The sequence below is a fragment of the Astyanax mexicanus genome, chromosome 10, assembly GCF_023375975.1.
Source record: "Astyanax mexicanus isolate ESR-SI-001 chromosome 10, AstMex3_surface, whole genome shotgun sequence".
Taxonomy (NCBI): domain Eukaryota; kingdom Metazoa; phylum Chordata; class Actinopteri; order Characiformes; family Acestrorhamphidae; genus Astyanax; species Astyanax mexicanus.
The window spans coordinates 45,144,633-45,283,011 of record NC_064417.1 but is presented as its reverse complement, the minus strand read 5'-3'; the positions used below and the strand labels follow the sequence as shown (position 1 = coordinate 45,283,011).

The 138,379-nt window shown below is 38.6% G+C and overlaps 1 protein-coding gene across 5 annotated transcripts; it reads left to right on the top strand.

Annotated features, from left to right (window-relative positions):
• The first annotated feature begins 36,431 nt into the window (after window positions 1–36,431).
• fat1b (FAT atypical cadherin 1b) lies at window positions 36,432–116,516 on the top strand. Of its 5 annotated transcripts, XM_049484219.1 has the most exons (31): window positions 36,432–36,558; window positions 38,802–42,167; window positions 53,759–54,073; window positions 59,309–59,370; window positions 61,030–61,344; window positions 63,203–63,413; window positions 63,676–63,744; window positions 65,934–66,073; window positions 74,781–75,056; window positions 75,730–75,940; window positions 77,566–81,642; window positions 82,265–82,461; window positions 82,669–82,822; window positions 85,184–85,417; window positions 95,213–95,602; window positions 97,182–97,396; window positions 98,674–98,811; window positions 99,006–99,149; window positions 99,316–99,513; window positions 100,905–101,413; window positions 103,230–103,552; window positions 104,543–104,671; window positions 106,086–106,240; window positions 106,709–107,177; window positions 108,345–108,498; window positions 108,623–108,733; window positions 110,671–111,278; window positions 113,178–113,291; window positions 113,419–113,476; window positions 114,852–114,879; window positions 115,327–115,416. In XM_049484219.1, exons 2-30 carry the CDS (start codon window positions 38,825–38,827, stop codon window positions 114,874–114,876), a joined length of 13,344 nt encoding a protein of 4,447 aa, XP_049340176.1. In that variant the 5' UTR covers window positions 36,432–36,558; window positions 38,802–38,824; the 3' UTR covers window positions 114,877–114,879; window positions 115,327–115,416. The 5 variants fall into 5 exon arrangements, with proteins under 5 accessions (XP_049340176.1, XP_022539932.2, XP_022539931.2 ...); XM_022684211.2 differs by lacking the exon at window positions 113,419–113,476 and having other exon boundaries at window positions 115,327–115,489; XM_022684210.2 differs by lacking the exons at window positions 113,419–113,476; window positions 114,852–114,879 and having other exon boundaries at window positions 103,233–103,552; window positions 115,327–116,516.
• Window positions 116,517–138,379: the final 21,863 nt, after the last annotated feature.

Here is a 138,379-nt window from a genome sequence, read left to right as displayed (position 1 = left end):
AATGTTTTTTTTTTTTTTAAATAAAATACTCTTTGAAACTCTCATTTATTTCTCTGTTCACCTCAAACATCATGAAGAAAGAGGGTTTTCTGTGTTTTTTCAGATGAATTGAGGAATATAAAAGTGTAGGTACGGAAATTGTAAAGCTGAAAAATCTAAAATCTAGTGTGTATCTGGACATCCCGAAAGATTTCAAGGCTTACCCTCAACTCTACTAGTGGTGACTATCAATAAAAAAAAAAAACTCAGATTAATCATAACAATATTCAGCATTAATTACAATTAATGAAAATACTTTATTTATTATTACAACTGCATCTTTTAAAAGGGAGTATTAATGTAAAAAAATTATCCATGTTGATTACTCATATTTTTCATTAATATTTCAATTAAAGTAAAGTATTTTGTGATTAATCATGACAAAAATCATGATTAATCACAATTTTATTTTGGGAAGGAGACAAAAATAAAAGCATAGTGAGGTATGCCTGGCAATCTAGAGCCTTTTTCAACTAATAAAAAAAATCTTATAGTAATTTTGATACTTTTTAAATAAGATGTGCTGAGTAAAAGTTTAACAGTGAGATTTCTCATTAAACATAAGGTTAAAAGCAGGAGGGCAGTGCTAGTGTAGCACTAGTGTAGTGTAGAGAGAGAAAGAAATTATTTAGTTATGAGATTTAATCCATATTTTAGCATAAGTAAAACATAATATACCTTCTAATCGACCTACTCGACAGTAGCAGCTGCATGTTTACACTAATGAATAAAAGCTCTAATACAAAAGAGTGAATTATGTAAGACAAATTTGAAAAAATAATTAACGTAGGCTATAGTTTTAACAAAATACTGTATGTAATGTGTTTTAATGTTATAAAATACATTTTGGAACGACTGTTTAAAAGTCTGGGTGCCTTAAATAAAGAGAAATATATAAAAGTGCAGGAATATAAACACTAAAGCTAAAACTGTGGTGATGAACGAAGAGGCTTATCTAAAAGCTTAAGCTTTTAAACATTTTTTTGTGTTTTTTTTTTTTTAAACATCATCAATTTTTTTTATCTAAAGAGAATAAATGAGACATGATTCTTTTTTATTCCCGACTGCTGATTACTTTGAACTGGAAACGTACTCTAAACTTGTCTTCAAATACGTATCTCCATCTCCTCATTTAAAGAGTCCTGTACTGAGATGATTACTGTTCCAGGCCTCCAACCAAGCTGATTCTACTCATCAGCTAATTATCAAGCCTTTCATGAGTTCAATCAGGGGTTTCAGAGCTGCTGAAATAAAGGGGAAAAGGGAAAACAGACATATTCGCAGTCTGTTCAGCGTAATAAGCAAATGCTGCAGGGCCTCATATCAGCACTACTGCTGCTGCAGCTACTGTGCCGGTGTCACTGCTGAGCGGAGAATGGTCCATCACCCAAACAATAACAAGTTAGCGGTGGTCCTGCGGTGGTCCCTTTTCACTGATTGAGCTGGTAAAGGGGAATGAAAGCAGCAGATGGGCTGCAGTCAGTAATTGTATATCAACAATGTCCAATATGGCAGCTGATCCTGATAAAATGGAAGATGAATTTAGGTACATGGATGGTGTACTTAAAATGCATTGTCTGGTATACAGGCTACAGGTGTAGGTGATACAAAACCCTTTTTTCTGCAGTAAAATAAGTTATTTACACTCCGAAAATTTGAGGCATTTGAAATCTCCTACAGGACACTTAGAGAAGCTGCCAGTTTTCTCTCTACTTCACTTAATAATTCCAGATCAGTAACAGGAATCAACCCCATTCTGCAGGTTTGAAAATAGATGTAAAAACTAGACAAACATAACAAAACGAAAGGTTTGGAGGACATGAACTGTTTGATTTGTATTCAGGAAAATATTTATTTTACAATAAAGTTTAGCAAAGAGCCAACATTATGATTTTATTCATTATATTTTATCATTACAGACAAACCAAATCTTCCTGAAGCTGTGGGAGTCTCCCGCATTTCGGTAGTGGCTCCCTGATGCCCGCGTGTCACATATAATCTCCCGGAATTCAGAACGAGTGCACAGGTGATAGACTTGTTTTTCTCTAATCGCGTGTGGGAAGGAGAGAGTGAAAACAGAGAGGGTTCTGATTGGCCTGTTCTCTGCAAAGAGTCTGTGAGACAGCCAATCAGTTTTTAGTGTGGGCGTTTTTCCCCCCTCCCAGACGGGATTTGTTCAGTGAGTGAGAGAAAGCAGATCATGGCGGAGGCAATATTAATAATTATTGTAATATGATATGAAATGTTTTTGATGTTGTGCAATTTTTTGTGATATTGTAACTGTCATTTTTTGTCAAATAAAGGCTTTTTTTCCAAAAAAAAAAAAAAAAAAGGAAAGCAGAGGCAGGGCCTTCAAAAAAGAAAAAAGTTAAAACTCATTTCACCTCTGAATACTCTAAATTTAATTAAAAAAAAGTAAAATTAATTAATATAAAAGTAAAGTTTCGTTATCCTTTGGTGTGTGTGCAAGTTAGCAGATTACTTAAACATTTTTTATATATTTTCTATTACAATTACTACTACGTTTTTGCAGTAATGTTCCTTATCAAACATGAACACTTTTTTATGTAATGATTAAATAAAAATCCTCAAGATTTAGTGGTGTAATGTCAGGCAGAAAATCGTCAAAAATCCTGGCCTGTTAAGAGATTAATAAATTGGTGTGTAATGCCAGGTTCACAATACACAACCTTTTGAGCCGTCAGTTGTTGTGCTGTTCACACTACACTACTAGTTAAATTGCCAGTCGTGTTAAATGGTGCTATATCGCTGACTTACCTTGCTGCTCTCCAGAAACATGTTTTGGCATGAAAATACACCAGAACTAAGCTTACCCCTTCATAGAGGACTCACTCGCAGACTCCGTCTAGAGTTTAAGAGTCATTTCATTATTTAACAAGGAAGAGAGAAAGTGGTCAGACTCTCCATAAAAGTGGTTCTTTCTTTCTCTGTGATTCCATTGGCACTATGTATAGCCTGACTCCCAGTCACAGACTGGGACAGATATCCCGCATGCATATTTGGCATATTTGCTGGTGTTCTGACGAGTTGTTCTGCCTTATCAAACCGTGTTACCCTAGTGTTACCCAATGTTTAACTGTAAAAAATACAAGAAAGCACTATATTAGAGCATGTTCCCATGATGTAGCTAGTATATTTGGATTAGAGCTTAGATTCTCTGCCCGAACCCGACCTGGCCCGAGGACCGACCCGACACCTCGTGGTCCGTGGCGTTTGTTATAGTTTAAAGCGCTCGCGCTAGCCGCAAAATATGACAGAAAACACTGAGAAACTGCAGAATTATGTATGGGATTACAATATAAGTGTGAGGCAGATGAAAGAGAAAAAGGAGAACTCATACCAGAACATGCAAATCTCTCTCTCTCTCTCTCTCTCTCTCTCTCTCTCTTTCTCTCTCTCGTTTCTTAGATTGATCTCTCTGATGAGATGTGTGAAAACTAATAAAAACTATCAAGCCCACTCTAAAAACAAATGAAAACTTACTGAACTGTAGGAGAAAAAATAAAAACAAAATAAAATTAAACTATAATAAAAATGAAAAATGTAATCACGTAGCTCTGGGCGCACGTGAACTCCTCCGCGTTTGACTTGCAGCACTGTGTGTAGCTGTTCTTAAAAATCATTTTAATTAAATAATAGTTTTATGCTATGTTACAGTGCTAATTAACATAATTCTGATTATATTTCGCTCATTCAATCAGCCCGAAAACAGCTAGTTTATGGGGCGGATCGGTCGGATTTTTTGGGCCCGATCTAAGCTCTAATTTGGATAGCAAAATCACTATCATGTTTTGGTTGAATGACTGAAGAATGAATTAGAATCCTATTGTATCTTATCATATTTGTGAGGCTAAAGCAAGTTTAAGCCCTTTAAACTGGCCTGTTGATGCCCCTGGTTTATAGTGGTCCTATTAAACTTAAACTTTAAACTAAACTCTTGTGAACTAGCACACTGCAGACTTTTCCCAGCTATTATCCCTTGATTCCTGCCTTTAAATCTTATATTTTTCACACGTTTAACAAAAACACCGCACTACACAGGGTGCATCTGGGTCAGTAAGTCGAGATTCATATTTCACCACAATATATGTGGCAAGAATCTGGATTTTCTCCAGTATCATCCCACTCCATGTAAGCATTTCATCACTCCTTTATGATCAAAAATGTATGAAACAGCTGCGTATCTCAGACAGACTGAGACCTAACGGTAAAAAAGGAGACGTGTGATCAAGTATGTCAGAGCAAGCCCGCTGACAGCCCCGTTCCTCTGGGAGAAGGATAAAACCACGGGCTGAGGAAGGATAATGCAGGAGGAGAGCAGGACATTAAGGTTTAACTGGAATCACAGCATTAAGGTCAGTGTGAAGCAGACTCACACGCAGCAGCGTATCACCCCACCTGACTACCATTTAAAGGCTTTCTGAAAGCATAAAACTGGAATGGCACATGGATTCTTTCCCTGTACTGATTTGGCAGAAAACAACTCAAAAACATGCCCCCGGAAAAAAACACTGTGATGCATAATTAATTTGTTTGCTTGTTAGACTAAATGTTAGAATGTCACCCACGCCTGCACTCGACTCTGGTACGCATGACATTTGTAGAGTGGGTGGTGGCGTAATTGAACTGCTTCTGTGTAAGTGCTTATTTCACCTTTCAGAACTGTAGACTAACAAGGGCTATTGTCATCTCATTAAAACCACGACATGCAGATATAGAGAGGTTATGCTGTTACTGAGCTGCTTACTTCCACAACTAACATTTAAACTGCACTGGATTCTATAGCTGATATACGACAGCAGAATATAAAATAAAAAAATGCAGTTCTAAAAGAAAGAATTTAAGCCCATCTCATTGATTCTGTTTTATCTAATTGCGAACCTGTTACCCTGTTACTCTGCAGTAGACCTTTTTTTTTCACATTTTCTATGTTAGTTAATGCAATAATTGAGTCAATCCAGGGTTTAACTCCATCCGAATTAAACTGTTCAACTCCAGCTAAAACAAAATAAATGTTATCTTATTATGTATTATTTTAACCAGCAAATCAATAAAACCAGAATGAAACTAAACCGGAGTGACCCCAGATCAGTTTAACATTAACATTTAAATAGTTATTAAAAATGCTAAGCTCAACATCAACATTACATATTTAATTAATTCGGCATTTTTCTTAGATTGTTATCATATTGATTTCGATTATTTTCAGTACCGGGTTCTCGTGAGACATTTAATGCAGAAACAGTGAATGTTCTCCCTCTGTTTGGTTTTGTTTCACACAGGCACAAACATAAATGCACCAAAATACGCTTTCAAACACAGTGTTTTCAATGGGATGTGCAGTGCAGATGTACACGTAGTAAACAGAGTCGTGCGGCTGTGAGCAGTGAAAGCAGCACAGACTGTGCGTGTAAACAGCATGAAGCAGCAGAGACAGTGTTTGTTCATAGCTGTGGCTACTATATCAGGTTCAACTGAACCTTAGCAGTTTAGCTCAAATAAAAGGAGTTTGTTTGAGACCGGACCGAGATCACCTTGTCACGTCTGGTGCTGTAGGCGCTTCTGTTCCTCTCACACACAGCTCTAATGAAGGTTTTCAGTTAGACAACTACACTACCCAGAACGCACCACCCGCTGATATCACACACACCCACACACTCACGTGACACCTCACCGGCTTCCTCCAGGAAGCCCTAAATACTGATTACCTGCTGTATAAAAGGACACTCCATGCACATACCTGTATTGTTTGGTTCATCCACTTTACAAAGCGTTATTATCTCTGTGATTGTTTTTCTCGTGTATGACCTTGCTTTTTGTTTCTTCGACGCCGATTTTTGCCTTTGCCCCTGATTGTGGATTTTCTGTGTTTGACCTGGACTGTTTATTCGTTTATCCGTTTTGGATTATCTCTACTACTGGATCTATCGTGTATGAACTCTGGACTGTCTTCCTGTTTATGGTATGGTTTATTCTACATGGTTCCTCTTTGCTGGTATTACACTGCTTCTGTTTTTGACTACTCCTGTGCCAATCAAACTTTTAATAAAACTGTATCTGCGAGTGTCTGTATTCCGTCCGCATTATGACACACCTCCACTAGCTGGTCTTGGTCCGGTTGTTTTGATCCGCATCCGAGTGCGGTTACTTTTTTCACACCTGCTCAATCGAACCACCGTAAGGATACAACTAACCAGAGTCCATTTTTACTGGCCGTGACAACACAGTGACTGTAAAAAAGATCTATAGACTGATGTCTTGTCCAGGGGGTGTTCCTGCCTGGTGCTCAGTGATTCTGGGTAGACCTTGGCCAGGAAGAGGCAGTCAACATGTTAGATGGATGGATGAATAGACATTGTTAGTTTTTCAAACTTGGATGATTGTGCTCAAGCAAGATCTGGGAGTTTTTTAGATCAGTGAAAATGTTTTCTTTATGTATACAGGTCAATATATTCAAGTTCATATATGAACTTGAAGCAGCAGTCCTCATGATGTTTTTCTTTTAAATTGACAGCAGTAGTATTTCTGAGTGGGGTAGTGACAAAACATTCAAAATAATGGCATCAGTTGATGTGCAACATGATGTGCTTCTGTGACTTCTTGCCATGATAGCTTTTACTGGTTACCTGAGCAACAGTGACACTGCTAATGATGCTAATGTGCTGATGCAAGAGCTACTGTGAACATGGAGATATCAAAAAAGCAAACTCGGTCTTTGCCTGTTCATTGCAGCATCAATAAACCAAAGAAAAAAAAGAACTAAAAGTTCTTGCTAAAATGGTCAGATTTACCCACTCTGAAAAGAGACAGCACCCAAAAATGCACATTTCTCATGTTTGGTCTAATTACACATTTTTAACAAAAGGAGTATTTAAGTTCCTGAAACTTTATAAACTGTCACTTTAAAAAAACTAAAAGTTTGTGCTGAAATTATTACAGTACACACTGCCTTCCTGTCTTCCTGGCTGTGCTGGAGGATCTGGATGGAGTGCTGGATTGTGTGGAAATGACAGTCTTTCCCAAACAGCAATCACATCGATCACAGCGACACTCGTAATTCTTTCACCTCAGTGAAAGTATAATAATTGAATTCAGCTTCGGCCACGTTCCGCTAAAATTCAGTCACCCCCGGCTCCTGCGGCGCTGATTCGGCCCGTCATGAGGAGAATACACTTCTGCACAAATCCATCTTCACGGCAGAGTGTGGGCTAAGGCCGGGGCCGTGCGGGGCCGAGTCTGCAGACGGGGTGCAGCGGAGAGAGCGTGATGGTCCATTAGGAGAGGTCCAGCTGAGCAGCGGGTCAGCCTGCACCATGTGACAGGCTGATTAATAGCTTTCAGCGTGCATCGGGCCGTGTAGATGGGGAAAGGGCATGGGCACGGAATAGAGAAACCTGCAGGTTAAGCCCTAATGCCCGTGTGATTGAGTCTCCATTTGCCGTGGCAGCTCCAGTATTTACCTCTGGAGTCCAGAAGCAACAAAACAAAGCATCTCAGACACTCCCAGTGGGAAAGATTCTGTCAGATAGCAGCAGAGAAAGGCTTAATTCATGAACTTATACACAGATAAAGCATTCAATTATGACCACTTCCTGGTTTCAACACTCATTATTCATCTTATCAACTTTAGCAAATGAACATGTAGAAGCACTGTGTAGTTCTATAATTACAGACTGTAGTCCTTTATCTGTTTCTCTACATACTTTATCATTATCCTCCTTTTACCCTGTTTCTTCTTCAGTGAACAATGAGTGAACACAGTGTTTAAAAACTCCAGCAGCACTGCTGTGTAATAGAGTGGATGACATTAATTAAACACAGTGTTTAAAAACTCCAGCAGCACTGCTGTGTAATAGAGTGGAGAACAATGAGTGAACACAGTGTTTAAAAACTCCAGCAGCACTGCTGTGTAATAGAGTGCAGCAATACCTGCCATGTGGTGAAAGAACAGGATGATATAGAAATAAGGATATATAAATAAAGGTATGCAGAGAAACAGATACAGGAACACAGTCTGTACTTATAGAACCACAAAGTGCTCCAAATTCTTAGTGGAGTCGAAAAGGGATGGATTTTAAAAAGAATCATTGAAAAACGCAATGCCTTAATTTTAGACAAATTTGCATGTCATTTAATTGCACATAAATAGAAAGGAAGTCCTGCCAAAATACAGAAATGAAAGAACACAACTGAGTAAAAACTACCACGCGATTTTCTAACCGTTTACAGTTTGCTGAGATTAGCAAGCCTTACTCAGAAGGGCCCTGTTGAATTTGCATGATTTTAATGGTGTGTTCAAAATAGCAAACAATGAAACCCTACAAACCCTGCTAAAAGCGGAAACCAGAAAGGCAGCGATTGTGTTAAAATAAACACCATGGCTCTGATTTTCCCCAATTCTTCAGTCTAATCAACAGGCTGTTTTTAGGCCTCGATGCAAAATAGTGTGTTTCATGTTCTCCCACTATAAAGAATATAAAAATAATCTACTGTCCCCAGATGAGGACATTGTTATAGCAAAAAATGACTTTCTTTACAAATACCATAATTTAAAAATAAAATACAGTAGCCAGTAAAAGTCACGAGAGTAAAGTCATAATATTAATGGGAAAAGTAGATTAATAACTTGAAAAGGTTGCTGTGATTACCATCAGTTACATTTATAACATGCTGCTTATAAATGCTCTAGTGCAGGGGTATTTAATTACAATTCAATATGGTCCAGTTGGAGAAAATTTAATCGGTCCAAGGTCCGGACCGTCAGTGCTATATCCTCTATATATATAATATAAAAGCGGCAAAAAGTTGAGGTATTTTCAACTTTATGCAAATGAGAAGCGAGTTTCGCTGGGCGGTAGCCAATCAGCTCCACACTGACAGGGCTTCCGCACCACACACACCACAGGCTGAACTACAGAGTGAGAAAATGGAGGAAAGGCTGAGTACAGCTTTTTCAGGCTTTTTTGTGCTTTAAGCTGGTCCTGAACTGGATGTTTTAGCAGGGTTCACCAGGCGATTAAAAAAAAGAACAGTGTCTCGTTCATACACAGCACTAAACTACAACTCTACACATTCTTGCTGGTGGCAGATAAACTGCTCACTCTTTCAGGCGACACGCCCCAAAGCGGCAAGAGAAAGGCGGAGAAAGCGATTGGCAGCGATGCCGCGTAGCTGCAGTGTGCACAAGAAAAGTTACGCCGCTTTAAATGAACACTGTCAAAATTAAATCCTTCTCTGTAGTTTATCGGTTTGGGTCCGCCTATTAGTGACCCCTGCTCTAGTGTTACAGTTAGATAATACAATGTCCAAACTTTTCAGTCCCAAAATTGGTCTAGCTGTAGCCAGTTGTGCCTATGTTTTGAATAAAGTCATCCTGCAGTAGCAAGTGGGCCATATATAACAGTGTACGTTTAGGCCAGAACTGGGCCATTATTCACTTTCTATTGTATGCAGGTTTGTGTTTACAGCATTTCTCATCTGGTGAGACAGCTGCAGGTGAGGTAGTGAGGTAGTGCTGCAGAACGACCGGAGGAGAATGTCTGCTGTGATGTGATTACTTATCAGGTCCCTATTGTCACTCATTAAATTGGCCATGACTAACAGGCCAGCTCAAGGACAACTTTTGTAGCCTGACGTGTTTCATAGAGTACAATAGGCAGGCAGTGATATCCCTCTGTGCCTGTTTACGCAGTGTGTCTGAATGCATTATTTACTGTTGCCGCTTCCAGATGGAGAAGGCTGAAGGTGTGGAGTGCGTTCTGGGCGGCTGCGCGTCGGTAGACGCGGCGGCAGACTCTGCGAAAGGCATTATTCTCACCGATTGTTTTTTTTTTTTCAGGAGTTTTATGACTCGTTGAATGAAAGGCGTTCCATCTGTTTATCCTTTCATCCAGCTCATCTTTAATTTATATTGCGAGCTTGCCCCTCAACACCTCAATCTGTTTCTGTTTAACAGCTGCTTAAATAAGCCGCACTTTAAAGCCGCCTTCACGTTTAATCATATTTTGATGAATTGCCTGCGCACGGGTTTACGCTTAGCACCTCCGAAATGACATCATGTCATTGAGCGCGTTTGTTTTCCTACCTTCACGACTCGTAACTTGTGTTATAGCTCCTGATGGACCCTCATATCGGTGTGAGGGTGGAGTTAAAGTGAATTAGAGACGCACTGGCCTGAATAAACACTGTGCACAACAATATTTTACATATATTATATGTGATATAGTAGTTGCATTATATAGTTTTATTATATAGGAATTCTAGTTTTCTATACAAATCTAGTTTAAATGAAGTAACAATAAAACAACAATAAATTAAGTAACATTGCTCTTATTTTTGGAGATGTGGGTCTCTGCAGCTCGGAGTAGTGGGGGTTTTGAAAGGTGTGGGCGTGTCAAATTGTGGTGTACACAATAGAGTGGGCGTGTCAAAACTTTACTTCCAAAAAGGATTAATACACCTATAATAATCACAACTCTACCAATTTATACCCGATTTTCACACGGTTTGGTTTGTCACAAACAGCAGAGATGTAGTAATAATTTAGGATGCTGTCACACATTACAAGTACCTGCTTTCATGCTAAAATACTTTATATTATGTTCATGTATCATGACATATGGTACGGCATATTAACAAGTGTATAAATTAATTAATTATATATAATATTAATTCATTTATACACTTACCAATATGCCATACTATATGTCTGTCTTTGTTAAAGAGCATAATATTAAGTATTTCAGCATGAAAGCAGGTACTTGTAATGTGTAACAGCGTCCTATATCATTACTACTAATCTCTGCTGTGTAAAAAGGGTAAAAAGTGGTAGAGTTGTGAATATTGTAGGTTTATTAAACTCCTTCCTCAGTGTTATTTAATGCACTAAGGGCAAAGGGTTGCTGACTCCAAAATGACATGACAGCCCCAATAGACGGCGTCAGTCAATGCGGCATCTATGTATATGATTGTGTCTATGGTCAGCACCACCACCTTTCGACACGCCCACACCTTTTGACACGCCCACACTTTTCGACACAACCACCTTTCGACATGCCCACCTTTTGACACGCCCACATATTTTGACACGCCCACACCTTGTGACACGCCACCCATTCGACACACCCACCTTTCAGCACGCCCACACCTTTCGACACGCCCACTACTCCGGTCTGCAGAGACCAAGACTTGTAGTTTTGTGTAAGGTTTAGGCTACTCCACCTTCATTGTTGTTGTGATCGTACTTTAAGAACACGTCCCCAGACCGTACTTAAATTCCTGACACAGCTTTCTTTGGGCAGCGTATGCTGAGGGTTTACATCAGCTAAACTTTCTCTCAGGGCTTTTCTAATACAGCGCTGGCCGGCGTGCTGGGGAACAATCATGCTTATGGCTATATATATTATAAAACTATATAATATAACTAGAATCACATATAATATCTGTAAAATATTGTTGTTCAAAGTGTTTATTCAGGCCAATCTCTAATTCACACAGGCCAAAAGTTTGGACACATCTTCTCTTTTTTAATGCGTTGTCTTTATTTTCATGACTATTTACATTGTAGATTGTCACTGAAGGCATCAAAACTATGAATGAACACGTGGAGTTTTATGTACTTAACAAAAAAAATAAAATAACTCTAAAAATATATATTTATATTCTAGTTTCTTCAAAATAGCCACCCTTTGCTCTGATTACTGCTTTGCACACTCTTGGCATCATTCTCTCAATGAGCTTCAAGAGGTGGCCACCTGAAATGGTTTTCCAAAAGTCTTGAAGGAAGGAGTTCCCAGAGGTGTTTATTAGCACTTGTTGCTTTACTCTGTGCTCCAGCTCACCCCAAACCATCTGGATTGGGTTCAGGTCCGGTGACTGTGGAGGACAGCTCATTTTTTGTTAAGTACATAAAACTCCACATGTGATTATTCATAGTTTTGATGCTTCAGTGAGAATCTACAATGTAAATAGTCATTAAAATAAAGAAAACGCATTGAAGGAGAATGAGGTGTGTCCAAACTTTTGGCCTGTACTGTATTTTATTTGTGATTCTAGTTTTATTATATAGTTGTATCATATAGAAAGTCTAGTTTTCTATACAAATCTAGTTTAAAAGCTAAAATACAATGTGCCTTTCTGTTATGTTTGCTGTTTGCTATTTTACTATGGCTGCAAGTTGGCTGTGGAGACCTTCCCTTATTAGTCAATTTCTCTAACCACTGGTCCACAGCAGCTTATTGTCTAGTGGCGCTTTGTGCTGGCTAAGTTGTATTATATCAGCAAAGTGCAGTATTGAAGAGAGAGCCACTGGCATGATTGTTCCCCAGCACGCCGGCCAGCGCTGTATTAGAAAAGCCCTGAGAGAAAGTTCAGCTGGCTTAAACCCTCAGCATACGCTGCCCAAAGGAAGCTGTGTCAGGAATTTAAGTACGGTCCAGAGACGTGTTCTTAAAGTACAATCACAACAACTATGGGGAGGAGTAGCCTAAACCTTACACAAAAATCAGAGCAATGTTATTTAATTTGTTGTTGTTTTAATGTTACGTCATTTAAACAATTAACAAAACTAAACTTGCCTTTACATAAAAAGAAAAAGAGAGAAAAATCAATTTTCAGTCCAGGACTGACTCGTATAGTGAGTTACAATGCACTACTACTATGTCTACTAACCAAAATTATGTTTTACTAAATTATGTTAGTTGAACATAACCAAACGATGAATTAATGTACTAAGAAAGCAATTCACAACCAAAACAATTTCCTGTTAATTAGGATTTGCTTAAATATGATTGTTACACCTTAGCCCATGTCTGTCTTCTGTTTCTCCCTTATTTTGTCTCTTGTGCTCCTGCCCCTCTGTTTTCCTGTCAGTGTTCACAGCCATGTGCTATTGTTGTTGTTAGTATTTGTCTCCACCCTAGCTCCGCCCCAGCCCTGCCCTGTAGCATCAGTGTTCTCACCTGTGTCCTGTTTGTAACCCCGCCCCCTCGTCTTCCTAGCCCAGGTGTTTCTCACTCTCCTCTTGTATTTAAGCCCCTCTGTTAGAATGTTCAGTGTCGAGTCTTTTGTCTTTTGTATTTTGTATCCTTGTATCCTGGTATCCTTGCTGTCCGTTCGTATCCTTGCTGTATCCTAGTCTTAGTTTAGTGGTCTGTGTTTCTTAGTCTTTGTTCCAGTTTTATATTCTCCTTGCCTTGTTTTTTGTATGTTTTTTGCGTTACCCGTGTTTTGTTTAATGTTCGATTTATCTTGCTAAATAAATAATTATCTTTGCACTTACGTCCTCCTCCTCCTTCACACCCCTCCGTCTCCCGTGTAACATAAGACTCGACCGAAATATGGACGTAGCGAAGAGGAATGCCACGAGGAAGGCGGACCTGGCGTATCTCCGGTTCCTCGCGGAGCTAATTCGGGGGGATGAACCGCTCCCGGCGCCTCTCCGTGGGGTGGAGAGTGTCGGCCCAGCTCCAGCTAAGCTAACTAGCATGTTAGCTCCACCGCACTCTCCAGCCCGACCGACTTCCAGCACTCCAGCTCGGCCGGCTTCAAGCTCTCCAGCGCGGCCGGCATCCAGCTCTCCAGCGCGGCCGACTTTCAGCACTCCAGCTCGGCAGCCTTCCAGCTCTCAAGCCCGGCCGCCTTCCAGCTCTCAAGCCCGGCCGACTCCCAGCTCTCAAGCTCGGCCGGATCCCAGCTGTACAGCCCGGCTGGATTCCGGGTTTTCGACTCCTGCTCCGGAAGCAAGCTCCGGTCCGGTGTTTTCAGCCACGCCCACTGCTGAGTCTGCGGCTCCTGTCCGGATCTTGGCGGCAGCCGCACTCTCAGCTCCCGCTGAAGCGGCTTCTTCGCCAGCAGGACCCACCGCCTCTGTTTCAGCGCTGCTCGCGGCTCCCGCCGCCTCTGTACCAGCGCTGCCCGCGGCTCCCGCCGCATCTGTACCGGCCGCCTTTGACTCTGTGCCCGCGGCCCCGGCCGCCTCTGACCCAGTTCCCGCGGCCCCGGCCGCCTCTGACCCAGTTCCCGCGGCCCCGGCCGCCTCTGACCCAGTTCCCGCGGCCCCGGCCGCCTCTGACCCAGTTCCCGCGGCCCCGGCCGCCTCTGACCCAGTTCCCGCGGCCCCGGCCGCCTCTGACCCAGTTCCCGCGGCCCCGGCCGCCTCTGACTCTGTGCCCGCTGTTACCCCAGTTCATGTGCCTGGGGGTCCAGCCTCTGCTCCTGTGCCTACTCCCAGGTCACGAGCTCCTAGACCCGCCGCGCCTGCTCAAGCTGCACCCGCCGCGCCTGCTCAAGCTGCACCCGCCGCGCCTGCTCAAGCTGCACCCGCCGCGCCTGCTCAAGCTGCACCCGCCGCGCCTGCTCAAGCTGCACCCGCCGCGCCTGCTCAAGCTACACCCGCCGCGCCTGCTCAAGCTGCCACAGCTCCAGCACCTGCTGCCACAGCTCCAGCACCTGCTGCCACAGCTCCAGCTCCAGCACCTGCTGCCACAGCTCCAGCTCCAGCACCTGCTGCCACAGCTCCAGCTCCAGCACCTGCTGCCACAGCTCCAGCTCCAGCACCTGCTGCCACAGCTCCAGCTCCAGCACCTGCTGCCACAGCTCCAGCTCCAGCACCTGCTGCCACAGCTCCAGCTCCAGCACCTGCTGCCACAGCTCCAGCTCCAGCACCTGCTGCCACAGCTCCAGCTCCAGCACCTGCTGCCACAGCTCCAGCTCCAGCACCTGCTGCCACAGCTCCAGCTCCAGCACCTCCGGCCTCAGCCTCAGCTCCTGCAGCTCCCGCTGCTCCAGCCTCAGCTCCAGCACCAGCAGTGCCTGCCGCCCACGTGGTACCCACTGCTCCTGACCCTGTGCCCGCGGCTCCGGCCGCCTCTGACCCTGTGCCCGCGGCTCCGGCCGCCTCTGACCCTGTGCCCGCGGCTCCGGCCGCCTCTGACCCTGTGCCCGCGGCTCCGGCCGCCTCTGACCCTGTGCCCGCGGCTCCGGCCGCCTCTGACCCTGTGCCCGCGGCTCCGGCCGCCTCTGACCCTGTGCCCACTCCCAGAACTTTGTATACCCCCAGGCCTGCCCCAAGGCCCCCTGTCTTTGCCCCCAGAACTGTGCCCAGGCTGGCTCCTTGGACTTCCGTACAGACTTTCGCCAGTCCTGGGCACCCACCAATGTTTGTTCCCGTGTCTCTCCCTGTCCTGGTCCCGGTGTCTGTGTTTGTTCCCATTCCTGTCCCCGGTGGTTTTCCTGTTCCCGTCCCTGTCACTGTGTTTGTGTCCGTCCCTGTCCAGGTATTTGTTCCAGTTCCCCGGTCCAGTTTTGTTCAGCCCCCTGTCCAGTCCCAGTCTCCGTTCCCTGTCCAGTCTCCGTCTCCTGTTCTGTCCCCTGTCCAGTCTCAGTCCCCTGTTAGGTCGTTTGTTCAGTCTGAGCCCCCTGTCAAGTCCCAGTCTCCGTTCCCTGTCCAGTCTCCGTCTCCTGTTAGGTCGTTTGTTCAGTCTCTGCCCCCTGTCCAGTCTTTTGTCCAGTCCCTGTTCCCTCTCTCTCGGCGCCTCTGGTAGTGGCGCCGTTGAGGGGGGGTAATGTTACACCTTAGCCCATGTCTGTCTTCTGTTTCTCCCTTATTTTGTCTCTTGTGCTCCTGCCCCTCTGTTTTCCTGTCAGTGTTCACAGCCATGTGCTATTGTTGTTGTTAGTATTTGTCTCCACCCTAGCTCCGCCCCAGCCCTGCCCTGTAGCATCAGTGTTCTCACCTGTGTCCTGTTTGTAACCCCGCCCCCTCGTCTTCCTAGCCCAGGTGTTTCTCACTCTCCTCTTGTATTTAAGCCCCTCTGTTAGAATGTTCAGTGTCGAGTCTTTTGTCTTTTGTATTTTGTATCCTTGTATCCTGGTATCCTTGCTGTCCGTTCGTATCCTTGCTGTATCCTAGTCTTAGTTTAGTGGTCTGTGTTTCTTAGTCTTTGTTCCAGTTTTATATTCTCCTTGCCTTGTTTTTTGTATGTTTTTTGCGTTACCCGTGTTTTGTTTAATGTTCGATTTATCTTGCTAAATAAATAATTATCTTTGCACTTACGTCCTCCTCCTCCTTCACACCCCTCCGTCTCCCGTGTAACAATGATCAGTAAACATTTGTCTTTATTATTAAAGTACAAGTGCATTCAAAATCCAAGTATTTTTTTATTGGTAATTCTTCCTCACAATATACATATCTTAAGAAATAAGAGGTGAATGCAGGTTGTATAATAATATATAGGTTATATATTAAAATTATAGTTATAATTATTATCTCATGCGTCAGGCTAAATATCAATAAACATTTAATTGACTTCATTAATTAACGAACTAAACCAAAATTATACAAAAATATTTGCTACTGGGCAAAATGATTAATATGTAAAATTGCTCCATATTGATACAAATAAGCTTTTCTTTTCTAATTTTTAACTACTCTGCTATGCAAATGCCCAAAAGTTCCAGCACAAAAGTTAATAATTGTAGGTAATATTTTCCAAAACTTAGTTGCATTTCTTTTCTTAAACTTTAAGGCTGCTAATCTATTCTATTAATTTTATTTGCAGAGTAATTTTACTCCTGGTGCCAAAAGCGCTCCTGTCTCTCCTGCACTCAGCTCTACCTGTGATCTCCATTTTCTGCACTACAATACCCAGAATGCACCACACACTGGCATCGCTCCTGTTCACAATCACATGACACTGCAGTACCAGGAAGCCAATCACCTGAATATTGATTTCATCTGTTACACTCACTATATATACACACACTCACTTCACTTACTCTTTGCTGAATATTGTTGGATTTTTTTTACTCTGCATTTTCCTATTGCCTGTGTTAGCTCTCTTATAATCGACCTTGTTTTGTATTTACTGACCCTGATTTTTTCCTGCCCTCTGATATTGATTTGCTGTGTTTGACCCTTGGACTATTTTTTTTTTATTAGGTATGACTCCCTCTCACTGTTGCTGTGGTTTACCATTCTTAACCTTGCTCGTTTTGAAGTATATATATATATATACCTTATGTACTTTCATAAGTAAAAGTGTTATAATTATCTTCAATTTACAGATGTATGATATTTTTTTTTACAATTTTATTGTGAAATGACAGTATTTACTGTATTTACAATGGTGTGTACAGTGTATTCTCTGTCGACTATACTCATCCTCTAATGACATCCATATCATGGATTGTTTGGTATGAATACTGTTGTATTCTTACACTTCTATTTGTTGCCTATCAAAGTGGCCAACACTATGAGGAGGTATTCCAATATATTTTCCATATTAGTGCTAATATACTATAGATAATCTGCACAGGCTGTGTGCTTAACATTCATAATACTTAACCCTCCGGTTATGTTACGAGTCAAATTGAGGTGTTTTAAAGTTTAAAGATCTTGGAAAAATAGTTAAAAGTATTTTTTTTATATGAAACCTTTTCTGCTTGCCTTAATTAGTGTAATCAACATATGATATGAAAATGATTAATCTCACGTATTTGCAACAAACACCCCTGCAAAAACTAAAACTAAAACAACATTGCAATGATATGTTTTAATGTTATGTAAAACTGTTGTGTTTTTATATGTTGGTCTTTCAAAAGTAATAAAGTAGTAAAACAATTTTTAAATGAAAAAAGAGTTAATTATCCTAATGGAACCATTACCTGTTAAAGGTAATAAACACCTCTAAACTAAATATGGACTTAATTTAGCTAAATTCACACTAAATTAGCAATGGCAATTAGCTTGTTAGCATTTTTGGGGTTTTGGATCATTAAACATGCACTTGATCAAACTGACCCGTGAACACCACTGCTGTTCCTGACAAATAAACATAACTGGAGGGTTGATTTCAAATTATCCAATAACAGCTCCATCCCAGCTGCATTAACACCACCATGCTGTTTCATGTATTTTTAACCCTTGTGTCATAATGCATTCCTGTTTCACAGCGTCTGCGTGAATATCTCTGCTGGCTTTAGCAAGTGACAGAAATTTGAAGCTACGATCGACAGGGTGAAGCTCATGCGCTGCATAAGTTGACACGCAGGCGCTGGGGAAAGGCCCGGCAAGTGGTTTAGATCCAGACTGATTGGACAGGCGCCTGAGGCCACGCGAAAAACCTTCCTGCGAAAAAGAGGCACCCTTACTACCAATGAGGCAACAGCAGCGGTGGAAGCTGCAGTCAGCAAGATTAAATGATAGATTGACTGCAAATCAATGGCAAACTGGTGCTTTTTTTTGCCTCCCAGATAAATCTTCCCTAATCTACTCGGTGCAGGTGTTCCCAGCCACCCAGGTACTGAGTCAAAACGACATCCCTGCAAATTACAGAGCAAATTACAAAGCAGATAAACCAGCAATGATTCACAACTCTGAGACCAGTATTAAGGCTTGGTTTCATACCCTAGCAAACCTTTCCCCGACTGAAACCACGTTAAATGCTGTTGCATTTCTGAGGATGGTAGAGTGAGTTATGACGGGTGATGTTATGTTACATTATGGTTATAAGCTCATGCAACCAGTAGCCCTACCTTTTCTCTACCTTTTCACTCTCCAGTTTGCTATTCCTACAGGCTTGTCCACATACTGCTGCCATCTCACCATCTCTAGAGCTTGCCTTAAAGACACTACTGTTAATATTCCATGTCCAGCTACATTAGTTAATCTATCCCCAACTGAAAATGTGTGAAGTGCTGTTGCACTGTGGGTGATAGTGAACTGTGCACAACTGGGTTCTTGGATCAGTTAAAAATTTTATATAATTTTATTTCAAAATTTTCCCATTTTCTCCCCAATTTACACAGCCAATTACCCAACCCACTCATTAGGACTCCCCCTATCACTAGTGATGCACCAACACACCAGGAGGGCTAAGACTAACACATGCTTCCTCCGTAACATGTGAAGTCAGCCACCGATTCTTTTTGAGCTGCTGCTGATGCAACATTGCCGAGCATCATCACAGCGCGCTTGGAGGAAAACACAGCGGTTCGGCTCCGGTACATCAGCTCACAGACGCCCTGTGCTGCAGACATCACCCTAGGAGTGATGTGGGGAGAGAGCGCCATCTACCCACCCAGAGGGAGCAGGGCCAATTTTGCTCCCTCTAATGCCGGCAGCTTAATGGCAAAGCTGCATGAGCGGGGGTCGAACCTGCAACCTCCTGCTCATAGTGGCAGCGCTTTAGACCACTGGACCACTCGGCGCGCCACGTTAATAAGGTTCTGCAACCAGTGGCCCTACCTGTTCTGAACATACACTCCAGTGCGCTCTTCCAAAAGGACAATGCCTGTCCACATACTGGTTCCACCTCAAGAGCTTACCTTAAAGACACAGGTACATTGAAAACTGGACATGTTTTTTAAGACTAATTTTCTCTCATTTATTCTCCCCAGCTTAGCTAGGCCGATTGTCCCAGTCAACTGCTACTCAGCTGTATATCCCCTATCACTAGTGATGTCTCAAGAACAGGAGGGTGAAGACTAGCACATGCCTTCTCCGACACATGTGAATTCAGCCGCAGACTCTCTTCCAACTGCTGCTGATGCAACATTGTTATGTAGAATCACAGCGCGCTCAGAGGAAAGTGCAGCGACTCGGTTCCGATACATCAGCTCACAGACGCAGCCTTGTGCTGATCAACATCACCCAAGGAGTGGTGAGGGGAAAGAGCGCCATCTACCCGCACAGAGAGAGTAAGGCCAATTGTTTTCTCTCGGGGCTCCGGCAGCTGATGGCAAGCTGCATGACAAGGATTCAAACCAGCAATCTCTCAGTTATAGTGGCAGCGCTTAGCCTGCTAGACCACTTGGCAGCCCGGATAAAATAAATGTATTAAAGTTTGAAAATATGTGAGAATAAAGAAAGAAACATGTAAAGTGTAGTAAAAGCTGCTTTGCAAGAACATGAGACGGGTATATTATGGCATACCCCCTCAAAACAGGCACAAAATAGCAAACTGTGCAAAAACTAGGTTCCTGAATCAGTTAATCCCTAAAACATTACGTTAATAATGTCCTGCAATGTCCTGTCATTTACATCACATGTGGTACATAAGGTGGAACAAAACTATGCTCTCACGCTCCAGTTACACCCAAAGGAGCAATTGTTAATAAGATAAATATAAAGATAAAAAAAAATAAAATAAAATACAACAACTTATAAGAGAAATAGGTCAGCCTGGACAAGCTGAATTTACCTAAATAATATGAGGAAATTAGTTGAAATTTTTACTGAAAACTTGAGGTAATTAGATATAAAACCCATAATTACTACGCCTAAATTGTAAGTTCATTTAATTGATATTTTTGCGTTATATTAATTGCTTTGCACAATAATTCTGCTTTGAAATGTATGGTCAGGTGAATAAAATAGATTTGTATTTAATTATTATTATTAAGTACAATAGATTTGAAATACTTATAGAGAATTAGATGGATAAAGAAAATATGCCATGTAGAGAACAGTATAGCACAAATGATGCTTGCTCTTATAGCCTACAACATACACACCAGGTAATTAATCACCATATATGAGCTAGGGGTACACCCAGTATGCAGATTAGATTGTGCCAAATTACAATAGAGAAGAGTTGGTCAATGGCAAAAGACAAGATTAAATTATGAAAAGTTGGTTTAACTTAAAGATTTTCATTTTATTGTATACTTGGTCACAATGTGAGTATTGTTTGGAAATAACCATTTTTTTAATTAAATTACAGATTGAGTTCAAACAGATTGTGGGTTTACAGAGCATTGTGCCATGAAAAGCTTTATCAGCAAACCTACCGTTTTCTAATCAATGTGTTAAATGCTCCTACACTTTGGGTGGTAGAGTAAGTTTACTATATGGAAAATATATGGGAATATATAAAGTGTTAAAGTGTAAGAAAAGCTGCTTTGCAAGAGCATGATGGGGGCTTTATTACAAAATAGCGAACTGTGCAAAACTGGGTTCTGGGATCAATTAATCCTTAACAGTGTGGCTAATCTGAGAATGACTCACACTGGCTAAATCAATGTCTTCTAAATACAAACATGAAAAAAATGTGAAAACCAAATCCTCCCATAAATAGTCTTCTGCCTAATGCCGTCACATATCCTCAGCATTCAGCCGTAATCATGTTTCCCCCTTTACAGAAAAACAGAATTCTCTAACTGTGAATTTAGAGTGGCACCTCATTGACTTTCAGTTTAACCTTTTTAAACGCCAAAGTGTGAGTCAGTCCGGAGCAGCAGCAGCAGCAGCAGCGTGTGAACAATCTCACTGCTTTTATTCTAACAAAAGCTGGTGAAACGCTGGGCTAATATCACCCAACCACATAACAAAGCATGTGTGGCGCATTAGGCCTGTAAACAGGAAATGCTGCCATTAGGGCTTATCTAAGCTGTTTTGATAGAAAATCAAAATGTCATTTTCAGGACAGCTTGGTGTTAAATGAACAATGCACTCATCAAAAAAACCAACAGCTGCACCCAGAAGGAATTAACCGACAGGAATGAAACTTGGTAGGTAGTCATAACAGACTGTCATGGTGTGGCATGCAAATTCGCAAGGTGATCCGTCTTCATTACAGGCAATTTAACAGTCCAACGTTACATTAATGAGGTCCTGCAACCAGTAGCCCTACCTTTTACTGCATTACAGTATTTTAGTACTTAATTACAGTAATAAAGTAAAAATAATACTCCAGTAGATACAGATACAGCATTTTAGTACTTAAGTACAGTAATAAAGTAAAAATAATACTTTAGTAGATACAAATACATCATTTTAGTACTTAATTACAGTAGTTAGTGAAGTAAAAATAATACTCCAGTAGATACAGATACAGCATTTTAGTACTTAAGTACAGTAGTGGAGTAAAAATAATACTCCAGTAGATACAGATACAGCATTTTAGTACTTAAGTACAGTAATAAAGTAAAAATAATACTCCAGTAGATACAGATACATCATTTTAGTACTTAATTACAGTAGTTAGTGAAGTAAAAATAATACTCCAGTAGATACAGATACATCATTTTAGTACTTAATTACAGTAGTTAGTGAAGTAAAAATAATACTCCAGTAGATACAGATACAGCCTTTTAGTACTTAAGTACAGTATTGAATTAAAATAATACTCCAGTAGATACAAATACACCATTTTAGTACTTAGGTACAGTAGTAAAGTAAAATAATACTCTAGTAGATACAAATACAGCATTATAGTACTTGAGTACAGCAGTGTAGTAGTTCTACTCTGTTACTGTACATCTCTGACTATTCCAACAGCTGTCTTAACCCTTTCAGAACTGACTTATGTTCTAGTGATGAAAAAAAAAGATTAAATGCTGTTTTTGTCTGTAATATGCTCAAAAACAGGATTCAGTAAATAAATACATTGCAATACAATACATTGTATTTGTCTGTTCATTGCAGTCCAGTCATTTGTTAAACACTGTTATTTTTATTTCATATCATTTATATTGTTTTTTTCATTCTACACACATTTAAATATATATTTATATATATATTCTTACAAATTATTAAGGCGTAAAAAAGATATAATAAGATGGATAAAGGTGTTTACACTGCCCTGGCACTTTAGCTGGGATGCTACCGTGCTTTACTTCAGTGGGCAGATATTACATTTTTCTATTGCAGTGAACGGGCTAATCTTCTGTTTGTTTTACTAAGAAATGTCTATTCTGTCTGGAAAACACACCATGTCCATTGCAACGGATGCAGGGTCTGAAAGGGTTAAGAGTTTGACTTGAAGACACGGGTGCTATGCCAGCTACATTACTAGATTTATCCCTGATGTGTGGAATAATTTTGTATAGTAATGTAAACTGCATTGGATGGATTATCACAGACCGCCCTTAGGAACCTCTACAACCTCTACAACTCAACACACTATTCTGTATATATAAGAATTGCCCATATCAGTCTAAATTTGTATAATTTACTGTTTCTGCTAACCTTTATCTTCCTTTTAAACAGAACTGCAATCTGACACTTCCTTTTACGTGAGACTATATTTGCAGCTGCTTATGTGGCGATAAGTGTATGTCACCGAACAGTTCAGAACCAGTGTAAGTGGGTCAGGACTGGAGCGCTGAAACTTGCCCGGTCTGATAAGTATGCATGCAGTGCTTAGTGGAAGTCAGATGGTGTAATACAACTGGTGTCTTACCTTGCATATCATAACCTGTAAAACCCCATTTCAAAAGATTGAATGAATAATTGAGAACTATTCACTGTCACATGCCAGGCTGCTCACTCGCTTCCTCCCACACACTTCAATCTTCACCTTCATCCTACATCTTTCCTCTGTGAAGATAAAACAGCCGAGCTTTCTGTAGGAACACATAATTGACACTTAAAAAAAACAACATGCTCCAGATTTTTTTTATTCAATATGTTACCAGCATGTTTCCTTTAGAGCTGCTTTAAAGCTTCTTTTGTAGCTGGTCTTATACTGTATACTGTATTTTGTCCATAATTAATGTTGCCTTATCGTTTGAACCCAAATTTCAGCTGAAATACCCTCATAATTTCTTACTCAGAAAGTTGAGAATCAATTCAAACCTAATTATTATTATTAATATTAATAAATATAAATCTTCCCTACATAACCTCTTGCTCTCTTAGGTCTTCTAAAGCAGGACTACTCATCATTCGTCTGTATTACCTGGAGTTTAGAAGACCAAGCAATTAGTGAACCAAGCATCTTAATGAACTCTCTTTCACCATTGGTCAAACAATTTAACTCTCTCTCTGTACATTTAAATATAATATTAATAATAATAAAACATACTGTATACAGCTCTGGAAAAAAAAAAACAAGAGACCACTTGAAAATAATGAATTTCTTTGATTTTACCAAATTGAAAACCTCTGGAATATAATCAAGAGGAAGATGGATGATCACAAGCCATCAAACCAAGCTGAACTGCTTGAATTTTTGCACCAGGAGTAAAAGGCATAAAGTTATCCAAAAGCAGTGTGTAAGACTGGTGGAGGAGAGCATGCCAAGATTAACTCTTCAATCTTTATTAATGCGAACTAGTTTTCTTTCATTTCTTTCATTATTTGAGGTCTGAAAGCTCTGCATCTTTTTGTTATTTCATCCATTTCTCATTTTCTTCAAATAAATGCCTCTAAATGACAATATTTTTATTTGAAATTTGGAGAAAATGTTGTCTGTAGTTTATAGAGTAAAACAACAATGTTCATTTTACTCAAACATAAACTTATAAATAGCAAAATCAGAGAAACTGATTCAGAACATGAAGTGGTCTCTTCATTTCTCTAGAGCTGTATCTTCATTACTGACTAAAATTCAATCTTCTTAAGTCCTCTAAAAAAAACTAAAATTACTTATTTGTGCATTGCCCAAAATTTATACTTATTAAATTCATTTTTCTTGTTTTAAATCATTTACTGAAAGTGTCTTTCCTAAATTATTCCAAAATACCAATAAAATACAATAAGTAGATTTTATTGCTTAAAACATGTACAATAATGTTAGAAATATGTAATCAAATCTAATAATATTGTTTTAATAAACTCAAAATGAGAAACATTAGATTTTCATAACTTTATTTAGGAGGATTTCACTTGCAGAGCTATAATTTTTTCCACTGATACTCGCATACAACCAGCCTCAAACTTGAACTGTATCTCTTATAGCCTGTCTGTATATACAGTATGTATGTAAATTGTTTTTTTTTCTTGATTTCTGTGATGTTTTCTGTATGAATGATTAATTACATCCTTTCATTTTTACTCTTCCGTCCACGTCCAGGAAGGTTAGCTTCGTTGCTATAGGTTGTTGTAATGTACAGTAGGCACAGGGACATTTAAGACCTCAGGAAATGGACTTGTAGCCTTCAAACTGTACTATTTCACAATTTTGGATCTCATATCCTTGGACAATCGTTTAATACTTTGAGGAGAAATTTGTGTAAGTTATTATTTTAAGTGTCTTCATGAACCAATAAAATCTAGTCTAATGTCAGCTCTGATGCTGTCAGTCTGTCCATTCAGGACAATGGTTCTCCTAAAGACTCCATTTCCCAGCATTCTCAGCCCATGAACTACAATGACTCGGCTGAACACGCGACTCTGCAGCGTTCAGCCTCGCCCACCTTCTGATTGCTCATTTCCCACACCTATTTGTATGAGTATAAATAGTCCTCTGTTTCCTCTGTTCCCCGCCGAGTATTATCTAGTTTTCTAGCTCTTTTACGATGCATTTTCCTTGCTTTCTTTCTTCTTTTCTTCCTGTTTCTACTCTTTGACTACTCTCTTGCCTATCCCCGTTTATTCTGCTTGTCTTACCCTGTACCGACTCTGGTTTTGGCTCTATTTTTGCATACCAGCGTTCTGGTATGTTGCTATTTATTGCTGCCCTTTTGTTTACTTGCTGTACTGTGTTTTTAATAAACCTGTTTTTTTCTAATCAGCACTTTTCTCACCTTGTCCTGGCCCTGCTGACATCTAAATAAAGCACATTTTAGTTTTATAATATAAGAAAATAACTGTTTTCCTACCAAAATTACTAATTATGTGTATTTATAACACATATTTTTTATGTTTATTGTGTCTATTTTATGTTACCATGGAAAAAAAAACAACAACAACATATGTCTAGCAACGTATTTGTAAACACAATATACTGTATTTCACACACATACACAGTACAGTACAGTGTATAAGAGTAGTGCAGGACTTCATTACTGTAGGTTTTATAGAGAAAGCATCACGCACAGGGTTATGGGTACAGTATGAGCAAGCAAGTCACACAGAACCTCCCCGGTCAGCACATTATGCCCCAGGGGTCTGTTCCTTTTTCTTTATTGGGTAACTCCTTCTTTATTTCTATCGTCTGCCTTTAGACCCCTTGTCCAATCCCCTTCCAGCATTACCAGTCAATAAAGCATTCCACTAAAGACCTTGATTTGTGTACTCCGCCCATCCCTGCAGCCCAGTAAGTGTGATCATTCACCAGAATATCACTTTAACTAAATATAAACACACACATACTGATGATGAACAGCAGTGCTGTGCGCATACTCATCGTTAATTATTATAAAGTGATAACTGTTGACCTTTTTAATAAGGTGATTAATGGCGTCTCTGCATTGCTGATGCAGCTGCTCGTCTGCTGTATAAGGGGAAGTGTGGGTAATTGGGGTTTTTTTGTGTGTTCTCTTATCTTACAGGCATAAAAAGGGATGTAAGCAGACGTTTACAAGATTGCTGATTCTCTGCTGTGTGAGATTTATTAACCCACTACTGTGACCCCAATCAGCTATTATTGGATATTTAATTAGACTAAAATATCTGTTCGAATGAATAATGAAAGGGAGAACAGCAGATTGTGGCTTTTTGATTGTACTTTAATAGTTTTGATTTTTTTTGTTTATTTGTTTAATTATCATTACTTGCATTTATCCTATTTACTTTTAGTTGAATGTATTTACTTGTATTTAGTTTAGATATATTTTTTTAATTATCTCTATTAGTTTTCACTATTTGTGCTGGAATGGAATGAGCACTCACATTCTTCGAAAGTTTACTATTTTATTTTTCTTTTTTTTCTTCCTTGCCTTATTATTGTTTTATTTGTCATAAAAATTATGTTTTTTATTTTAGACTTTAAATATTTATTTGTTCATTTTACCGTATTGCTTAATCTTCTATTATATTCACTGTTTTATTTTTTTTACTGTTTTTTAATAAGCTCATTCACCTCTGTTAATTATTATAAAAATTGTTTAAATACAAAAACATACTAGTGCAATCTCAAAAAATTAGAATATCATTGAAAAGTTACTTTAGTTCTGTAATTCAGTTCAAAATGTGAAACCCATATATTATATAGATGTAATACACACAGAGTGATCTATTTTTAGCATTTATTTATTTTATTGTTGATGATTATGGAATATGGCTTACAGCCAATGAAAACCCAAAAATCAGTGTCTCAGAAAATTAGAATATTATATAAGACCAATTGGTACTTTTGGCAGAGTGCCAAGTCCTGCTGGAAAATGAAATCTGCATCTCTATAAAAGTTGTCAGCAGCAGAGGGAAGCATGAAGTGCTGTTAGATTTTGTGGGAAAACAAAACTGCACTGACTTTAGACTTGATAATAAAACACAGTGGATCAACAGCAGCAGATGACATGTCTCTCCAAACCATCACTGATCATCAGTAAATTTTACATTTCATTTGTAAATCAAGGGAGCAGAGTCTGGAGGAAGAGTGGAGAGACACACAGTCCAAGCTGCTTGAGGTTCGTGGTGGTTTAGAGAGCCATGCAATCTGCTGGTGTTGACATGCCAAAAATCATGGGACAGGAAAAATCCCACAGGAAAAGGCTTGAGTCCCATGACTTTTGCCATATCCCAAGGAGATAAAAGAATGCTGAACTGTTCTGTAGGATATGTGTGTGGGGGATCTCCTACATTGAATGCTGGTTTGATGTCTGACAAAGTTGCTTGTCTATTCTTAATATTAGCCTTCTACCGTGTATTCCCAGTAAAACTACACATGTTACTCTGTAGAATGAGGATTTTTAAATGCCTGCACATTTTAAGAACTTAAATGTCTGTCTAATCCATCTGGCACCCACTCAGATCTATCAACCACACTCAAACTCTGATTTAAAAAAATTAAAAAACGTAAAAAATACCCGTTTTTAACCGTAATTTACTTACAAGATAACATCTCACAACTTAATCAAGTGTGGTCATTCCCAAGCAGATTTTCATGATCAAGTAACATGTTATTTGGCATCCCATCACTTTTGGCATGTCAGTGTAAGAACCACAAAAGACAAATTCAAGGACCATCAAAGCGTTCCACACACTAAGAAAAGTAAGTACAGATTTGTACTTAAAAGAGTACAAAGCTTGTCGCTGGGGCTGTACCTTATATTGAGGTACAAAAACGTACCTTTCAGTGAAAGTCCTTTTTTGTACCTATGGTGTTTGTGCCAGTAAAGATTATAAAGATTATAAAGATTATAAACATTATCATCAACTGAATATGGCTCAAAAACATGATGATCCAAAATTGTCTGGCTTTCAAATTAAAAATGTGCAATTAAACTATATATTGTTTATTAGTACAGTGATACAGAATACTGAATGTATATTTTGGCTGCAGGTTAAATGGTACAAATCTGTACTTATTGCTGTTAGAAATGACTTTGTACTTCAGAGGGAACAAATCTGACCCTGTAAAGACCAGTATTGTACCTTTGAGGGTACAATTATAAAGAGTGTACCTTTGAGTACAAAAAAGTACTCATATCGTACCTCTGTTTTTTAGAGTGCACGCTGAAACTCCAGCTGTGTTGAGGCTGTGTTGGAGGATTTACATGACGCACGGCTCCGATGGCAGCGGCACGATTAACTTAACAAACCAATTTTGTCTGGTGATAAATAAGCTGAATCAGTCTGAGAGACGCAGAATGAATCATCTGAGGAGATTTGTTGTGTTTACCGACTCAAGGCCAATCACAGTCACATCATATATTCAATTTAACCCTTAATGCCGGATGGATACTGAGTGCTCAATTCAGACTGAAATATAATTTGGTGGAACGGGATGAAAAGATTGAAGAGATGCGCATATTGCCGTAATCCTTTTCGCAATCCTTCTTTATGCTCGACGTTTTTTTTTTTTTTTCCAGCCGAGCTTTCGGATCATCTTCAGCTGTGCTTAAGCGGAGCGGGCAGAGGTATCAGGAGAGGATATTGGATTGTGTGGAGGATGCTCAATGGCACATTTGATCTCGAAAATGAGTGGGGAAAAAAAAGCATGGAAAAGCTGTGCTTTTTTTTATCCCCCCGAGGATAAATGCAAATGGCATATTAGAACACAAGAGAAGGCAATTGACCCTAAATTGGGAGCATTTGCTTAGTGGCTTATTCACCATCAACCCACTCATATAAACAGACAGCAAAGATCCTACAAACGGCCGAGCCGCCTGCATCTCTGCAGAACGAGCGTGTCAGAACTGTTAGGACTGATGATGTGTAAACTGCAGTGGACTGCTGTGTAATTTAACTACAGTCACACCACTGTTTACAAAGGTTACATGTATTGTTGAATTAAATCCAATAATACTAGCATATAATGTGCAAACGTATCAAAAGACATCTTCTAAATAAGGACACAGCTTGTATAATCTCCACTGCAAAACACTGCAAACAGAATGGGACTCTTGACTCTAGAGCTGTTTCATATCAGCCCATGGATATGTTCACATTACCAGAGTGAAGTGACTCAAATCTGATTGTTTTACCTCTCTAGAATATCGTCTAACTGTATGTCTGATATGTATCTGATTCATGATGCATGCAACAATACTTGGAATGCTCAGAATGGATTTTAGGCCTCTTTGCATCCCAGCTAACAGAAAACATTATAAGAACATTTATCAGAATTTCCAAAAAAGATTACATTAAATACGATCTGTAACGTTACAGTAATAATGTTTCAGGAAAATTCTGAAAGCATGCAACATAATAATGGTTTGCTTTACAATGGTATTAGAACATTTCTCACAGAACATTCCCAGCTAAATGAATACTAACCTTACAGATACATTAAAAAAAAAAAACATTCCCAGAACGAAAAAAAATGAAAAATTGACAAAAATTTTGACACAAGTGATGTTGCAGCAATCTTACCAGAATGTTTAAAAACAGTGGATGAAAATGTTTTAAGAACATCCAGAACATTTCTCAGGTTGGACGTTTTAAGAATATTAAGGTACCAAAGAACCCCAGGTTAACTTCAAGGCAACTGAAGGCCTCTCTCATATTCATGAGTCAACCATTAGGGGAAAAATAACACTAAACAACAATGGTGTGCATGGCAGTGGCATGGAGAAAGCCATGTGGACAAGCCAAAAGGCTATTGAAAGAATGTTTTGTGCAGATTAAACTAAATTAAAACTTGAAATGTTAGTAGAACATTCAGGAACATACAGTCTTTGTGTGAGAAAAAAAAAACAAAAAACCTACAGACTGCCACTTATATATCTTGCAAATGTAGCACATTTTCTAGCAAGTGCAATGATATTAAAATTAAAATAGTCTGTACCTCGCTACTGTTGATGATGCATTAAAGACTGAATGTGAGAAAAGTGTCTTGATGCTGCATGTGGACCTGTGGAAGCTGCTGAATCCGTCTAAAACATGCACTCTATCCTGTTTACATCTGTACTTAGTGTTGGCCATTAATGATTAGATCTCCCTCGACAGGCGTAAACAAGGGCTTAGACAGTTGCACCAATTATGACTCCACAAGAAACGTTTTAATGACCAGTGTTTTTAAGAGCGTAGCTGAGCTTGTTGTTTTACCATATGTTGTAAAGAACACCTTCAATTGCACAGTATATTTGCCAAATGGCACTAAAAGCACTCCAGTTCCAGCTAAAGGACGTAAAGAAATAGTGGGCTTTAGAGCAGGTGGTGTGTAAGCCATGAACAAAAAGCAATGAGCCCTTTCCAACATTATTTCCTCTGAGAGGAGCTTAACCACAGCAGGAATTCTGTCTCGTGCTGTTAACCTCACCATGCTGCGCTTGACAACAATGCGGAGGCTATGATCCGCTATTAGGCCTGTGAGGTGACGGCATTTTTATACATTGTTTGCATCCAGCATGGCCTAGTGATCTGGAAAACAGGCTTCTGGCAGAAGGTGCGTAATTACTGCCAAGCCGAAAGTACGGTGATGGGCTAATTAGAATCATATTCCCGGATTTTACTGCTCCGTATATGAGAATAACTCCCATTTAAAACAAATAAATAAGTCAAGACAGCAACAACAACAGTTAAAACTGGAATGACCTGTTGAAGGCATTGTGGGCTCCTAATTAAAGTGCCTCTACTCAACTGAGGCTGTCCAAACCTAACTTGAAACTTTGGAATTTTGCACAATATGGACAACAAAAAAAACAGGCACAATAACGCTCAATATTGCTGTGAAAAACACAGAAAAAATAATATCTGATCAAGGTTTTTCCGTCCTTGGCTTGAATGCACTTATTTTTCTCAGGGTAAGAAGTTAAGACATAGTTTGGTGTTATGTTCACTGTTCTAACTCCCTCTACCTTGCTCTACCTCGCTCTGCTACCTCACTCTGCTTCAATCTACCTGGCTTTACCTCACTCTACCTCCAGCCTGGTTGTGTCACATGATCACAGTCTGCAGCATGAAGAGTTCACTCTACCTCTCTTTATCTCACACTACCTTTTGCTTCCTTGTTGTGTCTCATCCTACATCACCCTTTCTTACCTCACTCTACCTCACTCTACTTTAGACTACTTTGCTCTACCTCATACTATCTCACTCTGACTCCCTCTGCCTCACTCTGTCTCGCACTACCTTTTGCTTCCTTGTTGTGTCTCATTCTATATCCCCTTTTTTTGCTATCCCTCACTTTACCTCACTGCACCTCACTCTACCATGCTTTGCCTCATACTCTCTCACTTTACCACACTTTGTCTCGCACTACCTTTTGCTCCTTTGTTGTGTCTCATTCTACATCCCCCTTTTTTGTTATCCCTCACTTTACCTCACTGCACCTCACTCTACCTCAATCTACCTCACTCTACCATGCTTTGCCTCATACTCTCTCACTCTACCACACTTTGTCTCGCACTACCTTTTTTTGCTCCTTTGTTGTGTCTCATTCTACATCCCCCTTTTTTGTTATCCCTCACTTTACCTCACTGCACCTCAATCTACCTCACTCTACCATGCTCTGCCTCATACTCTCTCACTCTACTACACTCTGTCTCGCACTACCTTTTACTCCTTTGTTGTGTCTCATCCTACATCCCCCTTTTTTGTTATCCCTCACTTTACCTCACTCTACCTCACTCTACCGCACTCAATCTCACTCAGCCTCTCTCTAACTTGCACTACCTTTTGCTCCCTTGTTTTGTCTCATCCTACATCACCCTTTTCTGCTATCCCTCACTTCACCTCACCATACCTCACTCTACCTTACACTACCTTGCTCTACCTCATACTATCTCACTCTAACTCACTCAAACTTCCTCGACCTTACTCTGTCTCGCACTTTTTTGTTCCCTTGTTGTATCTCATCTTACCTCACCTTTTTCTGCTTTCCCTCACTTTACCTCTCTGTACCTCACTACACCTCACTCTACCCTACACTACCTTGCTCTACCTCATACTATCTCACTCTACCTCACTCTACCTCCAGCCTTGTTATGTCACATGAGCACAGTCTGCAGCATGAGTTCCCTCTACCATACTCTAGCTCAAACCTTTTTCTCTAATTCACTCTACCTCACTTTACCTCACTCTACCCCACTGCCAGTGATGTATCTCATGATACATGACTTTTCCTTGCTATACCTCACCTCACTGCACCTTACTCTTCCTCACTTTACCTTATTTTACCCTCACTTTACCTCACTATAACTTGCTCTTACCTCACTCTGCCTCCCTCTACTTTACTACACCTCGCTCTACCTCCAGCATTGTTATGTCACATGAGCCCAATCTGCAGTATAAAGACCTCACTTGTTTGCTGCACGTGGATAGTGCAGTTTGAGTTTGCTGTTATTCACAATGTTATTGCTGCTTTTCTTTCTTTCCACGTGTTTATCACGAAAGCTCATATCACGATAACGCTAAAAATATGATTTATCTTACAGCCTTAGAATTTGCATTGTGCACAGCAAGTCCACAACAAAACAAATTTGAATGCATATTGGTTTTGCAATCATTTGTTCATTTCTTTTGGACAGGAGAAAATAAATCCTCAGTCTGTCTTTTCACATAAACACTATACATGAAGTGCAGGCTGCTGTATCACATTCTGCGAGATGCAAATGAGCAGCCGGAGCCTTCCGTTTGTTGTTAGGAAGGAATTGTTGAAGTTCAACCCACTGGAAACAGATAGTACCTCCTTCAGCATCTGTTACCCCCAGATAGAGAGCCCAAATAGAATTCCAGAGCAGGAAGACCCCGGCACATGCACCCCTGTAAGATTGTTAAATCTCTATCTGAAATAGGATCTTCGTCTGGGATTCTTTTGACTATCCAGGCATGACTGAGCTTTTCTGCAAACACTGCTCTCTATTACATAGCTTTACCAGTCTAAACATGTAAATCCCTCTTGTAAATGTAATATAGCGTGTGCTTCCTGGCTTTTTATCTCCACTGGATTTCCATGGGATTTACAGGATCCTGTGCCAGGTAGTTTGGCCACCCCAGAATCAACACGCAGGCAGGGCTTCGGGCAGATGGCGTGCACTAAAATTCTAATGGGAGCTTAAAGTTAAAGTTAGCATGCTGTGTTAGATTGGTACTCACTGATTTTATTGCTCTGTGCCTGAAGATATATTTCCCACTTAGAACTGATTCAATATTGTGTAGTCTTAGGCACACCAAAAAACAAAACAAAAAAACTGAAAAAATCAATACCTTTGTTCCAAGCAGAACCAACCTTTTGACATTTAGATTATTGCAGAATCCTTACTAAAAACCCAACCTTAGACAAAATATTGGAAATCTAAGCTTACTGTAAATAAATGGAAGCACTTAACTCACCCAAACAAATGGTTTTCAGGAGATAAATTTGTGTAGATTAACATTCAGTGCTTATTTGACTTTAAAAGATTTTTTTAAAGAATTACAGTTTTATTTATTTAGGCACTTCCCCAGCTTCCCTATTAGAAGGGAAACATGGCGACACCTTTGCTCACTTCGATGTAGGCATCCTAACTAGTGTTGCTTAATGCGCTTTATAATCCAGTGCTCCTCATGTATGAAAATAGACCAGAAAACAGATGTTTACTGATAGTGAGCCTTATAATCCAGTGCACCTTATAGTCTGAAAAATAAGATATTAATAATCAGCTGAAAGAATTTGGTGTCAGGAATCATATGCCTCTATGAGCTTCTATGAGCTGTTTGAATGTTCCCTAAACAACACAATAAAGAAACCTGCATAGAACCACCCTGGTACCACCCATCAATCCCCACCAGAGCCCCACCCACTAGATCACTTAAAGAAACACCATTTTTGTTGAGAAACTCATACTGTCTTAAAGCTATGTTGGAAATGTCGTGTTTACGAGATGAGAGCACACGAAAGCCACCACAAACTTGTATTTACCAGTGAAAAACTCAGATTTTTAGATAAACCCTGAGTTTCCCAGTTGGGGGCATGTCAGTAACAAGAGGTCAATAAATTGATGCAGAGAGTTCATATTGTAAACTGCTTACACTTCTGTTATTGCTACAAAACTTCAACACTTGCAGGTTGTTATTAGCTAACTAATAAAATGACCAGCAATACGTGAAAAAACGTAAAAGTCTATTACTATTACTATTATTCACAGTTCTAATGGGATAAAAACATCACTCACCTAATGCATTTCTTTTTAGCTTCATTCTCTTGGAGTACGGCGTCAATACCCACCCGACCAAAAAACACTCGAACGCATGTCAAGTCGCAATTATGACCTTCAACCTCGTAAGTAGGAATTCCAGAGGAGGACACAAAGGCAACATCAGACAGTACACAGCAGGATTAGCCAACAGACTTAAGTTCTTTTAAATAGTGAGTTTTGTGCTTCTGTTGCAGTTAAGCATGAACTAGCTTGTTCATGTTTTGCCATTTAGCACAAGTTAACAGTGTAAACATGGGGCGTGGCCAGTAACAGCTTGTTTGCATAAAAGTGACAGAGCCCTTAAATGGCTCACTCTGAAAGAGACTGAAACTGGAAAGGACAGAGCTGGTTAGATTTCTTTATGTGAGAGTAATTGTGTATAAATAACTTTATGGATATGTTTTGTACAATCCATAGACCTATTCTATAACTTTTATAGAAAGATATATAACATGTCCCCTTTAATGGAACCGTACACTGCCTGGCCCAAAAAAATCCAACTGGATGTAACTAAGTAAATGATGTGTGGTTGATGCTGCAGTTGCTGATGCTGATCTTCAGGTTTAGGTTTAGGTTTATCTGCAGACTCCCAAAGTCTTTTGTTCCTCAGGCCATAAGACTGTTCAACTCCTCTCAGCACAGCAAACTAAAGACTCTGTGAAACTTTTTCATTCCGGCCACTCTGGCCACACCATGGACACACCCCCAGCTATGGACACACTCTCAGACTTGCTGATGCCTAGAACACTTTTTATAGTTCTACCATATTTTGCACTAGTAGTTCATTCACTAGTTAATTCATCTACTGTTTACGTATCTTTTGCACTGTTTACGTATCTTTTGCACTGCTTAATTTAATTTAAATTATTATATAACTGTGTATTTGCACTTTCTGTTTGGCTGACATCAGTTATCCTCACATTATGCACATCAACTGGTGTTCACTGTCTATTGTGTTCCACTGCACTACCTCCATTCTCCATCTCCATTACACACACACACACACACGAAGACTGTACATTTACACTGTATATTCTATTTCTTATTTGATTGTATTTATATGTATCTTTATATTTTATATTTTATCTTTTTTAACTTTGTGTATTGTGTAACCTGCTGCTGGATGCCAAGAATTTCCCCCCGGGGATCAATAAAGTATCTATCTATCTATCTAGGTTCAGCAACAGTATGTGCTGAAAGAATGAGGTCAGCTGACTACCTGAATATACTGAATATAGACCAGGTTATTCCATCAATGGATTTTTTTCTTCCCTGATGACACGACCATATTCCAAGATGATAATGTCAGGATTCATGGAGTTGGAATTGTGAAAGAGTGATTCAGTTTCAGGGAGCATGAGATCATCATTTTCACACATGGATTGAGAGAGAGTTCACCACAGAGTCCAGATCTTAACCTCATTGAGAATCTTTGGGATGTGCTGGATGGAGAAGACTTTGTGCAGTGGTCAGACTCTACCATCATCAATGCTGCTGCAAGATCTTGGTGAAAAATTAATACAACACTGGGTTGAAATAAATCTTTGACATTACAGAAGCTTATTGAAACAATGCCATAGTGAACGTGTGCAGCAATCAAAGCTAAAGACAGTTCAATTAAATATTAAAGTGCATCTATTTTTATTATAACAGAAAAAACAAAAGAACAGAGCTGATCGACAGAACTGGACAGAAAGCTTCAGGTTTTTGCCCACATTACACCCAGCAGAACTGCAGCCTACTACAATTTCCTTTACCACCTCTATTCCGACAAGCCCTGCCCTGTACTCCTTAATGCTTCTCAGCCATTGGTCAGTCATTTTTACTCCTGCTCTGTGATTGGTTAGTGAGTAAAAACAGGCGGAGGAAGAAAGAGCGTTTTGAATCCGGAGCTCCAGAGAGAAACAGAGAGAAACAGAGCATGAGAGTGAAGACAGAGGGGAGGACTGGAGAGCACTGGCAGGAAACTCATTCACTCCAATTTAACCTTTATTTATCAGCTAACTGTGAAGCTCCTGTGTGGAATACTGCACTGCTTTGGATAAAAAGGTGAGTAGTTTTCTGTAGATTTTTTTTAAGTCTATTTACAGTAAAGGCATTTTGCAGTTTTGCACGTTTTAAATCTGTTATATCCGCTTTAAACTTTGTGTTTCTTGATGTTTTACTCTGGCAGTAAGCCTGAGGGCTGTCAGTGGGTTAATGTTGCATAACCTGCAGCTGTAGAGTGAGTCACTGAAGATTTCAACTTGAAACAGATAAACTTGAAGCTGCTCTGATCTGCATCACTGCGTGATCTAGGTGGGCGGCGCGTGCTTGAACCCGACATTGCCATTTATAAACTCTGAGACATTAGAATCAATAGAAAAGACTGTAAAATAAGTTTAACAATGAAATGCATAATGTTGTATGCTCTAGAATTGCATTATTTTGAACATTAAAAAAAAAAACAATTCTACTTTTAAGAGAAAATATGTATTTTATTAGACACCATGGTATTGAAATTTAAGGTCAGTGTGCTCAAAGGCTGCACAATATTCCCACAATATAACATAAATCTCTGCAAAATAATTGAAACAATAAAATGCATGAAGAACAATATGTGCACTAGGGCTGCTCAATATCAGGAACAACTGCAATTGCTAACATTATTGTCTGTGATATACAGCTCTGGAAAAAGTAAAAGACCACTTAAAAATGATGAGTTTCTTTGATTTTACCAAATTGAAAACCTCTGGAATATAATCAAGAGGAAGATGGATGATCACAAACCATCAAACCAAACTGAACTGCTTGAATTTGTGCCCCAGAAGTGATTAGCATAAAGTTATCCAAAAGCGGTGTGTAAGACTGGTGGAGGAGAATATGCCAAAAAGCATGAAAACTGTGATTAAAAACCAGGGTTATTCCACCAAATATTGATTTCTGAACCCTTAAAACTTGATATGAATATGAATTTGTTTTCTTTGCATTATTTGAGCTCTGAAAGCTCTGCATCTTATTTTGTTATTTCAGCCATTTCTAATTTTCTGCAAATAAATGCTCTAAATGACAATATTTTTACTTGGAAATTGGAAGAAATTTTGTCTGTAATTTATAGAATAAAACAACAATGTTAATTTTACTCAGATATTTATAACTATAAATAGCAAAATCAGAGAAACTGATTCATAAACTTAAGTGGTCTCTTTTTTCAGATTTTTTTCAGAGCTGTTTATTGTGATATAAAAATAACAGGAATGAAACTATAACTGTAATATTAGATGTAATTTTTTTTTAGAAAAGACTTAAAACAAACTCAATTAATTTATATAGAACATAGTGTGCTCTAGGGCTGCTCAATATTGTAAAAAAATGACATTGCAATACATTTTTTTAAATCTGCAATATGTAATGCAATATATATATATAAAGTATCACTATATTTCATTACAGTATTATTATTTGGAACTATAATCATAATATTGGATGTTAGAATGAACAGAGCAAGTTTTTAATCCAACAAGCATGATATTCACTCCAATCATTTACTTCATATATCCAAAAATAAAATGAATAAATTATACTGGTCTAGTATAACCTGCCTCTTATATCATGGTAAATGAGAAGAGAATTTCAGATTTTAAATGTTTTATTAAGCTGCACATTTTTATATATATTTTTTTAAATATACAGCTCTGGAAAAAATTAAGAGAACACTTGAGTTTCTGAATCAGTTTCTCTGATTTTGCTATTTATAGGTATATGTTTAAACAAAATGAGCATTGTTGTTTTATTCTATAAACTACAGACAATGTATCTCTCAAGTTCCAAAACATAAGATGCAGAGCTTTCAGACCTCAAATAATGCAAAGAAAACAAGTTCATATTCATAAAGTTTTAAGTTTTAAGTTCAGAAATCAATATTTGGTAGAATAACCCTGTTTTTTATGCATGTTGGCATGTTCTGCTCCAGCAGTCTTACACACTGCTTTTGGATAACCTTATGCCTTTACTCCTGGTGCAAAAATTTAAGCAGTTCAGCTAGGTTTGATGGTTTGTGATCATCCATCTTCCTCTTGATTATATTCCAGAGGTTTTCAATTTGGTGAAATCAAAGAAACTCATCATCTTTTTTTAAGTGGTCTCCTATTTTTTTCCTGAGCTGTATATATTTTAACATTGCACCCTGCAGTGAGACTATTGTGTATAGTGTGTATGATACATCGTGTAATCATAGTGTGCTTTGTGTAATGTAGTCTTAGATTGGTTTCTTGAATATCTCTTTTGAATATTTTCTTATTGTTCTTTTTCAGTGTGGACTTCTTTCTTTGCCACAATGGGGAAATGCTGGAATCGTCATCATCATCATCATCATCATATTCACCATCTTCTCATCATTCTTCTTTTCTGGACTTGCGTAGTGAGCCAACAAATGATGGATACGCTCCCTTTAAAGTTCACACAGTCGCTGTACAATGCTACCATTTATGAGAATTCAGCTGCAAAAACCTTTGCAGACTGCCCTGTTAAAATGGGTATTTTCATACAGGACCAGTCTTGGGATATATGGTACCGAATCGAATCTGGGGACCATGAAAAACTATTCAAAGCTGAGAAGTACGTTTTGGGCGACTTCAGCTTCTTGCGGATAAGGACTAAAGGGGGGAGTTCCAGCACACTGAACAGGGAGGTAAAAGACCAGTTCTTACTTTCTGTACAAGCAATTGAAAGGCACTCGGGTGCAGAAGCACTGACTCAAGTAAGGCTGCGAGTTTTGGATGCGAATGATCTTAGACCTCTTTTTTCGCCGACTTCTTATAGCGTCTCTGTGCCTGAGAGCACTCCAATCAGAACCAGCATAGGAAGAGTGTTTGCGACTGATGCTGATGCGGGCACTAATGGAGAGTTCTACTTCAGCTTTAAAGAGTGGACATCTGTGTTTTCCGTCCATCCTACAAGCGGCGTTGTGTCTCTGACGGGGAAACTGGATTACCTGGAGACGCCACAGTACGAGATTGATGTGCTAGCAGTCGACAGGGGCTTGAAGCTCTACGGGAAAAGCGACGTAAGCAGTACTGCCAAGCTGACAGTGCAGGTACTGCAGTCCAACGATCACGCACCTGTTGTCACAGCTGTTCCATTAATTCCGTGGAACACCACCACCAAGGATCCTACCTACGCATTTGTGACGGTGGAGGATGATGACCTAGGGCAAAGCGGGGAGATAGCCTCGCTGAGCATTGTGGCTGGGGATCCGCTTCAGCAGTTTAAGGCCATTAGGACAAGTCCCGGGAGCAAAGAGTACAAGATCAAGGCTAACAAAGAGGTGGCCTGGGAGGGATTTGACTTTGGCTACAACCTTACCTTGCAGGCCAAGGATAAGGGAAGTCCGCCAAAGTTTTCTCCAGCAGTTGTAGTGCAGGTGAAGCCCCCACTTGAGAATATGGAGAATGTTCTTCGCTTTGAAAAAAGCATCTATAGAGTCACGCTGAGTGAATTTGCACCACCGCACTCGCAAGTAGTCATGGTTAGAACTGTTCAGAAAGATCCTAATGTGAGGTATTCATTACAGTATAAAATGCACAAACATAGAAACCCATTTGTTATCAATCCGAACACAGGTCTTATAACCACTGTAGAGCATGTTCAGGCTGAGCGTGTCAGCCAGTATGAACTGAATGTAATCGCTACCATAAACCGTGACCATAGACAAGCTAGCACCTTGCCAGCTACATCGGCTAAGGTAGTGGTTAACGTCATTGACATGAACGACAATGCTCCAAAATTCCAACAGTCTACGTATGCAGCCAGTGTTGATGAGAACACACCTATAGGAACCAGCGTTTTATCAGTCAGCGCTATCGATAAAGACGAAGGCGAGAATGGCTACGTTACCTACAGTATCGTTAACCTCGTTAACAAGAAACCCTTTATAATAGACTACTTCACTGGAGTCATAAGCATCTCTGACACATTAGACTATGAAATGATGCCCAGTAAATTCTACCTAAAGGTTCGAGCCTCGGACTGGGGCTCTCCTTTCCGCAGGGAAGCTGAAACCGTGGTCGCAATCACTCTGAACAACTTGAACGACAACCAGCCACTTTTTGAAAATATTGACTGTGAAGTGACAGTGCCGAGATCTTTCAGAGTCGGCGAGCAGATAATAGTGGTGTCTGCCATTGACGCAGACGATCTAGGAATTGTGCGATATGAGATTACTGCTGGAAATGATCAGAACCTCTTTGATTTGGATCCCAATTCTGGTGTACTTACTCTTAAAAACTCACTCATAAAATTAATTGATGCTGCTAAACCCAGAGCATCAACTTTTTATTCTTTACAAATACAAGCTAATGATGGCAAGATTTCAAGCTCTCCAATGTATGTGAATATCACAGTTGTTGGTTCTTTGCAGAATGAAGAAATACGTTCAAAGTGTGCGGAAACTGAAGCTCTAAGGACTTTGGCTGGGATGCTTCTTTTTGGCTCGAAATTACATCATGAAATTGAATTCACGGACACGCTTTCGGAAAACAACAATAATGCGCCACAGTTTATGGGATCCAATCCAACTGAAATAGAGGTTAAAGAGGATGTGCCGGCGGGTAGTGATATAGTGCGTTTCAGAGCAACAGATGCAGATGTTGGCTTCAATGGGAAATTGCTTTTCGTGATATCAGACGGAAATGTTGATAGCCGTTTCATGATCGAAACTGATACTGGGTGGCTTAAAATTGGGGAACCCCTCGACAGAGAAACGACAGACCACTACACCCTTAATATAACTGTGTATGACCTGGGTTTACCTCAGAAATCCTCGTCTTATAATTTAAAAATCAGTGTTATAGACGTTAACGATAACAGCCCAGAGTTCTTAGAAAATGAGTATACAGTTGACGTTAGTGAAGATTGTGCTGTAGGAACAGATATCATTCAGCTTGAAGCTGTAGATAAAGATTTGGGTGTCAATGGCAAGGTCATCTACTCGTTTCTGACCAAATCTGACCATTTTGCCATAAATAATGAGACAGGAGTTGTGACGGTTCAAAAGCCACTAGACAGAGAGGCAAACCCATCCTTTGTTCTGAAGGTAGCTGCCCATGATCAAGCAACCCAAGAGCCTCCATTGATATCCACCACAATACTGACCATCATTTTAGAGGACGTGAATGACATCGCCCCTATCTTTTACCCCTCAAACTATTATCGCATCAGGATTAGAGAGGATATCCCAGTAGGAACCTTGATCCTGTGGATAGAGGCCTCTGATCCAGACCTGGGTCAGTCCGGGCAGGTGAGGTACAGCCTGACGGATGATGCAGAAGGAAGTTTCCAGCTGGATAAAGTGAGTGGAGCGCTGTACCTCGCTCAGCCCCTGGATTTTGAAAGGAAACAGACATATAACCTGACAGCAAAAGCTAAAGACAAAGGGAAACCGGTGTCTCTATCCTCGCTCTGCTTCATTGAAGTGGAGACAGTGGACGTCAGTGAGAATTTGTATCGCCCATCCTTCCCCTTCTTTGTGGACTGGGGGAGCGTGAGCGAGGACGCTCCGGTCGGATCTTCTGTAATGAAAGTAACTGCCCATGATGAGGATGAAGGAAGGGACGGGGAGCTGCGCTATACTATACATGACGGCTCAGGCCTCGGGGTTTTCACTATTGATCAAATGTCTGGTAAGTGTGTTGATAAATGATAGCGTGTTATAAATTATTAAAATGGCCATCACGCAACATGTGTATTAATTACATGGACACGCCTAAAGCCAGAGGATAGCATTAAATGTGATGTAAATTGATCATGATGTTTTTCCTCAGGGTATGGTATGGGAGCTGTTGCAAGGTTGATAAGAGAGGTGGGAATAACAGGGCATTTCACAGTATGATATTATCACAATACAGCTCTGGAAAAAAATTAAGAGACCACTTCAGTTTCTGAATCAGTTACCCTGATTTTGCTATTTATATTTATATGTTTGAGTAAAATGAACATTGTTGTTTTATTCTATAAACTACGAACAACATTTCTCCCAAATCTCAAATAAAAATATTGTCATTTAAAGCATTTATTTGCAGAAAATGTGAAATGGCTGAAATAACAATAATAAAAAAAGTTGCAGAGCTTACAGTCCTCAAATAATGCAAAGAAAACATATTTACATATTCATGAAGTTTTAAGAGTTTAGAAATCAATATTTGGATATTAAGTGGTTTATAATCACAGTTTTCATGCATCTTGGCATGTTCTCCTCCACCAGTCTTGCATGCTGTTTTTGGATTGCGATCATCCATCTTCCTCTTCCTATCCCAGAGGGTTTTCAATTTGGTAAATTCAAAGAAACTCATCATTTTTGCGTGGTCTCTAATTTTAAGTTTTCCACAATAACGATGATATCATGATACTGGGATTCTCTACAATACTTTATAGCATTTGTGTAAGATAATAAGAAAATGTCAAGGATTATGGGTTAAATTACTGTTTAATTATGAATTTATTAACCAATATTCTTCACAGCAGGTTTACCCTAATTATTTGATTATAGGCCACCATGTGGAGTAATTAATAAGGAGGAGGGGGGCTGGGCTAGTCTTAGGGGGTTTATTGTGCCTATGTTTCATTAGAAACATCAATGGTCTCCACATGTATTGATCACGTTTTACAAATAAATATTATGCGATATATCGCAATATCTATATTTTGTCCCACCCCTATGTCTTATATACTATTATTATCAAAACAAAACCTCATTACCTTCAAAATGTTGACTTTGAAAAGAAACATCTGGACACATCTTCTCATACAATGTTCGTATTTTTTTAATTTTTTTCCCTACATTGTAAATGAATACAGAATTCATCCAGACTATTAAGCAACACATAATGAATCGTGTAGTAACTTAAAAAGTGTTTAACAAACCAAAATACTCTGAAGCATTTAGGTGCTCTTATCTGGGGGGCTGTTAACTTGCAGTTTCTGAGTCTGGTAACTCTGATGAAATTCTTGAACTTTCTTTCCTGGGACAGTCCTGATGAGAGCCAGTTTCATCATAATGTTTTTGATGGTCTTTTCTACTGCACTTGAGGACACTTTTAAAGTTCTTGAAATGTTTCAGATTGACTGACCTTCATTTATTAAAGTATTTTTTTTCTTTACTTAGTTGAGTAGTTTTTGCTTCTCATAATCTGGATTAGAACATTATTCAAATAGAGCTATTCACTGTATACCTGTAACTCTACCTCTTCACTACTTTACAACTGATGCTCTCAAACACATTAAGAGACAAGAAATTCAAGTAATTAACTCTTGATGAGTTCAGCACAGCTGTTAACTGAAAGCCTGAATTCCAGGTGACTCTACCTCATAAAGCTGACTAAGAAAATACCAATATCTAAGCAAGAGGTGCTACTTTAAAGAATCTAAAACAGAAAACATATTAACATATACACAAGTAATTCTATAGATTTTACGCATAGTTTGAATGACTTTCGTATTAATCTACAATGCAGGAAATTTTAAAATAATGAAAAAAACACTTAAATTGATTTTCATTTAAATTTTCAGACCTTTTAAATGGAATTGTATATACTTACCTTTACTGCATGCTAATGTTAAGAGATTATATTTCACATAAAAGGTTCTGCCATTATATTGATGGTATCATGTTATTCTCTAATGCAGCTGAAGTAAAAACTAAAAAAAAGTTAGGTTTCGAGGTTTTGGTCAGAAGAACATATTCATTACAGTAATTATTAGTCACTAAATATGATATGAGCTTATTATTGATGTCTTTTGGGATTGTACCTCTTTAGATAATGATAATGTTTCTCCCTGAGGTTGAGAATGATCAGATTTGTTCAGAGCCTGAAGGATTGTGTAAGAAATAAGAGATAAAAATAAAGAGATACTATAACACAGGAATAATGGCAGAGCCTGCTCTCTATGAAACCAGACACTGCAATTAAACATGACTAAATTGGAGAGTGATCTTCTTTTCAGCTTTTTTTTTAGAGATGGTATCTGAATTTTTCCATGTTTTCTATTGTGTGTGAATTGTATTCTTATCTGTTTTCAGTTACTCAGTTGGAGTAGTGTTATTAACATTACGTTTATGTTGATTAAGTAATATACACTCATCATCTGGAACAATAAATTATTCAGACTGTTAATTAAACAATTTAGACTGATATGGGCTATAACTATAACTTTTCATATTTATTGAACTACACATACAGAATTACTATGTAACGCATGGTTAATGCTACATGCCAGACATCTTGCCATGGAGTTGTAGAGGTTCCTAATGGTGTCCTGCTATAATCCATCCTATGCAGCTAGAATATTCACATACAATTCCTGCAGATTTTGTGGTAGAGGTTTAGGGAGTGTTGATGGTGAGTACAAAAACATTCCACACATTTTCAGTCTGGGATAGGTCTGGCGATGTGTAGGGCTGCAACGATTATTCAATATAATCGACAATATTGATTATTTTAATTTGTCAAATTTAATTGTTGACTAATCGTTAATTAGTTACAGTAATTTAAATGCCTTTTAAATCTCATTTTCAGCTGTTTCTATCATTATTAGAGATGGAGTACATATAGTATAGTATATACTATATAGTATATTATAGTATAGTCAACTAATCAAAAAAATAATCATCAGATAAGTTGACTACCATATAAATAGCAAGCTCTATAGATGGCAGCAGCATGTGGACAAGCATACACCAGAGTGTGTGCAATGTCTATTAAATTGCCAGCAATGAAGCTCAAATGTGGTCTTACATATGTATTACAATTTAATTCACTATATGTTGCTCAATAAATTTTGTCAGTTTCAGTCTACATTTTTAATAATATATTCATTTTTATTCTTATTCTATCTTCTTATCGAATAGCAATTCAGTGTGACTGTAGCTACACCGGTCTAATGGAATAATGGCCAAAAGCATGCATTTCAACACTCAACATTTACACTCAAACATGTTAGCTAGCACAACAATACTGTGTACAACTCAAAATGCACAGGATCAATCATAGAAAGGCACATAAAACACATTAGCTGTCATGGTGTGCACAGAATACAGACACTCGCAGATGCAGTAAAACGGGTTGTTTATTAAAATAGCAGGTAGAAAAAAGGGTAGTCGTACAAACAAAGTTAGAGCACCGGTAAACAGAAGCAACGTAGGGATAACCATACCATGAGTGAGATACAGTCCAGAGTTCAAACACAAGCAGGCCAACATCAGAGGTAATCCAAAATCGAAAAACGTGAAACAGTCCAGGTCATACACAAAAATATCCACAATCAGAGATAATCCAAAAATCGGCGTCGAGAAAAAACAAAACAAGGTCATACACGAAGATAACAGAGACAATAGAGAGTAACGCTTAGTAATGAGGAAAATCCAACAATACCCGGCACAGAAGTGTGTGAGAGGTGTCCTTAAATAATGCCAGACTAATATTCGGGGCTTCCTGGTTGGAGCAGGTGAGGTGACGTGTGACTGGGTGTGTGCGTGTCAGCGGGTGGTGCGTTCTGGGTAATGTAGTTGTTAGACTGAGAACCTCTGTCAGAGCTGGGTGCGTGAGAAACAGAGGAGCTAACAGCACCAGATGTGACAGTACCTCCCCCCGAGGGAGTCGGAACGGGAACGGAACGAGGACGACCACGACGACGCCCACCCGACGGACAGGGAGTACCGGCGGGAGGAACAGGAGTAGCCACAGAGGTGCCGGACAGGCGGGGGTTGCGGAGCTGGGAACCCCGATGAACCGGAACCGACGAGGAAAGTGAGCGCTTGGGACGCCCACGGGGTCTAGGAGCAGGTTTGCCCGGATGACTAGCATGAAATTCAGCCAAAAGAGCCGGATCCAGCACATCACTGGCAGCAACCCAAGAGCGCTCCTCGGGGCCGTAGCCCTCCCACTCAATGAGATACTGGAGCCCACCGCCGCGCCTGCGAGAATCCAGCACCTCTTTCACCGCGTAGGTGGATGAAGCCTCCCCCTCCACAGCCGCGGGCGGTACGTCATCCGGAAGACCCTCTGCGAGTGGACCTGGGACAAGAGGTTTCAGGAGAGATACATGGAATGAATTATGGACTCTATACTGGGCTGGAAGTTCAATCTTATAAGTAACTTCGTTAATTTGAGACAAAACCTTGAAAGGCCCAATATACTTAGGCAGAAGTTTCCTGCACTCCCCCTCAAACCTCAAGTCCCGGGTGGACAACCACACTCGATCCCCGGGTTGATACTGGGGGGTACTGCCTCGGTGTCTGTCGGACTGCTCCTTGTATTTGCGTAACGCCTCCGAAACCTGCTGGTGAGTTTCCTCCCACACCTGCTCGCTCCACCGCAGGAACCTCAGAGGACACGGCTGTCTACGGAGCTAACGGAGGTTGGTAACCCAGAACGCACTGAAACGGTGTGAGACCAGAAGTGGAGTTAGTGAGAGAATTCTGCGCAATCTCAGCCCATATAAGGAACTGAGACCAGTCAGAGGGGTGCTTATAACAGTACAGACGGAGAAACTTGCCTAATTCTTGATTAACACGTTCACATTGACCGTTACTAGTGGGATGGAACCCTGAGGTTAAACTAACATGAACACCCAAATGTTCAAAAAATGCTTTCCAAACCCTGGAAGTAAACTGAGGACCCCGATCAGAGAGAATATCCTCTGGAATACCATAATGTCTAAACACGTGTGTGTAAATGGCTTGTGCAGTTTGAAGTGCAGTGGGCAGGGCAGAGAAAGGAATAAACTTAACCCCCCTGGAAAATCTATCCACAACAGTGAGTACTGTGGTGTAACCCTCGGAGACAGGTAAATCGGTGACGAAATCTACAGCTATGTGAGACCAGGGTCTTTCTGGTACAGGTAGAGGAACAAGCTTACCGGCTGGAAGGGTTTTTGGGGTTTTGCATTGAGCACAAACGGAACAGGAGGAGACGAAAGCGTGTATGTCAGCTCGCATGGTTTCCCACCAATAGCGAGCTGATACTAGCTGCAGAGTGCGCGTAACGCCGGGATGGCCCGAGGTGAGAGCAGAGTGAGCCCAGCTAATAAGACGATCTCTGAATTGTTCAGGAACGAAAGTTTTGTGAGAGGGACACCCCTCAGGAGGTGGTGAGTGCGCTACACTCTGTTGAATGAGATCATCTAATTCCCAGCGAATAGCTGCAATTTTGACGGCCGGAGGAAGAATGCGTTCAGGTTCGGAAGACTGAGATGCGCTATCCGGAGCAGTATAGACTCGGGATAGCGCGTCTGCCTTAGTGTTACGGTTGCCAGGGCGAAACGAAATAGAGAAATCGAATCTAGAGAAAAATAATGACCAACGAGCTTGGCGAGGATTAAGACGTTTGGCAGAGCGTAAATACTCGAGATTCTTGTGATCAGTGATAACAGTAAATGGGTGCGCGGCCCCCTCCAGCCAGTGACGCCATTCTTCGAGAGCCAGTTTGACAGCAAGAAGCTCTCTATCCCCTATGCCGTAGTTGCGCTCCGCAGGAGACATTTTTCGTGAAAAGAAGGCTATGGGATGCATTTTAGGCGGAAACCCACTACGCTGTGACAAAACAGCCCCTACCCCAGTATCAGAAGCGTCGACCTCGACAACGAACGGGAGTTCGGGCTTAGGGTGAGCTAGTATAGGCGCGGACACAAATGCAGCTTTAAGCTTATTAAAAGCTTGCTCAGCTTCGGGGGACCAATTCAGGATCTTAGTGGCTTTCTTGGTCAGAGCAGTAAGAGGGGCAGCTATACCACTGAAATTGCGGATAAATCGCCTATAGAAATTTGCGAAACCTAAAAAGCGCTGGAGATCCTTAATAGACTGCGGAACGGGCCAGTCAGTGACAGCTGAAACTTTGGTGTCGTCCATCAGGACGCCTTGGGAGCTAATAACATAGCCGAGAAAGGAGACTTGTTGACGGTGAAATTCGCATTTCTCTGCTTTGGCATAAAGGCAATTCTCCAGTAAGCGTTGGAGAACGGAACGTACGTGGATCACGTGAGACTCAAAATCAGCTGAATAAATCAGAATGTCGTCTATAAATAGGACGACGTATTTCCCAATCATATCCCTAAATATGTCATTCATGAATGACTGGAAGACTGCCGGGGCGTTAGCAAGACCGAAACTCATCACTAAATATTCGTAGTGCCCATTAGTAGTGGTAAAGGCAGTCTTCCACTCGTCACCCTCACGGATACGAATTAAATTATACGCGCTGCGTAAGTCTAATTTCGTAAAAAAGGAAGCTTCACGAAGTTGCTCGAGAGCGCTGGGTATGAGGGGTAACGGATACGCAAATTTCTTAGTTATGTCATTAAGCCCACGGTAGTCTATACAGGGTCTCAACCCCCCGTCTTTCTTCTTGACAAAGAAGAACCCTGAACCAACCGGAGATTTAGACGGGCTGATGAAACCCTGAGCGAGTGCCTCCTCAACATAGTCTGCCATAGCCTTCTCTTCATCGAGGGTGAGGGGATAGACTCTAGCTTTGGGCAGCGTAGCTCCCTCCACTAGATCTATAGCACAGTCATAAGGACGGTGTGGAGGCAATTTAGTGGCATTGGCTTTGCTAAAGACATCAAGAAAATCAGAGTATTCAGAGGGGATAACAGGAGTATCTACTGCGTCAGGACTTTCTACCGAGGTAGACTGTAAAGCTAACTCATTAAGAGCTAAACAATGTTCATAACAAGAGGGAGACCAAACCGTAATATCACCATCAGTCCAGGAAACCACAGGATCATGAAACTTGAGCCATGGCATGCCCAAAATCACCGGGTGTTCAGAGCAGGGAAGCACAAACAGGGGCAGTTCCTCGTGATGCAGAGCGCTGGCTTGAAGAGCGACGGGAAGTGTCTGACGAGTGATAGCCTTGGAGCGTACAGTTTTCCCATCCACCGCGTGAATAGAAATGGGACGGCGCAGGTCACGGGTAGGGATGCCATGTTCCTTGACCAGGTCCCAACTGATGAAGTTCCCCTCCGACCCGGAATCTACAAGCGCTGGGACACAGAACATACCAGTGGGTGAAGAGATAATAACGGGTAACGTAAAACATTTAGCTTTGTGATTAGAGATAGAATTACGTACCACGTTAGCGCGTGGAGAGCCCCCCACGCGCTTTCCCAGGGCTGGAGCCTTCACGGATCGGGTCAGGAGACCACATGCAGCTTTGCGATGCCCAGCCTCTACACAGTAGAGACAAAGATGGAACCGAATGCGGCGTTGGCGTTCCGCTGGAGATAATCTGGACTTTTGAACATCCATGGGTTCCACTGTGGAGTCTGATGAAGCGTGAGGTAGCTCTGCTGGAGTGGGTTGTACGTGGAGGTTGGTCTTGGTTTGGCGAGAGAGCAGCTGGTCTAACCGAATGGAGAGGGAAATCAGCTGATCCAAGGTAAGGGATTCATCCTTGCATGCTAACTCCTTCAAAACTTCAGGGTTAAGTCCATTCTTGAACACAGAGATGAGTGCAGCGTTGTTCCAGCCACTGCCAGCTGCCAGAGTGCGAAACTCCATGGCATATGAAGCAACAGTTTTTTGACCTTGTTTTAACGCCAGTAGAAGCTCTCCAGAGGATTGTCCGTAGCGTGAGTGATCAAAAACTGCTCGAAACAAAGTCAAAAACTCCGAATAGCTGGTTTCAGAAATGGTGTCCCAAACCGCCGTAGCCCAGTCGAGTGCTTTACCAGACAGCCTCGAAATAATAAAGCCGATCTTAGCTTTGTCTGAGGCGGGAGAAGCGTTACTAAAAAATACGGAGCATTGTAAGAGAAATCCGCTGCATTTCTCCGGCAGAGTATCAAAATACTCCGGCTTGCACACCTGAAAGCCGGAGACAGGAGAGCTAATGGTGCTAGTGTTAGCTACAGGGCTAGCGTTAGCTACAGCTAAGCCCTTGAGGTGCTCGAGAATGCTAGAGAGCTGCTGCTGCTGGTTAGCTTGCTGGCTAGCTAACTCAGTAACGGCGTGGGTCACACCGGCGAGTGTTTGCTGGTGCTGACCGAGCAATCTGCCTTGATTAAACAACCCTGATCTTAGCATATCCGCATCTGCTGTCTGATCGAGAGAGGCCGGGTATTCTGTCATGGTGTGCACAGAATACAGACACTCGCAGATGCAGTAAAACGGGTTGTTTATTAAAATAGCAGGTAGAAAAAAGGGTAGTCGTACAAACAAAGTTAGAGCACCGGTAAACAGAAGCAACGTAGGGATAACCATACCATGAGTGAGATACAGTCCAGAGTTCAAACACAAGCAGGCCAACATCAGAGGTAATCCAAAATCGAAAAACGTGAAACAGTCCAGGTCATACACAAAAATATCCACAATCAGAGATAATCCAAAAATCGGCGTCGAGAAAAAACAAAACAAGGTCATACACGAAGATAACAGAGACAATAGAGAGTAACGCTTAGTAATGAGGAAAATCCAACAATACCCGGCACAGAAGTGTGTGAGAGGTGTCCTTAAATAGTGCCAGACTAATATTCGGGGCTTCCTGGTTGGAGCAGGTGAGGTGACGTGTGACTGGGTGTGTGCGTGTCAGCGGGTGGTGCGTTCTGGGTAATGTAGTTGTTAGACTGAGAACCTCTGTCAGAGCTGGGTGCGTGAGAAACAGAGGAGCTAACAGCACCAGATGTGACATTAGCACACAATATGAAACAAATATTAACATTTACTGTGTGCACATTTAGACCTTATGTTAGCTATGGTTGTTGTAAGTTCCCACTCCTCTGCTAAGTTAGTTGTCTCTCTGGTGGTAGTTAGTTCTGGTTAGGGGTGGGCGATATGGCCCAAAATTAATATTACAATATTTCATGGTATTTTCGCGATAACGATACTTTTGGAAATATGACAACACATGGAATTTCAAGAATACACGACTGCAACAAAATAAAAATCTAATTTCATTTTGCATACGATTTGAAACAGCACACCCCTAACTGAGATATAAAAAAATACATTTTTTTTAATCAGATTTGTAACAGAAGTCAATGATCCAGAATGTCATGATACTTATAATGCACTCCAAATATCTTCATTTATCCAGGATTAAAGTACAATAGATGATACTGGACAGATATAATCTGTCTCTAGTAGATATATAATGGGAATGGTGAATTTTTCTGTTTGCTAAAAACAATAAAAAGTAGTATCCTCATGTGATAATTAGGGGTTAGTTATATGGCACAATATTTCAGGGTATAATATCGTTAATGATATTCAAAAATGTTGGCGATATTATCGCATACGATATGATATGGCACACCCCTAGTTCTGGCCCACAATCCTCAGTTACCTGCGTAAATAACTCGTGTCACATGACTCATTACACTCTACAGTAAAGCAACACTGAACCAAGTACTGTTTGTTTTTTACCAAATATTATTGTAGGGACTAGGGTTGTCACGATACCAAAATTTTGACTTTGATACCGATACCAACTGTAGTATCACGATTCTCGATACCAAAACGATACTTGGAAGAAAAAAAAAAACAATAAAAATATCTGAACATAAAATGTTTATTTTTGACTGAACTGGATTGAACACTGAACAATAGGTGCAAACGTTTTTATTCTAAAATGAAACATTTGAACAAAAAACAAGTTTCGTTATTATAACCTTAACTATAACATAATTATCTAAACACTTCCTAAAAACTAAAACTAAAACCAGAGGTAATGGTAGCCTGACTATGTGAACCTGACGGGCGGGCAGAAGTTAAGTTCTGAATAAGGAAAATAAAGAGACAGAAGAACATTACAATGTTATGTTCATTTTAACACTGCTCCGTTTTATTAATCAACCGTTTACCGTTTTTAATAAGCAGTCGCTAGTAAATCTTAGTAAAACTACAGACAGAGTGTATCTTGACTAACTCCACTAACCTGTCGACTTCTCAGCTCTTTGTAGAGATCAGGGTGCTTGTCTGCTATTATGTTAAATAACACTGTAACATAGAAGCATAGAACTATTATTTAATTAAAATGATTTTAAACACAGTGCTGCAGGTCAAACGCGGAGGCGTTCACGTGCGAGAGAGAGAGAAACAGAGAAAGAGACACAGCGAGAGTGAGAGAGAGAGAGATTTGCGTGTTCTGGTGAGAGCTACTCACAGGTAAAGGTTCTCTTTTATCTCCTCGTGCTCATATTCTAGTCCCACACATAAGTCTGCAGCTCCCTCAGTGTTTTCTGTCGTATTTTGCGGCTAGCGCGAGCGCTTACAACTAACACCGCGGACCGCGAGGTGCCGCCGCGCTTGTGCCGAATCCGCTACTGAATCCGACTCCCGCTTCGCGGACAGAATCGGCACAACACCCCCCGCTGTACAACTGCGGGAGTGAAAACAGCGCTAATAAATAAAGTAGTTTAGTTTCACTTTCAGTTTTCGTTATTTTTGTTATTTTATTTAAAAATAAAAATATAAATAAAAAACAGATGCCTACATCTCAGACTATTTTCCCACACTTCACTCCTCGCGCCCGTTTTGTCCACAAGTCGCGGACGAGAGACATCTGTTATTTTAGCCGTCGCCATTCTACACTCGCTGCTGCTCTGCTGGCTTGCGCGTGAATCGATTCATTTGTTCAGAACACTAAGTTTATCTGAATCCTGCCACACCGACTGCTGCGGTGTGAATCAGTTTTCTTATGAACTGAATCAAATCGCGCCTACTAATTTGACTCATTTGAAGCTAGTGACTGGGCTATATACAGTATCGAAAGCATCGAACGCTAAAGAACCGAATCGTTTGTGATGACGTAGTATCGAAAAAGAATCGAACCTTCGGTACACCGTGCAACTCTAGTAGGGACGTATATTTTTAAACACATTTTACTCTTATTTTTAAACCTGTTCGTATTAATTTTAGCACTACTTTATAATGTTTGTAATGAAATGACAATGAACCCACAGTGATAAATAATATAAAAAATAAACATCTTAATAAACATGTCACTCTGACAGTTACAGTGTGACTTTTTATCTGGGTGCAACTATTTTTTGATGAGTGTAGAGTGTAGAGTTAGCCATATCTTCATCTTTAGAACTGTTTGCTATGCAAAACTCTTGCGGTCATGTGACCAGAACTTCAGACAGTAGTGTTAGCGTTAGTCATTGTGAGTCATTGTTAGTCTTTAGCTCCAGTTGTGTGCTAGATGTGCACTATTTAGGCACCGCAAGCTAAAGCACAACATGTAGTTCAATATGTTTCTTTTGATCTTCATCATAGGAGTGATAAGTACCAAGGAGTTACTGGACCGGGAGACAACCAGTCATTACTGGCTGACTGTCTACGCCACTGACCAAGGGGTAGTGCCGCTCTCCTCCTCTGTGGAGGTCTACATCGATGTTCAGGATGTCAACGACAACGCTCCACAGACTTCAGAACCCGTCTACTACTCCTCTGTTCCGGAGAACTCTCCAAAGGACGTGTCCATCATGCAAATCCAGGCCTTTGATCCGGACTCCAAAAGCAGCGACAGGCTGACCTACAAGATCACCAGTGGGAACCCACAGGGATTCTTTACTGTCGACCTTCAGACAGGTTGGTACCTCCACTATACTGGAGCGTGGACTAGGTCTGTCACAATAATAATGTAAATGATTTATTGCGATTCACGATAAGTTGATATCGTAATTATTGTGATGCTGAAGATACTATGTAAGACCTAAAAAAGTTTATATGATCGATATGCTAATATTTATTAATATAAAATAAAATCCGGCCATTTTGCTCAACCCTATCAAAGGCATAGCTATCAAGTCTCCCGTTTGGGCAAGGAAAGTATCGTCTTTTACCCCTCTTTCCTGCCATCGTCCCATTTTAGTATTTTTCTGTAATTTTCCTGTATTATATTATATTATATTATATTATATTATATTATATTATATTATAACAAGGCTTGAAGTGGGTGAAGGAAAATCTCCCTAATTTTTTTAATCCAAAACGAAGTAAAAATACTTAATACTACTGTTCTTAAGTACTAAAATTCTGTATCTGTCCTCTACTGTATTATTATTTTTACTTCACTACTGTATTGTATTTTTAGACTGTAAGGCGCACTTAAAATGATTAAATTTTCCCAAAAATCAGCAGTGCGCCTTATGTATAAATTCTACCAGTCAGGTATTAAGTAACAGTAAAGCCACTCCACTGAAATACAGCGTCATAGGGGTGAGTTTTCAGCGAAGTTTTTCCTGGAAAAGGCTGGGTGCAGCAGCATTAGCATTAGCATTAGCCGCTAACCGCAGCTCTAGCTCTTTTGCCATTCAGAGGTGAGTATATTGGACTGTAGTCTTTGTGTTTGCCAAGTTAAAACGAGCTACATGGTACAAACCGCTAGCTGATAGCACCCAGAGTTACTGGAACACGGAGGTTTTCTCAGTCTAGCACTATCGGGCAGCATTTTTACATCCTGCAAGTGCTGAGGTTAGCAGCTAATGCTAATGCTGCTGCACCCAGCCTTTAAAAAAATATTGAAAATCTAAGCTTGCTGGAAATATACAGAAGCGCTTTACTCACCAACATAAACAGATTTAAGGAGAGAAATCTGTGTAGATTAACATCGAGCACTCATTTGACTTGAATTTGAAAGAAAATGAATGTTTTTTTTTAAGAATTACAGTTTTGTTTACTTAGGCGTTTCCCACAGCTTCTCCATTAGAAGGGAAACATGGTGACACTCTTGCTCACTTCAATGTAGCAATCCTTACTAGTGTCGCTTAATGTGCCTTATAATCCACTTTTATGCACCTTATATAAGAACATAGACCAGAAAGTATATGTTTATTGATAATGCGCCTTATAGTTAAAAAAATATGGTAAAAATACTTAAGTACTAAAATGCTCTTCTGCTCTTCTAGAATACTATTTCTAACTCATACTTCCACTTTTACTTCACTACACATTTTTAATAAGTCCCAGGTTATTATTTTTAGCATTGTCCCATGTTTGCAGGGTTAGCGATACCGGTTTTCCATATCCACCATAGTGTCCACAGATAGTTGTTGGACAGCTGATTAGACACAAATTATTGACAAGATTATTGACATGAAAATAAATAGAAATTAGCGAAAATAAGCTGTATAATACTACTGCTATTACTGCTGTTGATGTGTGGGGCAGCCATATTGAATTCTGAACACAGGGTTGGTGAGGATTTCATGATTTTTAGAGTAGGAAATCCAGCCTTCTGGGAGAGTTCCAGCTGAAATTTCCTAATCAAACTCTTCAAATTCTGAAATTGGAGTTCAAATGGAAGGCAGCATGTGTTGAAGTAGTCCTCCATTGTGCTCATTGAGTTGTTTTTCTGAAGAGCTCTTCAGGAACACTCTTTCCTTTCTAAAAGGATTTCCCACATCATGCAGACGTTTCAGTGTGTGTAGTTGTTGTTCTCTGGCCTTTTATGGTTTTAGGCTGCATTAAGGGTTACAGGCCTACGCATCCCATTAGACTTCTTCTTAATTGTTACTTCTACTCTTTCAGAAGCTGTTTCTTGTTTTGTGGTGTGTTATTTTATTATGCAAATGTACGTCCAGTCTTTTAAAGCCGCAGACCTGGACGGGTCGATGAAGCCAGGCAGGAGCTTCCGCCCTGCGACTGCAGAACGCCGAGACTATTTTACTATCAGCATCTGCATTTCCATAAGCTGTAACTACAGAAACAAGCAGCGAACACTGAAACAAATTAGAAACGCTAAGTGATCCCACACAAAGGAGAGTACTTGTTTAAGGCTTTACAAACTTCAGTGCCTTTTTAATTTAACACAAAGTGGTAAAAATGAGGCTGTAATTGAATTTACTCAGGCTCTGGTAGAGTTTACTGAGACAGCAGCTGTTTTCTGAATTAAACGTAGCCAATTCATTTGATGTGTAGAAACATCCTTAACGATTTATGAATTCAGTTAAAGTGTGGAAATTCTCTGATCAGCCATTACATTAAAACCACTGACAAGTAATGTAGGCTACATAACATCTTGGTTCAATTGCACCTGTCAGTGGATGTGATTTACATATTAGGCAGCAAGTGAACAGTCAGTTCTTGATGGAGCTGATGTGTTGAGAAATGGAAAAACGGGCATGCATAAGAACCTGTGACGGCTAGACTTCAAGGATTATGGCATTTCCGAAACATTAGGCAGGTCTGTATCTCATACCTGTCAAGTTTTGAATGTAAAAATAAGGGAACTTTCTGTCGCCCGCTTTGAGCCAACCCACCAGCCCAACCGAGGATCAGTATGATAGTGTCATGATATAGTATCTAGTAGTTAATATTATTATATAAATAATTATATCATAAATATATTAATATATAGTATTTTTATTTTAATGTTATTTTGATGTCAGCACTGGTATTTTCTGCAGACAGAGGGAGTATGTATAATATTATACATATGTACATAGTAAGTATCAGTATATATCGTCATAGTATAGTGTTTCTTGCATCCATCCATCTCTCTGATTTTTTGTTTCATGGTGTTTTTTTTGCCACTTGGGTGGCAGCTCTCGCGAGGTTAGTGACATTTTAGTTTGGAGATGCACAGCAACGTTTTTTTTTTTTTTATTATAATATAATACAGGAAATTATACAAAAAAAATTAAAACAGGAGGAAAGAGAGGTAAAATACAGTACTTTTTTCAGAATATACAGTATTTATTTAAACAAAGGTCAGTCAAGTGCTCTTAAAAAGATGTGTACTTTACGTGGTGCTTGATGGCAACAAGAAACTTGACTGTTCAGACAGCCGGGGGAAATTTGTACCACCATAAAAATACAGTACTTATGACAGGTATGCTGTTTAAGGGATGTTTCCAGAACCTACCAAAAGTGCTCCAAGAAAGGTCAACCAGTGCACTGATGAAAATGGCCCATGATCATTCAAGGCCCATTGATTGACGTAATCTATAGAGATTTCACCTCAAAAAATGATTGGGCGTCTGATGTCTTGCCAGATACCACCAGACATCTTCAGCTGGGGCTGTACAATATGTATTGTTTCAGAATTAATATTGTATGTAATATGTCAGCATGTGTAATATACACACTTAAATTGTGCTATAATTTGTTTAATTGTTCAGGAAATATCTACTAAATATAGATGACATCAAAACTAAGGGTGGGTGAGTTTTAGCCCTAAAATAATATCATGATATTTCCTTGTATTTTCGCAAAACAATAGTCTTGGCAATACAAAAAAACACCGAAAAAATAAGAATGCACTACTGAAACAAGACGAAAATTAGATTTTATTATTGCATACGATATGATTTGGCATGATACTAATAATGCACTCCAAATATCTCAGTTTATCCAGGATTAAAGTAAAATAAATGATACTGGACAGATATAATCTGTCTCTTGTAGATATATAATGGGAAATAAGAAAAGCAGCAAAAAAGTAGTACCATGATGTGATAATTAGGGGTGGGTGATATGGCACAATATTTCAGGGTATAATATTGTTCACAATATTCAAAAATGTTGGCGACATTATTGCGTATGATACGATATGGCACACCCCTAATCAACACTCTATTTGTTTTCACACAGTCTGAATTATTACTATTATACAAGTTAAATGTTTGACTTTTGCTAATTTGGTCAAATTCTTATCCCCAAAATTCATAGAAAGTCTATTCCTAGAGAGGTCAGAGCTGTTTTGATGGCATGAAGGAGGATTTTTTCACAATATAATAGGCAGGTGGTTTTAATGTTGTGGCTGCAGTCCCGATTCAACTCTATAAAAGCATAATACAGACAGAATTATGCTAAGTATTCTTGTTATTCATGAACTTGTTTTCTTCAAATGCACACAAATTGCTATTCTCATTTACATGCTAATAGTTAATTTTCATATTTTTAAGGATGCTTTTTTCCTCTTCAACCAAAGGTTTAGGACTTCATGTTCTTCAGACTTAATTTGCCACATCAATGTGCAAATTAGGCTGCCAAATGATTTGATGTGTATTACCAAACAGCCTTTTACTGATCTACATTAGTGGTCGTCAAGTATTCCTGTCATCGGGCAAAACAGTAGCCTAAGCCTTCAACAAACCTTCGAGAGGTAGATTCAGTGTTTATGTTATATATATACAGCTCTGGAAAAAATTAGAGACCACTTTAAAAAAATTATGAGTTTCTTTGATTTGACAAAATTAAAAACCTCTGGAATATAATCAAGAGGAAGATGGATGATCACAAGCCATCAAACCAAACTAAACAGCTTGAATTTTTGGACCAGGAGTAAAGGCATAAGATTATCCAAAAGTATTGTGTAAGACTGGTGGAGGAGAACATGCCAAAAGCAACAAAGCAACAAATGTTCAGCCTTCTGTGTTAAAGCAGCTTCACACTGCACATATATATATATATATATATATGCTCTGGAACACAGAATCACGTGGTTTATTGGTGCACATTTTGGTGCATTTAGATTTGTGCCTGTGTGAAACCAAACCAAACAGAGGGAGAAAATGCTCCTTAGAGGAAACACTGGGCTTTTTGTGTCTTTTTATTCACATCACGAACACAGTGGAATATTGATTAAATGAATATGAAAGATAAAGACTAATTGAATGAGCTTTTGCTCTTTGGATCTTTTTATTCAGAAAAAATATATATATTAGAATATATCATCAGTCATCAGTGACAGGGTCTCTATTATTACTGATTGGTCCTGCTATTGATGTTTTTTATTATTGATTTAATAATTTAAAAGTTATTTAAACTTCAGACCACTTCAGAACTTCTTAACCGTCCTCTTTCCTCCCTCCTTCACAGGTTTGGTGACAACAACGTCTCGAAAACTGGACCGTGAAAAGCAAGGAGAGCACATACTTGAAGTAAGCTATTAAACTGGCGATGTTTAAAAGTCTATTCACACCGGAGCCAATGCGTTCCCCACTGAATCTCATTTCCCGCTCCCAAGCTGTATTAAGTGTTCTGCAGCATCTGCATAAGAAATAGTCTTTTAAAGGGCATTTTTCAACATTAAATCCTGCTCCGCTGATACGAGGAGAGTGCTGGAGCTGTAATTATGAACATTTCTTGTGCCGTGTTGATTGATTAAAGTTTTTGAACATCACATTTGAAGTTCAGCCACATTTGCAATATGCAGAGATTTAAATGAAAGCTCGTCAGAACCGTGAAACTCAGGTAACTCTGTAATTTCACACATTCCAGCAGTGTGAAGGAACTGCTGCTAACAATCTCCAGAACACTCTCTCAGCCAGGCCTTTTATAAAAAATGCATTATTTCCTTTTTTTAAGCCTGCATACGCTGAACTTACTCAAACAATCTGAGGTCTTTCATTGCCTCAATTTTTAAGTAATTTTTCCTGAAAACTTGAGTTCATTAGATGGAAATTGTGAGCCTAGCTTGTAAGTTTATTAAATTGATGTTTTTTTTTAATCAATTGCTTTGCACAATCATTATACAACTAGGGGATTAAAATCGGTTTGTATTTAATCTTCTTTTTGGCAGAGAAAGAGAGTGCTCTAGCGTGAACAGTATAGCACAAACAATAAGATCAAATGTTTACTTAACTCCAATGTATCCAATTTTACATAGAACAAATTTCAGTTATTTGGATTTAAACTAATTGTGGGTGTAATTACAGTGTATGGATATAACCTCAATCATTTTTGCTGACCTTGATGATATTGCCCACTGTTTTAACGTTTTAATTCCAGTGTCTGAATATCCTTAATAATTGGAACTTTTTACATGTAAGTCTTTATTGCTCTTTTTCCATATAATATATGCTCAGTGGAGCGGGTAAAATGGATAATGTGTAGAAACAACAAGAGGGTGGTCATATTCAGGGTTCGTACGGGTGCTTAAAAATACTGGAAGATGCTTGAATTTTAACATTCTGTTTTTTCCAGGCTTGGAAAGTGCTGAAATTTTGGAGAAAGTGCTTGAAAATGCTTGAAATTCTAACTGTATTTACTTTACAATAAATAACTATCTGACTAAATAAGTAAATAAAAAAAAAATATATATATATATTTTTAATTACTGAAATTAAAAATAATGTTTTTTAAAATCCAGCTAAATTAAATTTTTTACTTTATTATTCTATGGCATTATAAAGAAAGGAAGAGCGAGTGAAATAAAGAAAAGCGGCTCTTTGAAGGGGATCCGACTTTCAACTGATTTAACAAGGAGTTTGTTTGAGACCTGCTAGCTTCCAGTCTGTATAAATATATATATATATATATATATATATATATATATATATATATATATATATATATATATATATATATATATATTTGCCACAGCTGAAAGGTCCTGGAAAAAACTTGAAAATGGGCCTTGAATGTGCTTGAAAAGTGCTTGAATTTTACCTTGTGAAAGGTGTATGAGCCCTGTCATATTGTAATGCTTAATCTGTGTATTAGCATTACATCAGTGGCATAAAATTCTCAAGTCTATTAAAATGATAGTGCTATCATTTATTGCAATTATAGTATTTCCTGTTATTTCTGTTAAACAGGTCACTGTTTCTGATGATGGAGCTCCAGCCATGTCTACAGTGGTTCGTCTGGTGGTGAAGGTGGAGGATGAAAATGACAACCCTCCACAGTTCCTGGAGAAGGTCTATAAAATCAGGCTGGTGGAGCGCCCAAAGGCGATCAGATGGGAGCCGGTTTATCGCGTCATTGCCCAGGACAGAGATGAGAGTCCTTACTCTGAAATCTCATACAGCATAGAGGAGGGAGACGAGCACAGGAAATTCTTCATCGAGCCCAAAACGGGGCTGATCTCCTCCAAAGAGGCTTTCTCAGCGGGAGACTATCACATTCTCACGGTATATTTCCTCCCTTCCTTTCAAAAACCGTGCTGGCGAGGCCAGTCCTTTAGAGAAATACACTCAGCAGAATACCATGTAGCAATGTTCTGTGCAGAAAAAACATTTCTGATTCCTTTAAGAACCTTTTAGTTTTAGGAATGCATGATGATTTTAGAGTAGAACCATATCAGAATTGAACAGATATTCAGATTCAAGCTATTTTTAATACATTTAGAACACTCTTAATGTACACTGACATGCCATACTGTATGTCACAGGACAGTAACTAGTATTGTATCCCACGACTTTGATCATGTTCCATAAAAGCTAAAGAATCGGTATTGGTATATCAGTGAATTCCTACTTTGGAAGTCAATTAACATCTCTCTTATCTAGGAGACCAAAGAAGCTAAATTTGGCTTTACTTTTACTGTAGAATTTCCATTAAATTCAATTCAATTCAATTCAATTCAATTCAATTCAATTCAATTGTATTTACATAGAGCTTTTTACAACAGAAGTTCTCAAAAAGCAGCTTTACAGAGAAAAACAGGTCCACGCCTCTTATGAGCAGCACCACAGAGATGCCAATTATTGTGGCGAAACAGTGGCAAGGAAAAACTCCCTTTAAGAGGAAGAAACCTTAGGAGGAACCAAAACTACAAAATAACAAACAACAATCAATCAAATAACAAAAAACTACAGTACAGAGAGATAATGTGGAGCTATAGCTAAAACTAATGTAACAGGTACTAATTTATGACACAGCGGGCAGTGGAGAGCAACATAAGGAACAGGTCATCTCGATTCACATAAAAGAGATAGATTGAGAAAACAGGAAGGCAGAGAGGTGGAATTAGTTTTGACTGGATTTATGTAAAACAGATAATGTAAAGCATTATCAGGGTGTGATTATCTAATGCTCCCTAAAGGCTCCCTAAAAATCACCATTCGCCATTCATTTTTTCATCTCGATTCTAGCCACATAACAGAACCAGACTGTTAGTGCTCTCCTCCAAGCATCTTGGACATTGAGCTGTCCAAGAATGGTGCCTCAGGCATAGTGCATAAAGTGCTTGACATGTCTGAGATAAACCATAATGCTTGATTACATCCCCTCAGCCTGATAATTACTGGTTCAAACCCCTGGATTAGTAGGAAGTTGGGTTTGGGGGTGAGGGGTGTTCTTATTGTCCTGTTTGCTAGTATGTGAGTAAATGTGTGTGTGACTGCCACTGAGGGATTAAAAGCATTTTTAATTTTATAGAATCTCAAAAAGGTAAAGATCGTATACTAGGACACTGACATTGCAATATTTTGGTGTTCTAGTTTGTTAGGAATGCATTGAATATTTAAAACGGAAAAGATCTTTCTGAAAATGGCAAAAAAAAGCACTTTTATTGTTTGGTAAATAAGTGATTTTTTTTTTTTTTAAACAGAACAGTGGTTTTTCATGGAAAAAAGAAAGATGAAAATATTTTTAATATAATGCGTTAAAAAAGTGCACAAGTTAATGAAAAATGCAGAACCTTTTTTTTTTGTTTCAGTCTTTGGCCAGGTGTTTTTTGTTATTTGTTAAGTATTTTTGGCCCCACCAAAAATGGTGCTGCATCCTTAATTGTGGTTTTAAAAACACAGAAATTGATTCAACATATCCTGCTATTAAATATTGTTTTTAATTTGCCTACCTTGACCGTACATGTTAACAAGGTAGTGTTGTAAATATTGAGCTTGTGCCAATTACAATTAAATTGCATTATGATTCTAAAATGATATTCTATACCAAATAGGGTGTTTTTCACTAGAACTAAACCTTTAAGTGTAGCTCCTACAAAACACAATACGGCACACCCTCACGCACAATCCTCTCTCTCAGATTAAGGCTCTGGACAATGGCCGGCCTCAGAAGTCGTCCATCTGCCGGTTGCACATTGAGTGGATTGCGAAGCCTGAGCCGCCTAAAGAGCCGCTGGTGTTCGAGGAGGCCTCGCTCCAATTCTCCGCCATGGAGAGCGATCCAGTGGGCCATATGGTGGGAGTCATCAGCACTCAGTCTCTAGACTCTCCTGTCTGGTTTGATATCAAAGGTAATCAATATCATTCCTCCACTCTGGTTTTAATGCGGTGGTGGATGGGAAGTGTAAGATCTTAATAATTTGGAATATTTCCTGCTGTAATTGATTTATAGCTCTTTAGTAGTGTAAATGGACTTACCGTTGGCTTCATTACCTTCATCCCTGCCCCGCGCTAATCAGCTTTCCTTAACTTAATCTCTCTTCTCTTTAATCTCTGCCTTCATGCTTCGTTTTTTTCCTCCCTCTCTCTCTCTCTCTTTGCTTTGCGTAAAAGGAGATTCGCACACTAAAGAAGTCTTTCACATCGTTCAGATGGCGTGTGACCTGAACTGTAGAACTGAAGGTATCTGCTGATGAGCGTTTTCATCACCTTTACTCTCTTCTTCACTCTGCTGCAGTATTTTCACTCCTCCTCACAGTTCCTGTAAAAAAATAATGTGAAAATTGATTGCTCTAGGCCACTGTTCTACAGTGTTATCATGACATTTATTTACTCAAACACACATGGATATTTACTTATGGATGGATATGTACTCATATTTAAATTACGTATGTATTTACATATACAGTACATATAGATACATGTATAAGCACACCAATTCACTGTATTTTATATCAATATGATTTACAGCTTTAACTTTTGCTCTGTAGCTTAATTATTGGCCATTAGAACAGTCTACTGCACTGTTATACCAAAGTTCTTTTTTTCCTGTATATCCATCCATCCATCCACCCATCCATCCATCCATCCATCCATCCATCCACCATCCATCCATTCATCCACCCATCCACCATCCATCCGTCCATCCATCCACCCATCTATCATCCATCCATCCATCCACCCATCCATCCATCCATCCATCCACCACCCACTCACCCGCCCACCCATCCATCCATCCATCCATCCATTCATCCACCTATCCATCCATCCACTCATCTACCCATCCATTCATCCACCCATCCATCCATCTATCCATCCATCCACCCATCCATCCATTCATTCACCCACCCATCCATCCATCCACCATCTGTCCATTCATCCATCCATCCACCATCTGTCCATCCATCCATCTGTCCATCCATCCATCCATCCATTCATCCATCCACCATCTGTCCATCCATCCATCCATTCATCCATCCATCCACCATCTGTCCATCCATCCATCCATCCATCCATCCATCCATCCATCCCTCCATCCATCAGTAACATAATCCATTAATGGGTCATTTTACAGAAAACATCCATTTTTGTGTCTCTAGCCTTTACAGATTTAGACTTGAAAAACTATTTATGATTAAAATGTATTTAGATTTTTTAACATTTAATTTGTTTTAAGTCAAAACAAGACGTTATTTTAAAAATGTAACCTACTTAAATCCATTACATCTACTCATTAAAGCTACTTAAATCCAAAAATGAAATCAATTTAAATTGTATAGTTTAAAATGCTTTCTTAGCAACAAGTGATGGATATGCTTAATTCAGATTAACTAATCACAGAGCATGTTATTTATATTTTTTTTATGATTTTAACTGCAATAATCTACAAATGACTGTGAGATATTTGCTTTATATGAAATTTAATAAAGCCAAATAAATAATATATAAAATACCAGCTTGTAATGAAACCACACTCATTTTTATTGCATTACTTGACTTGAAATATTTACATATTTAAAAAAGTGCACTGTTATTATTCAGTTATCTGACTTTTTCTCAATTGATTCATAATTTTATGTAAAGTCACCTAATAAAGACCCAATTTATTATTTTCTTTATTCTTATTATATTTTGTGACAATAAATAGAATACAACCAGATTTCTTATTTTAGCAGATATATTATGATCAATAACGTGTGGTTTGAAGTTCAGTTGCAGTCATTTTTAAAACTATATTTTATTACTATTATTTTGTATGACTTTTTTTAGATATGATAATTTTAAAGTCTAAACACAATATGAGAAATAAGTGAAGAAAACACTTTTTTCATTTCTCAGACTGTTTTTAAATAATTTTGAAATTATCATATTTTTAAATTAAATGAACAAGGTTCACAGCACTGGTATCAGTGGAAAATTGTATGAAAAATAAAATGGCTTTATAAACTCCACCAGTTACTGCTTTTCATTTTTTTTACTTAACTTCAGATAAATGATCTTTCACATCCTTATAAAGGACTTTTTTTGGCAGAATTACTTTGATATAGTGCTAACACTGTACTACAAAAAAGGTTACTTTTCTTAATTATTCAAATAAATGCACAAAAAAATACAAAATAATTTAGATAGTAATTAATATGTTTTTATAGAGTCATTAAGTTATGTAATAACATAATTCAAGTTTAAATGCTATAAAAATAAAGTGCTTTAAGAAATAAAAAAAAAAAATAAATTACTTTTTTCTACTTGTCATTCCACAAGTGGAAGTTGCTGTAGAATGACTCACATGATATCACATTATGCAGAGTGCTCCGTGTTTGTGAAAAGTGCTAATTTTAGGTGTGGATTTTTGCCCATATTGGGAATAACAGGTGGAAATGATGACAGCCGGTTCGATGTGGAGAAGGCCAGTGGCACCCTCATCATTGCCAAAGCGCTGGATGCAGAGCAGCAGTTAAATTATAACCTAACTGTGGAAGCAACAGATGGAAGCAGATCCATCAGCACTCAGGTATTTTCTTCTTCCCCTTTTGGTAAAAAATAAAGGTGAATCACGTGTGCAGCTTGTTAACAGCCTCATAAATGACAGGAACAGAAAGGACTGGTGGAAATGTTGATAATGACAGGGTAATAACCGTTTTTCAATCTCCGCGCTTATGCAATGCTAGTGCTCTCTGCGTGTTCTCTGAAAGCGGGCTGAGTGCTCTCTGAGCATAAATATGAAGGAAACAAACAGCCGGTGAAGTGCGGAGGAGAAGATGTTTGGTAGCGGAGCTCAGAACAAGCAGTACTTAACATCTAAAACTTAACATCTAAAAGGGGGATTTAACATCACTGTACAACACAGAGATCAAATACACCAGAAATCCATCTGATTTGCATAATATTTCACTTAAATTAAAGATATGAAACCAGTGGGAGAAATAAGTGGAGAAAACACATATTTCTCACATTGTTTTCAGATTTTTAAATTATCATATTTTCAATTAAATAAACAAGGTTCGCAGCACCAGTATCAGCTGTGTGAAAAATAAATGTGCCCTTTAAACTAAGCCTAACACCAGTTTCTGCTTCTTATATCCTCAGATATATAGATCTAAATAGATCTTTCACATCATCATAAAAAACGTTTTGTCAGAATTACTTTAATATAGTTTTAACACTTTTCTACAATAAGAGTCACATATGACAGCACTTAACACAGTAATAAATAGTGTTAATGTTTTTTTTATGCATTTAATCTTTAATTTAACCAGGCAAGTCATTAAGAACATATTCTTATTTACAATAACAGCCTGGCAAATGGTTAATAGAGTAGTGTCTCAACTAGGGTTGCAACGGTATGAGATTTTCACGGTATGATAACCTTCTCAGAAAATACCGCGGTATCACGGTTATCACGGTATCACAGTTTGTTACATATATTATTAAACTGACCCTTATAGAAATTACAACAAAGTTTTTTTGTTCAATTAACTATTTATTGTAGAAACCTGGAAAAACTATAATTTTAAGTTCTCCTTTAAAAAAATAAGCTGTACACCATCAGGTGAAGGAAACCAGTTTTTCCACTGCTCTTAAGGGCATAAATATTGTGTGTATATATATATATATATATATATATATATATATATATATATATATATATACACACGTTACACACATTACATGTCCTCTAAGAAGTAAAGATCCTGTATTTAAAATATTCAATTACATTATTTAAGTTTACATTTTTTAATATCTGATAAACTGAGCCTGGGTCAGTGTCTGATCAACAACTGTTGTAAACGTCCGTTTTACTGCCAAGTTGGTATATAACCAGATACTGCAGAAAGAGGGGATTTTATTTCTGACATGATCCTCACAATAGAGATTTCTATTTTAAGGCGTTCATACCTTAAAACCTTCAACATATGAAAAACAGGCACGTCAGAATTTGAAAATGAACGCATTTAAATGAATGGCGTCTTTCACATCCAGTCCGGCCAGGACCTTTACACGGACACGTGAATCCGTCGTAGCACGCACTTCACGCCTGTACCTGCGTGCCCAAATTTCGGATAACTCAGCGCTTTTGCGGGCGCTTACCGCATGGGCTGTGCACAACTACAAAGAGGTTTTATTTATGTTCAGATTTAAATTATAAACTAAACACATACTTTGCGCTGCACAGCGGGGTGGTGTTCTCGGAGATGGGAGAACAGGTTTGACGTATGTCCACCTTTATCTTATTACAAATCGGATAACCATCCTCGGGTGCGTTCGGCGGGTCTCTGAAATAGTCCCACACTGCTGATTTTAGTTTAGCCTTTTTTTAGGCGGACGGAGATTTGTTTAGTCTGATGCACTTTCTGCTGTTCTCACCGCTGTGTGCTGAGCAGCTGAAGCGGAGCAGAGATGCGCATGCGCGGGTGAGTTTCTCCGCTGGCTTGCGTTTTACCGGTAATAAGCAAACACACACGGTATGATAACCGTGCATTTTAATACCACGGTATACCGTGAAACCGGTTACCGCTGCAACCCTAGTCTCAACGAATTATTAAGTGACACTAGTTAAGACATTATTAAACATTACTACTATTTTAAAGCTTTAAAATCTTATATATAAGAATAGACATTGTGGTTCTATTTCCTTTCCATACTATAGAAATTAAACTAAAACTCGTATGCTAGACTATACAGTCATATTAAAAGGTTTGGGCACCCCTATTAATCTTAATCATTTTTAGTTGTAAATATTTGGGTGTTTGCAGCAGCCATTTCAGTTTGATATATCTAATAACTGATGGACACAGTTATATTTCAGGATTGAAATGAGGTTTATTGTACTAACAGAAAATGTGCAATATGAATTAAACTGGAGCTTGACAAGCCTTCCCCCAGACCAAGCATCTCAGACTACCTTCATTGAGTTTACACTGCAGCCTAAAGTACCAGAAACAAAGCAGATTTTTTCCACTAGATAATAGTGGAAAAATAATCTTAGTTTATATGTTACAGTATGTTTGAGGACCTGAAACAGAAAAAAATAAAGGATAAACACGTTTTTTCACAGCACTCTGTATTCATGAGTAATAGTAACAGTATTTAATGTCCTGCTTAAAGTGTGCTGCTTCATTTTAACTCTGGATCTATGGGGTTAATGCAGTTAAGAAAGCAGTGGAAGTTTATATAGCCAAATTAACAGCATGCAAACTAGACAACGCCCAAAGCATAACACACTTACCTTACTAATATAAAAATGAACAGCAGTACAGATGAAATTCAGGCATTAGCAAGGCTGTTTATACTGTTTATATACTCTTCAATTGTGTCTTCTGTCATTTATTTTACCAAATAAAAAAATTAGGCTGTTTTTCTTGTCCAGTGAAAAACAAGTCTCTCTATTTTTGTCTATTTTTAGTTTAGTACATAATTTGAACACACAAACTGTCCCTTACGCTTTATCACAAGTTCTTGATGAACGGTATATTAGAAATTCTCCAAAATAAAATGACCTGAATTAACTCTTTTTACATTGACTTCCATTGGAAGTTAAAAAGGTTTTATACAAGTTGCTGTTTTGGAGATTTTTATGTTTTTCATTGGACAGTAACAAAATGAAAATATACAGAATGAGTTATGTTATGATTGGCTGCCTTGTATTGTGCATCCTCAAAAATCAAAACCGTCTTTAACACAACATATTACAGTAACATGAATGACTGGGTCTAATATGCTGTAGACAGTAAGATACATTTACATATTCTCGTTATTCTCATATTAATACATTTACTTCTCTGTGGACATTTTGCTATTTATGGATGTTTTTAAGAAGCTTTAACTAGTTTAGTTCCTTCTAGTTAGTGTGTGGGTGAGCATTATCCTACTGAAAAAGTCCAGTTGAAAGCTTTGCCCATAACGCTGCACATATGAATGACTTATTTTTGGAAGTGAGTTCATGTTCAATACACACAAAACGTACATATTAGGTACCAAATAATGCAACATTTTTACATTTTTACATTTACATTTTTATCTTTTTCTTTTTTACATACTATAAGGTGCACTGTGTTATAAGGCACACTATCAATGAACATCTGTTTTCTAGTCTATGGTGCACCAGATTATATGCCGCATTTTAAGCAATAATAGTAAGGAACAAGGGTGTCGCAGAGTAATCTACACAGATTTCTTTCCTGAAAACGTTTTTTTTTTTTTTGGTGAGTAAAGTGCTTCTATTTATTTATAGTAAGCTTAGATGTCCAATATTTTCAACAACATTTACAACGGTTAGCAGTACTTAGCACTAGTAAATACTGCCCGACAGCACTACACTGAGTAACCCAGCTCACTGTCAGCTATCGATTCCCCCTTTGTAGCTTGTTTTAATACAGTAAACACGCAGACTACAGTTCAATATACTCGCCTCTGAACGGCAAAAGAGCTAGCGCTGCGGTTAGTGGCTAATGCTATAACTGCTTCAGCCTTGGTGCTGGAGGAACTTCACTGAAACTCCTTTATAACGCTGTACTTCAGCAGAGTGGCTTTACTGCTCCTTAATACCTGACTGGTGCAATTCATACATAAGCACACTGTCCATTTTTGGGAAAATTAAAGGAATTTAAGTGTTTCTTATAGTGCGGAAAATACTGCTACAGTCCCAGTGCTGCAAATACTTCACTGAAACTCCTGTATAACTCTGTACTTCAGTGGAGTAGCTTTACTGCTCCTCAATACCTGACTGGTGCAATTCATACATAAGGAGCACTGTCGATTTTTGGGGAAATTAAAGGAATTTAAATGTGTCTTATAGTGAAAAAAGATGGTACTACATAAGCACTTCTGAAAGTGTTTTAAAGCTTACAATTTCAGGAAATTTCAGGCCCTGATTAGTTTTAAAAAGAGGTTTTCCAGCAGTAGAAGTGAAACTCTGAAGTGCTTCAGCCCTCCAGCTATGAAGTTACACATCTCTGCTCCAGTTCCAGCTTCATACGGTGGCTCCTGTATCACGCTGGCTTTGTGTTGTGTTTTTTTGTACTCCAGAGGTGCAGGCCCTCTTTGTCCTTTAGTGTCACGCTGTGGAGCCGGTCCTCCTAGGGCTATACCTGTATATGTCAGCGGAGGCAGTCAGGCTTATCAGGTCACGGTGCGAGGCTCATCTATCAGTGAGAGTAGGCCTGCCTGAGGGCGTGAGGCTGATGCGGGGAGAAGTAATGTTTTCGAGGAGTCTGATGTTTGGGCTCTCAGCCTGCTGCTCCTCGTTCGGAGCGCGGTAACCCCCCGGGACCGGGCGCTGCAGTTTGTCATATTGTAATGGGCTCCTTGCGTTGGGAGGTTTTGGAGGCCTGTGTAAATCTTATCTGCAGTGTGCAGCTCAGTGCAGACAGTATTCACGCGCTACTGTTGCTTATCATAAACAGCCATGCTTTATTTAGTATAATGGTGAATTTCTGCAGCGCACCCAAGGAGCTAAAACAACACGGTGCTGTGTATGTCTCTCTTCAGCAGAGCGCCGTGTGATTTTAGCACAATTGTTTTTGCTGGCCGGGAAGAAATTTGAGTGGCGCATTTTTGATGTGACTCAAAAAAGTGATGTACTTCAGCCAGGCTTATAATGTATGCGAACCACACACAAGACGACTTTGAAAAGACTCTGAAATTTCTTTTAAAATACTTAAATTTGAGACTTTCTCAAATTTAAAGACCAGACTGGGACAATATATCGATATTGTGATATATTGCATTGTTTGATTGTATTGTATCATATAGATTTGTGGTTTCAAATATGGATATTTAGTTTTAAAAAATGGTCAGGCTAAGCTCCCTAATGCGAACCAAACACTAGACGCTAAATACTTAAATTAACACTTTCTCGTATCTAAAGATGAGGGCTGGGACAATATATTGATATTGTGATATATTGCATTGTTTTGAATTTATTGTATCATATCGATACATAGTGTCAAATATTTTCTTTTAAAACATGGTCACTCTAAAGTCCCTAATGCGAACCACAAACTAGACGACTTTGAAATGACTCTGAAATTTCTTTTAACACATTTAAATTTGACACTTTCTCAAATCTAAAGACGAGGGCTGGAACAGTATATCGATATTGTGATATATTGTATTGTTTTAATTGTATTGTATTATTTTGATACATGGCGTCAAATATGGATATTTAGTTTTAAAACATGGTCACTCTAAACTCCCTAATGCAAGCCAAACACTAGACGACTCTGAAAAGACTTTTAATAGACTAAAGACTGCGGATCTTGCAGAGTCACTATTTGCAAGACTGCAATTATTTTCTTTCTGAGATTATTTCCCATCATGCTTCTGGTGGAATTTAACAGGAAGAGAAGCTCTTTAACAATGGAGCAGAAACAGGAGCACATTTTTGCCACAGCTGCCTTTGTGTGTGCAGTGATTTGTTAAAAAAATTGGCAAAAAAATGTCTTGTGGCTTTCCGTAGCTCTCCTATTGGTTGTTGAAATTGTTCATGTCACTATTTAAATGAGCCAAGTCTCAAGATAATTTTTTCATTATCGAGATAATGCAACCTCGTCTCAACCGCAACTCAACTTTAGCAGACTCTCATGATTTTATCCCAGAACTGGAAATTTGTCTGTGACAGTGAAAACATTTAGTGGAAGGTCGGTATATGACTCTGACCCCTAATTTGACTTTGGCCCTACCCCTTACCCCTACCCCCCTGGTGTCCCGATTCTTGTTAGGCTGGAGGGGTAGGTTAGGGGAAGGGATAGAGCTTGTTAGCCCTTCATACAAAGATTTTTCAGAGGCACACTTCAAAAGAAGGGGTTTGAGAATCACTGGTAAAACGGCAACACAAAGTGATGCTTAGCACAATTTTACCAGAATTTAATGTGTAGTTTCAAAGTTTTATGGTCAAAATCCTTATAACAAGCATAAAAAAATTGCTAGTAGTTTGCTAGCTAGCTAGCTAACTTTCCCATTCCACCTTAAATGGTGCAACAGACTGCATGAGATGCAATGTTTAAGGCAGAACATAAAAAAATATATATATATATAAGCTAATTAAAGCTAATTTCAGTTCCCCATCTCAGAGGAATTAAGAAATAGACAATAATAATTCATTTCTGCACCATCCCCCCCCCCCCTTTCTGAAGACATACAATATAAAACCCTGAAGTTAACTAGTTAACCACCAGCAGCAGTTAACTTTAGTGCTGCTGATGACGTATTGGGTGCTTAAAAGTTTGTCTCAATTCTTAAAGAGAGGATTTTTCCACTTCCCCTTACAACTCTGTTCCATAGGGAAGGGTTACACTCAAAAAGAAAGGGTAGGGGTAAGTGGTAGGGCCAAAATGGTGAAATGGGATTGAGCCTTTGACTACAGTTACTGCTTCATTACTCCACATGGTGGCACTAATTGGGTTAGCCTGCGATAAAGAATATCGATTGTCAAATTCTGTTGAATTGACACCAATAAATGCATAATTGCTGGTATTTGTTTATTTAGGAGTATTTTATATTCTTTGATAATACAGATATTATAGAGAAGAGTCTTATAGAGAAGAGGATTATCTGAAGAGAGTAGAGTATTGCTGAATCACAGTATCATAATATCATTGTTATCGTGGGCAACATATTGTGTTATAATATTGTATCATGAGATGTCCTGTGATTCCCACCAGTACTTAAGACAATCCATCATTACTCAGCTAAGACTGAAAATATTGCAGGACCACTAATTACAAGATTTCAACAAGTATATAACATATTATACTGATATACAACCCTCCAGGTGCAGCCGCCACACATAAAAGGTGTTATATCTTTTACCAGGGGGTTTTCTCCAGTTGTGGGGGTCTTTCTGGCTCGTGTAGTTCATAGGCTAGCCTGGCAGATGTTATGCTGTTTGATCATTGCTGCTGGCGAGTGCAGTCTGCCAACTGAGAAAGTTCAGAAAACCTGAGATCAGGAAACAGTGAGAATCAATGGTGAGAGGCGATGTAGTGGAGTTTAATATCTCTATATAGCTTTCTCTAGTGTTTTATTAAACACTAAATACAAACAAAGACAAAAAAAAAAAAAAAATCAGTGCAGACAGCAGATCTTTCATCTGGTCTTCTGGTGCTTCATGTATCACTAGTGCCACCAGTACCAATACTCTGCTCTCCTAAATATATATAACAGAAAATACACTATTCTATACATGAATAATATACATCTTCGCTATTGTAACGATGGGAAAAGTACACCTTGTGCAGCACGAATTGTGCATAAGGCATGTACTAATTCTCTTAATAAATCATGGGTGTGTTTTGTTTGCGTAACGTAACTCTGAAGTAAACCAATCAGTGTGTAGCTTGCCATTCCCTTTAAGAGTCAGGTGCGCTCTGACTATGGCAGATTGCTATTTTAATGGCACAGTGCTTCTGCACTTCTCAGCAGAAGAAACTGACCTGCGTGTTCATGCTGCGAAGGTGTGCAAGGATGTAATTTATGGGAACAGCAATGTTGTTTTATTTTCTATTCTGTTTCATTGTTAATGAATAGCTCCTGCGTCGCCAAGATAGCAATACGCCAGCAATGCCACACCACATAAATATATATTCAGAAACATGATGCTATTTTAGCAGTGCAGATACAAGGTGTGTAATTTAAAAAAATATATATTTTTTTAAGGGGTGTAAAATAGCAATGAGCATCAATTTTTTTGACAAACCTCTACTAAAAAATCTCTCATTACATGATTGACTACCTATTGAAAGGGTACCACTGCTGTACATATAAAATAATATAAAAAAATCTTACGGTTACCATACATTTAGTAATTTATCTATTATTATTATCTGATTTCTTTTCATCATTTTTCTACTTTTTAATTTATTTAACTTATTAATTTATTGTTATTACATATATATTTTTATCCTTGTTCTGGTTGCCATGTTAGGTTCATGGAGGTATGTCAAGTTGGAGAATTTCTGTCCATAATAACAAAAAAAAATCCTCCTTTAAAATAAACTTAATCACAAATTAGTTACAATAAATACTCCAGTATGGCTTAAAATTAATGAGGTATTGTTTGTTATTAAATTATTTAGTTTTTATTCACCAATAGTGTGTCTTTTGACATTTTCAGATGGAAAATTCTCAGAAGAAACAGTTATTTGATGAAAATGATTAGTAGGCTCAACACGTCTCTTTAATTAACATTCTTTTACTGTTCATCCCGTCCTTCTAAATAGATCTCAGTCCAGGTTATTGACACCAATGAGCATCGACCCAAGTTTACCCAGACCAAGTATGAAATCAGTATTCCAGAGGAGACGGAACCGGGAATGAAGATACTGGAGATCAGCGCTACAGATAAAGACGAGAAGAATAAACTCTTCTACACACTGCTGAGCAGCACAGACCCACACAGCCTGAAGAAGTTCCATCTAGACCCGGGAACTGGCTTCCTGTACACCACTGACGAGCTGGATCACGAGACCATGCACAGACACACACTCACTGTCATGGTAAGAAAGAGTCATCAAGGTTAGCTGTTGTCGAAATGTAATGATCATAGAATTACTGGGCTTTTAGTAATTTGGTTAAAATTATGAATACAGGGTCAAAATGTTCACACACGTTTTATTTACCTAGTCCTCTTAACTTCCTGTTAGTGATCATCATTGACTACACTGCTTAGCTTCTCTGAAGCTACATAAAAATGTCTGTTTATCAAAGGGGCTGAAGGATACAGTACCAGTCAAAAGTTGGAACACACCTTAAATAAAAGTAGTGAAGAGGTAGAGTTATAGGTATACAGTGAATAACTCTATTTGAGTAATGTTCTAATCCATATTATGGCAAGAACTACTCAACTAAGTAAACAAAAAATTCTTTCATAGTCTGGATCACTTCAGTATTCATTTACAATGTAGGAAAAAAACATTGAATTAGAGTGTGTTCAAACTTTTGACTGGTACTGTAAATCATATTTTTCAATGTTATTACGGTTATCAGTTTTTTTTGACAAACACATAGAGAAAGCTGTAATAACACTGAATAATAGTCTTCGGAGCCAGTTTATAAAACACAGATTCCAAAATCAATAGTAATCAGGATTTGTAGCCACTTCTCCAAAGTGTTTGGTAAGTGAATGTGAAATTTTGACAACAACCATGAAAATGTCACATTTATAAACAGGTCAGAGATCAGGACGTGCCGGTGAAGCGTAACCTGGCGCGAGTGATCATCAGTGTTGAAGACGGTAACGATAACGCGCCCTGGTTCACCAGCTCTCGGTACAGCAGCTGTGTGTTAGAGACGGCCGCCGTGGGCTCAGCTGTGCTGCAGGTCACTGCTCTGGACAAAGACAAAGGTCAGAACGCAGAGATCTTCTACAGCATCGACTCCGGTAAGATCCAGCCCTCACTCACAGGCAGATCTGTCAATCTGAGGCAGTAATATAACTGAATTTCTACCTGGAAGCAGCACCTGAGCAGATTAAGACCTTCCAGACGCTTTTGTGTTGGATGCATGACAGCGAATTATGATCAGGAAATGGCCTAATGATTGCAAACAATGAGTGCAGTAATTACAGCCAAAAACTAATTATGCAGATGAATTACCAGCATTGACTGTCCTCTCTGGAATTTATAATATAATTAGCTCATCTCACAAGGCGGAGATTAGTAATAAGTAGGGATGTAAAAATGAACAGATGCGTTGAGATGCATTGATCAGTATGGTTGTTATTCCAGTATGGTGATTGGAATGTATAGTTGCAGTGCATCAAACATACGTTATAATCAATCATATAATCATTTTCAACAATAAGCAATCATATTTAGAAAAATAGGGCTCTACTCTACACCCTGCACAATGGTCTTTGCTTTCTTACACCCCGTCAACAGTCTATTTTCACCCCATACTCCTACTCTACTAAAATAGCATCAATAATTCTACACTGATGGGTGTGGTGGTCTGGAAGTGAATTGTGTTCAGGTAAATTTCTGGCTTGTTTCTATCTTGGCATCGGAAAGCACAGGTGTGCCACTGACTGATTAAAACCCTGACAACAGTCAATCATCAGAGTCCATTTCTATAGGTGTGCTCAGCTGCAGAGCTCAAACCTGCTGGAGCTGCTGGTGTATCTTCACAGCATGAACGCGCAGGTCAGCACAAACTGCCGCGCTGTTAAGATACGAACACGCCAAAGTCAGAGCTCTCTTAAAGGAAATGACAAGGGACACAATGATTGGTTTGATTCACGTTACGCCCAAAATGAATCACACCCATGATTAATTGAGAGATTTGGATCATGCATTTTGCACATTTTGAGCTGCACAAGACATTAATCCAGCTGCGCAATCCCCAATTGACTGGTGCACTCTTTAGATCACTAAAATAGGGCCCATATAAATTTCTATATCCATCCAAGATGGATAATAAAGCCTCTTAAAGTTCTGAAATTATTATTGTTATATTTTCAGTATTATTATTCAGTAATTACACAGAAAACTGTGCAAACTCTTTAGTATGGTTTTATGGTGCAGTTATTCTTCTGCAGCTCTGTGTAGGTTGAATCTAATGGTATCAAAAATGCATTTGAATCAGATAGGTTTAGATATTTCTATGCTCTTTCACTAGTGGGTTGCGTTTATGCATGGCTTATGGTGGTATCCATATAAGACAGGACTGTTACGTAACAGGAATCATCCCATCACACACACATGCACACACAATTCTGTATTACCTTTGTATTGTGTGTGTTACTAAGACAAAAAAGGCAGTGTTTGTGGTTTTCATGGTGTGTCATTTTCATATAGCAAACTCTTGGGCACCTTTAGGTAGTTAATTTAGTAACATTTGTGTTTTTAGTATGGTTACAAATAAAAAAAAATGTTTATTAAACGTAATATATTTGAATATAATGACCTTTAAAGCAATGGGCCAGTGCTGAATAATTAAAAAATGTTGTAAGATCAAAGTTTTACATCTTACTGACAGACATTGTTCAACTCTTTTGATGTTTTACAGGAAATCATGGAAATTCCTTCAGCATAGATCCATTCCAGGGCATAATAAAGGTAGCAGGAGAGCTCAGTAGTGACCAGAGGAGCCAGTATGAGCTGGAAGTGAAAGCATCAGATAAAGGAGAACCTCCTTTGAGTGTTTTTACAACCGTCTCCATCAAAGTCACCATCTCTGATAACGCCGAGCCCAAGTTCCATCCCGGCCTGATCACAGCTGAGATCAGCGAGGCGGCTCCGGTCGGGAGTTTGGTGACCGCGGTCGTAGCCTACAGTCAGTCATCTGTCTTTTATCAAATCATAGAAGGAAATGTGAACGGGGCTTTTGACATCAATCCCAACTCTGGTGCGGTTGTCACCCGGAGGACGTTGGACTATGAGACTCTGTCTTCTTATAAATTGACTGTTCGGGGGACCAACATGGCTGGGATGGCGAGCGAAGTCACAGTGCACATCCTTGTTAAAGACGAGAACGACAATGCCCCTGTCTTTGATCAGACTGAATTTGTTGGGTTTATTAGTGAAGCAGCCTCGCCTCGGAGCGTGGTTCTGACTGTTGAGAATACGCCGCTTGTTATTCATGCAACGGATGCTGATGAGGACGCAAATGCCAGGCTTGTCTATCAGATTGTGGAGCCGTTTGCTCACAACTACTTCTCTATCGATTCTGGCACAGGAGCAATTCAGACAATCAGCAGCCTTGATTATGAGGGGCGAAGTGCATTCCACTTCACGGTGCAAGCCCACGATACCGGCCTGCCACGCTTATTTACGCGGCAGGTGGCCAATGTGACGGTCTTTGTCAAGGATGTCAATGACTGCGCACCAAGGTTTAGCCAGAATTCCTTTGAAACGACCCTACTGGTGCCAACATACAAGGGTGTAAAAGTGATCTCACTAAATGCTACAGATTCCGACTTTCCATCCAACGACCAAAAGCTACTCTACTCAATTGTAGACGGCAACGTCAAGAACAAGTTCAGGATTGATAGTGTTACGGGGGAGATTTTTGTTCAAAATGCAACACAACTTCGCAGCAGATACATTCTGACTGTTAGAGTATCAGATGGGAAATTTACCAGCAATGCAACTGTAAAAATCACAATTCGAGACAACAAAGGATTTCATCATGGACTCAAATTCAACCAAGAAACATTCACCGCCTTTATAGAAGAGAACTCAACTGGGAGGAAAACCTTGGCCATCATTTCTGCAGTTGGGAACAAACTGAACGAACCATTAGTGTACTCCATTCTTAATCCGGACGAAAGATTTGACGTTGGTCGTACATCTGGAGTTCTCTTTACAACTGGAATACCGTTTGATCGTGAGGAGCAAGACGTATTTGACGTGATCGTTGAAGTCACCACAGAGCAGAAAGATGCTAAAACCGCCCATGTTCTGGTGAAGGTCATGGTTGAAGATGTTAATGACAATGCTCCCATGTTTGTGAACCTACCCTACAGCTCTATTGCGCAAATGGACACTGAAGTGGGCACTGTTTTGGGGCAGGTAACTGCAGTAGATAGCGATGTTGATCAAAATTCTGAGATTAAATACCATCTGAAAGGGAATGATGATCATTTCCATATAAGCCCATCTGGTGAAATTTCTCTGAAGAAGGCATTTAAACAGGAACATCTCAACACAAGGTTTGTGATTAATATCATTGCTGAAGATCAAGGAGATGACCATGCTTTGTCGTCAACTGCAGAAGTGACGATTACTGTGGTGAACAAAGCTACTCCAGTGTTTGAAAGGCCATTTTATAAGATTGAAATCCCTGAAGACGTAGAGTTACGTACTGCCATTGTGCAAGTTCTAGCTAATGAGTCTGTTGGACCTCGGACTGTTTACAGGATCTACGAAGGAGATCCTTTGGGTCATTTCTACATTGATTTCAACACTGGAGTCATAGAAGTTGTTCAAAAATTGGACTATGAAACTCACCCTGCTCATAGATTAAGTATACAAGCGATGGACTCTCTAACTGGAGCGCACTCTGAGGTTTTTGTTGACATAATTTTGGAAGACGTCAATGACAATGCACCCGTGTTCGATAGGAAGTTGTACAATATCAGTGTTTCTGAGTCTGCTGTGATTGGCACCTCAGTATTGCAAGTCTCAGCTAGAGACATGGACACTGGCAGCAACAAAGAAATATCCTACCAGTTGTTCACCAAAAATGGAACTGCTCCTTCAGATCACTTCCGAATAGATGGTCAAAGTGGAGTGATCTGGACGACTGCTCTGCTGGATTATGAAACCAAGCCAAAGCATGAGTTGACCATCAAAGCTTTGGATGGAGGAGCTTCTCAATTGTACAGTGAAGTCTTAGTTACTGTACACGTCACTGATCTGAATGATAACCCACCCATATTTATGCAGCACGTTTACAACGCCACCGTCAGTAATCTTTCACCTACAGGTCATTTTGTTACCTGCGTTCAGGCATCAGATCCCGACAGCATGGATATGGGAAAGCTGGAATTCTCCATTCTATCAGGAAACGAGGATAACATATTTGCTATTGACAAGAAAACTGGCGAAATTTTCATTTCAAGCCATTGGAAGCTAATGGGAACTCACTATAACTTATTTGTCTTCACCACTGATGGTGTTTTCACAGCTTTTTCCGAAGTAAAAGTCAAAGTAATTGACTCGAATCAACAAAGTCCCTCCTTCGTGCAAGATGAGTACATTGTCGAACTTCTAGAGAACTCTGCAGTCGGCACATTGGTTACTCAAGTGGAGGTGCTTGACAAGGATCCTGGAATATATGGTCAAGTCACCTTACATATTGTAAATGACGTTGCCAGAGACAAATTCACGTTGAATGCAGACGGCCAGATTCACACAGCTGACATCTTTGATCGAGAGAACCCATTGGAGAATGTCATGTACATATACATACTGGCCAAAGATGGAGGAGGCAAAGTTGGCTTCTGCACAGTCATTGTAATACTTTCAGATATCAACGACAATGCGCCACAGTTCAGACTATCCGAGTATAAGGCGATGGTGCAGAGGGATGTTCCTAAAGGAACGACCGTGATGAAAATATCCGCCGTAGATGAGGACGAGGGAGCTAATGCTGACATCGCTTACGAAATCGACTCAGATATTGGACACTTTGAAATCCATCCTGTAAGTGGGGCTGTTGTCACAAAAGGAAGTCTAATGGAAGTAGAAAATGGCCTGTACTCCTTCTATGTGAAGGCTAAAGATTCTGGAAGCCCTCCAAGGCAGTCTGTTATCCCGGTCTCAATTAAAGTACTTCCTTCAAATGTGAGCGTGCCCAAGTTCGCTGAAGGATTGCTTTGGCTGGAGCTCTCTGAGGATCTTCCTGTTGGGACTGAGATAGATACCGTTCGCTCTGAAAGAGGAAAACAGCCTGTGATTTACAGCCTCGTCAGAGGAAACACTCCTCAGAGTAACCGAGATGACGTCTTTGTTATCAATAGCCACTCTGGAAGGCTAAAACTGGGCAAACGACTGGACTATGAAGCTGTCAGATGGTATCAACTCTCGATTCAGGTCAAGGTTACTGAAGAAGGAGTGGAATTTATCTCAGTCACTGAGGTGAATATACACCTGAAGGATGTAAATGATAACAGCCCCCAGTTTGACTCTCTCCCCTACCAATCTTTCATTCTCGAGAACCTACCCGGTGGGACCTCAGTGGTCCAGGTGAGGGCTACAGATCTCGACTCCGGACTGAACGGCCAGGTCACTTACAGCCTAGATAGGAATCAAGAGAGCCCAGAAGTTCTGGAGTTGTTTGCGGTGGACAGTGAGACAGGTTGGGTCAGCACTGTGGCAGAAATAGACAGAGAAAAGAGAAATAAGTACAGAATAGCCGTTATCTCCACAGATGGAGCTCAAGATAAACGAATGACTGGGAGCACTGTGGTGGAGGTGACAGTGGTGGATTCGAATGATAACCCTCCAGTCTTTACAAAGGCTCTGTACAAGGCCACAGTAATGGAGACTGAGTCTACAGCAGGCACTGTTATCACTGCTCTGAGCACCACAGACCTGGACAGTGAGGAGGCCAACAGGAGGTTCAACTGCTTCATCACAGGTAAGATCTCAGTGTTGTGTTTATTAAAATGTCACACAGCAGTCGTATGGTGGCGATTAAAATTGACCTACACTGATTTTGAAATATTGGAATTCATCATAATCAAATCTAGTGTGTTAAAATGAATCAACTTATTTTACAATAAGCATATAAAAACAAATGGTTTATAAAGGATGTAGCAAATAAGTAAATCACCTGAAGGAAATAAACTCATTGTTATTGATTATTAAAAAAATATGTAGAGGTGTATAATGTACGTTGAGTTGTTGCAAAGACATCAATGCTCACTGAAAACATTGAAGGATTGATTCAGCAAAAATAAATTAAGTAAAGTTTACTAAAAGAAAGGATTGACTGAAGTTCAGTTCACTTATTTACTCTATGTAACATTTAAGTCTTGAAACCGAGTTGAAGTTACTTAAATTTACTTTTTTAAAGTAAATTTTACACATCATTTTTTCAGTGTATGTCTGATTTCTATTTAAACTAGTAGTACATGTTATACACGATCAGGCAGTTAATATAGTTGTAATTTGCATTTCCATTAGCAGTTTCCTTTAGCCTGAGATAACTGTTGTTTATGCATATATGTGTGTGTGTGTGTATATGTGTGTTTTTTCAGGTGGAGACCCCCGGGGTCAGTTTAGTCTACAGTATGTGGACGGTGCTTGCTTAGTCCTGACTGCTAAAGCTCTGGACAGAGAGGAGAGAGAACACTACCTTCTGAACATCACGGTTACAGACGGAACGTACACGGCCCAGACCGCAGTGGAGCTCGCCGTTCTGGATGCAAACGACAACAGCCCTGTGTGTGAGAAGGTATCATCATTTCTGTCCTCGTTTATGAAAATGCTCCTGGCCTGTTGCCAGGACAGCTGTGAGTCACGGCAGAATAAGACGGCATTCATTTGAGCCTCATGCAGAACGTGGCGTAACACATGCAGCTGTCTGCGGAGGAGTGCTGTGTGTTTCATAGGCGTTTTCAGACGGGCCTCTGCTATTAGCCTCTATTGTACTGTGTTTCAGGGTCCGTACGCTGGAGCGGTTCCAGAAAATGCCCCCGCAGGAAAATTCATCCTGCAGGTTTCAGCCTCTGATCCAGATATCCAGTCAAATGCTGAAATTGCATATCGACTCACAGGGGACGGCTCTGAGTCATTCAGAATGGACTCGGCTACAGGTAAAAAGCCTCTTAGCATGCAGGATATGACTTTCATACAAAAAAGTGAAGCATGAAGATTAAAGTAAAAAACTGCTGCTGACATGCAGATGGAGCACCATATGGTTTGATGTTTTTTTGTCTACTTATAACCCTATAGCAACTAGGCGTGTGACGAGATTAAACGTGACAATATTTCTCGTAAAGCTTTAACCTGTCTCGCGGGAAACAATAGGTTAGTGTGGACTTTTTAAGCGGGATCTGGCAACACACGTAGAATCAGCGCCCCCGGGGGGAAGGGGAGGAGATACGTTCTGTCAATACAAGCCCACCACGCTCCGCAAAACCAGCAAGCTGATTGGCTGTTTCTCCTGAGAGAAAATGTATTTGGGGCTTTGATTTGGCGCCCCCTTTAGTGCAGCGCTCCTAAGCGTCGCATAGGCTGCATACCCCCTTTTTAAGTTGTATGTTTGGTTGCATTTTGGCTTTCCAGTGGAAACAATAAACGGTATTTTAGGACATTTAGGAGAAAAAAAAACACAAACCATAGGCTTAATATCACTGGTTGTGGTTTGCACTTATTGTTTGCACTGGATAAGTCCTAGAAAACTTTTATTTTTATTTTTTATTCTTATTCTTATTTCTATTTCTTATAGAATCAATGTGTGAGAGAAACCAGTCTGTTAAGTTTGTGCTATATGATTTTGTCAAATAAAACTCTAGTTTTTAAGCCATTTTTCATCTTTTGACGTTTTCTTAAAAATGATATTTTTAAATCTCGTCTCATCTCGTTCTCGTGAACCCAATATCGTGTCTCGTCTCGTCTCATGATATTAGTGTCTCGTCACACCCCTAATAGCAACTGATCTTTTATTATTTTATATTAACTTACAGTATATAACTATTATTAGCTTTCTGTTAACTAAGCTGCATGTTTTAATAAAGCATCAACCAGAATAGTACCTCAACAGTATGTAAAACTTTAACACAATAAGGGTCCCAATTAACACTAGGGGTGGGCAATATGACCCTAAAATAATAATTTTATTTAATATTTCTCAGTATTTTTGAGATAATTATACTCTTTGCGATTTGAGAAACATTGAATTTAAAAAAAATATTTCAAGAATACACTACTACTACACTAAAAATGATGGTATGAATGAAGAATGAAGAATTTTATCAGATTTGTAACAGAGGTCAATGATCCAGAATGTTATGATACTAATAATAATGCACTCCATATATCTCCATATATCCAGGATTAAAGTAAAATAAATGATACTGAACACATAAAATCTGTCTCTAGTAGATATATATAATGGGAAATGAGAAGAGTGTGATTTTTTTTGTTGCTAAAAGCAGCTAAAAGTAGTACTTTGGTGTAATTATTAGGGGTACAATACAACATTGCACACTCCTAATTGACAGTATTCACGACAGTAATTAACATTGTTAAATGGTTAAGTAATGCCACAACTAATTATTAATTGACATATTATAACATTATTAAGCATTGCTAAATGTTAATGATTACAAGTATTGTAAATACTAATGAATTGAGACGTTAAAATATGTCGTAATGATTTATAATGTCTTAAATAGTATCAAATAACATTTAGTTGAGACTTTCTGTAGTAAGTACTGTTAATTAATGTACCCTTATTGTTTTTCAGTTTCTCTGATTTTTCTATTTATATGTATATGTTGTACATTGTTGTTTTATTCTATAAACTACGGACAACGTTTATCCCAAATTCAAAATAGAAATATTGTCATTTAGAGCATTTATTTGCAGAAAATGAGAAATGGCTGAAATAACCAAAAAAAGATGCAGAGCTTTCAGACCTCAAATAATGCAAAGAAAACAAGTTCATATTCATAAAGTTTTAAAAGTTCAGAAATCAATATTTGGTGGAATAACCCTGGTTTTAATCACAGTTTTCAGGCATCTTGGCATGTTCTCCTCCACCAGTCTTACACACTGCTTTTGGATAACTTTATGCCTTTACTCCTGGTGCAAAAAATCAAGCAGTTCAGCTTGGTTTGATGACTTGTGATCATCCATCTTCCTCTTGATTTTCAATTCGGCCAAATTAAAGAAGGTGTTCACCATATAAGATGCATCCCTTTGGAATTTAGCTTTATAACTGTGTTATAAATGTAACAAATGTACATCACTTTAGTTTTTAGAGTCTTGTTTTAATATTAAAGCAAATATTCTCAAATTTGCATTGCATATGCATATGCAAATGATTCAGTGTCTGTTCATGTGTCATCAGATCTATAAGGTCTTTCATTATTTCTTAGTCTTATATAATTTTATTGAATATTTCTATATTTTCTGTAATATATAAAGATATTTTCACACTTCTTTATAAGGAGTCCTGAAGACCCTGCTGCCCCTGGACCGAGAGGAGCGCGGGGAGTATAACCTGACGGTGCAGGCAGTGGACGGAGGAAACCGCTCCTGTGAGGCTGATGTGATCATCACTGTTATAGACGTTAATGACAATGCTCCTGTGTTCTCCTCTGAGCTGTACTACATCAGTGTGTATGATAACACTCAGCCCGGAGCGTATCTGAGCCGTCTGCAGGCGTACGACGCTGATACTGGTAAGAATACTGTACCTTCATTACACTTCACGCCTCCTCAGATCTTCTGTAGTTCCTTTAAACAGTTTAAAAACAACATATTTATCTTCTTATGTAGAAGAGGACATATTTCATTATGGTTTGAATTTGATGAAGCTATTGTTGTGCCTCCTGTATTGTTTTATGGAAAGAAAAGCTATAATTTATTCATTTTTTCACTCAGAGAAAAAAAAAAAAACAGAAAATGTAGATAAAGCAAAGTGGGTTTGAGGAAAGAAAACCTTATACTTATAATAAAATGTTATATTTAAAGAAGAAGAAAAAGTGCTCTTAAAGCTGCCATATAATCCAAGTATCCAATATTTCAACTTGTATTTTACTTTTATGTATAAATAAACAATAAATGTATATATTTTTTTGCCCAGACAGTTTTACAAGCCCATTGAAAGCCACAAAATAGAGCATAGTGTATCATAGCATCATTTAGTTTTTTTTTTTTTTTAGCACTGTGACAAGAACAGCGGTGTGCAGTAAGGCCCTTCTAACCCTTCAGAGAAGGGGTGACAATAGGTGCATATAAATCATTACATAATATTTCATCAGGAAATATATATTATAGTAATTGTAAACTATAAGCAAATATTTAATAAATTAACTAAAATAAAAAACAGCAACTAATTTAAAGCATTAGTCTGTGTTTTTTAGTTGCTACAGGACTCTTATCTGACTGACAGCTGTTCTAACCAATCAAAGCTTTTTAAAATCAAAAATGGCTTCTGCCCCCGTGTGTCTGCGTGACTCTTCTTCTGAATTTGTGAAAGGTGTAGTTATGAGTCTATTAGCAAAATCGCAGGACAATCAAACCAATCAGATTCACGATTTTCACTCCGGGGGCGGGGCCATGGCTGTCTAACCCCTTCTCAGCTCTGTGCTGAAGGGGCTACGCATTGCTTAGTGTAAAACGGAGCGCATGCTGGATTAGTTCAATAGTTAACTAACTATAATGGAATTACAACAGTGAATGAGACAAATATTGTGTCACATCATATTAAAAAGCATTTTTAAAGGCTCTCCTTCAATGTGAAACAAATTCACAATAATTGGCCGTCTGACTGGTGATTTTTTGTGTGTATTTAATGTTTTGGCTGACCTGCCGTCTTGTAGGCATACAAATGAGTGATATTTGTTGGCCGGCTGTACTTGTAGGACAATTAAGCATTGATTTTGTAGTTTGTAGCTGTATTTTTGAAATGTTAATGTGCATTAAGCTCATATAACTAAGTCAAAACAGAGAATATGTAGTTCTAATATTCATCTATGTGGAGGTCGGCGGGTGGAGGGGGGGGGTGGTGTTGCAGAAGGGGTGCCCACTATATTAACTGCACACCACTGGACAAGAACAATGTGTAATTATTCAGATAACTGTGTTGTTCTTATTATTATTTGTCTAATTGTCTAATTGTTTGATGCAGGCTTTTTACACAACTTGATTTGATTGAACATGCATTTTCTGACGTTTTTTACATCATGGGAATGAATAGGGTAAAAAAAAATCTGGCTCCCTTCATGTAATTATGATATATATGCTATTATAACACATATCAACCATCAATAACTGTCTGAAAATACCATATCAATAACCTTATCACAAAGTGGCCTCCATATACAGTAGCTTCCACTTAGCAACACCATTACAACCACCAGCGATGGCATAGAAACTGCCTAGCAGCACCATAGCAACCGTCTTGCAACCACTTAGCAACACTAGAGGAACTACCCCAGAAAAGCCATAGTAACATATTAGCAACCGTAATTATTATTTTTTTTTAGATTTATTTGTACTGACCTTAGACTTGGAGATAGAACACAGTGGATCAACACCAGCAGATGGCATGTCTCTCTAAACCATCACTGATTGGTGGAAACTTCACACTAGACCTCAAGCAGCTTGGACTGTGTGTCTCTCCACTCTTCCTCCAGACTCTGCTCCCTTTATTTACAAAGGAAATGTAAAATTTACTGATGATCAGTGATGGTTTGGAGAGACATGTCATCTGCTGCTGTTGATCCACTGTGTTTTATTATCAACTAAAGTCAGTGCAGTTTTGTTTTCCCGCAAAATCTTACAGCACTTCATGCTTCCCTCTGCTACTGACAACTTTATTGGAAATGAATATTTCATTTTCCAGCAGGACTTGGCACACTGCCCACACTGCCAAAAGTACCAATTGGTTTTATATAATATTCAAATGTTCTGAGACGCTGATGTTTGGGTTTTAATTGGCTGTAAGCCATAATCATCAAAAAACACTTAAAATAGGTCACTCTGTGTGTGTTTAATACATCTATATAATATATGAGTTTCACATTTTTAACTGAATTAAAAACTGAAATAAAGTAACTTTTCAATAATATTCTATTTTTTTGGGATGCACCTGTAGGTACAAGATTTTATCAAATAGGAATAATATATGGTCAAAAATGGCAGCTGCTGCAGTTTGTGTGTGGAGTTGTTTCTCTTTGTGTTGTTGACGTCTCCTAATCATATAATGATAAAATGAGAGGCTGTTGTGTTGTGCTGCTGTTGGGGGCGATTGATCGGAGCAGGTTCTGCTCATATGGTGCTGCTTGTGGGCTGTCTTGTGTTGGAAGAGACACTATATTGCTCACAGCAGCTCTCCTGTCCAACCCCTTCCCGAAAATAATCTCCCACCATGTGTTCCTGTCAGGGCTCCCACAAAGCCACAGAAAAGAGCTGAGAAAAGCTCTGACTGCAGAACAGGTTCAGACTCACGTCATGAGGACAGTCAGAGCTGCTCTTCTTCAATTAAAGCTAAAGTTTCCAGTCATAGGGCAGAAATATAGGTCTGTGACATACACAACATCTAAATCAATGTTTTAATTTTATTTTTCTACTTTGTAAATGAATACTGAAGTCGTCCAGACTATGGAGGAACACATAAAGGATCATATAGTAACTTAAAAGTGTTAAACAAACCAAAATACTCAAAAAAAGCTTGTGTAGAAACTTGTGGTTTCTGAGGCTGGTAACTCTGATGAACTTATCCTGTGCATCATGTTTCAGATCGACTGACCTTCATTTATCAAAGTATTTTTTCTTTACTGTAGTTGAGTAGTTCTTGCATCATAATCTGTAATAGAACATTACTTAAATATTCACTATTCACTGTATACCTGTAACTCTACCTCTTCACTATTTTACAACTGATGCTCTCAAACACATTAAGAGACAAGAAATTTAAATGATCTTTTAAAAATTGTTTATAATGTTTTACAGATGAACATTTTTTTTTCCAAATGGTTAAAATCATTCAAAAAATCTTCAAAATCATCAAAATTGATCTTACAAGAGAGAAGAGGAAGATGATGATCTAAAGACTGGCGAGTTGAATATTTATGAATATCTGCATTTGTAATGAAGTAATTTTTCAATTGCTCTGGGATGTTTTCATGATTTTAATACATTTTATAGATAAAAATACATATTTGAAATATATAAATATTGTAAATCGAGAGAATTTGAAGTTTCTGAAACACAAGAGCAAACACTACAGCGAGTTCAGAAGGTAACTACTTTTTATTTACACTGAAATATGGATTATATATATATATATATATATATATATATATATATATATATATATATATATATATATATAAAATCCTCTTGAGACCCTGTGTCCTCATATGAGGACATCACATTTCTGCTTCTCTGCAACATTATACTTAATAATTTTGCAGAACTTTAACCTATTTGTCCTCATGAAATCAAGAGGGTGGGAATCCCAGTCAAGTGTTTCTACAGCCAGTTCAGACGGAAACATGGGCGAGATACAAAACTCTTATCCAATTTTATGTTTGAAACTATTCTCCTTTTGTTTTTTTGTTTTTTGCTGTGCTTACTGTGGAAAGATAAAAGGTTGTTTTTGGACTTATTTGTATCTATCTATCTATCTATCTATCTATCTATCTATCTATCTATCTATCTATCTATCTATCTATCTATCTATCTATCTATCTATCTATCTATCTAAGTTGTGGTCAAAAGTTTACATACACTTGTAAAAAAACATAATGTTATGGCTGTCTTGAGTTTTCAATAAGTTCTACAACTCTTATTTTTCTGTGATAGAGTGATCGGAACACATACATGTTTGTCACAAAAAACAGTCATAAAATTTGGTTCTTTCATAAATTTATTATGGGTCTGCTGAAAATGTCACCAAATCTGCTGGGTCAAAAATATACATACAGCAACATTAGTATTTGGTTACATGTCCCTTGGCCATTTTCACGGCAACTAGGCGCTTTTGGTAGCCATCCACAAGCTCCTGGCAAGCTTCAGGTCGAATGTTTGACCACTCTTCTTGACAGAATTGGTGCAGTTCAGCTAAATGTGATGGTTTTCTTGCATGAACCCGTTTCTTTAGCACTGTCCACATGTTCTCAATGGGGTTTAAGTCAGGACTTTGGGAAGGCCATTCTAAAACCTTAATTCTAGCCTGGTTTAGCCATTCCTTTACCACTTTTGATGTGTGTTTTGGGTCATTGTCTTGTTGGAACACCCAACTGCGCCCAAGACCCAACCTTCGGGCTGATGGTTTTAAGTTTTCCTGCAGAATTTGGAGGTAATCCTCCTTCTTCATTATCCCATTTACTTTCTGCAAAGAACCAGTTCCACTGGCAGCAAAACATCCCCAGAGCATAATACTACCACCACCATGCTTGACAGTAGGCATGGTGTTCCTGGGATTAAAGGCCTCACCTTTTCTCCTCCAAACATATTGCTGGGTGTTGTGGCCAAACAGCTCAATTTTTGTTTCGTCTGACCAGAGAACTTTCCTCCAGAAGGTTTTATCTTTGTCCATGTGATCAGCAGCAAACTTCAGCCGAGTCTTAAGGTGCCTTTTCTGGAGCAAGGGCTTCTTTCTTGCACGGCAGCCTCTCAGTCCATGGCGATGTAAAACACGCTTGACTGTGGAGACTGACACCTGTGTTCCATCAGCTTCCAAATCCTTGCAGACCTGCTTCTTGGTGATTCTTGGTTGACTCTTGACCATCCTGACCAATCTCCTCTCGGCAGCATGTGATAGCTTGCGTTTTCTTCCTGATCGTGGCAGTGACACAACTGTTCCATGCACTTTATACTTGCGTATAATTGTCTGCACAGTTGCTCTTGGGACCTGTAGCTGCTTTGAAATGGCTCCAAGTGACTTCCCTGACTTGTTCAAGTCAATAATTCGCTTTTTCAGATCCACACTGAGTTCCTTTGACTTTCCCATTGTAGCTTTTGTAGCTGAGTCTAATCACTGGGTCAAATGAGCCCTATTTAAATGGGCTCATGAGAAGTCAACAGCTGTAGTCAATCAGAATCACTTACAAGAAGTGAAGAGGCCATGACATGAAGCTAATTTGATTGACACAACTCGCTACATCACCAAAATTGACAAATTTTGTTGCTGTATGTATATTTTTGACCCAGCAGATTTGGTGACATTTTCAGCAGACCCATAATAAATTTATGAAAGAACCAAATTTTATGACTGTTTTTTGTGACAAACATGTATGTGTTCCGATCACTCTATCACAGAAAAATAAGAGTTGTAGAACTTATTGAAAACTCAAGACAGCCATAACATTATGTTTTTTTACAAGTGTATGTAAACTTTTGACCACAACTGTATCTATTGTATTGTATACTTCAAAGCCGTTTGAGTCATTTGAGTGCAGTAGTCTTGGTGATGTGTAAAGGTCTTTACTGTATCTCACAGCAGGAAGTGAGGGATGTATTTGTGGCGTCTGTGCTGAGAGGAAGTTATGTGCTCACATTCCGTCCTTCATTCCATCCATTCTGTTCAGAGCAGACTGGCGGTGCTCTGGAATCTCGCCTCTTTCATAAACACTATTGTAAGCGCTAATCACCGGTGTAAACAACTGCCCGGGTGGATGTCTCTAATCACGGCCGTATTCTTCCTGCTGGTGTGCGACGCTTCTGAAAGGATTAAAATGAACAGTATTTATTTATGAATGTTTGTTGATGGGGCTGGAGATTGCTGAGTGATTAGGCTCAATTCAGCCGGCTGTCAACAGAGAAATTCCAGCAGCAGAAATGACTTAGCTATGATTACACCCTGGACAACAGAGCAGCGCTAACAGCCTGGACCGCACTGAACCCCACAGCATACGGCTGTAAGTGGGCACTTGATCTTAAACTGCTAGTTAAAGACAAGCCAATCACAATTGACCATTTTTCTTCTTCAGTAGTGTTTAAAACTTTGTGAACCCTTTAGAAATGTCTGTATTTCTGCATCAATTTGATCTAAAACTTCATCAAATCTTAAAGATCCAAGTCCTGAAATTAGATAAGGAGAATCAAATCAAACACATTATACAAACTATTAACCCTCCTGTTATGTTACGGGTCAAATTGACATTTTAAAGTTTGAAGATCTAAGAAAAAATTGTTAAAAGTATTTTTTCAGTATGAAATCTCTTCTGATTGCCTTAGTTAGTATAATCAGCATGTTAAATGGTTCATTTATTATCATGTTATTTTCCAATGTTATGTAAAACTATTGTGTTTTATTTGTTAGTCTTATTAACTGCTTAACTGCTAGTTAAAAACAAGCCAATCACATTTGGTCATTTTTCTTCTACAGTAGTGGTTCAAAATTTGTGAACCCTTTAGAAATTTCTATATTTCTGCAACAATTTGATCTAAAACTTCATCAGATCCAAGATGAAGATCCAAGTTCTGAAAGTAGATAAGGAGAATCAAATCAAACAAATTAAACAAAACTATTAACCCCCCTGTTATGTTCTGGGTCAAATTGACCCATTTTAAAGTTTGAAGATCTAAGAAAATTTTTTTTTAAGTATTTTTTTAGTATGAATTTTCTTCTGCTTGCCTTAATTAGTGTAATCAACATATATTCCACATATAAGAATGATTAATGTGTTTATCATATAATTTTTAATGATATGCGTAATAATAGCATTTTCTATGTTAGTCTTTCAAAAGTAATGAAGTAGTGAAACACTAAAAAAAAGTTTGAACATTCATTTTTATAAAAAAAACGAGTAAATTATCCTAATTGAAGCGTTACCTGTTAGAGGTAAGAAACACCCTTGTACTAAAAATGTATCAAATAATTAGCAATGAGGTTAGTGATAAAATATATTCACAGCGCTAGTTAGGATTTTTTTTTTGTTTCAGACATCTTTTGGGTCTAATATCAAATTTTGGGTCTAACATGTCAAATTGACCCGGACACACCATTGCTGTTCCTGACAAATTAACATAACTATCTAATATTACATATCTGTGATATTTGGCTGTCAGTATTTACTGTGACCCTGGAGCAAAAACTACAACTAAACAACTAATCAGTAAATATTGATTATTCCTGCACATTAGCTTGGAATATTTTCAGCCCATTCCTCTATACACAACTGATTCAGCTCTGTTATGTCTGTGGATTTCCTCCTATAAACTGCTGAATTAATGGCAGGACTTTTAACTTGGCTCCATTCCAAAATATTCACTTCATTCCTTTATAGTAATTCTTTGTCAGAATGCTTTTGGTAGAATGCTCATCGTCTTGCTGCATCACCCATTATCTCTTGAGATTTTTCTTCATAATTCATCCTGTCCCAAATGCAGCAAAACAGACCCAAATTATTATACTACCATCACTGTGTTTTACAGATAGGATATGGATTTTACACTGGAAAGCATTTTTTTTTCTTTTGCCAAACATAACACTTCTCATTTGAACCAAAAATATATATTTTGGTCTCATCTATCCATGTAATTATTGTGTACGCACAATAGAGCTGAAATAAAACTCAATTGTTATGGCATTGTACACTATAAGCCCAGATAAGTTGAATTTACTTAAAAAAGGAGGAAACCGGTTGCCATAAGGGCATAAGGGCAATGAAAACTTAAGTTAGCATAAATTAAAACATCAAGTTAATAAAACTTTTAATTTTTGTTATACCAAGTCATTTGCCCAACAATTATATTTAGTATCATGAGTTCCAAGTAAATTAAAATTCAAGTAAACTTGAGTTATTTAATCTTTTCGAACTGCTGCTGATGTAGCATTGCCAAATAGGCAGCGCGCTCTGAGAAAAGCTCAGCAACTTGGTTCTGATACATCAGCTCACAGACGCCTTGTTTTCTGGATATCACCCTTTGGAGTGATGAAGGGAGCGAGCTCTCTTCCCACGCAGAGAGAGCAAGGCCAATTGTTCTCTCTTCGGGCTGATGGCAAGCTGCATGACCAGGATTCGAAACATCGATGTCCGAATCATAGTGGCAGCGCCACACAGTGGTCTGCTGGACCACTCAGAGCCCTAAAGTGTTCTTAGTTATATAGATTCCCATTCCTGGTCTTGTAGTAAGCCTAACCTGTTTTCAACACCATTACATTTAAAATGCATTTAAAAATATAATTTCAGAGTGAATGAAATAGCAAACAAGCACACAAACAAAAAATAATTTGGAAATGGCAGGAAATATCACAATCAGTGCTCTAACATTGTGAAACATGTTCCTCGATCCTGCACAATCAACATGTAGTTTTCCCAGTACTCTCTGCAAATTACACAAAATTGCAGTTAAATGTCACATTTCAACCCACAAGCAATCTTGTTACTTAACATTTTGAACTGAGCTGTTCATTGTTTTAATGCCTTATGTTTGTTGCTAGGGAACAGGTAAATAAGGTTGACTGTTTTTACAGAAGTTCACTTAGAGTGCTGTTACTGGGGGATACTGGCACTTATTGAATGCAAAAGAAAAATGAGCTAATGATTTCTTATCATGATGTCTCACCATGCTTTGTTTTGCCTGCACTTTGTTTTAGGTTTGTTTCGACATCAAATTTAAAGATTGATTTCCTGTTGGAAAAATAATGTCTTCATAAAACATAGATAATAAAATAAAATAAAACATCCTCTTCTACATATATGGTGCAAATTGAATGAACAAATTCAATTAAGTGCTAAGAGGAAGATGGATGATCACAAGCGATCCACCCAAGCTAAACTGCTTGAAATTTTGAACCAGGAGCTTCATAAAGTTATCCAAAAGCAGTGTGTAAGACTGGTGGTGGAGAACATGCCAATATGCATGAAAACTGTGATTAAAAACCAGGGTTATTCCACCAAATATTGATTTCTGAACTCTTAAATCTTATATATGAATATGAACTTGTTTTCTTTGCATTATTTGAAGTCTGAACGCTCCGCATTTTTTGGTATTTCAGCCATTTTCTCATTTTCTTCAAATAAATGCTCTAAATGACAATATTTTTATTTGGAATTTGGGAAAAATGTTGCCTGTAGTTTATAGAATAAAACAACAATGTTCATTTAATTCAAACATATATCTATAAATAGCAAAATCACAGATACAGAAACCGATTGAGAAACTGAAGTGGTCTTTTAATTTTTTTCCAGACCTGTATATTAGTTTAAAGACTAGGTTATTTAACCATCAGGCCAAGAGACTTGATTGCATGTGTTTGATTTTATTTATTATTTATTTTTCTGTAATGTATTGTTATTTATGAAATGTATTAAATGGCATTGTTATTACATATGAATTATCTAATAATTAGTTCCATTATTTTTTGGCCTTAGATGTTTAACAACAAATAATATTACAATACAGATAATACAGCAATACAGTTAATATACTGCAGCAGTATAAAGATAAAGTATCACAATAAACATCATGCTTATTTATCAGTGCTATGTATTATGAGTACTGTTCTTTTGTTCCAGGTCTGAACAGTCGAGTGAGTTACCGGTTGGAAGACTCTGCTGGGGGTTTGTTCTCTATAGAGGAGCAGTCTGGAATCATCAGTCTGCTGAAGCCCCTCAGTGATCAGGTGAAGAGTGGGCACAGGCTGCAGGTTCGAGCCACAGATCACGGCTCCCCCCGGACCTTTTCCTCACTGTGCTCTGTGGAGGTGACTGTGCTGGACGCTAATCACCGCCCTCCGGTGTTCCAGCACAGAGACTACACCACCACAGTTCCTGAAGATGTGTCCCCGGGGACCCTGCTACTGAGCGTCTTCGCTGCCAGCGGTCACCCCCAGGCTAATGCCCAGACCAGCTACTCCATCAGCAGCGGCAACGAGCAGGGGGCCTTCAGCATCGATTCCCATACAGGTACACTGCAAAAAAATCAGGGTAAAAAAAATAAGAAAAATAAAAATCAAATAAGAAAACAATGCTTGAATCAAGAAAATGATATGCAAGTATTGTAAAAAAAAAATAGCTTGTTAAGAATTCTTGAAACAAGAAAAAAAATCTCGCAGTGTAAATTACCTTGTAATCTCGAAAACCAATAAAAATGAACCAATTTAAGACATTATGACTAGATTTAAGCAAGACTCGCTTAATCAAACATCATAAAAAATATCCATAAAATGCCAAAACTAGCATATTATCAAGCATATTAGCATATTAATAAATATATTATAAGCACACCGGGATTTACACACACACACAGTGGTCAAATGATGATCAAGTGAACAAATACTAGTCTGGGCTCATTTATTTGTTCATAGTAGTCATATATCCAAAAAGAATTGTGATTTTAAATTACATTACTGACATTTTTAGACTGATACAATAGCATAATAACTAGTGGTTTCATTCAATAAAAAAAAAGTTTAATCAAATTAATCATGACAATATTATTTGATTAATCTTACTTGTTCTTTTATAGTGGATATTCAAAAGTAAATAAAATAATGATTGTAAAAAATGTAAAATGCAATTATATTTATATTAGTGTATAATTAAAATACTACTATATAATTATATTGTATGTTTGAGGTGAGCAAACGTGGTGCACTGAAATAAAAAAATGCATGATAAACTGGATAGAGGAAACTTTTTTTACTTTAAAATGTTTGTAAACATCTCAGCTTGGTTGTGAGGATTTCTGAATTAGAACTTTATTTGCTGAGTATAAAAGAGCGTTTTCACACCTGTGGTTGTGAAAGTTTCTATGAGCCGTATCAGTTGATGAGTTTGTTTACTTAAAGCGTTTTCTCCCTCTCTGTTTGGTTTGGTTTCACACAGGTATAAACCTAAACCCACCAAAATGTGCACCAATAAACCACGCAAGCACATCATCTCCACTTATTGGTGCTTCAGCTGTTTGTATAGGGAAAAGATTCTGTGATTCAGCGTGTATATATGTGCAGCGTGAAGCCACTGTGCTTTTAAACAGTGGGACGTGCAGCACAGCTATGAGCAGTGAATGCTGCATATATGGTGCAATATATATGGTGTAAACAGCATAGAGCAGCAAAGACAGCGTTTGTTCTCAGTAGTATATTATCAGGCTATTGTATCAGATTAAACTGTGCCTAATTAGCAGTTTAGTTTAATTAAAAATAAGTATATTTAATAGCTGGGTCAGACCGAAACCAGATCATGTTTTTACCACAAGCGAAGTGCTTAAAGTATTCATAAACAGCTTATAAAACTATTTAATAAAAAAGGTTAAAAGTTAAAGAGCAAAAGCACAAAACAAACAATATACTAAAACCTGCAGCAATATGTTGATGCAATTCAAAAGGAATAGAGATCAAAGTAAGAAGATGATGCTGTAGAGACCTGGGAAACATATAGCAGTGTCCTATTGTACAGATTCCTCTGTTATTTTTAGGAATTCATCACAGGATCACACATATCAAGTTTTTACTTGTTTTTTGTTTTCTCTAATCCTCAACAGGTAATATTTTTGTGATTGCTGCACTGGACTATGAAGCAGCCAGAGAGCACTACCTGATGGTGAAGGCCACTGATGGAGGACAGGAGTCTCTGAGTGACACCGTCACGGTCACCATCCACCTCTCAGACATCAATGACAACAGTCCTGCATTCAGCCAGCAGATCTACTCAGCAGTGATCAGTGAAGACTCTGAGCCCGGCTGCTCTGTGTTAACTGTGAGTGCTTTCAACTTATCTTAACTTTTAACTGAAATAAATGACATGCCAAAAGTCATGGGATAGCAGTGTGTATTTTTTATGAATTGTTACCTTAGTAGATAGCTTGGAAAGGTGAGAGGTGTATTCTGGGAATTGCAATACAGAAGGTTTAAGGCATTACTGTCCATAGTGGACAGCACAGTGGGCGGTAATGATTGTCATAGGCAGCATCTTGCTTTTGAAATGTCCTTGTAAACAGAGGAAAGAGACTCTGGTAGAAATCACTTACATTTCCCACAGGTCAGTGCAGTGTTTTTTTTTTTTTTTTCCTTTTCTGGTACAACTACATCCAGAGTTGATCTCATTTTAAAGCTGTTAACCATTTCATGCACATGCATTTCATGTGTTTTTAGGAACGAGAGGTCTATTTTTAAAATATTAATAAACACAAATTGCATAAATAACTACAGGAGTTGGACAATAAAACTGAAACATCTGGTTTTAGACCACATTAATTTATTGTCCTGACTGACAGTTCTGGTGGAAACAGGAGAGTTGAAGTGCACATTGAATTCTGCCATTTTAGTTTGGGAGGTTTCATGGCTAAATTGGAGCAGCCTGGTGGCCAATCTTCATTAATTGCACATTGCACCAGTAAGAGCAGAGTGTGAAGGTTCAATTAGCAGGGTAAGAGCCCAGTTTTGCTGAAAATATTGCAATGCACACAAATTTATGGGTAACATACCAGAGTTCAAAAGAAGACAAATTGTTGGTGCACGTCTTGCTGGCACATTTGTGACCAAGACTGCAAGTCTTTGTGATGCATCAAGAGCCACAGTATCCAGGGTAATCTCAGCATACCACCAAGAAGGACCAACCACATCCTACAGGATTAACTGTGGATGCTGTAAGAGGAAGCTGTCTAAAAGGGATGTTCGGGAGCTAACCCGGATTGTATCCAAAAAACATAAAACCACGGCTGATCAAATCACGGCAGAATTCAATGTGCACCTCAGCTCTCCTGTTTCCAGCAGAACTGTCCGTCACCACAATAAATTATTGTGGTCTAAAACCAGGTGTTTTAGTTTCATTGTCCAACCCCTGTAGATAAAAGCAAGACAACTACGCACAATATGTCATTTGTGTTGGTTCTTTTCTTTTAGGTGCTTCTATGTTTTTTTTTTTTTTTGACGATGAGTAAAATTATAGTAATTACAGAAGAATAATTAGAATACTATTGTAATTTCATTACACTGTAGGAGTAGTGCACTGCTCTGATGTTTTCTTTATTTTAGGTAATGGCAAATGACCTTGATGGACCTTCAAACAGCCGCATACACTATTCCATTCTGAAGGGCAACGAGGACAGTCCGTTCATCATGGACGCGGTCAGCGGCGTGCTGAAAGTGGCTCGTCAATTAGACCGAGAAAAGGTAAAACTCGGTGAAGTCTCTGGGGAGTCACTTCCTTTTCTGCTCGCCCGCTAATAAAGACGAGCGGCGGCTCAGTGAGAGACGAGCTGTACGCTTTGAACTGTTTGAAGTCTTAACTGAGCGTTTCCTTTAATTGCTCACAAAAGCCGGGGATGAGTCCTGTTCTGTTCTTTTTATGTCTTTCTTTAAATTAGGTTGGTGTGTACAAGCTCACCGTTCTGGCCTCCGACAGTGGAAATCCTCCCAAATCCAGCAGCGCTGCAATCAACATGACAGTGGCTGATGTGAATGATAATCCGCCTGTCTTCTCCCGGGCTAACTACAGCCTCGTCGTGCAGGTACGGCCCAAATCCGAGCTGACACACTGCTCTGATCCCTGCGGTCTGAGAGACACTCAGCTTTCACCAAGGACGGCTGTGATGATCCCTTCTGGCTTGTTTTGAATGAGTTCCTTTCTCTTTCTTTCTTTCTTTCTTTCTTTCTTTCTTTCTTTCTTTCTTTCAGGAGAGCCTGCCTGCCGGGGCCTCTGTCCTCCAGCTCAATGTGACCGACAGAGACACCCCCCAAAACGTACCCCCGTTCTCCTACAGCATCCTGAAGGGCAACGAGGGGAAGCAGTTCAGCATAGACCAGCAGGGAGTCATTAGAACCACAAGCCCTCTGAAGAGATCAGTAAAGGATCAGTATGTCCTGCAGGTCCAGGTAAAAACAGTGTTGAGCTGGGTGCAGAATAGGATTTATAAGAGACACAGTAGTGAAGTGAACACAGGAGGACAGTGATTTGATGTGAAGGCCAAAGAATACAAAAAATGAAGCAAAAATATTGCTTAATTTTAGCTTTTTTAAACAAACAAACAAAAAAAAAACAGCAGAAAAGCCTTATTGTCTCATTTTAAACTAAGATTCCACACACATCTCCAGAGCTCCCTCTCCTGTCCAAAAAATAAAATTACCTGCTAGTTAAGAAATGTTCACGTTACTGCACTTATAAATTAGGTAATTGTAACATGTATAACATCAACACAGATTTGTATTTCAATTACTAATTTTTTTTAAAATAATTGTTGTAATATAATATACTTTTTTTTATTAAGATGATTTTCTTTTCGTGCCTTAAAATCTAAATTCCCACATCAGCCTCTTTTAAAACTGATAAAAGATATTGTACAGTGCATGTTAAGAGCTTAATATTAGGCTTAATAATAATAATGATAATAATAAATTATTTATAACATGTAGTAGTCACGACTACAGCTACAGTATATGACAAAAGTCATAAGACACAAACTTGTTTCAGAAGCTAAAGAACATTAAAATGACAAATTTTACATGTTGACATTACATGTTGATGTCACTGGCCAGCTTTTAACCTCCCTTACAAGATAACACCTAGCTATACAGCTTATACAGATGTGGGCATTTTTAATCAATTTACATTAATCAATCAATCAATCAATCACATTTATTTCCACTCAGTAAATAAATTTGGGTGTAGCCCTCATTTTCAATGCAATGCAATGCGATCATATACAAAATTAAAGGGACTGAAAAATAAGTTTAAATTGTAAAAACAAGCAAACAATATAAGATTTATAAGAATATTAAGAAGAAATAAAATAATCCAGAATAAAATTATATGCAGACAGGCTATAAAACTAAAGATAAATAATTAGAATAATAAAATATAAACACAATTACATAAATAAAGGACTGAAATAACACCTAAATTATAAAACAAATATGGAACTAAAATAAATAATAATAAGTAATAAAAGTATAAAAAATAAAAGGAAATAAAGAAATAAATGAAATAAAAAGGTTAAAGGCCAAAAGTAAAACCAGTAATAAAATAAATAGAAACATAATAAAAAACATAATGCTCTACAATGACATTTAGCATATCAGTATATTTAATTTTTCACTGTATTTTAAATTCTTCTGTTCTTTATTTCCTGCATAAGGTTTTTTAACTGATTTTTTCTTACTTGCTTGCTTTGCTGTTTAAAAAAAAAAAAAAAATATATATATATATATATATATATATATATATATATATATATATATTTTTTTTTTTTTTTTTTTTAATTGATCAGGTGACAGACAGTGGGAAACCTCCTCTCCAGTCCTCCACCCTGGTGAACCTCCACGTGGCTCAGACGAGTGTGCATCCTCCATCAGTTCTCCCTCTGGAGGTGTTCATCCTCGTTCCAGGAGAGGAGTATCCAGCAGGAGGTGTTGTAGGAAAAGTTCACGCCTCAGATCTGGACGAGTACGACACTCTTAATTACACTCTCCAGCCTCCGGGTCACGACCTGTTCTCCGTGTCCGACGCAGACGGCCGGCTGCTGGCCCGGCGGGGGCTGGACGTGGGCCGCTACCCTCTAAATGTGTTGGTCAGCGATGGACGCTTCTCCTCCTCAGCCAGCGTCACTGTGCACGTGCAGCAGGTCACTCAGCAGATGCTGGAGGGCTCAGTGTCTGTGCAGTTTGCTGGGGTCAGTGCTGAGGATTTCCTTCAGGAACACTGGAGGAACTTCCAGAGGGTTATCCGCAGCTTAGAGGGAATCCACAGCAGGACTGGACTGGACATCAGTAGACAAAGGTAGGCTTTTCTCAAAGCTCAAAGTTTTTCGGACCATGATCAAACTACAACTCCCAAATACCCGCTACTGTAACTACTGGTATTGAACTAGTGTCTGCATGTGGCGTAGTTGTTCAGCTGTTAATCCAAATACATAGTGTCATTTAGTGTCAGTGAAACTAAAAGAGTTAATAGAACTGTAGTTGTACTAAAGGGTTAAACACTAAAACTAATACAGCTCTGGAAAAAAAAAACAAGAGACCTCTTAAAAATGATGGGTTTCTTTGATTTTACCAAATTGAAAACATCTGGAATATAATCAAGAGGAAGATGGATGATCACAAGCCATCAAACCAAACTGAACTGCTTGAATTTTTGCACCAGGAGTGCAGGCATAAAGTTATCCAAAAGCAGTGTGTAAGACTGGTGGAGGAGAACATGCCAAGATGCATGAAAACTGTCATAAGAACATGGTTATTCCACCAAATATTGATTTTTGAACTCTTAAAACTTTATGAATATGAACTTGTTTTCTTTGCATTATTTGAGGTCTGAAAGATCTGCATCTTTTTTGTTATTTCAGCTATTTCTCATTTTCTGCAAATAAATGCTCTAAATTACAATATTTTTATTTGGAATTTGGGAAAAAAGTTGTCTGTAAATTATAGAATAAAACAACAATGTTCATTTTACTCAGACACATACCTATAAATAGCAAAATCAGAGAAACTGATTCAGGAACTAAAGTGAAAACAGACGTTCATCGTTATCTTGGCAGTTCAGGCTCTCAAAGACACATTGACACATCCTGTATTAAGCTGCACAGTGTGCAGTTGATGGCTTGTCTATATCATTATTATCAGTAAAATAAAATCGTCGTTAAAATAAAATTATTTAAAATAGTATGATTTATAGCTATAATATCAATGGTAATTGGGAGGGGGCATGAACTAAGTGGTTGTTAAAGTGCTGCTAAGTGTTGCTATGGTATAGCTGTTGGTTTATGTAATGTTACTAAGTTTTTGATAGATGGCTACTATGTCAGCAGTCCTCCCAGCAGAACACACACACACACACACACACACACTATACTCTTACACACACTATATATTTACACACACTATACATACACTGATTTACTATACAGGGGTTGGACAATGAAACTGAAACACCTGGTTTTAGACCACAATAGTTTATTTTCCTGACGGACAGTTCTGGTGGAAACAGGAGAGTTGAGGTGCACATTGAATTCTGCCGTGATTTGATCAGCCGTGGTTTTATGTTTTTTGGATACAATCCGGGTTAGCACCCGAACATCCCTTTCAGACAGCTTCCTCTTACAGCGTCCACAGTTAATCCTGTTGGATGTGGTTGGTCCTTCTTGGTGGTATGCTGACATTACCCTGGATACCGTGGTTCTTGATGCATCACAAGGTCTTCCTGTCTTGGTCACAGATGCTCCAGCAAGACGTGCACCAACAATCTGTCCTCTTTTGAACTCTGGTATGTCACACATAATGTTGTGTGTATTGCAATATTTTGAGCAAAACTGTGCTCTTACCCTGCTAATTGAACCTTCACACTCTGCTCTTACTGGTGCAATGTGCAATTAATGAAGATTAGCCACCAGGCTGCTCCAATTTAGCCATGAAACCTCCCACACTAAAATGACAGGTGTTTCAGTTTCATTGTCCAACCCCTGTAAACTGACACAATGAACACGTTTATTCATCTTATCTTAAGTGCTTGCTGGGTTTTTGCTACAGTGGTTTTATGTTTTATGCTAATATTTAATACTTAATGATATCTAATGCCTTATAATAATTAAATCCCCCAGCAGAGCCGACGTGCAGATTCTGAGTCTGCAGCCTGTGGAGTCTGGGGCTGATCTGGAGGTGCTGTTGTTCTTGGAGAGGTCTGGAGATTCTGGATCCTCCCTGGAGCTTCTTCTGCAGAACCTCAACTCTTCCAGTGCAGCTCTGCAGGAACTGGGTGGGCTGAGGCTGGTGAGGGTCTTGACTCGACGTTGCTCGACGTGTCCGGACAACATGTGCAGGCAGGAGGTGACCCTGGATACGAGCATCATGGCGGCGTACAGCACGGCTAGAGTCGGTTACGTGACTCCTCGACACCACGTCACGCCCAGGTGTCTCTGCAGAGGTACGCACTCATTAATCAGATCATTTTTGAGCTTTATTATAGAGTGTAGTAACTGTTAATACACATTTAAACTAAATTTTGGTGCATTGCCATGAATATTAAAATGCATTTAGCCAGGTACCTCTTAGGGATGCACCAGTGTGGGAATTCTGGGCCAATGCCAATACAGCTAAAACCACAAACAATTATGAGTTTCTTTGATTTTACCAAATTGAAAACATCTGGAATATAATCAAGAGGAGGATGGATGATCACAAGCCATCAAACCAAACTGAACTGCTTGAATTTTTGCACCAGGAGTAAAGGCATAAAGTTATCCAAAAGCAGTGTGTAAGACTGGTGGAGGAGAACATGCCAAGATGCATTGAATTGTGATTAAAAATCAGGGTTATTCCACCAAATACTGATTTCTGAACTCTTAAAACTTTATGAATTGACGTTTTGCACCAGAAGTGGCATAAAGTTATCCAAAAGCAGCGTGTAAGACTGGTGGAGGAGAACATGCCATGATGCATGAAAACTGTGATTAAAAAACTGATTTATTCTACCAAATATTGATTTCTGAACTCTTAAAACTTTATAATATGAACTTGTTTTCTTTGCATTCTTTAAGGTCTAAAAGTTCTGCATCTTTTTTGTTATTTCAGCCATTTTTCATTTTCTGCAAATAAATGCTCTATGATATAATGACGATATTTTTAATTGGAATTTGGGAGAAATGTTGTGCGTAGTTTATAAAATAAAAGATGTTCATTTTACTCAAACATATACCTATAAATAGCAAAATCAGAGAAACGGATTCAGAACATATAACAGACATACTGTAGGTACTAGGGATGCACAATTCCATATTCCACCTTAAATACAACTAAATACTAAATACTACAGACCGGGCTCCCTCTGATTACCCAAATACAGCATAAGGTATTCTAACATGATGCATTTTATTAACTATATCACTGTGATTTCTTTATATTTTGTTTATTTTAGATGGGAAATGCCCTGGACAGAAACAGGGCTGTGGCAGTAACCCGTGTCCGGAGGGTTATCACTGTTTGTCTCTTCAAGGAGAGAAATACCACTGCATCTGTCCATTAGGAAAAAAGGAAAAATGCTCAGGTAAAGTTAAGCATCTTTTTAGTAATTTAGAGTAATTTATTCAATCAATAAAAATCCATTTGCATGCATGTCTGCAGTGCAGTGTTCTGATAACTCACTATCTGAAATAATAGACCACTCGTTTTAATCTCATATGTAATGTGTGGCTCTTACACCAGTAATTAAGCTTGGAAAGAATTTAATTAATGTCTGTCAGCCTCTGCTTAAGTAGAAAGCATGAGGTGTTTAAGTGTAGATCACTGAGGAGATGACTGCGGTCTCATGCAGACTGTCAATCAGCTGCTGTTATGATTTAATAAATGATGGGAGGAGGTGTGCATACACAGTAGAAAGGGTCGTAGTTTTGTTTCTGGAGGCAGGTGTCCAGGACACTTTGGTGCTTTTTTTGCTTAAATGCTTCAGAAGATTATTAAAGTCGCAACATTTACATTTATATGAACCATTGAAGCAAAGCAGTAAACCAGTCCCTGTCACTTCCTCGTTTCTCTGTGTTCGTTTACCTTTTTCCTCCGTGCATGTTTCTCTACGTGCCCCTCTCTGTGTTTGGTTGTAGCTCCACCTCAGTCCTGTGCTCTTCTACATGCTCCCGTCTGTGTGCTTAACTGTTCATGTGTAGCTCCGCCCCCTTGTTACCTGTCCTCAGGTGTTTCCCGTTTCTTGTTTTGGTCCGTGTGTATTTATAGTCCATTTGTGTCCGTTCTCCTATGTCGGTCCTTGTAAGTTGTTACCAGTGGCGTGCAGTTAATTCTGCAACCCCTATCCCCCCACCCAAACAAAAAAAAAATTTGATTGGTTAGTATCACTGTCAGTCAGATTAGAGTCCTGTAGCAACTGAAAAACGCAGACTAATGCTTTGAATTAGTTGCTGTTTTTTATATTAGTTCATTTATAAAAATATGCTTATAGTTTACAATAACTATATTATATATTACCTTATTAAATATTATGTAATGATTTACATGCACCTATTGTCACCCCTTCTCTGAAGGGTAAGAAGGGCCTTACTGCACACCACACTGCACACATCTTTTAGGTCGTTGGTTTTCTTTGTATTCCTTGTTTCTATGTTTTTGTTTATTTCTCTTTATTTCTGGTTCTTAGTTTGCTTTGTTTCAGTTTGTTTATATTATTGTTGTTAATAAATAACTCATTAGTGTACTCTCTCAGCGTCTTCTCCCTGCACACATCCTGACAGTCCCAAACCATGATACTACCACCACCATGCTTAACAGCTGAATTAGAGTAATTGTGTTGGAATGCACTTGTTCTTTGTATTTCACCAAACATTACACATTTCATTTAAACCAAAGTTCTGTTTTAGATTTACCCATCCACAACCCCCATCCATTCTTCCAGTGGTCTACTGGTTCATCCGTTTAAACTCTCTCATATGTTTTTTGGTTATTTTTTGTAGGAGGATCTTCAGTGACATTCAGTGAGAACAGCTACATCAAATACCACGTGAAGAGGAGCACTCGAGAAGAAATTAAGATTTCTCTGAAGTTAAAAACCTTTTCCATACATGGAACTGTGATGTTTGTTAAAGGAAGAGGCTACAGCGTTCTAGAGGTATGAAATAAAGAAAGAAAACACCAATGTTTAAGTTTCAACTCAAATTTCAACAGACAAAGCTTACTTTGTAGACAAATGTCTGACCAATTTCAAAGTTGTAATTTTAGCCCTTTTAATTGTAAGGTATAAATAGAAGTTTGAGTAATGATTACAGATGTATTGGTGTGTAAAACAGGGAATCAAAAATCCAGTGATGGAATAACCTGGTCTGTATTCAGCATGTTCAGGTAGTCAGCTGACCTCATTCTTTCAGCACATACTGTTGCTGAACCTAAACCTGCAGATCAACTGCAGCATCATCAACCCCACATCATTTACTTACTTAAAAACTCCAGGTGGAGACTTTTTTTGGCCAGGCAGTGTAAAAAAAATGATATTCATCCAGAGTGTAGAATATCAGCATGTCAAATGATAGTTTTTAGAGTTTTAAATGCTTACACTGTGCTGCTGTTCTCTGGGCTGCAGGTGGTACGAGGCAGGCTGCAGTTCCAGTTTGACTGTGGCAGCGGGTTGGCCACCATGACTGTGCACAGCGTTCAGGTGAACGACGGCCAGTGGCACTCGGTGGAGCTGGAGGTGAAGGGTAACCGTGCCAGGCTGGTCCTGGACCGCCTCCACTCCGCATCGGGCATTTCGCCTGGCGCGCTGCCCTGCCTGGGCCTGGAGAAGCAGGTGATCCTGGGCGGACGGGCGGTTGTGATTGGCTCCAGGCCGAGGCGGAGCCTGCCTCTCTCTGGCAGCCTGCAGGGCTGCATGGACGCGGTGATGGTTAATGGACAGAGCCTGTTCCTGCACTCTGAAGGCCTCGCCGGGGTTGTGCTGGAGGACGTGGAAGGAGTTTCTCCAGGCTGTGGGGTTGGCATAACGCCAAGCCAGGACTGCGCCAACAAACCCTGCCTTAACGGAGGAAGCTGCTCTCAGAGACCCAATGGAGGTACAGTAGACCCACAAGCAATGCATCACTACATAACATCTAATTAACCGTATTTTTTGGACTATAAGGTGCAATTAAAATGCTTTAATATTTCCAAAAATCAACAGTGTGCCTAATCCTGTGCATCTTATGTATGAATTCAACCAATACAGCGTTATAAGGGTGAGTTTTTAGTGAAGTTTCTCCAGCACTAAGGCTGGGTGCAGCAGCATTAGCATTAGCCGCTAACAACAGCACAAGCCCTTTCGCCGTTCAGAGCTTCACAGTATATCAGACTGTAGTCTGTGTGTTTGCCATGTTAAAACGAGCTACATGGGATAAACCGCTAGCTGATAGCGCCCTGGTGGGTTACTAGAACAATCACGGTTCCTCACTCTAGCGATAGCAGGTGGTATTTATATCCTGCTAGCGCTGTGATTAGCAGCTAATGCTAATGCTGCTGCACCCAGCCTTAGTGCTGGAGAAACTTCACTGAAAACTCACTATTAGACCAAATAATGGAAATCTAAGCTCTTTACTCTCCCAAATAAATGTTTTTTTTTTTCAGGAGATAAATCTGTATAGATTAACATCCAGTGCTCATTTAGCTTTGAAATAAAAATATATTTTTTAGAAGCTACAGTTTTCTTTACTTGTTTGCTGAGCACCCTGCCTGCCCATTGGAGAAAAACATGGTGACACCCTTGCTCACTTCAATGTAGGCATTCTTACTAGTGTCGCTTAATGTGCCTTATAATTTTTTGCGCCTTATGTATTATTATAGACGTTCATTGATAGTGCACTTTATAATCCGGTTCGCCTTATAGTCCAAAAAATAGGGTAATCATTCATCCATCAACTGGAGGTATGAAGCAGTATTGAAATTCACTGTTATAGGATAGCATGTAAGATAGCATTATGTTAATTGATCACGAAGTATTACATATTTCAGGGTATTTTTGTGATAAGATATTGAAAATGCATACATTATGATATGTCATTTGTTGACACTAAATAACTCAAGACTAGTTAGAAACCAAGACTCCTGTTCATCATGCAATCAGAGATTTAAAAAATTAAAATAAATAATACATTTGTATAGCCGGAAGTGTTTCTAATTTTTTTTTTATGTCTGGCATGTTTTTTATGGCTTTCCTTAGATGACGATTTTTTTTTTTTTTTTTGCAGATTATCACTGCACATGTAGTGGTTTATTCACAGGAGCTCACTGTGAGCTCAGCATCAGCCCCTGTGTTTCCAACCCCTGCCTGTATGGAGGAACATGCATACAAAACAACGAGCGTTACTACTGCCGCTGCCGAGGACAGTACACCGGCCAGAGGTACAGTACTTCAGCTGTTACTTACTGAATAAATTTTATATTATATTAGATATTATTATCTGCAGTAGTACAGTACAGATCTCTGCTCAGTGATCTGAGTCCCTGTGTCCCTGTGTGACTGCAGATGCGAGACAGGGCCGTACTGTAAGCAGAACCCCTGTAGAAATGGCGGACACTGTATTGACAGCTTGGATGGACCTGCCTGTGAGTGTGAACCCGGGTTCAGAGGAGAAAGGTGTGTATCAATATCTCATTTACATTTCATTATATTCTTCTTTTACTGTAATCTTTGAGTGTCCTTGCCATTTAAAAGCAATTGGAGATTAATGACTGAACACAGTTGTAGCTGATGATTAAGAAAGAGTCTCAAACTTGCCCTAGAACACATCAAATTGTGCATCTGAAACAGAAATGTAATCGTCACTGCTCATATAATTCTAATCATCCTATACATTTACCTGGATTTTATGTAATACAGCCACTAGAGTCAAAATTCAAACAATAGACATGATGACTGTGAAGAAGGTTGTAATAAATGAACTTATAATACACAATAGATAAAACGAGCCATGGTGAAAACATCTGTAAATGGTATAAAAATGTCCTGCCATAAATGTATAAATCTCCTATATTTTATTGTCTGTCGTATCTATGTGGTAGTTATCTTGTTTCACTTAAACTTCCAGTGACGACTCAACGCAATAAGGTTTTAATTGAAGCCATATTAAAAAATTAACAAACAGCAAGTTGCAAACAATATAGAGACCATAAAAGTATAAAAAGTCTAACAAGACAAAAAAAATACTAACTAAAAAACAGAAGAGAATGAACAGAATAAAGATAACAAATGATACCAGCTACACTGTTTTAGCAAACTATAGGCAAAACGTCTGTATTTAATGTTGCGCATAAATGAGCCTTTACTTTAAAGGCTTTTACTTTTCCTGAATTTCCTTTGGGATAAATAAAGTATCTATCTATCTATCTGTCTGTCTGTCTGTCTGTCTGTCTGTCTATCTATCTATCTATCTATCTATCTATCTATCTATCTATCTGTTTGCAGAAGTGAATAGTGATTACAGTAATTAGCTTTTTAAGTTAAACTAATTCTTTATACATAGTGTGTGATTTTACTTACCAAAATCAGTTAAATCCATTTTATGATCCCAAACTCTTAAATATTTTTAACTTTTTTTGTTTCTACACTGACTATAATGACTTGTTTGGCAGGTCAGTGTAAATGGGCTCTGTTCTTATCAGTTGCCCTGTATTTCACTCCTTTAGTAAGAAACCTGCAAACAATAACTGTACCTAATGATGCTGGATTTTATGACTTCACAACTTTAGATGGACAGACAGACAGACAGACAGACAGATAGATAAATAAGTACAGATTTGTACTTAAGAGTACAAAGATTGTCGTTGGGCTGTACCTTTATTGAGGTACAATAAAGTATGTTTCAGTGAAAGTCTTTTATATATATATATATATATATATATATATATATATATATATATATATATATATATATATATATATATATAAAAGACTTTAAAGACACACTAAAAACAAAGATACAATATAACTACTTTCTTGTACTCAAAGGCACACTTTTCATAATTGTACCCTCAAAGGTATAATATTGGTCTTTAGAGGGTCAGATGTTCCCTCTGAAGTACAAAGTTTTTCAGAACTGCAGGAAGTACAGATTTGTACCATTTAACCAGCCAAAAGGTACATTCAGTATTCTGTATTACTGTACTAATAAACATATATATATATATATATATATATATGTTTATTAGTACAGTAATACAGAATACTGAATGTACCTTTTGGCTGGTTAAATGGTACAAATCTGTACTTCCTGCAGTTCTGAAAAACTTTGTACTTCAGAGGGAACATCTGACCCTCTAAAGACCAATATTATACCTTTGAGGGTACAATTATGAAAAGTGTGCCTTTGAGTACAAGAAAGTAGTTATATTGTATCTTTGTTTTTAGTGTGTAGATAGAGAGTAATATGGAATATATGGGTTATATGGGTAATATGGTTTCCACCCTCGTGTTCCTTGTGTAGATAAAAGCTGAATTTGTAGTTGTATTTAAGCCTGAGATTTCTCTATACATTTGTTTAGCTATTTCTTTGTTATCACTGTTTTCTATATCAGGTGTCAGCTGGACGTGGATGAATGTCTGCATCTTCCTTGTCTGAACGGCGGCTGGTGTGTGAACACGTTCGGCTCGTTTAACTGCAGCTGCAGCCCGGGCTTCAGCGGGAGCCTGTGTGAGATGGAGAGCGAAGTCCACAACGTCTTCATCTCCAATTCCTGGAACATCAGCCTGGGTGAGCTGGTGGGGGTTCTCATCTTTCTGGTAGCTATCTTCATCCTGGCCCTGCTCTTCGCTCTGGTCCGAACAGGCATGTGCAGGTCTACTAAAAGCGAGGAAGAGAAAGAGAAGTACAGAGCGATTGATGCTTATATCCAGAGGACTTACCTGGACAGTAAAACCAGCAGAGGGACGTTTCTGGATGGACCACCGCAGGTCCCTGTGAGACCCCTCTCCTACAACCCCAGCGTTCCTGCAGACTCCCGAAGAAAAGACGTGGACAGAGGCTGTCCTCCTGAGTTCAGCTCTTTTACTCCTGATACGACGTTTGGAGTGAAGAAGTCTGTGGCTGTGTGCAGCGTAGCGCCCAACCTGCCCCAGCGCCGAGCCTCACGCTCCCCCGCACACAGCCACTCCATACGAAAACCAGACTCGGAGGAGGAAGATGGTAAGAGAGAATTTTTTTCTTTTCTTGTAATTAATCATTTCACATTAAAGCTGATGTCTGTAAGTTTTGGGATTAAGCGCCCTCTCTGGTGAGAGTGGGTAATTGCACCTAGCATGAGGAAGAATATTTTTAAACTGGGCGGGTGTGATGTGGTCTCCTTTTTTTAAGAGCGGATAAATCCGATTCCAGGTTATGTTCAGTCAGAGAGAGAGGGAGAGAGTGTACTCACTCAGAAACTTCACTTCAACTACACACTATGTTTTTACTATGAGTGAATGAGCTACTGAGCTCTGAGTTTCACCTTCTGAAGTCTCCATTGCTCCACCAGCCGTTCTCCTTCAGTAAAACTGAGCTGGATCCTCAATTAGAGGCTGTACGTGTGACATAAGTATGTAAAGACGCGTGACGTGACCAAAATTTAGAATAAATATATTAGGCTTAGCAGGGATGGTTGATTCAGCACACTGGCACCATTAAACACAATATTTTATCCCTTCTCCACTCAGAAATGCTTCTGCTTTCAGTTTAGAAATAAAATAATACGGAATAATATAATATAAAAGACAAACATGAAATACTTGGCCATAGTCTAAAATAGTGAACACCTATTAATAATAATAATAATAATAATAATAATAATACTTTGCCCCCCCCCTTTTTATTTTTACAATTAAATAAATCAAATAGCCTAAATGTTTATTGTCTTGCTTTTCAAAGATAAAGCAATATCAAAACAGATAATCAAATTTACTGATCACTGAACATTAAACAATTCAGCAGATAAACCAACAAAGCACAATTGCTCTTAAAATAAACATATTATTTCCCGGTATGCATTTTTCTGTCTTTTTACCATTTTTTTGTTGCAGAATATTTGTTTCATCTCTAATCCTAGCCCTTATCACCAAGTAACTATGTGTGAAATCGTACAAAGTCATTTTATTATAGAGTAGTTATTATTAAGATATAGAGATGAGTAAAATACTGTAGAGTCTGGATCCTCAGATAATGTTAATTGAGTTAATTGAGTAGTTAAAAAGGGCTCCCGGGTGGTGCAGCAGTCTGTCAGTCTTATCATCAGGAGATCGTCCAGTTAAATGACTGATGGTGCCATGAGTGTCTGTTAATTAGTCATTTTTAGTAGAGTAAATTATGTGTAAAGAAGAAATTTAGGTTGAAAAAGTCCCTGGCATGGCTTTAGAGTCGATAAAGTTCTGTAAAATTTATTACAGATTACATTTTAGTTAGAATACTGTGCCTCTGATAGGATTTCGGCTCTTGCTCATAAATATTCATACATTTCGCCTCTGATTGGCTAACAGCACTGAAATACCAGCGAGACAGACAACAGTTAGAATAAGTTATTAGTTACACTAATAACAGTCTTTTCAACGTCATATATTACTTTACAACATTTGTAATGCCCTGCTAAGTGCAGTTCAGCCACTGACCTAGTCTTAGAGTCTCTGTAAAACACCAAATCCACTGGAGATCCTATGTAAACCTATGTAAATGCATAGAGGTGGGTAGTCCAGGTCCAGAAAGTAAAAATCCAGCCCAGAGTTTTGTTGGCTGAGCCGCAGCACAGCCGCCCAGGCAGTTGGAACAAAACCCTGGGGGGGATTTTTACATTTAACTAGTGAGTGATCACGAGGCATGGTGGCCGAGGCCATGAACTCACAAATTGACGTAGACACCGAGCTACTGGCTACTGCAGACAATGGAGGTTGAGGAAGAGTTTCATGTGCAGCATCCATATACAACTCAAAGAGACCTACTGTGTTTCACAAAGAACAAGAAAAAGAGGATTTTAGTGGAAAGAGACATTTAAACTGTGCTATGGTAAATACCATTTTTGATTCTAGGGCACCTTTAAGAGTTTTTCCTCTTTTTCTTTAGATAATCACAGAGATACAAACTCATATTTGTCAACAGAAGAAGAAGAAAGGATGAGCAGTAAAAGAGGAAGCACACAAGGCCTTGCTGACTCATTCCAGTTTACAGATGATAGCAGTAAGTAGACACCCAGTTTGTTGTTTTTTGCTCTGAATGTTATTTAATAGTGATTTTAGTAGAAAGGAGTATAAAAAAGCTCTGTTATCATGAGATAAATGTCTGGCTCTCTTGGTGATCACTGCAGCTCCTGTATGGATTAGATACGGGCACCAGCCCAGGTATTGCTCAGACCAGGGCCAAATGTAAGTGTGATTTACAGACACCAGAACTGAAGCAGTGTGTAGATCCTCTAGTCAAATCCTTGTGTGTTTGTGTGTGTGAGAGTGATTTGTGAATAAATGGCATTAATGAATGTGATTGTGCTACCTTAGTAAATTGGTTAGACCCAAAACCAAAAGAATTTTACTGTTCTTATTAATTTACCATATTAAATTACACTATTAGTATGTACCCTAATAGTGTGGTCTAGTATAGGAAAAAAAATGCATTTTTTTCTGCAATATATATTGTGATATTTTTTATAATTTTCATCAGATTTCACCAGAAGTCAGTGAATCAAAATGGCATGATATGTACAATCCACTCTGTCTAGCCACAAGTGTATAATACTAAGTAAAATAAATTATATTGGGCAGATATTATTGAATGGAAAATTATTTAATTTGCCTTTATGCAACATGGGCAATAATATATATACAGCTCTAAAACAATTAAGAGACCACTACAGTTTCTGAATCAGTTACTCAGATTTTGCTATTTATAGGTAAATGTTTGAGTAAAATGAACATTGTTGTTTTAATCTATAAACTACAGACAACAGTTCTCCCAAATTCCAAATAAAAATATTGTCATTAAGAGCATTTATTTACAGAAAATGAGAAATGTCTGAAATAACAAAAAGATGCAGAGCTTTCAGACCTCAAATAATGCAAAGAAAACAAGTTCATATTCATAAAGTTTTAAAAGTTCAGAAATCAATATTTGGTGGAATAACCATGGTTTTTAATCACAGTTTTCATGCATCTTGGCATGTTCTCCTCCACCAGTCTTACACACTGCTTTTGGATAACTTTATGCCTTTACTCCTGGTGCAAAAATTCAAGCAGTTCAGCTTGGTTTGATGGCTTGTGATCATCCATCTTCCATCATCAAAAAAAAAAAAAAAAAGTATCATTTTCAAGTGGTCTCTTATTTTTTCCAGAGCTTTATATTGCAATAGTACTACTAGGACTATTGATGATGTAATTTGGAAACACATTTCTGATATTTCAATATCATTTTTACAGAAGTATAATGTCATATACATTTTTAGGAATAAAGTTTCAGAAGACATCCATCCGTTCTGTGAATGTCCTATTGATTATGCCGATATCAGAATATTAGATATCAGACTAAAATTGACAAAAAAAATATTTTGATGTCAATTTTGACATTGTACATCCTGTGATGTGACTGTTGTGTATGCTCACATTGTGAGGATGATGCTAAAACAATGTGCAGCCCTATTCAATACTCAGTCATCAGAATTCAGTTGGTATAAAACTTAAATCTCCTGTATTTTGTCTGTTATTGTTCATTAAATATTAACTGTAATTTCTTTGTTTCATTTTTTACAAGCCTCCACAATGATGGACTTTGTTGATAAGTAGGTTGACTTGAGAAATTATCCATTTCTTATGATTAAAAATGCATTAGGCGAATATTAACAAGCATGAATATTTACTGACTGTTTGTAAGTGCTTTTAAAGCCCAGGCTGTATCTACTCTAAAACAAAGTGCATTTCTCTGCCTCTTTGGTTGGCTTCCTGCCATCTCCCGCACCAGCACAAAAGCTGTATAGCAATCAGACTCCTAATTGTTAGAGGAAACACTGTTTTATGACTTGATTAACTAAAAAGCCATAGTCATTGATTGGTATAAATAAATATAAAGTCTTTTCACTAATTTGGCCAAACGTAGAAATCGCTTTTTTGCCATTTTTGTCTTAATAATTTTGGTTGCCAAATATTCGGTGCATTCCTAATTATATGTGTTTATGATTTCATATTTATTCTTATTAATTTCATAATTCTGTTTTGAAATGTCTCCACAGACTTCCACTGGGACACCTCCGACTGGATGCACGGTGCTCAGGTTCCTGGATTTCAGAGCCTCCTTCAGTATGAATTTGTGCAAACGCCCTCCATGTACTCTGACATTAACGACGTGTACCCTAGACCTCCAGCTCCTGACAGGGATTACCGTGCTGAAGGTGGAGATTACAGAAGCTGCTCTCTACCACCTCCAGAATTTCCTCCTTACAATGACCTACATTCTCATACAGAGCGCTGGGACAAATCTGGCTGGCCACAGGCCCACGCCGCAATCGCTCGGTTACCAGGACGGAGCTCGACAGCACTGGGTCAGCAGCAGCAGCGGCACGGCCTGGATCATCCACCGCCTAATCAAACTATCCATGGAGTGCCTCAGGGTTCAATTCAAGGACCATTTGAGTTTCAGCCAGGCAGCGTGTACAGTGGAAGAGCCAGGCAGGAGGGTCATGGCAGGCTTCCTGGTTTGTTGGATAGCTCTGCTCCATCCCTCTCAGACCTGTCAGACAGTGGTGATGAAGCGGATTTGATGGCTCTGAGTCGTGATGATAGTGCGTCGAGTGATGTCAGCACACCGATTATAATGAGGAAGAAAGACTCTGCACACTGAAGAGTACTGAAAAGTGCGTAGTAGTGTTTATGGTTTGTGTGTCTGTGTTTTATACTGTTGTTCTCTCAGCATCAGCACCATGTTCTCATAGAGAAATGTTCGGTTATGGAGTGTGTACGGTAAATGGATAGCTCTATTATGGAGTGAAATTTAGTACCAAAAGTTTTTCGTAGAAAAATTAAATGTGAAATCAAAATTTTAGAAAAATAGAAAAGAAAAAAATTATAGCAAATACATATTTTTAAACATGCTTGGTTACTTTATTATCCTTTGCAGTTTTTTGAAAAGTATTTCAGTTTGGATTTTGTCAGTTTTTATTTTTGTGTTTTTGTGAATTTTCTGTGGATTTTTTGGGGTTTTTATCTGTTAAAGAATTTTGCATCTGGAATCACTCCTTTGCTTCTGAGTTCAGCCCTCTTCTAAGCCCCGCCCACCTGTGAAAACTGTGCCAAAACTCAGAATCAAAAAACTGAAGCAGAAACAAACAAGAGATTCCAGATGCAAAAGGCTTTATCAGAAAAATCCAAAAGAAATCCACAGAAAATTCACGAAAAAGACAAAATGACTGACAAAATCCGAACTGAAATAATTTTCAAATAACTGCAAAGGATAATAAAGTAACCAAGTAAATTTGAAATATGTATTTGCTATATATTTTCTCTTTTAAATTTGCAACATACAATTTGTCCTTTTGATCTTAATAATTTTGACTGGAGATTTTATTTTTTTACGTAAAACTTTTGGCACAAAATTCACTTCATACTCTATTACTGACCCGGCCCAGTTCTGGGTTATGTGCTGTTGTCTTGTGTTTAGACAGAAAAGGCTGCGTTCACCATGTGCCATTTTCACGACTACTGTACTATTTTTATTTTTTTGTTGCAGAAGTGAAGCACACGAGCACACATCATAAATGAATGTATCATTTAAAAAGTAAAGTGTACATGTTCTGCTGAAACGTCCTGTGAAAAGTATTTAATTTAATGTAGAGTAAATAAGATGATCCATTTGATATGATTTAGTTGTTAGCACTTTCTTACACAACAGGCAACTTCTTATTGCCAATAAACTGTGGGATTAAATTGTTTTTACAGACTCATAAATGATTGTATTGGTATGTCTCTGTCTTTTCAGTTTCATATACAGTACCAGTCAAAAGTTTGAACACATCTTCTCATTCAATGTTTTTTTTTGTTGTTGTTGTTTCCTACAACTCTTGCTCTTCCTTTCCTGGGGTGGTCCTGATGAGAGCCAGTTTCATCATAGCGTTTTTAATGGTCTTTGAGACTGCACTTGAGTTTTTGAAACTTTTCAGATTGACTGACCTTCATTTCCTAAAGTATTTTTTTCTTTGTTTAGTTGAGTAGTTTTTACCATAATCTGGATTAGAACATTACTCAAATAGGTCTATTCACTGTATACCTGTAACTCTACCTCTTCACAACTTTACAACTGATGCTCTCAAACACAATAGGAGGCAAGAAGTTAACTTTAAATTAATAACATTAATAAACTCTTTATAAGTTCAGCACAGCTGTTAACTGAAAGCCATTCATGTGCACAGCGGTCATCTAAGCAAGAGTTGCTATTTAAATGATAAACAGGCTAATCACATTCCATACTAAAGCTGTGTGTCTGAAAAGTCTCACAAATGCATCTATCCTTGTAGTTACAGCTTAAAATGATTTATATAACAAATTTAGCACAAAATGCATTTTTATTGCATCCTCATGAATTCAGATTTTTTTAACCCTTCATCACAAGCATCTTTAGCACTGAAGTAAAGCATCCGTCTGCTGTTATGACCTGCTGTAAATATGATTCATGGCCAGATAGCAGCTTCTGGCAGTGTTCCTGAAGAACCTAAGCACGTTCCTCATGGACATTTGTCTCCAGTAAGTTATTATAATGATGTACAGCTTTCTCCAATTCCAACTTTATACAATACAGTAATGAAGCAGGTCAAACAGAGTCGTGTGTGGGAGCATTTTAGAAATACTTAACATTAACATGGTAAGGATCCTGCCTCTTGTGAAAAAATAATTTATTTTATTTATTCTTTTTAAAACGACTTTCTATTTATATGTTTCAACATGTTTCCACTATTGATATTATGGAACTAGTATCACCTACCATGAGTTTTGCCATGTCTTATGGAAGCTAAAGAACACTGCACTAAACTTCAGGATACGCGTGTGTGTGTGTGGGGGGGGGGGGGGGGGGGGGCTTGCACTGAATGTGGAAGTGATTTCTGTCACTTGTCTGTTTGCATGGACAGTTCTAGCCAGACGTTGCCAGTCACGATCATTACCACTTACTGCACCTGACATAACACGTCATGATAAATTTACATACTGCTGTTCCAGGACTTTTGCCATGTATAGTATTTACATTTGATACAAACAAAGAACAGAAAAGAAGCTGATAGAAAGCTAAGCTAAAAAAAAAGCTGCTTTTTCAAGCTAGTAACACTTGACGCCTGACGATGATAATTCGTAACAAGTTCCAGTTTTTGGGAACGTGAAAACAGAACGCTCCTTCACCAGTATTTTTGTGATTTGTTCTGAGAATATTCAGTAAAGCAGCTCCTGATGATCTTAATGCATGATTTGGAACATATTCTGTCAGACAGTCTGAGATGAATGTAGGTGCTAACCCATTTAGAGATTTATAAACCAGTAAAATAATTTTAAAATCAATCCTGAATGACAAAGGCAGCCAGTGACGTGAAGTAAAGTGAAGTAAATAAAAATCATTTTCATATGCGTGGAAGGGCTTTGTGCCTGGTTAAAAAATGAAACTAACTTTACCGTGGTTTAAAACTGCCCTCCAAAACCAGTTCTAGAGCAGATCTTATCAGATACAGGCTGCAAACTCTGAGAGTTTGGTGTTTTCAAGGACAGAGGTCAAAACTAAGGATATCAGATCTCCTGAGGACAATTAACACAGTAGGTATGAACTCAGATTTAGATCTTTCTTCAAAGTTTGCCTGCTTCTTCTAGTGTACTCAATAAAGCAGTCTTGTCAGGGCTGCTTGAGTTTTTTTGTGAAATGTGCTTCTCACTGAGTTTAATGAGCTGTGTTTAATATCTGATATCCTCCACAGAGCCATTAGAGAGATAACTACTGCAGAATCACTTCTGACAAGACAAGCCTTTTATTTTAAGGAAGAAAAACATTAAAGCACTTTTTTCATAAGTTGATTTCAGTTTTACAAGAAGCAAATTGCTTCTGCGACACAGTCAGAGCAGATTTCTGGAACTTTCTGTTCAGTTAATGTTGCTTTCACACTCTTTCACACTCTTTCACACCTGCTACTTTGGTTAGAACCAAATCGAAAAGTCATAGAATCCTGACCAAACAAAGCTGGTGTAAAAGCAGCCTCAGAACGGATCAGCTAAATCATGGTTTGCAGTGTTAAAGCACATGTTTAGATTAAATTACTAGAAGTTGAGGTCTAGTAATTGTCACTCATTAAACAATAGAAGAAGAAATAACTGGTGTTGTGCTGAAATCTGAATCTTCCTCATGTGCACAAGTGTTATGCAGCAGTATGGGCACAACTGATTATGCTGGTGATCTCTGTATGTACTGTAACTGTAGATTAACCCTTATTTATGAACAGAAATAGAAGGAAATTTAGGGCAATCTGTTGATCTTATTCTGCTGCATCATCCACATGCCAGTAAATGGTAGTGGAGTTCTGGGAGCTTCTGCTCACTGGCAACATTCTACAAACCAATCAGTGTGCAGTATAAGGAGACACTGCCCACATAGGTGATAATGACAAAATGCAGTAAAGTTATTTAGTCCATTTACTACCATTTACTCTAACACACTAACTACTTCTAACCCCATTTCCTTCTTCCCCTCCTTCACTTCTCTATCCCTTTATTTCCCTTCGACCTCCTTTAAGCCCTATCTAAAAATGGTTTATCTTAATTCCTATTACTTTTGTACTTGACTTTTGTAAGTTGCTTTGGACAAAAGCGTCTGCCAAATGTAATGTAATGTAATGTAATGTAAAACTAAACTGCTGTGAGAATCCAGAACTAACTGGACTAAATGTAGAGTATAGGCCCACAGTGAAACAAAGAAACCTTGGTTCAAATACTGGTCTGTACCTGTAGGTTTAAAAACTCCATAATTAAAGGATCAGTTTCTGGCGAACAATTTCTGCTTAGTAGAACTAATTTTCTAAACATTACAATACAATTAATGTTATTAAAATGTTTAATCTATCAGGCTTTCTGGATGTTCCTAAAACGTTTTTTTTTATGGCCTTGTTGATGCTCCACTGACATTCAACTAACATTCAAAAGTTCAATTGCATTTAATAGACATGCAGTTGAAGGTTCGTTGAATGTCAGTTGAGCATCAATGAGGCCATCAAATGGACCATCAAATGGACCAAAAAAATGCTTTTAAACATTCTCATAACGTCGCTGTAATAACATTTGTGTCAATGTTTGAATTTTTTGTTTCTTTTATTGTTTCCATAATGTTAGTATTTCCTAGTTTATCTGGGAATGTTATGTGAGAAATGTTTTTATAACTTTATGATGCAAACCATGATTACTTCATGATTACATAATGATACGAAACCTTTTTTAAAATATTGCTAAATGTTCTTATAACGTTTTCTGTTAGCTGGGTTTAAACTACTGAAAAAAAAAACGCCCTCATTGAACTAAATTGTAAATGTGGTAAATTCCTTTATTGACTGCTTACTGCCATCAGTGCACCAGTGAATATATATATATATATATATATATATATATATATATATATATATATATATATATACGTCAGAATGGTTTTAATTGTAATTTAAAAGAAAAACCTCAAAAAAGGACAAATTGCTTTTGCAAATTCATATTTTACCACCTGTATTCATTTGAAGAGGCAGACTGATTCACATCAGGAAAAAGTATCAGTGTGTATCTCAAAAACAAGACAATTTGTTTGTAAATCTGTAAATAATGAACAAATCTGTTATACTGAGATCATATTGAGAGTGTGGAGGAATGCAGAGGCTCAGGAGGGTGAAGCTGATTTTATAACTCTGATTACCAGAGTAATAAATTACATCAGAGACCTTCAGTGTGAATAACTGTGCACAAACAAGCCAGTTTAGACACAAGAGGGCAGTATGATCTTTTAGTAGTAAACAAGCCCTGATGGATTTACTGACCAAACTGCTGTAATCATTTATCTAAACGACTTTTTAAAAAGTTCCTGACAATATAAAGAACCATTTGAACTGTTAATCATACACTATATCGTCGCTGTCCTACGGAAAACACTTATCTCAATTTATGTCGATTTTTAGTTTAATACATAATTTGAACAGACTAAAAGACACTCTTCTATTGGTCCTGAAATAAACTCTTTTTACATTGACTTCCATTGAAAGTTTACCAGGTTTTCTCTCTCTCCTGTAAAGTTGCTTCTAGAGTTCCACTGCTTCACAGCTCAGTGCTGCAGAATCCTGATTGGTGCATATTACATTTACTGTGATATGAATTGGCCCATTGGATTTTTGTTAGTCACATGACCACTCAGATAACGCAAGTGACACATATAATAAAACATATTTAATTTGGGCTACTTGTGTGTGAATATGTGAACTATATTTGACCTAACTTGACTTCCTATCTATGAAAGAATAAATCTTTTTGGTTTGTCATTTTTAGATGAGTTTCTAAGAAGATATATTTAGATATCTTTAATTATTGAAGGCCTGTGTGTTTAAAGTGGTAACATAGATTATAACCAACACATTTAAAAATGGGGTTGTTTAAGGTTGCTTTATTAAAGACAATGGTTTTATAGAGAATTGATTGGGCTCCAGGTTGGCTGACAGCTTGCTCCAATTAGCCCTTAGAAAAGTCATTAGTCTAGGGGTTCACATACTTTTTCCACCCTGCACTGTGAATGTTAACATGTTGTGTTCAGTAAAACCCTGGAAATATATATATATATATATATGTTTTGTGTGGTATAAGTTTAAGCAGACTGTGTTTTTCTATTGTTGTGACTTAGATGAAGATCAGAACACATTTAATGACCAATTTATGAAGAAATCAAGTAATCCCAAAGGATTTACATACTTTCCTTGCAACTGTTTATGTGTAACTTCATTAATTTATTCATTCATATTATATTCTGTATTTGTACAAGTAGCTGGGGCCAACTGTTTTGTTATACTTGGCAACCGGGGTGTTGGGCCTGATTTGGGCTTGATTCGGGTCTAGATTTAAAGCATAGCCACAGTCAACGGCCCGAAAATAGCTAGCGTGATTTTAGCGTGATCTAATCTTAGGCACTGCTGCTTACATGAAACCTGTTTAGGTAATGCTTAAGTAGAAAACCTCGGGGTAACACTTTACTTAGATGGTCCATTTTATGGCCTTGTTGATGCTCAACTGACATTCAACTAACACTGAATTGAATGTCCATTAAATTTAACTTAACCCTATGTTGAATGTAAATAATTAAAAATAGAACCTAACCCTACACCTAACCTTAACCCTTAATCAGCCATAAAATCAAACCCTACACCTAACCCTAACCTTAACCCTTAATCAACCATAAAATCAAACCCTACATCTAACCCTAACCTTAACCCTTAATCAACCATAAAATCTAACCCTAACCTTAACCCTTAATCAACCATAAAATCAAACCCTACACCTAACCCTTACCCTAACCTTAACCCTTAATCAACCATAAAATCAAACCCTACATCTAACCCTAACCTTAACCATTGATCAACCATAAAATCAAACCCTACACCTAACCCTAACCTTAACCCTTAATCAACCATAAAATCTAACCCTAACCTTAACCCATAATCAACCATAAAATCGATCCCTACACCTAACCCTAACCTTAACCCTTAATCGACCATAAAATCAAACCCTACACCTAACCCTAACCTTAACCCTTAATCAACCATAAAATCTAACCCTACATCTAACCCTAACCTTAACCCTTAATCAACCATAAAATCTAACCCTAAACCCAATCCTAAAATATTAAGATAAGCGTTTGGGTTAGAGTTGAATGTAGGGTTATATTCAATAGAGAATCATTTACTTTCACCTTTTAGTTCATTTGCATTTAATAGACATGTAGTTGAATGTTAGTTGAATGTCAGTTGAGCATCAAAGAGGCCATCAAATGGACCATCCAAGTAAAGTGTTACCAACCAAATTTTCATTTATATATTTGTAACTAATGATCAGTAGATGTGAACAAAGCAGCAGTTCATAAGAATTTGAATATTAACAAACGCTCACACATGGCACTTATTTATCAGCATGGATATTCATATTAAAAGTGCTAGCAAATCATTAGCTCATCAGAATTTGAACATTAATAAATCGCTAGTAAATACGAGTTTTAAACCAGGCAAATGTTTATCAATAGCAGTTCATGTTGCAAATGCGTTCATTAGTATTTACATTACATTACATTTGGCAGACGCTTTTGTCCAATAGTGAAGTACAAAAGTAATAGACGTTTAAAGGTAAAACATCTTTAGATAGGGCCTAAAGGAGGTCAAAGGGAGATAAGGGGATAGAGGAGTGAAGGAGGGGAAGAAGGAAATGAGGCTAGAAGTAGTTAGTTAGTTAGTTAGAGGTGTTAGGAGAGTAGGTGCTCTTTGAAGAGCTCTGTCTTCAGGAGTTTCTTAAAGATAGCGAGAGATTCTCCTGATCTGGTAGTGGAAGGTAGTTTGTTAGAGGTGTTAGGAGAGTAAGTTCTCTTTGAAGAGCTCTGTCTTCAGGAGTTTATTAAAGATAGTGAGAGATTCTCCTGATCTGGTAGTAGAAGGTAGTTAGTTAGAGGTGTTAGGAGAGTAAGTGCTCTTTGAAGAGCTCTGTCTTCAGGAGTTTATTAAAGATAGTCAGGGATGCTCCTGATCTGGTAGTAGAAGGTAGTTAGTGTGTTAGAGGTGTTAGGAGAGTAAGTGCTCTTTGAAGAGCTCTGTCTTCAGGAGTTTATTAAAGATAGTGAGAGATTCTCCTGATCTGGTAGTAGAAGGTAGTTAGTGTGTTAGAGGTGTTAGGAGAGTAAGTGCTCTTTGAAGAGCTCTGTCTTCAGGAGTTTATTAAAGATAGTGAGAGATTCTCCTGATCTGGTAGTGGAAGGTAGTTTGTTCCACCATTGCGAGATGTGATAGCAAATTTTTTGTATCTTACAGTTTTTCTCAATTGGTTTGGCTCATTTCTTGAAACTGAGATGACATTCCTATAACTAAAAGGTAAATTGGCCAAACAGACTTACAGTTCTTCACAACACTTCAGATAACCAGCAAAATGTCATATGTCTCCCAAAACGTTTATTCTTGCTTCAAAATGAAGTCCCTCTCCCATATAAATAGTCAGTACCATAAAAATGGCATAGATCCTTCTCAATTGCTTTGGCACATTTTCATTAATTTTGTCCATCTGTCAAAATAAACTGGACGGTGCAGCAAAACTACATGGATCCTCATCACTGCTCATATTGCTCCAAAAACAGTTTACCCACGTGTCAAAACTGATTTCCTTTCTCACACAAATCATCAGTGCCCCCAAAATGCATTGTACCTTTGGCATTGTGTAAGTACTGCAAGTCAAAATGCTTAGATGTTTTGTCTTTATGGCAGAGGTCTAGCTAAAGGAATACGATTTTCACACCACACACACTGCACTCTTTCTGCTGAGGAAATTGTAACTATTTTTATTTACAAGTACATTTTTACACATTACTGTAGGTAGAAAGAAAAGAAAATACTAAGGAAAATGTATCAAATATACTATGTATACAAATTACAAAAACCTGCAAAAACAAAACAAAATACATTACAGTAGGTAAAAAAATAGTCAAGCATCACAAATGCAATACAGTAACATTCTGACTACTCTGTGTCACTCCCCTCTCTCCATCACCTTCCTGGCCATCCATCCGCTGCAGTCTGTTTGGCCATAAATTCTCATCAACATTGCATCTGATATGTTCTTTAGCAATGCACTGTGGGAAGAATGCCTGAGCCATCCTCTACACTGATCGCCACAGGACTATATAATCATTATATCATCACAGGACTATATCATTGTTATATAATCACAGGACTAGCATCAAAGAACCAGCACCAGGCCAAGATGTATACAGTGGATAGAAAAAGTCTACACACCCCTGTTCAAATGGTAGGTTTTTGTGATGTAAAAAAATTACAATAAGACAAATAATTTCTACCTATAATGTGACCTATAACCTGTACAATGCAATTGAAAAACAAACAGAAATCTTTCAGGGAGGTGAAGTAAAAATAAACAACTGAGATATTGAGGCTGCATAAGTGTGCACACCCTTTTATAACTAGGGGTGTTGCTGTGTTCAAATTTAACCAATAACCTTCAAACTCACTTTAAATTGGAGTCAGCACACACCTGTCAACAATTAAAGTGCCTCTGATCAACTCCAAATACAGTTTAACTGTTCTAGTAGGCTTGTCCTGATATTTTTGTAGCCACATCTTCCAGCACAAGCCATGGTCCACAAAGAGATGCCAGAGCATCAGAGGTATCTCATTATTCATAGATATCAGTCAAGTGAAGGCTACAAAAGTCATTAAATATACCATGGAACACTTTGAAGACTGTCATCATCAAGTGGAGAAAACATGGCATAACAAGACATTACCAAGAACAAGACATTTGACAAAAATTGATGATAAGACAAGAAGAAAATTGGTCAAGGAGGCTGCCAAGAAGCCGACAGCAGCACTGAAGGAGCTGCAAGAATTTCTGGCAAGTACTGGCTGTGTAGTACATGTGACAACAATCTGCCGACTTCTTCATATGTCTGTGCAAAACAAACATCCAGAAAACATCTAAGCTCTACTTAATTTTCCAAAAATTCATCTGATATCTACCAAACGCATGTGGGAAAATGTGTTATGGTTTAATGAAACCAAGGTTAAACGTTTTGGACATAATTCCAAAAGGTATATTAGGCGCAAAAGCAACACTGCTCGTCACCAAAAGAACAGCATACCTACAGTGAAGCATGGTGGTGGCAGCATCATACTTTGGGGCTGTTTTTCTTCAGCTGGAACTGGGGCTTTATTCAGGGTGGACGGAATTTTGAACAGTTCCAAATACCAGTCAGTATTGGCAAAAACCTTCGGCCTCTGGTAGAAAACTGAAGATGAAAAGGAACTTCATCTTTCAGCACAACAATGACACAAAGGACACATCTAAATCAACAAAAGAATGGCTTCAGCGGTATAAGATTAAGGCTTTGGAATGGCCCAGCCTGAATCCAGACCTGAATCCCAATGAACATCTGTGGGGTAATCTGAAGAGGGCTGGGCACAGGAGATGCCCTCACATTTTGTCAGATTTTGAGCAGTTATGCAAAGAAGAGTGGGCAAATTTTGCCACATCAAGATGTGTCACGCTGATAGGTTCCTACCCAAAAAGACTGAGTGCTGTAATAAATGCAAAAGATGTTGCAACAAAGTATTAGTTATATGTATTTAACCAGGTGATTTTAAGTTTTTTGCTTTATATTTTTTTGCTGTAAAGATTTATGTTTGTTTTTCAATTGCATTGTACAGGTTATAGGTCACATTAAATGTGAAAAAAGTTATGAAATTATTTGTCTTGCTTTAATTTTTTTACAACACAAAAACCTGGCATTTGAACAGGGGTGTGTAGACTTTTTATATCCACTGTATATAGAGCAATGCCAGCATTCAAAATAATAGACAACAAACTGATGGATTGGTCACCAGTAATGTGGGACACTCATTTTCGTCAAAACCTGCTTTCACCTGTTACCTACTCACCTGATTGTAATGAATTTATGAAATGTTCCAAAATATGTGTTCTGTATTGTATTACAATTTCTTAATTCATTTTGAGAATTGAGCAGACTATTCTGCAGACGATGACTTATATGATGAAATTGTGCTGACATGTTTTGAAGAGAACAACCATAACACTGAGAACCAACCAATTAAGATAGATCAACAAGATGCATTCTTTTGGAAAATGTACTAAATGTAGGATGATTGTGTTAAGTGTAGGCTACTTGTACAAAACCATTTGCAAAGATGTACTAAGTGCTTGAGACATGTACAAAGCATTTGAAATGTGATGAAAGCAATGAGAAATGCCATTCTGTTATGAGAAACTGCAAGTTAGTTTGGGAATTTGTCCATGTTATTTTGAGAATGTCATCTCAGTTTCAAGAAATGAGCCAAACCAATGGAGAAAAACTGTAAAATGTGAAAAATATAACAGTTATTAATGATTAGTTAAGGGTATATTAATGAAAGTTATTATAAAGTGTTACCAAAACCTCAAGCTGTAGGCACATAATATCTAGCAGAAAATGAACAAAAATGCTGCTAAAGCCTGTTAAAGGGTTAAATAAGCAAAAATGACAAAAAATGATTACGTCTACAATAATGCTGAATGTTGAAAACTAATAACAGTGCCCTGTAACTTTCATTTTCATGCAGTAAAATCAGTGTGTGAGATTAGAGAGATGCCCTTGGTGGCGGCAGCCCCGGGTTTGCAGGACGACACTTGAGCGAGTCGTACAAATCGCCGGGCGATTCAGTGACAGCACTTAAATGCTTTGACATGTTTTGACAGTGGCCCAGGGGAGGGCAAGGGACGCGTGTGTGTAACACAATGTGACAGGACGTCCCTGTCTGACGCCGCCATGTCATCACGGGGGGCGCGGCGGGTGGAGAGGGTTAGGGGAAGGATGGTCTGGATCCTTTAGCACCCAGACTTCTCTTAATGCACACCTCACTGCTTCAGCAGCTCCAGGAGAGACAGCAAGGCCATCACACAGAGCCATCTATCAAACCAGCCAGCAGAGCACTCCATCATCCACATACACACCCTGCTGAAAACAAAATCTACTTACTTGTACTTAAAACATACTGAGAAATGTCTAGATTTATGTACTTACTTAAAATATATTAAAAGTACAGGGGTTGGACAATGAAACTGAAACACCTGGTTAAAGACAACAATAATTTATTGTGGTGACGGACAGTTCTGGTGGAAACAGGAGAGCTGAGGTGCACATTGAATTTTATCGTGATTTGATCAGTCGTGGTTTTATGTTTTTTGGATACAATCCGGATTAGCACCCGAACATCCCTTTCAGACAGCTTCCTCTTACAGCGTCCACAGTTAATCCTGTTGGATGTGGTTGGTCCTTCTTGGTGGTATCTCGCTGACATTACCCTGGATACTGTGGCTCTTGATACATCACAAAGACTTGCTGTCTTGGTCACAGATGCTCCAGCAAGACGTGCACCAACAGTTTGTCCTCTTTTGAACTCTGGTATGTCACCCATAATGTTGTGTGCATTTCAATATTTTGAGCAGAACTTTGCTCTTACCCTGCTAATTGAACCTTCACACTCTGCTCTTACTGGTACAATGTGCAATTTGTGTTAAAAACAACTGTTACACTAGATTACTTGAATTGTAATCTATCATGCAACTTTTTATAAAGTAAATTAAATTACATTACATTAGTAAAAATGTTTTAAAAATATATTTAGGTATTACATTAATATAACAGTTAATATAACAGTATTTCAATGCTCTGTAATTATAATTAGGAACATATACAGTATATATAAGTAAATCATAGGATACCGTGTACAGTATATTAAAATATATTTTTATACCTTATGAAGTATACTAGAAGTGTGCTACTTACAAAAGACACAAAAACGTGAAATAAGCCAATCACTGTGCCAGTTGTCTCTTCTTTTAAGGGCCAGGTCTGCACTGACTTTGGTGCATTGATTTCTTAACAGCGTGGCTCTTTAGTGCATCTTAGCAGAGGATACTGACCTGTGTGTTTATGCGGTGAAGATGAGCCAGCAGCTCATTTAAGGGAACAGCAATGCATGGCTAAGATAAGATTGGACGACTGACTGTTGTCAGGGTTTTAATCAGTCAGTGGTGTACCTGTATTTCCCGCCAGCAAGATAGAAACACTCCGGAAATTTACCTGAGCACATCTCACTTCCAGACCATCAGTGTAAATATATTCCTAAACTCTGATGTTATTTTATTAGTGCGGGTGCAATGTCCACTATTCATAATGCAGCACTCCAGCTTCTCAGACGGTACTGTTAGCAACACCAGTGACCATATCACAAGCATGATATCATCATCAGCAACAACTTTAACAACTTTATTCAGACTTTCAGTACAACAGACTTTTTTAAATGTCACCTTGAACGCCTCACAACTCTACATCTATCGTAGCAGATCCCTTTACCAGCCATACACCTCTGATAGACACCTCCCTCCCTCCCTCCCTCCCTCCCACTCCTCCAACACACAGAGTTCAATTAAACATGGTAATGAGGAGACCAGGTGGTAATAGCGCTGTTTAGCACAACTAATTGTCCCGAGCAGTCTCCTCACACCTGTCCTCTGCAGAGGGTGATAACGCAATAAAATGCACGGTGTCCCCGCACAAACTCCACGGCAACCATCATCGCAACTTCCTCCCCATCTAAGAAACACTGAAGCATGTCTGCTCTTATATATAAAAGCCCTCCGCCATGCAGCCACACGCCACGCAAACAGAGAAAGATAGAGAAATAGAGAAACAAATAAACATATAAATAAATAAATAAATATATAAATCTGCTGCCTTCCAGCTGTGAAGGGCTATTGTGCGCTCGACCTTCAACCGTGGCCGCTGTTATTTGCCGCCCAGAATAAATACGGTAAACAAGACGTCCGCGTTTTGTGGCGCCGCTGACTGTAATTTGGCAGCGTTGTTTGCAAAAAACGAAGGACACAATGGTCCTGCCAGCATGTGTGTGTGTGTAAGTTTGTGTGTGTGTGTGTGTGTGAGTGTTTTTGTGTGTGTGTGTGTGTGTGTTTGTGTGTGTGGGTACGTCCATTCAAATGTCAGGCCAAAGTGGCCACTTACTGACAGTCAGCTTCACCTTCAGAGCACAGATTGGAAAATAATGATAAAGCAGAATAAATGAAAAATTACACTAATTAACTGATTAAACAGCACAACATGTTAGGAGTTTAACAATAGGTTCATTTTATCACTGAGAGCTAATGCCAGAATGGATTTTTGATATTTGTCCATAAATCTTTTAGAAGGTTTGTTGTTGGACAAGAGAGCGGAACTTCTGCATTTGTATAGATTTTATTTCTGTTCACAGAAATGTTCCTTAAATACTAGAAAGGCCCTGAATTAAAGGCCTTTATTATAAACTAAGCATAAATCAATGGCAGCATGGAAGCACTACCATGCCACCATGTCATTGTGTGGTTCTATGGACTGACTAGCAGCTGCCACTAACTAATAAATGATCTCTACCAAGTTTACATCAAGACAGTTAGTGTTCAAAACTACAAAAAAAAAACCACCAAACCAACCTACTAAAATATGGTACCACAAAACCAGCTCATTAAACATCCAACTAAAATTCATTTTTACTAATTAAATATAAGTAAAATACACCCTAAAGCATCATGGGAGCACTCATATGCCAGAATATTATCAGTTCACAGTGTGGGTCAGGGTAACAAAACCAATCTGCAGACACTATTACACCAAACTGAACTGGTTTAATCTTGAATATTAGTGGACACTGTTTGGAGTTCTCCAGAAACAAAAACTAACATCTGCCACTAGTAAACTAGCAGATGCCACTACCAACAGCCACTAAGGCTTTTCAGGAAGAGATGCTGGAAAATCTGAGTGCAACTGTAACATAACTTGAGATTTTAAAATATATTTTTAACAATAGTGATCCATAACATACAGTATCTATGTTGGGTCCAAGTGGTTTAATGTTGGGCCTGTTTACCCAAGCAGTGCCCAAACATAACCCATGCAGTTGCCCACTAGAGACCAAACTTGTCTTGCTTAATTAAAACCTTAAAATGTTAATGAGCAGCCAATAAACCCAAGCAGAAGTGAATTTTGTATTATTTATACAAAATATTATTCATAAAGATTGGTAATATTGGCTCATATTCGACTTTGGATCATTGGTAGTATTCCCTCATTGAGATATACCTCCTGATGTTCTCCTTTAACCTCAAGAAAGGTCAAAAATTCTTCTGGGCATAAATTCATCCACACATAGATGCCAGGTATTTTGCGTAGGAATTTTGCACAATATGCATTCGATTCTAGCTCAGCTCAGCTGCTGCAAATCTGGCACTAACAGGCTTTCACTGAGAACAGATCTTTCCACCATATTCCAAAAATACAAATACAAATACAAATACACTCAACATACAGTACTGAGCAAACGTTTTAGACACCTTAAATACATTACTTAAAACCCTTTATCTCAGTAATAAGAGTGTTTTACCTGAAAAACACCACATATTATTAGAACACATGCAAATAAACATAAATACTGTAAATAATAGATTATGAGAAGAGCCTTTTAAATCTTTAAAGACTTTCCCAATGAGAAAGCCAGTAGAGGACACTGATGTAAGACAATACAAGGTGTGCTGACATGTTTGTGGAACCATTCTTTTAATCAAATCAATGTCACACAAAGTCACAGCTTCTTAGACACATCAAGATGTTGCTTTTTCTGCTTTTATTTTTTAAAGGATTTGTTCAAAAACTAACATTCCAAATGTCATGGCGCAGACACTAGTACCTTGTCCTATGACTTTTGCCATGTCTCTATCTAGGAATTTTCTAATTGCTTCTATTGCTGGTGTGGCTATTCCCCTATGACCTGTGTGAATATATATATAGACTTTTTAACATCATCCATTTATAATTTGACTGACCAGAGGAGGATGGTTGAGTAAAAATTATGAGTTTCTTTGATTTTACCAAATTAAAAACCTCTGGAATAAAATCAAGAGGAAGATGGATGATCACAAGCCACCAAACCAAACTGAACTGCTTGATTTTTTGCACCAGGAGTATAGAGCATAAAGTTATCCAAAAGCAGTGTGTAAGACTGGTGGAGGAGAACATGCCAAGATGCTGTGATTAAAACTGTGATTAAAAAACAGGGTTATTCCACCAAATATTGATTTCCGAACTCTTAAAACTTTATGAATATAAACTTGTTTTCTTTGCATTATTTGAGGTCTGAAAGCTCTGCATCTTTTTTTGGCTTTATTGTTTCAGCCATTTCTCATTTTCTGCAAATAAATGCTCTAAATGACAATCTTTTTATTTGGGATTTGTGAAATTTGGGAGAAATGTTGTCTGTAGTTTATATAATAAAACAACATTGTTCATTTCACTCAGACATACGTATACCTACAAATAGCAAAATCAGAGAAACTGTGATATAAGCGTGATATAAATACATTTGATTTGGTTCGATGTTTTATGGAATGTAAAGAACTCTGCACTGGCCTGTGGGATATGTGTGTTTGGTCTCCTGCATTGAATGTTTATAGATGCCGTGCAGCTCTGGCATTCTTCAGGGGGTATCAAGGGCCTTAATATGTTCAACAATAAACATATGCCCCATCCACCACTCGGCCCCCACCTGCCTGAACTGTTGCCACCAAATGGAGCCCCTTCATGAACTCGTGTTTCTGGCGCCAGACTCTGATCAGCATGACGCACAAGCAAGCCCAATTCATCCAACTATGCGATTTCTCCTCCCTCCTCAGGGGTCCGGTTTTAATGCACCTGTTGTTTCCTGACAGCGAGCTACAATTTGTTTGAAGGTAGAGGGTGAACCTAATAGCTTGGCAACTCCAGGTATGCATACAGCCAGCTGCACTGAACTCTTCACCCCTGGTGGTTCTGAGTCACAGTGGGCTCCGACATTTGTAGTCAAAAGCAAGAGTCGTCCACGGGGGTGCAGTCCTTAAAAATCAGCAAGAACGAGAAGAAGTCAGGGAGGAGGTGTTGGAAGGAAATGTGTTTTTGCATTGTTTTTCTGTCCTGTTTTTAAGGGGGCACAGAATGTCAAACTGTATTTGTTCTTTTTTTTTACATAAAGAAAAGTTTGGTACAATCATCAACTTCAAACACTGTTGAGCTTTCTATCAGAAGAAATCCATTTTGATCAAAACTATGAACAAATAAAGTGATTTATTAGATTTTTTTTTATTTATATAGAGCTTTTTACGATAGTTTTTCAGAGATAAACAGGTCCATGCCTCTTATGAGCAGCACCACAGGGATGCCAATTATTGTGGCGACAACAGTGGTAATGAAAAACTCCCTTACATTAAGAGGAAAAAAACTCTAGGACAAGGGTGTCCAAATTTTTTTGTCGGAGGCCAGAAGGAGAAATATATTTGAAGTCACGGGCCACAGACTCTGTAATAAAACAAATAATGAAATATACCACTTTAAATAATACATTTTCCTGATTATTTCATTTACACACCATTTTACAAGAATAACTATCTTTATTTTTGACAGTGTTGTGTAAACTAAGATTTTTCAAATTGATGTTTAATTTCATGATGTCTCTTAATATTAAACTCCTTAATTACAGCAACTTTTTAGACTCTTTGACCCGTTTTTCTGCACTAGAAATGCGCACTCTCTCCGCTTTTAGACCCTTTGCCCCGTTTTTCTGCGCTAGAAATGCGGACCCTCTCCTCTTTTAGACTCTTTGGCTCGATTTTCTGCGCTAGAAATGCGCACCCTCTCCGCTTTTAGACTCTTTGGCTCGATTTTCTGCGCTAGAAATGCGCACTCTCTCCGCTTTTAGACTCTTTGGCTCGATTTTCTGCGCTAGAAATGCGCACTCTCTCCACTTTTAGACTCTTTGGCCCGATTCTGACACCTAGCGTTCAAACTTTGAATCTCACATTTGAAAAACCTGCTTAACAGCGGGCCAGTTTTCATTCTTTTTCTAAAATACCTCACGGGCCGTAGTTTGAACACCCCTGCTCTAGGAGGAACCAAGTCTCAGTACAAACAAATAACAGAAAGAAAAACAACAGTACAGAGAGAAAATGTTAAGCTATAGCTGAAGCTAATGTAACAGGTACTAATATATGAGTGCAAACGTAATAAGCACATAATTGATAATGGAGATCTATATTTATCTCATGAAATTTTATGGAGAGCTATATTTTTCTTATTATATTTTATCTGCTGATTTTTTGCAGCGTAACTGCACAGTTTTAGAGATATCAACATCTTTTCAATTTCAGATTGTGCGGTCTGGTTGAATATTTGCTTGGTTAAAGGCTTACATTTTTTAATAGATGCATGGTTTCTAAAAAGCAAATGATTTTTTCCCATGTAAAAAAAAAATCTGGGGTCCAAAAGTCTTTTCTTTTCTATAATATACTGTAAAAAAACAACTTACCAGTAGCATAGCAACCACTGGGCAACACCAAAGGAACCCTCTGGGATGTTATAGTAGCTATATTTGGGTAGTTTACCTCTTGGTGAGAGATTGTTGACTGTTACACCTCTATTTGCCTCTATGACTCTAATTTTGCCCTGTTAGCTTTTAATTTAAGATTAAGGTGTGTCATTGGATTAAAACAGTTTGGATGAGAGTTTTGACAAATCACTCACCATTTATGCATTCCATCATCCAGCCAGCAATCGTTGCCTTTGTTTACAGTGGTGTCATGAACAAGAGAACCTCACACAGCCCCAACTATTGATGTGGTGTCCTGGAGAACCTCACATATGACTGTTGCACTGTGCCTGTCAGGTTGCCAGATTTAGCACTAATCGAGCATTTGTAGTACCAACCTGTAAACCAGCTTCCAATACCTCAGGACCAGCTGCAACATCTGTGGGCAAACGTGTTTCAGGATGCTACACTCTAAAAAAACAGAGGTACGATATGAGTACTTTTTTGTACTCAAAGGTACACTCTTCATAATTGTACCCTCAAAGGTACAATATTGGTCTTTACAGGGTCAGATCTGTTCCCTCTTTTAAGTACAAATCTGTACTTACATTTCTTAGTGTGTAGATGAAACCTTTATGCTCCTAAACCCAACCTCTCCCATCTCATCTTGTATCGAAACTAGACAGTTTTCCTCAGTAAACATATTCCTTATTGTAATCACCTACATATGTCAGCCAATTAAAGTTTAATCCATTTTGTCTATTAAGTGTATTCATTATAAAAACTGCATGTTTGGTTTCCTCTATGCAAGTACCAGCCACCCATTTGCTCTACATTATCCATGACGAGACACTGACTAAAGCTACCCTTGTGTCCTCAATTCAATGGAATTTCTAGAAGGAATAAATGGGAGTTCAATTAGCCTAGTCTCTTCTAACCTGCTCTCCTTTCCCCCCACCGTCCCCTCCATCTCTATCCCTGCGTGACCAGTCCCATCCATCTCTCCAGAAGACTCCCTCCTCTTTCATTAGCTGTCCCTGTGTTGCGTGACGACCCTCACTCTCCTCTCCTCCTCTGGTCCGGCGTCCTGGGACCACAAATCGTCTGGTCGACTCTCTCTCTCTCTCTCTCTCTCTCTCTCTCTCTCTCTCTCTTTCTCCTACAGGAAGCTGAGCTCAGCCAGGCTCCACCATGTCCTTAACCGGAGGCCGCTCTCCAAATTGATGCAGATCAGTTAGGATGGTAGTGTCACTGTGGCTTTAGCCAAGACCCGAGCGACCCCTTTCCTTGGCTCCTGGGGCGTTATTGATTTCTAGCTCCGCGTGGAACATGGCATTACCATTTCCATGCTCACCTCCAGGCACGCTGGCAAAGAACGGAGGATTCACAGCACCCCGATGACCCAGGGCGGCACACGCTCAGAAATAACTACCGCGCTCCTTCCGCTCCACGCCATAATGAATCAGGAGTGTAATTAAGTGGAGTCTGCTGTCTGTTTCTTTAATAGACATATTACTGCCCCCATCAACCTCCAGAAAAATTTATTTAATGGCTGAACGTAGGTAGTATATGCACATTTACTGTAGATTCATCCAGTGGCAAAAAATAATCAGGGTTTATTTCTGCCTTTTAGGTTCAGAGCAGGACAGCATTAGTAAGGGAATGTCTGTAAACCTTTACTACATGGGTTGGACAATGAAACTGAAACACCTGTCATTTTAGTGTGGGAGGTTTCATGGCTAAATTGGAGCAGCCTGGTTGCCAATCTTCATTAATTGCACATTATTGCACCAGTAAGAGCAGAGTGTGAAGGTTCAATTAGCAGGGTAAGAGCACAGTTTTGCTCAAAATATTGCAATGCACACAACCTTATGGGTGACACACCAGAGTTCAAAAGAGGACAAATTGTTGGTGCACGTCTTGCTGGTGCATCTGTGACCAAGACAGCAAGTCTTTGTGATACATCAAGAGCCACAGTATCCAGGGTAATGTCAGCGAGATACCACCAAGAAGGACCAACATCCAACAGGATTAACTGTGGACGCTGTAAGAGAAAGCTGTCTGAATAGGATGTTTGGGTGCTAACCCGGATTGTATCCAAAAAACATAAAACCACGGCTGCTCAAATCACGGCAGAATTCAATGTGCACCTCAACTCTCCTGTTTCCACCAGAACAATAAATTATTGTGGTCAAAAACCAGGTGTTTCAGTTTCATTGTCCAACCCCTGTAAGTCCATGTGATACTGTGGATCAAGGAACTTTAAATGCTCAGATCCTATTTGACTTCTTCTTAATCTTAAGAGTTCACATGCTGTAGATCTAATACAGTGATCAGAGAGTTTTCTAGTATCAATACACAGATGAACTGTTAAATCAATGGCTGTGTCAAAAGTACTCCCATTCTCATACTCAGGTAGAAATATAGATACTAGGGTCTTATTTTAGTCAAGTAATTATATACAATTATAAGTATATTAAAATGTTAGTGTTGAAATATTTGGGATGCACTAGGCTATTCTCTGTTTCAGCTGCAAATATGTCCTCTTTGAACGGAATAAATGGAGATCACCAGCTAAAAACTCATTGTCAAATACATGGAGACATAGATCACATACAGTAGGTAATGATAACATGACAAAGCAAAATTCTTTAGTTTGCTTAAAAAATTGTGAAACCAAAATGAACCAAATAATGAAATTATTTTGGCGGCTTTTTTAGAACAATGTTTAATCTGTGACTCGAGATTTGGTGTCTCTAAGTTTAACAAATTAGAAACTTTCTCACTGATCAATATTCATATCTATATATAGCAGGATGCCTCTCCTGTAGTACGAACAAGTCTCTATCACTTCTTCCAAATAACAAAGACTCTATCCCTGAATGAACTAGCAGCACTGTGGCTGGGACGCTGTAATGATTTATTGATGACTGTGGTCTACTATCCACTTTCTCACACTCTTTCCAATAAAAAGAGCCCGGATTTCTCTCAGCTGAGGGCCGACTAAGGATTACGAGCCTTTCCAGTTCACAGCATCTGTATCCGTATCCCACACAAAACAGCTCAACCTGTGATCTCCAGTTCCTCTGAGTGGGGGAAGGCGGGGACAGAGGGGTAGGGCTGTAGCGCTGAGGCCTGGGTGCTTTTCTTGCAGCAGGGTTTTTATATGGCGTCACATCAATGTCAAAAGTCGGGGGGCGCAAAAACAACAGGTGAAAAAAATTAACCAGCATGTTTTAGCATTTTGTGTGTGTAAATTAACTTCTCGTGAGCACAAATGTGAAAATCGCGAGCCAAAAAAAGGGAATCTTGTGCTCGCTGAACAGAATATTGCTCTCAAGCTTTATTTTTCTCCGTTTGCTGTTTTCACTCGAGTGAGTTTTTTGCGCTTGAATTTTGAAAGGGGTGTTTTTGACACTTTTGGGGAGGGGTCAGGGTCGCCTCCCTCAGCGAATGCCATTGGCTAATATTCAGGGTTTGTGATGGGCCGTCTACCTCCACAAGCTGGAGAAGGGTGGAGAAAGAAGGACAGTAGGAGAGTTAGCTAGCTGGCTATGCTAACATCCAAACAACCCGCTCTCCGGCGCTGTTAGCCCAGGTTAGCGTCTGGAGCGCCGGAGAGCGGGTTGTTTGGATGTTAGCATAGCCAGCTAGCTAACTCTCCTGCTGTCCTTTTTTCTCCGCCCTCCTCCAGCTCTTGGAGGTAGGCGGTCCGTCACAAACCCTGGACAAATCAGCCAATAGCATACGCTGAGGGAGGTGACCCTGACTCCGCCCCCAAACTTTTAAAACCACCCCTTTTAAAACTCAAGAGCAAAAAACTTACTGGAGTGAAAAGAGCAGCCGCAGGTAATTTGCATGGTGCGAGAGAAGAACTGTGAATTCGAAAGGAAAAAAAATATCTAAAACGAAAAAAATGAAGCTCGAGAACGATATTCTGTTCAGTGCGCACAATATTCCCTTTTTTTGCTCGTGAGCTTCACATTTGTGCTCACAAGAAGTTAATTTACACACACAAAATGTTAAAACACGCTGGTTAATTTTTTTTTACCTGTTATTTTTGCGCCCCTGAATTTTGACATTTGCTGTTAGGTTAAATCAG

Excerpts from the sequence above, each read along its gene's own strand:
- fat1b (XM_022684209.2), top strand. The coding sequence starts at position 38,825 with ATGGGGAAATGCTGGAATCGTCATCATCATCATCATCATCATATTCAC. Across the intron at positions 85,418-95,212 it reads GGCGTACGACGCTGATACTG|GTCTGAACAGTCGAGTGAGT; the intron begins GTAAGAATACTG and ends CTTTTGTTCCAG. Across the intron at positions 95,603-97,181 it reads CAGCATCGATTCCCATACAG|GTAATATTTTTGTGATTGCT; the intron begins GTACACTGCAAA and ends AATCCTCAACAG.